At 38.9% G+C, this 143454-nt stretch overlaps 2 protein-coding genes across 5 annotated transcripts in view; one reads left to right on the top strand and one right to left on the bottom strand.

Moving 5' to 3' along the window:
• Nucleotides 1-47265: 47265 nt before the first annotated feature.
• Nucleotides 47266-114126, bottom strand: LOC136857824 (tRNA modification GTPase GTPBP3, mitochondrial). 3 transcript variants are annotated; one of them, XM_067136781.2, is made up of 8 exons: nucleotides 113662-114126; nucleotides 113379-113555; nucleotides 111748-111867; nucleotides 97647-97729; nucleotides 91743-91853; nucleotides 91551-91656; nucleotides 48328-48844; nucleotides 47266-48237 (listed from the first exon to the last, which is right to left on the bottom strand). In XM_067136781.2, the coding sequence occupies exons 1-8, from the start codon at nucleotides 113777-113779 to the stop codon at nucleotides 48000-48002; spliced, it is 1470 nt and encodes a 489-aa protein (XP_066992882.2). In that variant the 5' UTR covers nucleotides 113780-114126; the 3' UTR covers nucleotides 47266-47999. The 3 variants fall into 3 exon arrangements, with proteins under 3 accessions (XP_066992882.2, XP_066992881.2, XP_066992883.2); XM_067136780.2 differs by lacking the exon at nucleotides 97647-97729 and adding an exon at nucleotides 92175-92344 and having other exon boundaries at nucleotides 113662-114124; XM_067136782.2 differs by lacking the exons at nucleotides 97647-97729; nucleotides 111748-111867 and adding an exon at nucleotides 92175-92344 and having other exon boundaries at nucleotides 113662-114124.
• A 27618-nt stretch (nucleotides 114127-141744) lies between these two features.
• na (sodium leak channel non-selective protein na) overlaps nucleotides 141745-143454 on the top strand; it is a 711066-nt gene continuing 709356 nt past the window's right edge. For both annotated transcript variants that reach the window (XM_067148870.2, XM_067148869.2), the window contains exon 1: nucleotides 141745-142028. In XM_067148870.2, the coding sequence (XP_067004971.1) occupies nucleotides 141972-142028 (57 nt within the window). In that variant the 5' untranslated portion in view covers nucleotides 141745-141971. The remainder of the gene's footprint in view (nucleotides 142029-143454) is intronic.

Genomic DNA, 143454 nt, shown 5'->3' with positions numbered 1-143454 from the left:
TGTAGAGTTGAAGGTCTTCAGCACACACATGGTATTTGCAAAGTTTTAAATTGGATGGTATGTCATTCACAAAGAGTGTGAAAAGAAGAGGTCCTAGTTCAGAGAACTAGACTGGCCGTGAATTTGACTACAACTAGGTTGACCTTGAATCTTACCCCTCACTATTGTCATCACTTCTTCACTCACATCGTGATTCCTGTTCCTTATCCTCTGGATACTGTCTTCATTCCTTTTTCTATTGGGCGCCTTTTGCAATTTTACCTCAGTGGATAGGTATTTCTGTAAATTTGGATAAAATGAGGCACCGCTCCTTGTTTTAATTTCCACTTGACATGAGGAAGTTCAGCGTTTTTACCGTTCACAATGAAACAGTCCGCCTTTATAATTAAATCTGCCAAAAAATGCAGGTCACATATTCTACTTTTGGCCAACAATTGCTTATCTTTCTGCGGAATAACTCTCGCCCACTTCGCAAACAAATAATTTTCTTTTGGTGTTATAAACATTTGTCTATCATCACGCTTCCGTCCATAACCCAATTTACAGCCAGGAACAAAAAGTACGACATTTCCTTGAAATAATAGAAAACTAGTCGATCACACACACACACAAAGCATTGCACAGGTATTAATATAGACTTTCGGAAATTATCAAAACAAACAAATTCCCTGGATAGACGTTCCAATTGTTACCATGACTTCAAGCACTCATGTTATTACCTTCGTCGACAATTTGGTTTACATGGTGTTGCAGCTGGTTCGTTGCGATTGCAGTGCCTCACTCCAGCAGGGCCATCAACGACAATGTTGAAAGAGTGGAGTGATCACACTAGGTATTCTATTCGTCATGGTCGTACTATGTCCTTGTCAGAAACCGAATTGGAAAGGATTAAAGAGATTGTGCGTTTGAAGGTACTCGGACATTTGTGTATGGACTATACATATATTCTAAGATTTTAGGTAAAGCTGATAAAATACAGATTGGATGATGGTCTCCCTCGTTCAAAAGTGCTTGACTTTTCGGAAGAGGTAGCACAATAGCCATCTTCCAGAGAGATGGATATGTGGAATATAGAAGAGAGAAATTGATTATATGAGGTAAGGTTGGTAATATAAAATCAAGTAGTAGTTTGACCATGTCAGTCTCAATGTCTTAAGTTCCTTTTGCTTTTGTGCTTATTCTAAGGACTGCTTTTCTGACTTTCTGAGTTTCTCTCTGTCAGGGGTAGGGTGTGTATCATAATGGTTCATAAGTCTCTGTCATCAGGTCTTACTGTAGAGGAATTAGCAGTAAAGAACTCGTTAAGTCTCAAGAGGTACTGTAATTTTGTCTCTGCTCTTGCTGTTCATAAGTCCAAGGTTATTAATAGATTTCCACAATTGTTGTTGTGCTACCTTTAGGTGCAATTAAACTGTAAGCATGTTGTAGTTTAGCATTTCGTATTTGTTGTATTTTCTCGTTTTGTAACTTCCTATATTCTTCAAACTTCTATATGGTAGGATCATTTTTGTATTGTCTGTTGTCTAATTTCATCATTTAACCACAAGGAGGGTTCTTTGGATATTCTCGCTCGCCATTTTGGGGCATGCTTGTCAAATAGTTCCGTTACTTTGTTATTAAAGATGGTGATTTTGTCATCTAGATTGTTATAGTTCATTATGTCATGCCAGGGTCTATCTTCATTTATATTTTTCAATGGTCGATTGATAATAAATATCTGGGAGGGTTTTGGTGGCTGGAGGTTATACAAGATGTATATTGCCTTGTGCAGATTGCAGATTTGACCAAAATTGAGAACTCTGTCTGAGTTCCTGGTAACTACAAGATCTAATAGTGTGTGCGAATGAGATGTGTGGCGAGTCGGAGAGAGAGGCAAGATGTCCATATTATAGGCTTGAAACAATGTTTTGAGTCGTGGATTTGGAAGAAGTTGCATTAATCAAATCCATATTGAAGTCTCCCATAATTATTGTGTGAGGGTAGTCTGGTAGTAGTTTAGTTAAGTCTGCTTCAAAAACTTCTAAGTGACCCTTATTCAGAGGTTTGTAAACTACTCCTACAAGGGTTTTGATCCTGTTCGCTGTTATTTCAACAAGTTTTTTGGTTTCCTCTCATACCTGCCTGGTGAATGACCCAATAACTTGGGTTTAAAGCTGATTAAGAAATAGCCACATACCCCTCCACCTACTTTGTGAGTGTGGTCATTTCTCAGAAGCAAATAGCCTTGAAGATGACACAAAGAAGATGGGCTCTTATCTGTTGACTATGACTCGGACACTAATAGAACATAAAAAACAGCTGGGGTGAATATTTCTGCAACCTCGTCCATTCGGTTGGCTGCTAATAAGCTTTGTCCGTTTATGTGAGAAACGTGTAGAGCATGTTGCAAGACGAAATTCTTAAGAATATTAACGATACTTTGGTAAGGGTTGGTGCTAGATGGTGGGGGAAGAGGAGACAGTGGGAGGACGGGAGAGAGTAACGGGTCTGAGGCGATATAAGGTAGCTATTGAAATCGACTAGTGACGTTAGAGGAATTTATTTTGTCACTCGTAACTGTTGCCAAATCGGAAGTTACCAAAATGTACAAATAAACACAAGGGGCTAGAAGGAATTTTGAAGTACTGGGGTGTAGGTAAAGAATCAACTGTGCATAAAATTACCTATTATTTTAAAGAACGACTAAATTAGGGGTGTCTTATCTAAATTAATAAATTAAAAGTATTTTAAAATGAAAGTTTTTAAATGATTAAATTAATCATAAACAAATAAGAATGCAAATGCAACTATGTAGTTAAATATATAAATAATATATATCCCAACTTAAGAAACTTTAATTAGCTAAACGAGAATAAATGATAAGTAACTAAACTATTCTAAGATAAAATTTAACGATCTTGAGAGAAATAAATATGGACAAATCTAGGAATATAAACACCCAGTTAGGTGCACTCAATTCAGTGAATTGTTACATTTAGCTGCTGTCACTGTCCTTAGGAATGTCACTCAGCCAATTTATTCTAATTTTACTGCCATCTTGTTTCTTAATAATAATATCTCCACTCGTGGTCCAGCAATTGCTTTGACTACAACAGAGAATGGCAGCCTTAAGAACTGACAATCTGGTAAAGAATAGATCCTCACAAATAGTTATAGGGGTACCTTTCAATTTTCACTTATTGCTAAACACTTTCTGCCTTGTTCAATAAGATGTGAATTTGACAATGATTGGCCGAAGTTTTCTTGGAGATTTAGGTCAAACTCGGCGACTCCTATCAATGTCTTGCAAGTTCACATTCACACCTATCTCCCTAAAAACATTTGCGTACCGAGCTCGATAGCTGCAGTTGCTTAAGTACGGCCAGTATCCAGTATTCGGGAGATAGTAGGTTCGAACCCCACTGTCGGCAGCCCTGAAGATGGTTTTCCGTGGTTTCCCATTTTCACACCAGGCAAATGCTGGGGCTGTACCTTAATTAAGGCCATGGCCGCTTCCTTCCCACTCCTAGCCCTTTTCTGTCCCATCGTCGCCATAAGACCTATCTGTGTCAGTGCGACGTAAAACAACTAGCAAAAAAAACCATTTGCTGCAAGTTTGCCCGTATTTTCACTCACACTTCCCTGTACCCCAAAAATTCTAACATTAGCTCTTCTACTTTATTGTTCCAATGAGTCACACTTGCAGCAAAATCTTCCCTCATCTTGCAGATTTCTTTATCCCGGCTCTCGAGTTTTGCGTTCAATACTGCCACAATTTCAGAATTGAACTAGAAAGTTTTTCTAGTTCCTTTATGACAAATTCAATCACACGCTCCAATATGGTGGCTACTATCTTTTCAAGGAACATACCAGAGCTTATGGTTTTGTTGAGTATCCTGGTGACTGCATCTTCAGCAGGATTAGTACTGCTACGGTTGGTACAGCTGCTTGGTTCACTGGTACTGTGCTTGCTGTTGCCGATATTGCTTGAGAAAACCCTACTTAATACTGGTGAACTGATTGTTACAATGACTGATACTCGCTGGTTTGACTCAACACTGCATCACATACTTGTGCACTACTTATTGAATAGCTCCCTTTAGAATAACACCTTCTAATTCACTTAAACTGAGGAGGCAGTCTTACGCACGTCCGTCACCCATGAGCACCGAATCAAGGCAGCAAGGAAGCATGCATGGTTTTGCCAGGCTCAAGAAATGCAAGTAGAGTGCACCCCTCCGTATCCTAAAAGACCAAAACCTCATGGCACTACAGCCCTTGAAGGGCCTTGGTCTACCAAGCGACTGATGCTCAGCCCGAAGGCCTGCAGATTACAAAGTGCCATGTGGTCAGCACGCCGAATCCTCTCGGCCGTTATTCTTGGCTTTCTAGACCGGGGCCTCTATCTCACCATCAGATAGCTCCTCAATTCTAATCACGTAGGCTGAGTGGACTTCGAATCAGCCCTCGGGTCCAGGTAAAAATTCCTGACCTGGCCGTGAATCAAACCCGGGGCCTCCAGGTAAGAGGCAGGCACGCTACCCCTACACCACGGGGCCGGCACATCCTAGAAGACAGAGCCCATAACTTATCCAGCAGACATTGTTTTGTTGTTTGGTGCTACACCGTGCTGTGTGGTTTTGTTTCTAGTTCACAAAATTCGACAAACAAAATCTCCTTCATTTTGATATCTTACAAATAAAGTTGTATGGGGTCTTCTGTCTGAAATGTCATTTATTTTGTCATATTTTGATATATTTATCAGTTTTAGGTCAGCTCAAGATTGTATCAGTAGTTTTTAGCTTTTGTGTCTGTTTGTTCATCTGTCTGTCTGTTCCACCTTCACAAGTAAACGGCTGAATAGATCTCGACCAAACTTCAGAGTTAAAGTCTACTCATCCAGAAGCAGGTTTTTATATGCGTATCTTTTAAAAATCACTGAACAGACTAGGGGTTAATAGGAACACCATAAGAGGTTCTTTTTCAATTTTCTCTTACATTATTGATTATATCTCGACCAAAGTTCATATTTAGAGAGTACTCATCCACAAGCAAATTTCAATATGCATATAATTTACAAATCACTGAATAAACTGAGGCTTTATAGGAAGACCAGAGACTTTTTTTTAAAATTTTTTCTCACTATTGATTATATCTCAACCAAACTTCATAAGTCTACTCATCCAGTAGCAGGTTTTTATATGCATATCATTTAAACATTACTGAATAGACTAGGTAGGGGGGGAGTTATAGGAAGACTAGAAGAGTCTTTTTTCTTTTCTCTCTTACACTATTGATTATATCTCGAGCAAACTTCATATTTAGAGTTTACTCACCCAGGAGCAGGTTTTGATATGCATATCAGTTTAAAATCACTGAATAGATAGGAGGACCAGAAGAGTATTTTTTCTATTTTCTCTTACACTATTGATTATATTAAAATCTGTAGGCTATATGTTAAATGCCCCTTCATTTTCAATAAATTTTGTTATGTGCATCATTTTGCTTACTCCTCAAATGACAGAGAAAATTACTGCTTTCTACGGGCATCGTTCTCTGCACCCAATGACTGACACCCTCGCACACCTACAGTTATCTGAAGGATCCGTAACAGGAGAAAATCAGAGGATGCATAATGTTTGGCTCGACTTGAAAATTACCCACTCAATGTGACTGAACACCAAAGAAACATGAGGTAGAACTTCTCCCTTTGGTGTCAGTTTGTGTGCTGGTTATCTATCTGTTTGTATATTCCTAAAAGTGAAAAGCTGGTGGACTTATTTCAACCAGACTATGTATTTGGAATATACTCACTTCGGATTGTGTTATCAGGTGCATGTGATGTCATAGTAATCACATGGAGTTGGTATTTATAGGAAGATTATTCACAAAAAAAATGTTTGTACATTAGGCCTATCAAAAGACTGTATATAACAAACATTTAAGAATATGTTATTTCCATTCCTCTATGCCACATACATATTTACCGTACGACGGGTAATAATGCAGATGAGCACGAAAACTTGGATTTTTAGTCCAAGTTCTGTGGGACGTCATGTATGTCACTTCAGGGTGGGTAATGGTAAAAACTAAACAGCCATTTTACTCTTTTCGATAGGGCCTATATTAAGGGAGGTATCATCACCGCCAGAGTGCCACACCAGTGGTAAGAGATACAATATGCAACCTGAGAACCATGGGAAATTTCGCATAACTTCGGACCAGGAACTGTATCGTACAATGAATTTGGAAATTATCCTCACTCTCTCTTGACTTTGTTCAGCTTCATCATATTTCATGTTACTGCCACGTGCTTTCGTAGGAAAATATTCTAACCTGTCGCATGAAACGTGTGCATAGAGCCATCAACTTCACATAAATTCATGAAGGAAACGTATAATTCTCTGCAAATTCCCATGTGAAGAATGGGTACAAATGCTAGTCTCTGATGATGGTATAGAGCAATTAATTGTCTGTGAACTTTTTGGTCTTCTATCAATAAATGTGGAAACCAACAGTTAGAAACATTCTTTTAGCTTAAGCTTGCAATCATTTTCTGCACTGGATTGTGTCCTTCTGCAAGTTGCTTAAATTGTATCCACAGTGACACACTATTTTCATTAATGTTGCTGGAAAACCTCATCGTGTTACACGTAGCAGAGGTAGTTTAAAGGTAACTGCTTAGGACATGATCTTGGACGGTCATGTTTACATCTTCAAAATGTTTCACCCATCTCCTAATGCTACTACACTGAAGCCTGGTGTGGATTTCAGCAGCAGGAATTTCCTCTTTAACAAGGAATTCAACAATAGCAAGTAGCCAAAATGAAACAGTTTTATAACAATTGCCTATGCTCACATGGTCGAAACTAATGACATCACAATACCTCAGCGGATTGTGTGAAGTCTTATGAATTACAATGATGCACTTGGGTATATTGTAATCAAGGACTCTTGATTGTTTTTTAAATTCTTCATTAATTTCAGTTTGATCTTCACAGTACTGAGGACTGTGTTGCTTCCAAAAATTACAAATCACACCATGGAAATGTGTAGTCTACAAATGACAGTGGAAATGTTCCTATTTGACCAAATTTACAACTTCTCAAATAAGAAGTAGATTGGTGTAGTTCCAATCAAAGAGAGGATGAATGATACCGTATTTTGCTGGCACAGTCACATTCTGAATGCAGCTGCGCATACTGTTATTAGTACCGGTACTGTCTTCCACCTTGAAGATGAGAGTCAAGGACCACAATGACTAAGAAAACAATACTGGTTAAATGCTATAAAGAGAGATTTGATAGGCATTCACTTGCACCCACAAGTTCGAACGAATTGGAGTGATACAAATCTATAAAGGGGAGTTTGCACCAATAAGACAATACAAACTCCAAAGTCATTACATTGTGTATTTGGTTGCAAACTGTAAATATCTTGATCATGTTCCATAACTAAAGGGAGAACTTTTTAAATGATTACACTGTTTCATTTATAAGATGTTGTCTTTCTGTACAACTTTATAATTAATGCCTCAAAAATATGTCAAAATTTCTGTTAGTAGGTGATAAGGGTTTTCCTTTGTGGAAATAAAATTTTGTAAGTGGTTGGATCTTCTGTTTGATACAGGGAGGCATATAGAATAGTGTTATCTAGAAGAATGTCTCCAAGACAATTGTTAAAAGTAGTCTGCTGACCAAAAAGAAGAGCAAAGCTGTTTGAGAAGAATGTTTTTTTAAAAATCAGTATTCCATTTTCCCTAATTTACTGGCAATGTTAGTTAGATTTTCAGGCACAATCGTTTGTTTCAAAAACTTCGGATTGATGTTCCCATTGAGACACAATGAATGTCTTTGGTAAAAGAGAACTGTCAATGCTAATTGTGGCAATAATAGTGTAAAAATGAGTCAGTTTGAGCTATTAGATGCATATGTATATCACCAACTAGCTGATGTACCCGTGCTTCGCTACGGGATTCTCAGAAAGACTGACTTTGTGGTTTTCCTAACCTGAAATCAACATAGGTCATTACAAAAACGTAAGTATGAATGTAGCGATTAAAAGCAATGCTATCATATAAAATACTCGATCAAATGGAAAGTCGCACGTTTTATCACTTTTAACGAACAGTGCTGCGGTTAGACTGCGGTGCCAATCTAATAGTCCAAAGTTCCAGAGCTGGGATGACCAGTGATAATCCAGTGTATTACGTACCAGTAATATCAGAAAATTTATAAACCATGGGAATGGCATGCTAAAGAAGAAAGTTATCTAACTCCCCAGTTACTTCCCATCAATATTCAGACAGGCTGTTACACTCTGTACGACTGGGCGTGTTCACCGTGTGGTTAGCGGTGCGCAGCTGTGAGCTTGCATCCGAGAGATAGTGGATTCGAACCCCATTGTCGGCAGCGCTGAAGATGGTATTCCGTGGTTTCCCACTTTCACACCAGTCAAACGCTGGGCCTGTACCTTAATTAAGGCCTAAGGCACTCCTAGCCCCTTCCTATCCCATCGTTGCCATAAAACCTATCTATGTCTGTGCAACGTAAATCGAATAAAAATACTCTGTACGCAGCAGTAATCCTATCTACCGGAGATGAGGGGCAACAGAAGACACAAAGCACATCACGACAAACAATGGTCAATGTAATGTTATTGTTGATCAATGTTATGAGCACCGGGCGAGTTGGCCGTGCGCGTAGAGGCACGCGGCTGTGAGCTTGCATCCGGGAGATCGTGGGTTCGAGCCCCACTGTCGGCAGCCCTGAAGATGGTTTTCCGTGGTTTCCCATTTTCACACCAGGCAAATGCTGGAGCTGTACCTTAATTAAGGCCACGGCCGCTTCCTTCCAACTTCTAGGCCTTTCCTATCCCATCGTCGCCATAAGACCTGTCTGTGTCGGTGCGACGTAAAGCAAATAGCAAAAAAAAAAAAAAAAAAAAAAAACCTGTTATGAGCTTTCTATATTGTAGGCCTTCACATTTAGTTTTCTTACGACTCTGTGATTTGTAAAATATTTTATACCATAAACTGTAGTTTCTTATTCTCCGACTTTACATACCGATTTTCATTAAATACTGTTTACCCATTTTCTCGTTACTCGGCGCTGATATGGACTTAGTAACAAAAATCCAAGTTCATGAATATCTTTGTGATCATAGCCAGTACGGTAACAATGTATAAGACATGAATAATAGGAAATTTAATACTATATAACCATAGGATGATAGGAAAAACTTAAAACGGTCCACCTTTTCAATACAAAAAGTTATATTTTGTATTGAAAAGGTGGACCGTTTTAAGTTTTTCCTATCATCCTTCTCAGTTCAATACGGACAAAAAATGAAATTCTTAGGTTTAAAAAAAAAAAATATATATATAACCATAGTTATGTAGCATTCATCGATTACACCTCTAATAAGAAATATTTGAGAATTACATTTTAGGCCTTCCCCTAAACTACCATTTCACTCAGCGTGAATAAAATAATTTACAGCCTAGACTATAGCGACTTATTTCCTGACTTTGCATACCGATTTTCATCAAGTTAGGACTACTAATAACAATATTTGAGAATTAAATTTTAGGCCTTCCCCTAAACTACCATTTTTCTCAGCGTGAATACAATTATTGATAGCCTAGATTGTAGCAACTTATTCTCCAACTTTGCACACCCATTTTCTTTAAAATACTACCACTAATAACATAAATAGTTGAGAATTAAATTTTAGGCCTTCCCCTAAACTACCATTTCACTCAGCGTGAGTAAAATGATTTATAGCCTAGATTGTAGAGGCTCATCCCCCGACTTCACATACCGATTTTCATTAGACCACTAATAACATAAATAGTTGAGAATTCAATTTTAGGCCTTCCCCTAAACTACCATTTCACTCAGCGTGAGCAAAATGATTTATAGCCTAGATTGTAGAGGCTCATCCCCCGACTTCACATACCGATTTTCATTAAATTCTCTTCAACTGTTTTCTCGTGATGCGTGTACATACATACATACAGACAGACAGACAGACAGACAGAAATTACGGAAAAGTAAAAAGTGCATTTTCTTGTTACTACGGACATGACCGATACAGAAATACTATTTTTTTCAAATTCTGAGCAATGTACAGACAAAACTCTTATTTTATATATATAGATTATCTCATTTCACATTCAAAATCACTTTGGTCAGTATTATAAATTGAGGAAGAGGTGCAGTTCATAAATGGTTCTTTGGCTGTGCTAAGTAACTGCTGTGCTGTTTTCTTCATTTTCCTTCATGTATGTTTTAATTCTATTCTTCTTGGATATTAATTTTCTACTTTGTCTTAAAATCTGCATCATCAGCTGTAACATTTTATCTCTTTAACCAACCCATAAACATGGTTGACGCATGCTGGGTAAGTCCTGTACAGTGCACTATCCCATGGGTAGTATGAATAAAACTGAGAAGGCTCTTCAAAGTAGGTGCTTATGAAGATTTATTCTAGGTAGTACAGACATTAGTATGTACTTCCTTTTATAATAACCTCAAATGAAAAAAATGTAGTACCTACTATGCCTGAAGCGGTACCTACCTGCTTTACTTGCAATTCTTTACAAAGCAGATTTGCGCATTTTACAGCACCGTACCACATTTATTTGTCCACAATAATGGTCAACAAAGACGAGAACAGAAAACACACTTCAAGTCTGTTATTGTAGGTCTGTTGTATTCATAACAAGCTGATCGATCAACGATAAATTAACCATAGCAGCAAGGATCCCATCAACTTCAGCTATATGCAATTATCAAGTGATTACACCACTGGAGTTTTATAGCAAGGATGGTCAGTGAACGTGTAGACACACAGTTAAAATTTGTGCGATTGCAAAGAAACTATCCTCTTCCATTACAGAAATCAAATCTTCCTGAGTTTAAAAGAATGAAACTCTTGTCAGAAGTGTGTGAGGTAAGTGAATCTCAGATTTGGAAGTTAAATAACATGAAAATAAAAAATAAAAATGGAAACAGGTAAGACGCAAACTGGAAATAGAAATGTTGTCTTAAAGCAATGGGAAGAGGAGTTTCACAAATTCATGCAAGGGGAACAAATCCTTCAATATTCAAAATAGGAGGTAGGTATATTTTAATTTTCTTTATGGCTAAATCAAGTTTTGCTCAACAAAACTGAACTAGGGTACCGTATTATTTGTACAGATTTATGAGAATCAATAAATGCCTATACATTTAAACTGAAATGACCTGAATGTTAATTGCACATTTTTGTTGTTCTGTAAGTATCTGTTGGCCCACTTGAAAATCAGAGGGATACTGCAGATGACCAGGGTATGAAAATGTTCATTCAATTTCTTTGGATTCTGGACATGACAATGCTGTGAGCACATTCTCTCCAGTTGCTGTACCACCACCTCCAACATTTTCATCCTTAAATGTGAAAAGTATGGAAAGTAGGTCGAAGAAAGAAAAATGTTTCTAGAAACAAGCTTAACAAAAAATATCATTACATCAAAATTCCAGTGCTTGGTACCATTGGAGCAACTAAAAGCCTTTACTGTCAGATTTTGTATTATAGAAACTTGAGTTTAGGCTTTAATTACAAATGAGCCGATAGGCCTATTGCAAATATTTTCCATGTTTAATTCTGTATTAGGGTATATAAGACACATAGTTGTTGAAGTTCATGAATTATTTATTATAGTAGTTGTAGTAACTACTGTCCAGGTTTTTGGCTTCTTCTCTAGGAAGTGGTCACTTCAGAATATATACAGAGAAAACGACTTGTCTGATGGTATTGATATTCTTATGTTATCATCAGTCGTATTACTCATTACTGAGTGTCATGACTCCATTGTTTTGTCTCTAGTGAGTTACATGCTTCTCAAAGTGTCACCATCCAACTCGATCTTCAGCTTTTCTTAGGACGTTCTGACGAGGAAGGCCAGTTTTCATTCCTAGCCTCATCTAGCCACCTGCTTGCTGTCCTTCCACATGGTCTTCTTCCTTGAGATGTGGTGTTGGTGTAGAATGCTACATGTAGCTTGGACTGAAAAGAGAACAAATGAGTTCTAAAAATGTGTATCATCCATGTCAACTAATCCGTCTATTTATCATTGAAAATGGGAACCGTCTTTCCCGTACCCTTCGGGATAAACTCCCCCGTTTATTCTTATTGTGCCTTTATTAATCTCTTCTGAAGCATTCTGGAAGTAAATAGGATTGTAATTACAATAACTGCGGCAGTGTAATGTTTTCCTGTATGTTCTTGGCATGGCCAAAGTTACCCCGGAAGAGGACAACATTTATCACAAAACTATTCCCTGCAAAACCTATTTGAATAAAATGCATCAAATTGTGTTTATCAGTTACCAGACTTACTTACATTTTGACCCCACAAACCACTGGAATGGAGAATCAAATGCTCGGGCTAGAGACCAGTTTGTTTTCTGCTGTTACTAGACAATTCAATAGTCGGGGCTGCAAAAAAAATAGTTTCACTCAACAATGAGCCCGCCAATGTTCTTTGGATTACCGAGTGTTGATAGAGCATTCTATTGTATGTGCATTTTAGTTGTTGCAAGTCGTTCATCTTTTTCAATGTAGGAGGCAGGAGAAAATAAGTATTACTATTTGTCAGTGGCCGAAGTTACCCTGTATGGCCAAAGTTACCCCACTTTACGGTACCTTTACAGACTTATTTCTATTATTTTTAAAAATTGAAGACTTAAACTAAAATGAAAGGAACATTATAAAAAGCAAAATGTTATGGATAAAGTACATTTTCACTGCAGAAACATTCATCACTGTGAATCCTGAGGTTGCTTGTTGTTACACAGATTGCCAAATCTTGGCACTAATCGAGATACAGCTACTCTCAATTCCTTCTCCAACACACAGTCTTGATTTGTACTTGGTTTTTATGATAGCCACTGCTGAAAATCCACACTCACAGAGATAGGAGGTTGCAAAAGGAATCGATATCTTCAGTGTTCTCTTGCTCAAGCTTGGATACTGTTACAGAATACCAAAATTTTTGCAATACCATGCACGGGAAGTTCAGAAAGTTCACTTTCAGTAAAGAATATGTTGAAAGTTGTATGAAGTCTTCCTCTTCTGCAGTACTGAAGTTTGAACGAACATCACTACTAAAAGGATTTTGAACCCACTGATACTAGTCACAGTTTTCGGGAAAGTACGTTTCGAAATAAACACTTACAAGTGTCCTACAATTACGGAAACAATATCTGCAGTAAAGTCTATTTCATTTTCTGTTACGAAATGCTGCAAACGTGGGAAGTAGTTCATTTCTCCTCCATTGATTTTTCTCTTCCAGTATCCAGTAATCGGGAGATAGGGGGTTCGAGCCCCACTGTCGGCAGCCTTGAAGATGGTTTTCCGTGGTTTCCCATTTTCACATCAGGCAAATGCCGGGGCTGTACCTTAATTAAGGCCACGGCCGCTTCCTTCCAATTCCTAGGCCTTTCCTGTCCCATCGTCGCCATAAGACATATCTATGTTGGTGCGACGTAAAGAAAATAGCAAAAAAAAAAAAAAAGAAAATTTCTTCCAAAGAAGTAGCTTCCTTTTGACGGCTGAAACTTTATCAATAAGCTGCAGGGGCTCAATTTTGCAAAGCACTTAAATATGCAACTTTGATGATGATGATGCTGCTGCTGCTGCTGCTGCTGCTGCTGCTGCTGCTTGTGCTTGTTTAAAGGGGCCTAACATCTAAGGTCATCGGCCCCAATATGCAACTTTCAACAGAAAGTCAGTGTCCAGAAAGCACTTAGCACTGACATGGTTTACTTCTTGTAGATAAGAATAGCTTTCCTCTGGGAAGCCATCGAGTGCTGCTATTAAATAAGAGGACTTATGCTCAGCCTCCATATCATGGCCCAGTTTACTGAAAAATTTAGCTTTAATAGGTCGAGTATTAATGAAATTTACCACATTTATGTCACTTTGTAGGACTTTATTCAAATCAACACTCAAATGCTGTAAAGCAAGTACTTTTCTATGGAAAATACAGTGGGTCCAAACTGCGTCAGGAGCTTTGCCACAGATGAGTGCTTGGAGACCACTGTAACAGCCTATAATTGAATGGCTACCATCAGTGTGCACACCCAACACAATGAGCCTAATCTAAACCATGAAGTTGTCCACAATTTCAAACAAATCTTTATCTGTCGTACCTGCACTTATCTCCTGACAAAAAAGATGATCATCTACCATTTTGTCTGTTTTATCATCATTAAATCTCACGTAACATATCAAATGTGCATCTCTATTGCAGTCAGTGACCTCATCAAACTGCAAACCAGTCTATCCCTCTCATATTTTCTATAATCTGTTCATGAAGATCCTCTCCTAAATCTTGAGTTTGATGGCTGATCGTATTGGTGGACAAAGGAATGGGTGAAAGCTGCTTTTACATCGACTCACCAAACATATCAATGGCACATGGTAAAATGAGTTGTTCTGCAATCGTATGGGGCTTCTTACATTTAGCTACCCAGTAAGCTACCTTATAGGACGCTAGAAGAGCTTTATTCGAGATTCTCGCCTGCTTAAAAAAGGCCGATCTTTGTTCTTGCATTTCACTCAGCTTTGTAGAGAAATATTGTCTTGGTAAAAGTTAAATGGCATATGGCTTTTAATGCCAGAGAGTGTCCAAGGACATGTTCGGCTATACAGATGCAGGTCTCCTGATTTGGCAACCGTAGGCGACCCGCGCGTTGTGATGAGGATTAAATGATAATGGAAGACGACACATACACCTAGACCCAGTGTCAGTGGAATTAACCAATTATGGTTAAAATTCCTGACCCTACCAGGAATCGAACCCAGGACGCCTGTGACCAAAGGCCAACATGCTAACCATTTAGCCAGGAAGCCAGACATTCTCTTGGTTATTCGTATGAACATTTTCTAGTTGGCACTTCAATTTGCTAGACAGTTTGCATTCAACAGATAGTACTTTGAAACACAAAACACACTGTGGACGCTCTTCATTGTTCACAAGAGTGCACGTAAAACCAAAATCCAGGTAACCATCGTATATTCTATACTTGTTTTTCCTGTACTCATTACCAGTTTCCTTGTTATCCTCAGTAAGGTTTTGATTTTTACTAGTACTTGCCAATTTACAAAATCTTTCCATGGTTTATAGTCAAACGCACAGTTTCACAACGATGGAAAAATTGTTTTCCTGTCAATTTCCTTTCTAAGTTGACACAGCTGTTTTCTTCATTGCTAATACAGAGAACTACGCGGCACCTCTGGAAGTCATTCAAATTGTGCCGCAGTGCACCAGTTGAAAACCACTACCCTAAGATGTAAAACTACATGGTCATCAGTCCATATAGATAAGGAAAATTGTGAAGATGATTATAAAAGCACCGGGCGAGTTGGCCATGCGGTTAGGAGCGTGCAGCTGTATGCTTGCATCCGGGAGATAGTGAGTTCGAACCCCACTGTCGGCAGCCCTGAAGATGGTTTTCCATGGTTTCCCATTTTCACACCAGATAAATGCTGGGTCTGTACCTTAAGTCCACGGCTGCTTCCTTCCCATTCCTAGGCCTTTCCTATCCCATCATCGCCATAAGACCTATCTGTGTCGGTGCGACTTAAAACAAATAGTAAAATATATATATAAAAGTGAGAAAAATTGTAATAGAATGATCACTTGGAGAATAAGACGAGGAAGTTGTGAGAAAAGTAGCTGGGGAGTTAGATAACTTTCTTTGTTAGCATGCCATTCCTCTGGTTCACACATTTTCTGATAACTCCTGGGTACATAACACACTGGGCCATCGTACTATTCGATACCTTCTCTGAAGTGCTGATTGGAATGAGCTGTGTGCAACTTAACAAAGTCTGGCAGAGGAGTGTTCATGGCTGTGTGCAGTCTGGTCAGTCCATCTCTGGAACGGGAGCGTAGTATTGTTCGTTAAAGGTGAGAAAATGTGTAGCTTTTAATTTGATCAAGCATTTCATATGATAGCATTGCTTTTGACCACAGCATTCCAATTCTGACAAGAATACTGACATCATTGTAATGACCTATGTTGAGTTCAAGTTTAATATTTGTCTGCGTCTGTTACAGCATCAGGGGAAAGTGGATGGCTGGATTTTAATGAAACTTGGTATTTTTTTAAAACAAAAATATGTCATGGCAAAATTTTGTTCTATACTTTTTTTCCAATACAATAAAAAATCGCAGAAATATTAGTTGGAGTCCAAGAGCTGATAACTAACTATAATAATATTATTTAATCTCCCTCAAATTACTGACGTTGTCGAGCCAACAAAGAATATCATACAATATAAATTTAGTACCGTAACGTGGGGTAATTCCGATATAATGGGGCATTATCGATCATTCGGTCTTCCTTCTGAAAACCGAGCCTTCCCGCGAAGACAATGGATCCAGTACGCGGCGTACCGTATAAACAAAGGGAACGTTATTGGCTATCTGATTGCGCACTAAGAATATGTGCATTCTTGTCTACAATTCACCGGGAGAGGTTGTTAAGAAGTGAGAAATTTATTAAATTATCATTGTCATTGGAAACTTCAGTTTCAGAACGTCACATACCATACACTGACGGTAAGTTAATACTGCAATCCTATATTCTGTTATTTGGTATCATAGAAAGCTTTTGTGCGAGTTTCTACGTTACACTGTTTGAAAGTTACGGCTTTTCATATACGAAGTTGTCTTGTTATAGGGTAATGTAGATCATGGTGAGGACATAATATGTGAAGACAGTAGCGTAGCCAGGATTTCAGTTGGGGGGGGGGGGGCATTCGTCCAGAATTTTATTTTGGTAGGTGTCCGAACTTCCATATTTAGGTGGTGTAGAATACCGAAAATGGAAAGGAGTGTCCTTGAATCCAAGTAAGAGTGGCGGATTCTGGAAGCTAATAATTATTTTTCTTCTTCTTCTTCCCCCGCTTTTCCCACACCTGTGGGGTCGCGGGTGCGAACTGTGTCGCACATGTGGATTTGGCCCTGTTTTACGGCCGGAAGACCTTCCCGACGCCAACGTTATATAGAGGGATGTAATCAGTGTTGTGTGTTTCTTTGGTGGTTAGTAGTGTAGTATGTTGTCTGAATATGTTGGGACAAACACCCAGTCCCCATCCAGAAGAATTAATCAGATCCGATTAAAATCTCCGACCCAGCCGGGAATCGAACCCGGGACCGTCTGAACCGATGGCCTCAACACTGATCATTCAGCCAATGAGTCGGACTCCGGAAGCTAATATTAATGCGCATTGTGTATAGAATGCTCAATAAAAGGACATTCGTTAAAACTCCTGGGGTGTCTGGACTCCTTGGACGACAACTCCCCATTCCCCGGCTACCTCTGTTACTCCCATCCCAACATAACTGCAGCATTTCATATATTCCGAGTACAAGTGAAATGAATGCAAGAATAAACAGTTTGAGTAAGGATGCAATATTCTGGTATACGGTAATGTTGTTATAATAATCGGCATGTGATAAGCAATAAAGAAGTGACATTTTATACAAACAATGCGGCAAAGAAATACACACACGCGCGCGCGCGCGTCGAATACACGTTTCTCGTCCTTGTCCATGGCTAGATGATAAAGGCAAGAGAACGATGGCTCACCGTGACTCGTTATTTCGACATTATAAACAAACCCTGGATGACAGACTTCGAATCTAACCGCATCTTAAGAAATCGCACAAAGCAGTTAACCAGAAATTTTAAAAAATGTATATATTTTCGGAAATTAGCTAACAACTTAAATTCTAATCGCGCATGGGACCAACTTAGAGCTCTGGGAATAGGAAAACATCAACAGAGACAGACAACTCCTGACACTCCACTTGACGAACTGAACGATTAGTAGAATAATTATTCAACCTACCCAAATAAACTGCACCGACTCACCGCCCTCCCCTCCGGCTAATCCGCCATTCACATTTCACAGTGTCACAGAAAATCAGGTTAAAAGGCTTTGCACTCGATTAAATCGAAGACTACAGGTGTAGTTGATATTCCTATTACTTTTATACATAACATTATGGGTGCTATCTCGCCTATACTGACGCACATATTGAACTACTGTTTACTAAACGGAACTTTCCCTACTGTCTGGAAAACAGCCAAATATTATATCGGTACCTAAGAGTTTAGACACACAACCCTCTATCGTCCTATGTCCGTACTCCCTGCGCTTTCTAAAGACTTTGAACGTTTAGTATACGAGGAATTTCTGGAATACCTAAATAAAAATACTCTTTTGGACCCTTTGGAATCTGGATTTGAGAAGGGTCACAGTACCGCGACAGCACTTCTGAAGGTTATCGAAGACATTAGAAACGCTATGGACAAAGGACTGCTCACTACACGTATCCTTCTGGACTTCAGTTGCGTCTTTGATACTATAGTAATTCCGACTATGATAAAGAAAATGGAACTGCTAAATTTCGACCTGGCTGCACTTAAGGTTTTTAGTTCTTATTTGAGTAACCGTCAACAGCGTGTAACAGTAAACGACAAGGCCTCTAAATGGAAAATGAAACTTAGTGTTGCCCCACAGGGCAGTATTCTACGGCCCCTAATTTTCTGTATTTATATAAATATGTTTGTGGGTTACTGTAGTCACGTCCTAGTTCGTGAACCATGGGCAACGGCTGAGTGGCCTAGTAAGTGGTCCTGAGAGTCGGGATACCAGTTGCTATGGAATGGGAGTGGGCATCTCGGACATATTCTGAGTCGTGGCCCTCCTTGTGCTCAGGCGGCTAGGACTACACAATTCACCGGTGGTCCATAACCCGTTAGAGGAGAGATCCTCACTTGGACTATGTGCAAGTAGGGCAGCATCCTGCTTCATGAATTTACCGAGCTCAGAACACTTTAAGCAAGCCTCAGACCTATGGGAGTAATGGAGTCCCACTCCCATTTGACAGGCGAGGGACTCCTTGGAAACAACTTGGCGAACGAAATGGAATTCGATGGGGAGCTATCAATATTAATGGGGCTTATCGAAGAAAGAAGGTAGAACTTGCTGAGTCAGCAAAGAGGATGCATCTGGATGTGCTAGGAGTAAGTGATATTCGGGTAAGGGGAGATAAGGAGGAAGAGATAGGAGATTATAAAGTGTACTTGACAGGTGTTAGAAAGGGAAGGGCAGAGTCTGGGGTAGGGCTCTTTATTAGGAATACCATTGCACGCAACATAGTTTCCGTTAGGCACGTAAGTGAGCGAATGATGTGGGTAGATTTGTTAGTGGTAGGAATTAGGACAAGAATTGTGTCCGTGTATTCACCATGTGAGGGTGCAGATGAGGATGAAGTTGACAAGTTTTATGAAGCATTGAGTGACATCGTGGTCAGGGTCAACAGCAAGGATAGAATAGTGCTAATGGGCGATTTCAATGCGAGAGTTGGGAATAGAACTGAAGGATACGAAAGGGTGATTGGTAAATGTGGGGAAGATATGGAAGCTAATGGGAATGGGAAGCGTTTGCTGGACTTCTGTGCTAGTATGGGTTTAGCTGTTACGAATACATTCTTCAAGCATAAGGCTATTCACCGCTACACATGGGAGGCTAGGGGTACCAGATCCATAATAGACTATATCTTAACAGACTTTGAATTCAGGAAATCTTTTAGGAATGTACGAGTTTTTCGGGGATTTTTCGATGATACAGACCATTATCTGATCTGTAGTGAACTAAGTATCTCTAGGCCTAGGGTAGAGAAAGTGAAATCTGTCTGCAAACGAATAAGGGTAGAAAATCTCCAGGACGAGGAAATTAGACAGAAGTACATGGATATGATTAGTGAGAAGTTTCAAACAGTAGACAGTAAGCAGGTTCAGGATATAGAAAGTGAATGGGTGGCATACAGGGATGCTGTAGTAGAAACAGCAAGGGAATGCCTAGGAACAAGTGTGTGTAAAGATGGGAAAAGGCGAACATCTTGGTGGAATGATGAAGTGAGAGCAGCTTGTAAACGTAAAAAGAAGGCTTATCAGAAATGGCTCCAAACAAGGGCCGAGGCAGACAGGGATTTGTACGTAGATGAAAGAAACGGAGCGAAACAAATAGTTGTTGAATCCAAAAAGAAGTCGTGGGAAGATTTTGGTAATAACCTGGAAAGGCTAGGTCAAGCAGCAGGGAAACCTTTCTGGACAGTAATAAAGAATCTTAGGAAGGGAGGGAAAAAGGAAATGAACAGTGTTTTGAGTAATTCAGGTGAACTCATAACAGATCCCAGGGAATCACTGGAGAGGTGGAGGGAATATTTTGAACATCTTCTCAATGTAAAAGGAAATCATCATGGTGGTGTTGCAAACAGTCAAGCTCATGGGGAGGAGGATAATGATGTTGGTGAAATTATGCTTGAGGAAGTGGAAAAGATAGTAAATAAACTCCATTGTCATAAGGCAGCAGGAATAGATGAAATTAGACCTGAAATGGTGAAATATAGTGGGAAGGCAGGGATGAAATGGCTTCATAGAGTAGTCAAATTAGCGTGGAGTGTTGGTAAGGTACCTTCAGATTGGACAAAAGCAGTAATTGCACCTATCTATAAGCAAGGGAACAGGAAGGATTGCAACAACTATCGAGGTATCTCATTGATTAGTATACCAGGCAAAGTATTCACAGGCATCTTGGAAGGGAGGGTGCGATCAGTCGTTGAGAGGAAGTTGGATGAAAACCAGTGTGGTTTCAGACCACAGAGAGGCTGTCAGGATCAGATTTTCAGTATGCGCCAGGTAATTGAAAAATGCTACGAGAGGAATAGGCAGTTGTGTTTATGTTTCGTAGATCTAGAGAAAGCATATGACAGGGTACCGAGGGAAAAGATGTTCGCTATACTGGGGGACTATGGAATTAAAGGTAGATTATTAAAATCAATCAAAGGCATTTATGTTGACAATTGGGCTTCAGTGAGAATTGATGGTAGAATGAGTTCTTGGTTCAGGGTACTTACAGGAGTTAGACAAGGCTGTAATCTTTCACCTTTGCTGTTTGTAGTTTACATGGATCATATGCTGAAAGGTATAAAATGGCAGGGAGGGATTCAGTTAGGTGGAAATGTAGTAAGCAGCCTGGCCTATGCTGACGACTTGGTCTTAATGGCAGACTGTGCCGAAAGCCTGCAGTCTAACATCTTGGAACTTGAAAATAGGTGCAATGAGTATGGTATGAAAATTAGCCTCTCGAAGACTAAATTGATGTCAGTAGGTAAGAAATCCAACAGAATTGAATGTCAGATTGGTGATACAAAGCTAGAACAGGTCGATAATTTCAAGTATTTAGGTTGTGTGTTTTCCCAGGATGGTAATATAGTAAGTGAGATTGAATCAAGGTGTAGTAAAGCTAATGCAGTGAGCTCGCAGTTGCGATCAGCAGTATTCTGTAAGAAGGAAGTCATCTCCCAGACGAAACTATCTTTACATCGGTCTGTTTTCAGACCAACTTTGCTTTATGGGAGCGAAAGCTGGGTGGACTCAGGATATCTTATTCATAAGTTAGAAGTAACAGACATGAAAGTAGCAAGAATGATTGCTGGTACAAACAGGTGGGAACAATGGCAGGAGGGAACTCGGAATGAGGAGATAAAGGCTAATTTAGGAATGAACTCGATGGATGAAGCTGTACGCATAAACCGGCTTCGGTGGTGGGGTCATGTGAGGCGAATGGCGGAGGATAGGTTACCTAGGAGAATAATGGACTCTGTTATGGAGGGTAAGAGAAGTAGAGGGAGACCAAGACGACGATGGTTAGACTCTGTTTCTAACGATTTAAAGATAAGAGGTATAGAACTAAATGAGGCCACAACACTAGTTGCAAATCGAGGATTGTGACGACGTTTAGTAAATTCTCAGAGGCTTGCAGACTGAACGCTGAAAGGCATAACAGTCTATAATGATAATGTATGTATGTATGTGTATATAAATGACATACGATCTGTGACAGGAAATAACACACATATCCTCTGTGCAGACGATCTTCAAATATATAGACACTGCAAAACAAGATATTAACAGGGACCTCCGACGACTCAGTGTATATGCACAACGAAGCTCTCTTATACTAAACTGCAAAAAATATCAGACAATTATAATTGGATCACGAAAATTACTGAGCTGCTCAAACAATGTCGCAATCCCGCCTATCCTACTGAATGGTAAAATTATTCCCTACAGTAAAACGGTTAAAAATCACGGCGTAATGATGAATGAAACAGTTGATTGGTCTGATCACACGAAAGAAATACGTAAAAAGATTTTTGGAGTTCTTCACCCTCTTAAACGGCAGAGGGATGTATTTCCATTTGAGCTACAGGCCAAACTAACACATACACTCATTCTCCCTATTCTTGACTATTGTGACGGTGTTTTAGTTGATATGACGAGAGAAGAAACACTTAAACTTCAACGAGCACTGAACACCTGCCTGCGATTTATTTGCAATATCGGGGTAGGATGGTCATATCACCCCATACTATCAGGCTGTCTCATGGCTGATGTCTGATAAACGTCGGCAGCTACACACTTTAACGATCGTGATCAGAGTGGTAGCTGAAGGTCAGCCAATGTATATTTCTTCTAAATTCATCTTTTTATCATCACTTCACAAAAATACACTGTTCTAGATTCATTCTTTCTATTCCACTGCACCGCACAAATAAAATTAATAGATCATTTGTGGTGCTATTGCCAGATTATGGAATTCCCTGCGATTTCAGGTCATAGAAACTAGCTTTTTAAAATCACGATTTAAGGTCACCTGCCGAGACTACCTGCTGAGGACAGCTGACTGAATGGTTGAAGTATGAATGTGTGCGTTCCTGAGGATTAGCCATTGTTAAGAGTTTTTAATATTAATTAGTTCTAATATGTCCGGCTCCATGGCTAAATGGTTAGCGCGCTGGCCTTTGGTCACAGGGGTCCCGGGTTCGATTCCCGGCAGGGTCGGGAATTTTAACCTTAATTGGTTAATTTCACTGGCACGGGGGCTGGGTGTATGTGTCGTCTTCATCATCATTTCATCCTCATCACGACGCGCAGGTCGCCTACGGAGTCAAATCAAAAAAGACCTGCATCTGGCGAGCTGAACTTGTCCTCGGACACTCCAGGCACTAAAATCCATACGCCATTTCATTTCATTTAGTTCTAATATTAATTTAGTATTTTATTTACATTTATTTTCAATTCTCTTAATTTATGTAGTCTTAACTATTTAAGTGTCTCAGTATTTTATTTAAGATTCTGATTAGTATGTGGTTTAAGTGTACGAGAGGGCCTGGATCACTAACTTCGCCACTGAACTGAAGGCACTAATAATAAATAAATAAATAAATAAATAAATAAATAAACAAATAAATAATGTAAAGCGTATGGGTATAGGCCGGCCCCGTGGTGTAGGGGTAGCGTGCCTGCCTCTCACCCGGACGCCCCGGGTTCGATTCCCGGCCAGGTCAGGGATTTTTACCTGGACCTGAGGGCTGGTTCGAGGTCCACTCAGCCTACGTGATTACAATTGAGGAGCTATCTGACGGTGAGATAGCGGCCCCGGTTTAGAAAACCAAGAATAACGGCCGAGAGGATTCGTCGTGCTGACCCCACGACACCTCGTAATCTGCAGGCCTTCGGGCTGAGCAGCGGTCGCTTGGTAGGCCATGGGGTTTGGTTTGGTTTGGTATGGGTATAGATATTTTGTTAGTTGGTAAAGATTGGTAAAGAAAAGTACACATTACAACATATGCTATGTAGGGTTTACCTTGTCCTATTAGTTTCCAACGCGGTTAGAGCCACGCAGCTGTGAGCTTGCATCCGGGAGATAGTGGATTCGAACCCCACTGTCGGCACCCCTCAAAATGTTTTCCCTGGTTTCCCATTTTCACACCAAGCAAATGCTGGGGATGTACCTTAATTAACGCCGCGGCCGCTTCCTTCCCACTCCTAAGCCTTTCCTATCCCACCGTCGCCATAAGACCTATCTGTGTCGGTGCGACGAGAAGTAAATTGTCAATTACTTTCCTCGCAAGCCCGGGATACAGAATATAGTAGTATAAAGTTAGAGTTTTGTGACGCTAATATTCGTATGTATAATTTTTATTAACGTGCCAGAAACCAACGACACTGAGCTGTTGCCATTTCAACACCGTTTTAAGGGTTACCGATTCAAGCCGGGATTTGAACCTGCGAACTCAGACTCAGAAGGACAGCGACTCAACCAACTGAGCCACATGAAAAGGAGGCGTTTGTGATTATTGTTGATGCAGTTAGTATTTTTACAATTATAAACACGTGGGCTTAGTGTACCTCGAACCAGCCCTCAGATTCAGGTAAAAGTCCCTGACATGGCCGGGAATCGAACCCGGGGCCTCTGGTAAGAGGCAGGCACGCTACCCCTACACCGTGAGGCCGGCTGTTTACTTTTAGGTATCCTTATTTTCGAATTTGACTTAAGGCATCCTGCATTCCATTCCAGGCACTGACAAAGTTAAGAAAAGCATGGGATGAGGAGGATACAGGCTTGTTTGTGGGTGCAGTAGAGTTTTCCTTGAGTCTCCCGTAATCTAAATATCTACGGCCTGGCAGGTAGTCACCTTCACGGGGTGTAGTACCAAAGTGGTTCCCTTTTTTTAAGAAGACAAATGAAGATTCTACTTCCTCACAAACGAAGAACGATATTATCAATTTTACGAACAGTTTCAATAATGCAGCAGGTTTATGTTAAGAGTACAGAAGCTATGATTGTACATGGTAACAATCAAAACCAACAAAATGTATTGAAGATCCGTTACCTCACTCGGTAGGACCGGCTTTCTTTTCATATCCACCGGGCGAGTTGACCGTGCGGTTAGGGGCGCACAGCTGTGTGCTTGCATCCGGGAGATAGTGGGTTCAAACACCACTGTCGGCAGCCCTAAAGATGGTTTTCTGTGGTTTCGCATTTTCACACCAGGCAAATGCTGGGGCTGTACCTTAATTAAGGCCAGGGCCGCTTCTTCCCACTCTCAGCCCTTTCCTTTCCCATCGTCGCCATAAGACCTACGGTGCGTCGTAAAGCAAATTCTAAATAAAAAATAAAAAATCTTTTCACAACCCCTTCCAAGGAAAAGTTGTATCCACACTACTGGCCACTGAAATTATTTTGTGGGTACGCCACTGCATTCACTCACCATTTAAGGTACAAGGTAAGTCCGAATAATTGTTGGATACTCAAAATACACCACTATAAATGATGCGGTTCTGGCTATTATCAATATTATCAAAAGTATAAGGAAAGGTAAGGGACGGGATCTAGTGTGTTAAGTAGAATCCGTATCAATAGAACGTGACTTCCCATTTAAAAATTGTTTCATGCATCGACTGCGATTCAAGCCTGGGCCGTCCTGATGAGAAGATAGAACCATTGGAACTGAGTTATCACGCCTGCCATCTACAAAATAGTTACCCGCACTTTTGATGGTGCCATTTGTGGTTCCAATCAGTCCCCGGGCATTTGACAAAATATATAGGCCTATCTATCGAACTTAGGCACGCACCCGCGATTGTCTTACTACTTTAAGAATAAAAACTTTTTCATAACTTACCGAGGATGCACATAGTGTTGGCTTCTCAGTGACAAAACTGTCCCTTTTCAAAAAAGTTACTTATATAGCACAAAATGAGGAACAAACGTGCAGCTCACAATCCTGCCAGTCTTCCCAACGCTGCAACTTAAACACAGCACATCTCTCAACCACGGTACAACCCGAGGATCCCTAGGACATTGTTGTTTCCTGGAACCGGTATGCAAAAGCTGACAAGATGTTGTAAGCTTGCAACTGTTTCTGGCCGTCGCCCCCGTTATCTCGGTGGTCACGTTCCGGCCCCCTACTGAATAATCCCTTACTAATTGTCCCTTTCTTCATGTCTTCACATTTTTCAACACACGGTCACATTCTCAATAGTGAGACCTCTACAGGGAAATATCCCCGCGCATCACAAGTGTCTTCCTTTCATTCAAGCAGTACAAACATGGAGAATTATGTATGGTCCTATAGAGCCCTGCTAATAGATTCTTGTCGCTACGTTAAATTAACATTTCGACGTACGTTTTTAAGTTGTTCGTACCGTACGTAAAACAACGGCTGATCCTCGCCCTAGTTTCAGGAAATATTGTGGGGGGCCCGGCCCCCCTGGGCCCCCCTTGGCTACGCTAGTGTGTGAAGAAACTGGGACCTGTCGGAAGGTGTAGATATAACACTATCCACTTAGAGAATGCAGTAAAAGCTGTCCGTCAAGGGAAAATGAGTATCCGGAGAGCATCTGAACAGTTTGCTGTACCATATACCACACTAAACGACGAATTGAAGAACAGATATTCACACAAGGTGGGTGCACCGACAGCCTTAACCAGGGAGGAGGGAAAAACTCTCGTCGAAGGGCTGCTGTTATGTGCCAGGTGGGGTTTCCCGCAGTGATGGGCAGTCTGAGACTAGATCTCGAGATTTCTCGAGACTAGCACAGGCACAATTTCTCGCGAGAAATTTCGAGAGATCTCGAGAGCGTTGTCCCCGCATTGTGCGGCGAGCAGCGTGTCGTTAGGCCTACAGGTGTCCGAGTTGAACGTTGTTTGTGCTGAGTGTGCGAATAGCCAATCACGGGCCTTCTCCATTTCGTAAATACGTATTACCAAGCGACTAAGGCGTTCATTTCTACCGAAGTCTATTTTAACGCAGTATAACATAATTATAAAGGATACGCATTCTGGCATTGTATGCACCGGTAGGTACACGAATGAGTGGTTTAAGTACAGAACCTGACTGCTACTGTAGGTACACGTACCTGGATACTAGAGGCGTGCAGTATTCGAACTCGAAACGAGACAAGATGCACCTTGCTGCATATGCAACCACCATTACGCATGAGTGGAATGTGTAATCTAAAATGCTTGAGTTTGCTCCAATTCTTTTGACAGGTAGGTGTACATTGTTATCAGACCCCACATTCAATGTGATATTATGACCACTGCTTGTGTTTACCGATATTTTGGTGACGAAGGAAATAATTTCTTACAATGTTATAGAGTATTCGCGTCATATGTAAAGTTAGCATAATTACCCAACAACAACAAGAGTACAACAAGCAATTCCATGGAAAGGAAATATTACAAGAAGTACTACTAATTTAACATTCTAAATCCATCATCGTCATACACAAATTCAGTATTTCCAGTGCTTAACATTACAAGTGATAATAAAGTGAAGTTAAACCATTATTACCCTACAACTATAACGACAACAACGAAAGAAAATATGACAAGAAATGCCACGAGTTTAACTTTCTAAATCCAGCATCAGCTTAAGTATTTCCATTACTTAACACTATGGCTTACAATACTATAGGTTGAATGTACTACTAGCTTAACACTACAAGTGATATTAAAGTTAAAACAAAACTACCCAACAACTACAAGAAGAAGAGTACGACAAGCAATTCCATGAAGAGAAAATATTAGAAGAAATACTACTGGTTTAACATTCTAAATCCAGAAGAAAATTACAAATTCAGTGTCCGTCATTTACAGCTTTTAATTTTTTCACTTTACACTAGCATTAATCTTCATCTTAAAGGATTTGATACCGGAAGAGAATCTATCAAAGACTGCTGCAGGTAAGTTATTCCAATCCCTTATGGTCCTGTTTACGAAGGAAAACTTGCCCACATCAGTATGCTGGTTATTATTACACTACTGTTAGTGACAATTGCCACCGGGATATGTCCCATTTGCGATGCATTTGTTATTAATAATAATAACTAGGTACTTCGGTACCGGTATATGACAGTGCAATGTGTAATTGTGTCTAGTTGTACGCGACAACTTGAAGACGATGTCCCAAATGCAACGTAAGTCGTGGATGTCGGTTATTTTGAAGAGATGCCACCAGGGGCGTATTCTCCTTGAATGCAAGGCATTCATTGCATGCGTTATGATAACACAAAGAACTGTCTGATGTACCATTTTAGGTTGTTTCAAGTCAAATATTAACAATTTCATCTCTCAGAAGTTCAAAAGTTCCGCGCAGCTGTACTAGTTCCGTTGCTTGACTACGTGTGGTGCTCGTGTAGTCTCGCCGTCTACTCCACTCTAGGAAGAAAGAGACAGCAAATGGAGGAGTTAAGGATGTAAGGCATTCAATCTTAAAATTGCATTCGGTGGCAGACGTAGTTCTGAAACACTCCGAACGATGTCGCTGCAATTGAAATTTGGTCAGAATTTGTCACCTCATACCCGTGCTACCCTCTGCCATCTGTTAGCAACTTGGAGAAAGTCGGGATGTTTACAGCGGGGACCCACAATTACCCCCTCCCCCCCAGCGAGAACCCAACGTGACGAAACTGACCAATGCCACTGGTGTGACTTACCTCCAGTGCTTGAGTTTTGGCTAACTAGCGAGTTAATTCATTGTGTGTTTTGCTGATTAGCGAGTTCATTCTGTGTGTGCTGTTCCTGTGCTATTCGTCATTTTATTATATTTTGCACACATGTGGTATTAACGATGGATGAGTCTATAATTGTAAATCAGTTTGAAAAGCCATTTACTGGCCGATAGATTGATGAAAAGATTCAAATAGTTAAAGCCGGGAGACCTCTACCTTCCCTCGTAAATTTCTTCTTCTTAATCTGCTTACCCTCCAGGTTTGGCTTTTCCCTCGAACTCAGCGAGGGATCCCACCTCTACCGTCTCAAGGGCAGTGTCCTGGAGCTTCAGACTCTGGGCCGGGGGATACAGCTGGGGAGGATGACTAGTACCTCGCCCAGACTGCCTCATCTGCTATGCTGAACAGGGGCCTTGCGGCGGATGGGAAGATTGGAAGGGATAGACAAGGAAGAGGGAAGGAAGCGGCCGTGGCCTGAAGTTAGGTACCATCCCGGCATTTGCCTGGAGAAGTGGGAAACCACTTCGAGGATGGCTAAGGTGGGAATCGAACCCACCTCTACTCATTTGACCTCCCGAGGTTGAGTGGACCCCGTTCCAGCCCTCGTACCACTTTTCAAATTTCGTGGCAGAGCCGGGAATCGAACCCGGACTTCCGGGGGTGGCAGCTAATCACACTAACCACTACACCACAGAGGCGGACCCTCGTAAATTTAAAAACAGAAAACAAGAATTGTGTACGCACGTTCAATCCAGAAACTTACAGTAAAACGGCTTGGCTCGAGTTCACCTACATGTAATTAGGGTGAGTAGAATTTAAATTTACTTAATACATTGTGTTAACTGCATGGTTACTAGTTGCATGCCTCGGTGGAGATTCCAGGATACGCCACTGAATGCCACATAGCACAGCCCGCTGTATTTTTTTATTCAAAAGAAGTAAAATACGTCTGCAGAAAAACTTCTGAGGTGGTCCGACACTTAAAAACACATGAGGAGGAATAGTCACAGGACACCTCTGGCCCGGTCTGAATCACAAGAAGGTACCCTGCCGACGATTGTGAGGCATCCAGGTAGGTTTACATCCTAATAACAGTTATTAACACATTATACCAGTTATCCAGATAAGTTCACTTGAAATAACTCGTGAACAGTTTAAGATACTGGCATTCTGTCTTCACTTTCGTTAATGGTATTGCTAGTTGTTTTACGTCGCACAGACACAGATAGGTTTTATGGCGACGATGGGACAGGAAAGGCCTAGGAGTGGGAAGGAAGCGGCCGTGGCCTTAATTAAGGTACAGCTCCAGCATTTGCCTGGTGTGAAAATTGGAAACCACGGAAAACCATTTTCAGGACTGCCGACAGTGGGGTTCGAACCTACTATCTCCCGAATACTGGACGCACTTAAGCGACTGCAGCTATCGAGCTCGGTGTTAATGGTATTAAGGAGCTCATAGTTCAACATGCAGTGCTTTCCTAGGCTTTTGACAAAATTTATCGTCACACACGTTTCCATATGAGAACTGCTAATGATAACTATCAAGCTTACACTCGTAGTTATTGGGACGTCGCACAGCTCGCAGCACACGAGAATCGGTCTCGAAAGCGTTGTCCACCACCCCTGCTGAAAGAATTGGAGCAAAATCGGGCATTTTAGATTACACGTTCACTCATATGTAATGGGGATTGCATATGTAGCAAAGCACATCTTCCCCATCTCAAGTTCGAACATTGCACGCCTCTAGTATCCTATCTACAGTTATTCACAAATTATGCAGGGTTATTCAGCTAAGATGGCCACTCCAAATATGTAGTGAACAGTTTAAGATACTGACATTCGTTTTTCACTTTCGTTAATGGTATTAAGAGGTTCAGAGTTGAACATGCAGTTACTTTTCCAACCTTTTGACAAAATGTATTGGCTCACACGTTTTCATATGAGAACGTTATTTCACGCAATAACTGCCAATGATATACTATCAAGTTTACAGCCGTAGTTACTGGTACGTCGCACAGCTTGCACTACAGGATCGGTCTCGAGATCTGTGACGTCATTCTCGAGAGCGTTGCCCGTCATTAATTCTCATTATATGCAGCGCAAGTATGCGAATGAATAGGCTAAGAACAGAAACTGACGGGTACTGTAAGTACACTTACCTGGATACTAAGAGGCGTGCATATTCGAACTCGAGACGAGGCAAGATGCGCCTTGCTGCACATGCAACCACCATTACACACGAGTGTAATCTAAAATGTTTGAGTACGTATGCTTCAATTCTTTCGACAGGTAGGTGTGAATCGTTATCAGACCCTACATTCAATATCACATGACCACTGCTTGTGTTTACCGATATTTTGGTGACAAAAGAAATAATTCCTTACAATGTTATATAGTATTCGCGTCATAATTAGGTATTTCAGTATATGGCGGTGCAATGTGTAATTGTGTCCAGTTGTACGCGACAACTTGAAGCCTATGTCCGAAACGCAACGTAAGTCGTGGATGTCGGTTATTTTGAAGAGATGTCATATAACAGCCCGCATACTATTGCTGTGAAGAGGAATCGTCACAAAACACCTCCGGGCCGGTCTGCATCACAAGAAGCTACCCAGTCGACGACAACAACTGCGAGGTATCCAGGTAGGTGTACATCCTATATACAGCTATTAACAAATTACACGGGTTATTCAGCTAAGAAGTCCACCTGAAATCGGTCGTGAACAGTTTAAGATACTGACATTCTGTTTTCACTTTCGTTAATGGTATTAAGGAGCTCATAGTTAAACATGCAGTGCTTTCCTAGGCTTTTGACAAAATGTATTGGCACACACGTTTCCATATGCGAACTGGTGATATACTATCAAGCTTACACTCGTAGTTACTGGGACGTCACAAAGCTTGCAGCATAGGAGACTCGGTCTCGAGAGCGATGCCCATCACCCCTCTTGAAAGAATTGGAGCATACTCAGGCATTTTAGATTACACGTTCCACTCATGTGTAATGGCGGTTGCATATGTAGCAAAGCATATCTTTCTAGTCTCCAGTTAGAGTAATGCAAGCCTTTAGTATCCAAGTAGGTGTACATCCTATCTACAGTTATTCACAAATTATACAGGGTTATTCAGCTAAGATGTCCACCTCAAATAAGTTGTGAACAATTTAAGATACAGTACTGACATTCAATTTTCACTTTCGTTAATGGTATTAAGGGGCTCACAGTTCAAAACGCAGTACTTTCCCAGGCTTTTAGTAACATTTATTGGCACACATATCTCCATATGAGAACTGCTGATGATATACTATCAAGCTTACACTCGTAGTTACTGCGACGCACAGCTCGCAATACAGGAGAATCGGTCTCGAGGTGACGTCAGTCTCGAAAGTCTCGAGCGAGAGCGTTGCCCATCACTACTAAACATACCATTTTCGCAAGTGTCCCTAACTAAAAAGGCTGGGATAATCGTCGACCAGTACCTCATTTAAGACCAGAACAAGTGGGACAATATACAGGGCGCGAATTTCGGTGTAGATCCCAGTAAAGGGTGTATACAGAACATGAATGCTTTTCCTGTTTTCCGTGCATGTCATTCGGACTTGACTTGCACGAAAGCTGGAGTAACATATCTCAAACACTTGAGATAAAAATAATTTTAAAAATCACGAACGTTCCTTCCAACATATTAATACATTCATAGAGTATAGTATGGTGACTGAACTGAATTCTGCTCTTATCGCCAATAGATTAACAAGCATAATGATCAGGTTAGGAAAAACAGATAGTATCAGTTTGCATTCGAGATATAGTGGGTTTGAACCCCAGCCTTGAAAGTAGTTTTCCTTGGTTTCCCATTTTCACACCAGCAAAATGCTGTGGCTGTACCTTAATTAAGGTCACGGTCACTTTCTTCCTACTCCTAGCCCTTTTCTATACTATCATCACTTATCTGTGTAGGTGCAAAGTAAAGCAAATTGAAGAAAAAGCAAAGTAACTATGTATGCACTTGTTTACTTGCGTGTGTTCAGTAAGAATGTAAATTTGTGAAAAAGTAGTCCCCCCAGCAGCCGCTACTGTTTAAACGTTAAAAAAATGTTGAAAACGTCACCCATTTTTCAAAGACTTAATCCTACCACTACTTGTTACACAATTCCAGGATTAATGACAAATACCAGTGGCGACTGGTGCATTGTAGTAACTGAGTATGTTCCTGCAATTTTACATTTCATGTGAGCAAGAGTAATAAATACGCATATTTTAAACATTACTACGATAATCCGGATAAAGGAAATTATTAATCCTTCACCGTCCTACATGCTGTAAAAGACATGAGTCACCACTGACAAATACCGTATATAAAATTATCTTCCTTACTTTCTTATCTTTGTTGGAGTAACTTTCACATATATGTCATACCGTAATGAACGTGAACACATACAGAAGCACAGAACTAAACACGAAACACAACCAAATAAGTCAGATTACTCTCACAGAAAGACTAATCTATTTGCAGTACAGGGAGAATGAGGATAACCAAGGTCAAGGAATGTATTGACAGATGATAGCGGGAAGAAAATTCATGATGCGGCACTTGCCTCGCCTCACGCAAGTTATCACTCACAAGTGACAGCTTATCAGCGCCTATTCCATAAGACTTTCATGAAATACCTAGCTACCCGCCTGCCTTCCTCCATCACTACACTATATAAAAGTTACTGCTTTTACTTCTTTGGTAAGTGTCCTCTGTATAATTTTATTTTTGTACGGAAAACAAATATCTTTGGATAATAAAGAATTTTCCAGTATGTTAAACAACTGGGCTAAATTCAATAAAATCATCCGGGTTGGGCACCGGGCCCCTACATGGTCTGGACCTAGGACCTGGAGGTACACTTGGACCCCCATTTGTGGAGGCAATGGGCAATGGACATTTATGTTTTCTCATATAAACAATAGGAGTAAAACACTGGAATCACAGATAAGGCTTTTTGCTGATGATGTTATTAGTCTTTAGAGGGACAGCAGACAATAGTATGATGGTAAATGGGATGAAAAGTCCAGTTGTAAGTTTCACCAAGAGGAAACGTCTTCTCAGTTTTAATTACTATGTTGATGGGGTGGAAGTACTCATGGGGATCACTGTAGGTCTTAATATAAGAAAAGATCTCCATTGGGATAATAACATTACGAGGGTAGTAAATAAAGGTTACAGATCTATTCATATGGTTATGAGGACATTTACGGGTTGTAGTAAGGATGTAAACGAGAGGACATGTAAGTCACTGGTAAGACCCCAATTAGAATATGATTCCAGGGTATGGGACCCACATCAGAATTGTTACAAGAACTGGAAAAGATCCGAAGGAAAGCAGCATGATTTGTTCTGCATGATTTCTGACAAAGGAATAATGTTACAAAAATGTTTCAGACTTTGGGCTGGGAAGACTTGGGAGTAATGGGACGAGCTGCTGGACTAAGCGGTATGTTCTGAGCTGTCAGTGGAGATAAGGCTTGGAATGGCAATAGTAGACAATAAGCTTGAGTGAAGTTTTTAAAGATAGGAAAGATAAGCTGGAATTCAAGAGGACAAATTGGGGCAGCAAATATTCATTTTTAGCAAGAGTAATAAGGAATCTGAACAATTTATCAAGAGAAATATTTGCCTTGAAATCAAGAAAAGACTAGATAAACAGCTGCTACAGAATTTGCCACCTGGGCGACAGCCCTCAGTACAGATCAATAATGATTGATTGATTGATTGACTGATACTGAATGACATTTGGGAAAATTAATTCTTACTTCCTGCAAGTCTTGAAGAAAGTGATCCAACTTAACTCGCACATCATGCAGTTCATGTACCAATTTTCCCAGACTCTTAGTAGTGGTAAGGTTGTCCAAGTGGTAAAAAATGTCACTCAAAAAAGCAACTATCTGGATTTGATTCCTCATCATCAAGGACGTTGGTGAATTGACGTTTCTGTAACTTCATACCCATTGAAAAAACTTCCAATTTCGTCATTCAGTTCAAAAAATCTGGAAAACGTGTTTCCTTTGCTAAGCCAGTGAACATTGTTTTAAAGAGAAAGACCTGTGTGCATGGCACCAAGTTTCTCAAGGTAGGTACTGAGAAGTCTGTATGTCAATGACGATCTCTCATGTACAAAATTAACCATACCAGTGACTGTAATCGTAACATCAGACAACTTGGGATAACTTACCTCACATTGCAGTTTGGAGAATTATGCAGTGACAAAACACAACATTATTATTTATCTTAAATGTGATTAATCAAGCTATTATATCCCACCATGCTATGAGCACTATCTGTTACTACTAATAACAGGTTCTCCCATTTTATACAATAGTGCCTGATATATATATTTTCCACAAGACTGAACTCAATAGTCTTGAAGCCAAGCAGTTTTTCCACTAATCGAACACCATTAACCGCTTCAGTGGTGGGTCCTCAAGAGTTCTTATGCCAGAAAGGTCTAATTTTTCAGAGGAAATTATATATTTATGAGGGGCGAGCCATATTGTTTTACACTTTAATTTTTGTATGTCCAGGTAAGGTTCACATTTCACTTTTGAAGGTGGTGATGTGTAAACTAGTGTCTTGTTCCACCGTTTGTTTTAATAATGTTATTTGTTTTTTTACGTCCCACTAACTACTTTTTTTTTAAGGTCTTCGGAGACGCCGAGGTGCCGGAATTTAGTCCCGCAGGAGTTCTTTAACGTGCCAGTAAATCTACCGACACGGGGCTGTCGTATTTGAGCACCTTCAAATAACACCGGACTGAGCCAGGACCGAACCTGCCAAGTTGGGGTTAGAAGGCCAGCGCCTTAACCGTCTGAGCCACTCAGCCCGGCTGTTCCACCGTTTGGTAGCAGCAAATGCACAGGGGCTAACAAATGCACTCGTCATAGCAGCTTCATAACAACTGTCAGCAGACAACATGGAAAGCAACCATCAGAGACAGTGCTATACGACTTGGTTCCTATGGAAAGAAAGCGTGACCACTGCAGAAATTCATCGGTGCGGGGTGGCAGTCTGTGGAGAACATGCGCCGCCATGGAAAACAGTTTACAACTGGGTGGAAGGTTGGAAAATAGGGCGCACATCAGTGGACAAGGGAACCAGTTCTGGAAGGAATGTGACAGTGTCAACACCAGTCAACATTGCCCAGGGCAAACAGGCCATCAAAGGAAACAAAAGCATCACACTTACGGAAATGGAGGCAGCCACAGGAATTAGCCAAAACACCCTGCAGTGGATTGTGCACGGCCACTTACAGTTGGGGAAGGTGTCATCCATGTGGGTGACTAGACTCTTGTCTGCAGACGAAAAGCAGATGCGTGTGGATGTGTGCAAAGAACTTTTGCAACGCCATGATCAAGATCCAGCCGACTTCATAGCTAGGCTTGTGACTGGTGATGAGACACTGCTCCATTACCATGCGCCACAAACGAAACAACAATCGATGCAATGGAAGCATAGGGGCAGTCTACCGCCAAAGAAATGACGAACAGTGCCATCAGTTGGCAAGCGAATGGCAACAGTGTTCTGGAACACAAAGGGCATCATCCTCATTGACTGGCTGGAATTTGGGGCCACGATTAAAAGTGCAGCATATGTGGCAACCCTTAAGTGCTTACGTCGTGCCATTCAAACTAAGAGGCCAGGAAAATGGGCTACAGGTGTGTTTCTGCAACATGACAATGCCCGGCCCCACACTAGCCGAGAGACCACCGCTGCCATTGATCAAATGGGATTCATGGTGCTGCCACACCCACCATACTTTCCCGACTTGGTACCAAGTGATTATCACCTATTCGGGAACATGGAGAAACCTCTGTGTGGTTGCCATTTTGCGGATTTTGCAGAAATGGACACAGCTGTCAAGGCATGGGTATGCAGCACTCCGAAAGAATGGTTTCAGGAAGTTCTGAAGAGACTGACACATTGATGGCAAAAGTGCATACAGTTACAAGGAGATTATGTTGAGAAGGTAGACAAACATAACAAATGATGTATAATGTACTTCATTTGGGTAGGAAAAAAAAGTGTAAAACAATATGTTATGCCCTTCGTATAATAAGCAAGGACTTAGTAGTGGTTAATAAGGGGAAACACATTCATATAATCTTCAAGGTTATTAAAGCTTTACAATTTGTTAACACTTTTCCTCTTACAATAGGCCCTTCTACACCTTCCTTTTGATGCATTGAGAATGCTGGCTTGTAATTTTTTCCTCATGGACTTTTCAGAATACGAATGGGTTTCCACCACTACCAAAGGTACATCATCAAGAATGCTGGAAAACATTCTGCAAAGACCTGAGAAAGTTTTGGGCAATTGCAAAATGAACACTGCAGCCACGCAGCTAATCAGAATTTTTTGGGTGGTTGCATTATGGGCAAGTTCATACTGTACGAGAGTTTATTGGGCGTGCAACTGAAGAGGTTAAAAATATATATACATACACACACATAGTTGAGTGCAGTCAGTCCTCTCTGAAGATTTTCCCACAGCCAAAATGTACATGGATGCACAGAAATTGTGTCCCAATATAAACAAAGCATGGTGTCTTCCCCCCACCCCCGCCTTGCTTAACGCACTGCTGCAAGCAGACAGCTCACTACAAGACTTTGTAAGTAATTGAAATGGGCACAGTGGTGGATGTATAGGAATACACTGTAGGCCTACCTTCAGCACTACCTGTTTGCTCCTTTCCAGTACTGCAGTGACCTTCAACATTACACCCTCAAATCTTTTCAGTAATGGAGTGGGGCAGTGTTGACTGTTTATGTCCGGACACCATTTCTGTGCAAGTGTGTACACTAGGGTGGTCCATGTATGGGAGTTACATAAAAATGTTGAGTAATTTCAAGACACACCCCCTATTTCTTTTAGTTTTGGTGTTTTTTTAAAAAATATTAAATAGTTAATGTTAACACTAGCCACACTGGACATAAATATATGTAAATAAGGCTAAAGTACTGATAGAATGTGTGTATTCTTCTAAACTCATAAACAATTGAAATCAACACATATATTTTTGCAAATATACTTAAAGAGTTCAATTAAATCTTGCATTAACTTCACTTTTCTCTCTGCCGTATCATTCACCAACTTAAGAATTTTCAGTCTCTTTGGCATTAAGGTAGGACATGTTTCATGCCAAGAAGCAGTATCCATATTTAATAAGTTAAATCTATGCTTAACTTCTTCAACATGTCCAAACTCTTAACTGAAATGAATTCGTCAATTTCCTACCTGTGTAAGAGATTTAAAATATAATCTGTTAATATACATTTTGATATATTCTGAATAGCTTGTGCAAAACTGCTAAATTTAAATTTATAAAATTAACTATGTGAAGAAATTTATCCAAAATTTTGTAACTGCACCAGGTAGAATAGCGTACCTCCTTTTGGTTCCCAAGGTTTCTGGCTTCAGATTTCTGACCATACATCGTTTTTGTGTCATTGTTAACATTGCCGTCAACAGTGATATCTACATTTAAATACCATAAGTGCTGACAGAAATTCTTTAGAGCACACAAAGTCAACATGGCATTTACTTTTTCATACTGTTTTAATCCTTTCAACAAGCACAAGTCAGTTCACCTTCCCGATCAATTCAAAAACCCAACTTTGTACACCGTACACTATTACCACAAAGAAACAAATGTTCTTTAGGCCATCTGATTCACTGACACTGACAGACAACTGAGAATCAAAGAGGTACATCTTCAATGAATAAATTCCTTTGGCAATCCACCTTGCATGATGCAAAGCTCCATGCAGCTTACTTTTACATTTTAGAATACAGTTGCCCCCAAATCATGATACAAAATTCAATGAGCTCACGGTAATAATTTTTTCAGCAGTTCCTCGATAAGTAAGTTTCAGAAAAATGTAAGTGCTTCTTCAATTTTGACATCGCTGAAAGCCTCCTGTAATGGTGATGTCCATCTTCACAATTTGCTTTTTCGATGGTATTCGACTTTTTTGTAAGTTATTCTAAATGTTATATTGAGACCAACTGCTATTTGGGGTACCTAACTCATTTTCAAACACATTCCATAACACTAGCTCATACATGTGATGATGGCAAGGGAATAAAAACATCTCTTCCTGCTCGCTGTTCCAGCTAAGTAACTGATCCACCGAAACGGCCTGTGTTGGATGCAGTGGTGTCACAATAAAGAAACTGTCTTGTCTAGTCCCCAAATTGTTATGGCATTCCAAATCGGCCATATTTGTTCTTTCTCACTGCAATTCAGTAATACACGCACACCAATTAATTGCTCCTGATTTTCATAAGTTATTGACCGGTAGCATTTTAATTCTTGAATCTTTTGACATTTAACGGCACTACCAGCTTACCGTCCCAGTGAACAGTCACAGAAGATGGATTCTTCTCTCATCCTGTCTCCAAATTGTTACAGTATTCCAAACTGCTCATGATTGTTCTTTCCCACTAGAATTCGGTAATACAGGCACACCAATTAATTGCTCCTGATTTTCATAAGTTATGATGACTGGTAGTACTTCATTTCTTGAGTCTTTGACATTTAACGGCAGTATCAGCTTACCGTCCCAGTGAACAGTCCCCAAAAATGGCTTCTTCTCTTCAAATAAATATTTAATATTTTCTGCTTGTTTCTTTGTGAATTGTTCTCGATGCCTTTGAACTGAACTACGATGAAGTGCTATTTCAATAACATTATGTCCTAAGGCCTCAGCTGTAGCTTCAAGGATGAACACAGCATCTCTCTTGACTTAACTGACATTTTTTTTTTGCATAGTGAGGTAAATCTCTAGTAGGACATTCACTAGCAACTAAATTAGTACTTTCCTTGATAGTCAATTTCACCTCGCATATATTATAAAATAAGACTGACAAGACTTGTCAATTAGATGGTAATGTATGTCCACTAGTCCACAGCTACTAGTGTTGATGTCATAAAGCACTTTTGTCCATGTTTCTTTTCCTTTCATGAATTTGCCTTCCTACCATCTACAGTTGCATCATAACCAGAAACAGAAGTTGAGCTCGTGGAAGGTTCTGTAAAAAAAATGGGATCACCATCACATTCATTCACTTCAGATGATTCATCAGACAAATTATTAGTAATCTCCAGGAACTGTGAACTCTTATCTCCCTTCATTTTCTTTTCCACCTCTTTCATAACTATAATCCTTGTCCTTAAACTCTATGGCAGAGCTTTCTTTGATGTAATAAGAAAAGTTTATCCTCTTCTATTTTGGTCAAGTTCAAAGCATTAGCATCGGCAACAATTAGATTTGCAACAAATGCTCTCATTTTTTATGAGCATTTGTACTTCTGTGGGCACTTTTTTGCAGATGGCACCACTCTGGATGCAGATATATCTATTTATTTTTTCTTTCTTTCTTTTTTTTTTTTTGGCAGAGTGAAGTAAATCTCCAGTAGGAATCCTAGCCTTCTCCCAATATATTACACATTCACTAGCAACTAAATTAGTACTTTCATTGATAGTCAATTTCACCTTGAGTATATTATAAAATAAGACTGACAAGATTGACGATTAGATGGTAATGTATGTCCACTGATATGGTGTTTAACCTCATCAACTAAATAACTGTGTCACTACTTCTTAAACTACTCGTCATGTTAATAATAAACATTCACAACATTACTGGATGGAAGCCGACACTCAACTGAATGTAGACAGCAGTCGAGCACAGGCATCTGCAGGAATAAGCCAACATGATGCAACTTCCCGGCAATTGCGGCATAGGTTTCTCCTCTTTGATTTCAACAAAATATGTATAAAAATTCTTCTTATAATCAAGGGAAAGTATCTAGGGGGTGTGTGCAAATAAATTTGGAAGGTGGAAAAATAAGGACGACCCTAGTGTACACTAGAACCTTGATTATACGTTCCCTGAAAAACAACGTTTTCCTGTATTATTCATTCAAATTACGTGGTCCCGCGAGCATCTTAATTAAGTCACGTTGTAAAAATCCTGCATTATCCGCTCCTCGAAGAAAAAATTTCCCAGATCAACCGTCCAGAAATTCAGGCCCATCAACGTTAAATCCTCGATCATGCGTTTTTCAAGAAACTGTTATCTCACGAAAGGACGGCTATGGCATACTTACGGATCTTGGTGTTAACGCCCTGTCATTGCGGTAATTTGAGGAAGTAGCCTAGTGTAGCGTACTGGAAAAGCGATCGGCGGTGAACTTGCATAAGGGACCATCTTAACATCGCATTCAGGTGGTACTGTTTAGAGAATTGTCAGAATTCATACAGCAGAGTGTGTCCACAACAATTGGAAGGAGACAGAGCGCATTTCAGCAGCTCTACTTGAAGGCAGAACAGGTTTCGTCAAATGTTCATACTTGCAAAATATCTACATTATGTCCAGGGTTACATGTTTATTTTATTTTTTAAAACTTTTATCGAGTGTATCGCCGAACAGGTTTTCAGCACTACCCTCAGGGCACCGAGTCACTAGGTTTGCAGGCAGGAAACGAAACTGCTCCTTCTTAAATACCGTACCGGTAACACGAATTTAGTATCTTAATATTATCGTATATGATTATGTTATCGAGACCAGAACCTTACATAGTGTACATTAAGTCATGGGGCGTTCTGGGATTGCCTATTACTGGTTTTGGTCCTAACATAAGACTGGGAATTTCACGTTTTTGTGCTAAAATGTTATCAAAACTGCAGGTTTTCTTTGCACACGTTACATTTAAAAACTTTGCATCATTTCGCAGACTTGTGCAGCGAGCGCGCTTTCCAGCTGAGTCAAGGTCACGAATAACCGTAATTTCGGAAGTGTTAATGATATTTTTTCTTTCCAATTTGATTGTGATTAGTGACGAGCAGAATTGAATATAATGCATATGAGAACTTGAGGATCGATATTTACATTCTAAACCATATTCTCGAGTTCAACATAACCTTTAAAAGTCGATGTAGGCCTAATTTATGTGGTACAAGATTTCCATAAACTGACTACGAACAGTATACCGGTGACTAAATTACAATGGAAGATTAAAAAAGAAAGAGATTTTGCCATCATGTTGGGCGCTTTTGTATCTAATGTGCTTTATTTTATTAGACTAGAGAATTAAAAACTACTTGTGGTCGATTGTTGTTTGGCTTGGCGTTACAGGTGTTAGATTTTTTGAAAAGTGGGTGATCAAAGTTGCTGAACTGAAAGAAGTTTTCAGAAGAAACTGACAAAGTTTTCCCGGCAAAAGTGAACGTAAAGTTTCGAGATTTTAAAGTCGCGTACCGGTAATTATGTTTGAAGCGGCCCTGCGGTCTAACTTGTCTGCGTCTCACCCGAAGGGCCCGGGTTCGATTCCCGGCCAGGTCAGGCATTTTTACCTGGATATGAGGGCTGGTTCCAGGTTCACTCATTCCATGATAACCTTTAATTGAGGAGCTATTTAAATGGTGAGATGGCGACCCCGGTCTAGAGAGCCAGAAATAACGGCTGAGGGGATTCGTCACACTGACCATGCATCACCTCGTAATCTGCAGGCCTTCGGACTGAGCAGCGGTCGCTTGGTAGGCGGAAGGCCATTGGGGCTGTAGTTTGGTTTGGTTTAGGGGTGTTTGTAAGATTAGAAGTATATATATTTCATTTTTGTGATGTTTAGCTAAATAGTTGATGATTCATTCATTCCCGGATTTTCCATTTTCCCGTGTTATATGTTTTATTTTTTTTCTGTGGTCCCTCCAAAAACGGAGAATCGAGGTTTCACTGTACATAGAAGCATCACCTATTTCCTGCTTCAGTTTAGTACAATAATCCTTTGATAACAATTCTAATCTGTTCACACTTGTAGCAGCAGACAGTGATAGAATTTTCATGGCTTGAATCACTTACACATCACTCAGAAATAACGCGCTGACCATTTCAACAAGACACTCCTTCACAGTTTCAGAACTAACAAATCAAATTTTTGTATCCAGGGTACTTTTTTAGGTGCTAGTGTTGCCTTATCTTGTTCTGTGATAACTTGTCTAGTTCATTTTTGACCGGCCCCAAATGAAGCTTTCATTAACCTTCCGGTTTCTTGCATCACTGCCAAGTGGAAATTGTTGGTCGTAACTGATCTATTTACTGAGGAAATGCCGCTTTAAATTCCCATTCTTAATCAAAACAACTGTCTGATTGCATAAACATGTTGGTTTTGCTCCTGTACGTTCAGGCAAAACAAAGAACTGCAGTTCCCATACAGGTGTGATTTTGATGATGATGATGATGATGATGATGATGATGATGATGATGATGATGATGCTTGTTGTTTAAAGGGGCATACCATCTAGGTCAATGGACACTAATGGTACAAGATGGAACGAAATGTAATGATACTTGAAATTTTAAAATGTATCCACTGACTAGAATTTAAAACAAATGATGATAATGAAAAATATATTACGAAATTAAAATAATCAGTGGATCTAATTTGCAATGCCTTATTTCTGATAAAAATTATAGAGAATATAGATCACAATTATTATTTATTTACATTTTATGGCCTTCATTGGACCACTCTAGCGAACTTTATACAAAGAATTTTTCAGTTTCCTGTCAGCCCAGTACTTTTTCATTCTCTCTGATCTTATCCTTCTCTCTTCATCGGAAATCACCCTTCTTATTGTCTGTTTATTGATTCTGACTTGCAGTCTGGTTTGTTTGTGAGTTTCTTGATTTTGTCGGTTTTGTTTCTTAGGTCTCCCACTGTAATTTGTAGTTCATATCTTCCTTGATTTCTGTAATCCACTTAATGTTGCACTTACTATTCCATAATTTTCCTATTGTACTCCTAATGATCCTGTTCTCTGGTGTCCTGATTAGATGTCCAAAAAATGAAATGCGTTTCTTCCTGATTGTGCTCATTACTGGTTCTATTTTCTTGTAGACTGTTTCATTAGAAGCTACTCTCCAGTGTCCATCTTTTTGGTACAATTTGTTGATGCACGTTCTAATGATTCTTCTTTCTATCTTGAGTATTTTGTCTATTTGTGCAGTGTTAGTTGTTTTGAAGATGGTTTTGCTTGCGTATGTTATTTCTGGTTGAGTGACTGTTTTGTAGTGTTTTAATTTTGTTGCTATTGACAGGCCCTTTTTGTTGTAGGTATTCTTGGTGACATATTGTGCTCTGGTCAGTTTATTTATTCTGTTATGCCATGCTGGCTTTTCATTGAGGTTATATGTTATGATTTCTCCCAGATATTTAAATTTATCTACAATTTTGAATAAGGCATTGCCTTGAAGTATAGTAATATATAACATTCAAGTTGGAAGTTAAAATAACACATTAAAATACAAACACAAACTAATACACAGTCAATGGAATAAGACGTAGTTAACTATAAAATAAAAACTAGTAGAAAATATAGTTTTATACATAATAAAACAGGCCACTATCCCTCACAAAATGGATGATGAGGTCAGATGAAATTTTCCAAGTCCATTTTACATATCTAGCAGTCATTTATGACAAAAAAAAGTTTGCTGAAATAATTGACAATTTATACTGATGAATAAACAATGCATTATTTTTGAATTTGTGTGAGGAGCAAGCAACAGCTAACTAGTAACTTTAGGTAGGAAGAGGCCACAGACTAGAAAACAGAGCAAACACTCGCTGTCATCTGTGGAGCAAATAGGAAACCTGTTTACTCTCATATCTTCAAAATGCTGTACAGTACTGCCATTTGTGCAGCAAATATTGTTTGAGGCAAGGGAATGTGTAAGGCATACTGCCATTTTTCCCTTTCCTTTCTTACTTTTGACATCGTATTGTACCCGTTTAAATGGTGCCTGATTGAATTTGGGGAAGTTGGAGTAATTTTTGTAACGGAACATTGGTTTACAAGTGAGCATGCATCAGCTGTCGTGCCGTGCCGCTGCGAGCGAGTATGAACTAGGTCAACAAGCCGGCGAAGGTCGCCACGTCACGCAGTTACGTCACCTAGTAGCCCGCAGCCGAGAGGGGAAAGATATTTTGGAGAAATCTACTTACCGGTGTGAAGGACGAATCACGTTACAAGAAAGTCAACAGCCAATGAAAATTGAGGAAGGTACTAGAAGGTCTTAAGATCTTTCTAGAAAGAAGTGGAAGGAGTCTCTAATGAAAAGTTGAAGAGAACATTACAGTCTCGAAAGGAGAATCGAACAGAAGAGTCTCTAAGAAGTTAAGTAATACAGTCTTCTGGAAGAACGTCATAGAAGATAAATGTTCGCGGATAGTGTTATTAACTGTCCATTTCTTGTATGGACAACCACGGTTTTATTTGAGTGCTAGTTCAACTTTTCGCCAGCCCAATTCAGTATATAGCGAGGTTGTTACAGCCGCATATTTCACCGGGTGGAACTTGCGAAACCACAGACAGTTCGTGCGCTCATTTACGCCGAGTGTTACAGTAGAAATCTATGGAATGTTTCATTGGAAATTATAAGGGAAGTGAACTAGCTGAAGTGAATATTTGAGAGGAAAACTAGCTTATAAAACATCGTGGTACCAGTAATAATGTTCCGTCAGCTTCCAGACTTACTGTAATCTTGTGAATGTGTTCAGAATTCGGAGCCTGGGGTGAAACTGAACCTGAGTGTACATCATTGTGCCAGTTAAGTGTCGTAAATAATTTAGTGGTATACAACTAGTGTGAATCCTATTTTCTGATACAAAATGTTAGTTTCAGCTACCTCTGTGAAGACTAGCCGACAGCATGCAACGAACAAGAGGAAAATCCTGGAATTTTCTGGAACATTGTTGGAGTGACTCAACTCTGCTGTACGTAGCCGTAGTCAAGATGGGTTAAGCCAAAGTGTGCACTCCAGCGAGATGAACTTGTCCATCTATAAGCCTCCATAGCAGAAGAAGAGGACGCCGATGCCCATAGCTGCATCCCGACGCCAAGGATTTCCATCGGAACCATAAGTGCCATTGTAAAATTTCTTCCCTTTCAGTAGAGGACTAGTAGATTGTATTCTTGCTTAGAGGAATGTAGTTTCTTTTGAAATGTTGTACTTAAATGGTGATGGTAGAGTATTCATGCATTCTTTGATTTATGGTTTCCGCATTTTCTATCTTTGCATTTCCTTGGAATAATGTTTGTGTTTTTTGATTCGGTGATAAATAATCCCAGTTGCCAGTGAGTTTTACGAGGTCATGAATAATTACGATCTTCAAAAGGAATTATGGGGATTCAGACCTAAAAATAAGCATAATAATAATAATAATAATAATAATAATAATAATAATAATAATAAAATGTGGTCATAATAATCATGACGAGGAGGATGAAATTAAATATAGGAGTAAAATACTAATAAATCGAAGGCTTAATGAACTATTAGTTTATGTGATATGATTGATATCAGAAAGGATGGTAATTGAAGTGTACTAGAAGCAGCTCATCGAGAAGACGTTTTCTAGGAGCCATAATAGGAGAAATAAAAATAATTAACATAATAATAATGAAAGTCGGGTATTTGACTGGTTGTTGAGAATAAAATTTAACGATATTGTGATGGTGGATTTTACGATGAAATTGACGATATGGGGACCACTATGGTGCATGTCAGTCATTGTGATTATGGTGAATTATAGTGATGATAGTGATTTATGGTGATTTGATTATATTTAGGGACTAATAATAGTTCTTTCCTTCGCTCAACAACCGATATTGAATAATGTACGATTTGCTTATTATTAGCCTTTCCTGGGGCTCACAGACGTATCTTTCCGATGATGGTGGTGATGATTATTTCTTCAAGATTAATTTAGTCATCCTATTTCATCTTGTAATAATAGTCTTGATGAATTCTTATTATGATCGATTCATGCTATAAGGGTCTTCAATAAAATTTAAGAGGAGAATATAATAATAAATAATGGTAATAATAAAGTATGATAATTTCAACTGTGTGATAAATCTGCCTATAAACTGCTGGTGTGAATATGTTGTTACATGAATGCTTATTCTTTTCGTGTTTTTATGCGATTTATTAGTCAATGATGAGGTTGTTGTTGTTGATTATGTGTGGTGTTACGTGATGCTCTATCCATCCATAGTATACTAGTCAGTTAGAAATCGTTATGATTTATAAAAGAATACAGTCGAGAGAAATCTGCGAGAGAGGGGAAATACGCCAAAGAATTTCTCAAAGAATTTCTCAAGGAATTTCTCAAAATTGTAAAGCATTTCTCAAAAGTAATTTGTATGGAATTTCTTAAGAATAAGTTGTAAAGAATTTCTCAAGGTGTGAGAAAATGATTTAGGAAGGATTTCTCATAAGTATGACAAAATAATTTCTCAAGAAATTTTCTCAAAATATGCCAATAAATTAGACAGAAAAATTTGTCAAAAATGTGCTATAGTAAGAATTAATCAATGGGTAATTCATAAAAATTAAGGACGTAATGAAATATGGTTATTTCATATTCAGTGTAACATTGTTTTGTGCAATTATAATGACAGTATCACTAATTACATGATTAATCAAATGTTACAGAGAATGGCTTCGGTTGGAAGTTCATTGAAGGTGTAAATGAATCCAATGAATTCGCTAAGCATGCCAAGGACTCATAATCATTTTGTTAACGAGAAGAATAATCAGTTGAATTATGCTGAGGAAATGTTATAATATTTATTATTTTTTGTGCATTGTCCAGACTGAATTTTATTTTCGTATTTTAATAAATGATGATGTTATTTGTTCTGATTTTTATTTCACATTATGTCTCCTATCCAGTCACCAATGGCCCTGTAAATATAAATCTTCTGAAGGTCGGTCCCGTAATAGCAAGTTGGCCCTTTGGGACTCTCGCTCCGCCGACTGAGCGACCCCGGAGAAGGGGACAGTATAAACTGTGCAGGTCCAAGAAAAAAGGCATGGAGGTCCGAATCTGGATCGGAGTCTGCCATGTGAAGACCCCTACTCTATACTACCATTTAACACATTGAATGTGGTGCCTGAGCATTTCTCAGGCTCCCTTATTTACTACCATATCTGAATAAATCATCATATGCTAGTAATGCTTCCATCTTTCACCTGGTAAATATGAAGGACAGCATTATGGTTTCTAATACTGCTGCTAGATGGGATCGATACCTCAAAAACGGTGGAAGTTATAAATCCCCTCAAAATGTGGCTAAGATGCTCAGTACACAGCAGTTGCCTACACAGCATAAGCAGTGTAATAATGGCTGCAGCCACTATTTTCCCACTTCTAGTTCTTTCCCATTCCACTATTTCCAGAAACCTGTAAGTGTCAGTGTGATGCTAAACTACTGCCAAAAACATATTTCAATTCGTTTTTTCACCACTATATTCCTATAGATACAGCTACAGTTGGCTTTTATCACTGAGCCAGAAGGTGCCATTACCTACCAGCCCATTAAGTGCACTACTGTAAATTGTATGCTTCAACACCATTCTACAGCTAACAAAAACAGCTACAGGTAGCTAATTAGTAATGAACTAAGTAATGAACTTTAAATTCAGTGCTATACAAAAGTTGATGTCAAATGTTGAAATTATGCAACACTAATTCACTTTCCAATACAAAAGTCTTTAAAAATGACATCAAGTATTTGTTCAGTGCTAACACAACCAGTTATTTTTCCAATGTGCCTTGTAGCATTCCGCAGCTGTTGTGCTGCAAAAACGATATCATTATCATTCTTTGAAAATTCAATGTATTTTTCTAGAGATGCCACACACTCTAAGAGATGATGTCGATGCCGAGCTTGAGTAAGAGTGGGATGGAGGTGCGATGGACTGCCACAGCTGAAAAAAAGGAGAAATCTCAGATGAAATGTAATTATGAATTTAAAATATAGTACTTGAAAATTACATTTCAACTACTCTATTACTTACAGTGTAATTAAATGTTGTGTAATTATTCTAAATAAGTGAGGAAATCCATCTTCTGTCTTGCATGATACAGGTACTACATTTGAATACTTGTTAACAATGTCATGTAGATTGCTCAAGTTTTCAATTAAATCTATCTTATTTAAAATAATAACATACTGCTTAAGCTCATCATTCGATGAGGTAATCCTAAAGTCTGTACCATCAAATTTATTCACAAGAATATGTTGCAGGGAAACAGTACGTAAACCCAAATTTTCAACATAATTTTCTAAGAAAGTTTCAAACGTGTTTTGGGGCAAACACCTTGTAGCATCAACCACAAGTAGAATAAGATCTGCTAGATCAGTAGCAGTTCTTGCTCGCTTCATTCCTTCAATTTCCACTTCATCTCTTGATGCATTATGTAAACCAGCTGTGTCTGTCAATAAGACAGGGTAGCCTCCAATGTTCAGATGTAACTCAATAACATCCCGTGTTGTTCCTGCAAATGGTGTGACAATAGCTGCTGGGCGCTGACCTGAAATCAATTTTGCAATCATATAAGAAATATGAACAATCATACTAAATGACATTAATTCTTTTATATAAGAAAAGAGGAATAAAAAAAGAAAAGGAAGGACACTTTAATTGTTAATAATAATAATAATAATAATAATAATAATAATAATAATAATAATAATAATAATAATAATAATAATAAAAATAATAAAGAAATCATGTGGTTATTTCTCAAAGGAATATTAAAGAAATAATGAATGTAAAATTAGTAAGAAATAGAGAATTTGACTCTGATCACTACCTCTCTAAAGCTAAACTCAAACTTCTCCCTTATAAAAATCAAAGACAAAAGAAATTAATGAGATGTAACATAGATTCAACATCACACAGGAAACGATAAAACATTTTCAAGAAGAAATTCAAGTAACTCAACATGGTAACTGACAAGAATTATCCAAAGAAATCAACAGTGCAGCAAAGAACATTCAGATCAGCAAAAACTAAAAAGAAAGTTTGGTGGAATTAAACGTTTGGAGAAGCGTTAACAGAAAGAACAAAACCATGCGGAAAAAAAATGGAAATGCTCTGGAAAGAAAGAACTCTTTGAGCAATTTAAGTAGCAAAACAAAGAAACAGCTAGAATAATAAGGAGTACTAAACAATCTTTTGAAAAATCTCAACTTGTTGACCTACAGGATAACTTTGCAAATAATAATTCACAGAATTTCTATCAAATGTTTAAAAACAACGTGAAGGGCTATCAAGCTCCAAGTATTTACTTCAGTGATGAAAATGACAAAATGGGTCTAACCAGCACTGAGAACTGTGAAATATTAGCAAAACACTTCGATCAACTTCTGAACTGTGAAAAACCGAACCACAAGTTAGAATTTCCAGAGATTCATGAAAACTTGGAAGCAGCTCTGCCACCTACTGTTGAAGAAATTGAGAAAGCAATTAAAACCGTAAAGAACAACAATGCTACTGGAGAAGACTCTGTTACAGCTGAACTTATAAAATGGTCTCAACCAAAAAGTCATAGATGATCTTCACATCGTATTTGAAGAAACCTGGAAAACAGAGATGATCCCAGAAGAATGGAAAGTGGTTCTTATACATCCTATGCATAAGAAAGGTAACAAGCAAGATGTCAACAACTATAGAGGCATATCCATTTTGCCAGTGGCTTATATTTTCAATAATACTTTTTTTAACAGGTTGCTCCATGTCGCACCGACACAGATAGGTCTTATGGCGAAGATGGGACAGGAAAGCGCTAGAAGTGGAAAGGAAGCGGCCGTGGTCTTAATTAAGGTACAGCCCCGGCATTTGCCTGGTGCGAAAATGGGAAACCACGGAAAATTATCTTCAGGGCTGCCGACAGTGGGGTTTGAACCCACTATCTCCCGAATACTGGATACTGGCCGCACTTAAGCGACTGCAGCTATCGAGCTCGGTGTCAGCAATATTAATGAACAGGGTAGAAGCAACTCTTGACAGTCATTTGAGTGAATATCAGAGTGGATTTAGAAAGGGTAGATCTTGCTCGGAACAGATATTCAACCTGAAGTCCATAACCTGTCACAGATTAATGAAATCCAGAGATATAGTAGTAATATTTATAGATTTTAAAAAGGCTTTTCAGTCTGTTGACAGAGTAACTCTAGAAAAAGTAATCCAAGAGTTTGGAGTTAAAACCAAATTGGAAAACCTAATCAGTGAAACCCTCACAGACAGCATATCAAAAGCAAAATTTATGGGTGAAATATCTAAACCGCTCAGAATAAATACAGGTGTAAGGCAAGATAATGGTTTATCCCCACTCCTATTCAATTGCATCCTGGAGAAAATTGTAAGAATTTGGAGGGAAAAAACTGAAAGAACAGAGATGTTGAAACAAACTGTCTACCATTAGCAGATAATTTTGCCATACTTTCAGAAAACCTGAACAATGCAGCAATACAAGTCAATCTCTTGGAAGAAATAGCCAACAGAACAGGTTTAAGAATTTCTGTAAAAAAAAATAATAATAATAATAATAATAATAATAATAATAATAATAATAATAATAATAATAATAATAATAATAATAATGACAAATATAAAAAAATGCTCCAGAATTTCTAATAACAGAAATTGGCCGAATAAGAAAGGTAAAGAAAAAAAAAATATTTGGGAGAAATAATTTAAGAAAATGGTTTGGAAAAATCTGCTGTAGAAGAAAGGATACACAAGATGGAAAGAGCATATGGTATAACTAGGAATATCTACAACAAAAAGTGTTTATCTAAAAATGTCAAAAATACAACACTACAATGCAGTAGTCAAACCAGAATACCTATACGCGAGTGAATATCTAGTGCTGAATTACAAGCTGAATACATTAGAAGTACTGGAAAGAAAACTTGAATGGAAAATACTCGGTCTACTAAGAACTACAGAACCCTGGAAATCAAGAAGTAATGATGAAATATACCAGAACATAGGAACCATAACAGATATCTGGATTTTACGCCAATCCAGGCAATGTTTTATCCATCTGTACAGTTCATTTTTCAACCAATACATGCGATTTCAACGCACCTTATCACGTTTAATCTATGAAACAAGATCATAGTTCATTAAAATAGCTCAATCCTAATGTGAAAAACTGTTTTTAACTACAAGTAGTCTAATGCCACTGAGCGAAGATTATTATGATCATCGATTTATACAATCAATCACTCACAGCAAATTATTGTAACATTACATTTTAAGCAATTTTAATGGTCACTATTTGTTTTAATAGACACAATCTTACTGATTATTTTTAAATTGTTAAAATTTGTTTTTTTATCAATGTATTATTGGATGTTTTTACATTATATACAGGGTGTACCAAAACTCTTTGGCAAAAATTTAGGAATGAGCTCCTCACATAGAGAGAAGAAAGAAAGTTTGTGACAACATGGGTCCGGAAATGTATACTTGCAGATTTATTCAAACTTTTTTACATTTACACCGTACGTCTGTAATGGCAGCTGAAACACTTTGAGCATGTATCTGAGGAAATGTTCAAAGTGACAACCTTCAGCTTGAATACAAGCCTCCGCACGTCATCGCATGGAGTTACCCACGCTATCAAAAATGCCTGGTGTAGTGCGTACTGCCTGAGAGTTTGTCACAATGCACTCACATAAAGTTGCTTCATCAGGAACAGGAGTCGCATACAAGAGAGACTTAACGTGTCCCCACAGGTAAAAGTCCAGGGGTTTCAAGTCTGGAGAACAGGGTGGTGGCCAAGCAATCGGTCCTCCTCTACCTATCCAGCGCTCAGGAAAATAGGTATTCAGGTACCTGCGGGCACATCAGACTGAAATGTGCAGGAGCATTATCATGCATGAAAAACATTTGTCGACGGGATTCAAGTGGTATGTTTTCCAAGTAATCAGACAACGCAGTACGCAAGAAATTCATGTAGTTCTGTCCAGTAAGCCTATGCGGAAGAACGTAGGGTTCCAACAATGAATAACTAACAATGCCTGCCCAGATGTTAATGCCAAACCTCTGTTGATGAGACGATTGGACGATTGCACGAGGACATGTAAATTATTAATAAAATTAATTTGTGTCATGCCAGTTTGAATAAATCTCTAAGTAAACGTTTCCGGACCCATGTTGTCATAACCGTTTTTTTCTTCTCTGTATGGGAGGAATCCATTCCTAAATTTTTGCCGTCGAGTTTTGGTACACCCTGTACAATGGGAACAGGGCCCTGACCAACCTTGGATTAAGTTATCTCTAGCTGATGATGCTCACGAAGCATGAGCGAAACATGTCCTAATAATAATATCTAATTAATGGTTTTATCCTAAATACAAAGGATTGTCATGTATTGGAAAGGTGGTTTTTATTAATATAATAACTTCTTATTAGTTGCCTCTTATGACAGGCAGGGGATACCATAGGTGTATTCTTCGTCTGTGTCCCCCACCCACAGGGGGTTGTGCGTTTAGTCTGCGAGAGCTATTTTAATTCACTCAAGTCTGCTGGCAAGCCGGTTAGGACCCCCTATCCGTCACCTGGGATGCGCCATGTAGGAGTATCACCTCTCCCCCTGCTACACCAGCACAGTAGGTTCTGGGGGAAGGAAGCGGCTGTGGCCTTCCTTAATTAAGGTATAGCACCAGCATTTGTCTGGTGTGAAAATGGGAAACCACGGAAAACCATCTTCAGGGCTGCTGACAGCGGAGTTTGAAAGCTGTGCTTTCTGCACTCTGGTCTGGGTCATACTTTGGTTGCTAATGAAAATAGGTAGTGCCCTATACATGAGTGACACACTGTGTTAATCTTTATACTGAACTTATATCAACATGTCATGTTGTGGCTGCACAGGCAATCCAGATATATCGTGCCATGTGTGTGGAAGTTTCGCGCTGATAAAACAGCGGTGAAATATAACGGAGTTTGTCAGAAAGGCCTACTGTGGGTACTTTGAAATATAACTGGGAGACAAAGACAAGCCATTGGCACCTCATAAAGTTTGTAGTACCTGTGTTGACTAGTTACGACAGTGAGTACAACAGTGAGAAAACATGCTGCCACTTGGAATAACAATGGTGTGGCAACAACCTACAGACCACAGTTTTCACTGTTACTTCTGTTCGGTGAATTTGAAAGGTTTTAACAGCAGGAACAAACGTAAGATTGTGTATCCAAGCAATATTTCATCTGCAATATTCTACCCATTCCATTCCATACCAGTACCATAGGGTCTGGAACAGTTAAATGATGGCTTCTCTTCTGAAGATGAAGCAGAAATGGCCAATGCTACCTTTGACTGAAATTTCTTACCAGAAGTTACTGGGAGTGAACCCAAACGTTTCGAGCAAAGTGTGTTAAATGACTTAGTTCGAGATCTTGGTCTTACGAAAGAATCTGCCGAGGTACTTGGGTGCAGACTTGATGAAAGGAACATGTTGGCACCAGGGACGACGTACTATTGGTACAGAGAATGCCAGGAAGAATTTCTACCCTTCTTTTCTGACGAGGGAACTTTGGTTTACTGCAACAATGTTCCAGAGGTTATTCTGAAACTAGGAGTAACACATTATGACCCCACTCACTGGAGACTTTTTATTGATGCTTCCAAGCATACTTTGAAGTGTGTTCTTCACAAGGAAAATGAACTTGCATCAGTTCCCATTCCTCATTCAGTTATTATGCAAGAAACACACGAAAATCTTGAGATGATGATGTATAAAGTATCAGGAACACAAATGGCAAGTGTGTAGTGACTTTAAAGTGATAGATATTCTGATACGTCAACAAGCAGGTTCCACAAAACATACCTCTTTTCTGTGTGAGTGGGATAGTCGAACAAGGTCACAACACTGGATTCAAAAGGAAGGGCCACAACGTAGACAGTGGATTGTTGGCTTGAAAAACATAAAACAAGAAAGTCTGTTGACAAGTTCAACATACTGTTACTTCCGCTTCAAATCAAACAAGGATTAATGAAATAATTTGTTAAGGCTATAGACAATTAAGGAGAATGCTTCCAGTATCTGTGTCTTTGATTCCCAGGCATCAGTAATGCCAAAATCAAAGAGGGTATCTTCACAGGTCCAGATATCAGAAAACTTCTTTCTAATACTGATTCTGAAGACACTATGTATGCTAGACTGCAATGGTTTATGGAACGTCACCGGGGATAGGAATGGCAGCAGATAGTGTTTTTGGACAAATCTAGGCTCTGTTTGTTTGAAAATGATGGCCGCAGAATGGGGAAGAGGCATAACAATGACTGCATTTGCACAAGACATACAGCGCCAACTAAATGCCTTATGATGTGTGAAGCTATTGGGTACAAGCACAAATCACAATTGGTGTGTGTCCAGGATACTGTGACCAGTTTGACCTACGTGAATGACATTCTGAGACCCGTAGCCATACCCTTTTTCAACGACATTCCAGACGCCATATTTCAGCAGGACAATGTGTGACGATGTGTTGCTGCACGAACATGTGCCTTCTTGTAGTCACAGGATGTCAGGCTGTTACACTGGCCTGCCTGATCACCAGACTTGTCGCCAATCAAAAATGTGTGGGATATGGTGAATCGATGGGAGCGGCGTTGTGACCCAATGCCAACAACCAAAGATGAACTGTGGAACCAGATGAATGCAGCATGTACGGCTATACCCCAGGATGCCATTCGCGCCTTATACGCATCGATGCCATCCCATCGCGCTAATCATTTCTGCAGAACATACTAATGAACATGTTGTGTGAATATGAACTTCCTATCTCTAGTCCTTCAAGGTGTTCTGTTTTTTATGAACACTCGTGTACTTTACTTTCAATGCACTTTGTGATGGTTTAAGATCTTGTATTCTGAAGTAGAATAATGCGCATAAATGTTTCTATAATATTCCTGATGTCAATCACATATCTCACACATGTAGATAGTTCAGATTTGTTGGCAGTGTTCATGGACTCATCAGCCATTTATGCAAATTACAATTTCCAATTTCAGCAGCTTTTCACAGGAGTTTTCTTACTGCAGTATGTAGCTTTTTCATTCTCTTTCTGTGTCTGAAGCCAGTTACTTAACACTTTCAACACTATGCCCGTACGGGATATGGGCGCACTGTTTTCCTGCTTCTGGACGGCACCCATGTGATACGGGCGTGATTTTCTCGTGTGTTTTTATCCAGATGCACGTATCACGTATGGTTCCCGTCCCTCGGTTAGAGGTAATAGTTCATCTAGTGACCACTAGAATGTAGCAGTTATCGGGAATTTCAAACTGAAACGATAAACAGGGTATTTTCTCCTTGCCATGACCTCTACCGAAGCACTCTGTGTGCCGTGTGCTGCTCGCACCAAATCTGTCACACTGTCAGCTGTGTTACTGTGTAAACATGTCTTCACGCCGGCTCAACGGTAGTGATATTTTGGATATTTTATTGAGAGAAGCGGGTTCAGAGATGGATGAAAGTGATGACGACCCTGCTTACGAACCGGATAACGTATCAAGCGATAGTTCAGGTAAGATTTTTATTTATTACGTCACTTTGGAACGTAAGTGTTTAGCTGTATAATTTTACTCCAAATACAAACGATAGAAATACTTCGCCTACAGAAACTTGGGGTTTATTTTTTTCGTTTAGATGAAGAGACGCAGGCTGATGATTCACCTGCGCCGGGAACATCTGCTAGATCAACTGAACCTGATGATGAATGGTCAGAAATAGATGACCAACCACAGCTACCTGTCTTCCAGTCGGCACCTGGTTCTACTCAGTTTTGCGCGGGGAGTGACGAAATGGATTGTTTCAGTAATTTTTTTAGTGATGATGTGATCAAAAATATAAAAACAGAAACCAACAGATATGCAGGTACGACAAATGTGGCAATGAAATGTCAGGGCAAATTGAAGGAAAATTCCATGTGGCACCAGTGGTCTGCAGTAAAACTTCATGAAATTCGTTTTATTATATTTTTTTTGCAACAATTTTGCATATGTGTGTGGTGAAGCTACCCAAACTTAGTGATTATCGGTCTACTGATCCCTTTTATCAGACAGGATTTGCCAGTCGATTGTTGAGTTGTGATAGATTTTCCGGAATTTTACTTATGTTGCACCTAAATGACAATGCCACCTTCATCAAGAAGGGGGAACCTAATCATGACCCACTACATAAACTCAGGCCTTTCTTTGATTTTTTTGTGCACAAATGCATTGCCAGTTTTCAGCCGTATGAGAACCTAACAATAGATGAGGCTATATGTCCCTTCCGTGGTCGAGTAGGGTTTAGGGTTTATACGAAGAATAAGCCCAATAAGTACGGTATGAAAATGTATGTACTTTGCGATGCAGCAACAGGCTATGTAGTGAATTGTGAAATATATACGGGATCCGCAGGGAACGTTGACAACAGCATTCAGGCTCTTGTAGTTAGATTATGCTCACAGTTTTTCAGTAAGGGCCACTGTATTTATATGGACAGGTACTATACTAGCCCCTCCCTACTGAATATGCTGTAGCAAAAGAAAACCCTGGCTGTTGGAACTGTCATGAAAAACAGGAAGGGTTTACCACCAACATTCAAGACAAAGAAATTGAAGGACGAGATGATATTTTTGAGGAAAGGGCACCTACTTGGTGTGAAGTGGAAGAGCAAGCGGGATGTTTTATGCCTTTCAACAAAACATAAGGCTTCCACTATACTTGTTTCTGGTAGATCGAAGGGTGGTGTCGTACAGAAACTAAAGCCTGACGTAATCATCGATTACAATATAAATAAAACTGGTGTTGATAGAGCAGATTAACTGAACAGTTATTACCCATTTGCACAGAAGACAATGAAATGGTGGAAAAAGCTCTTCTTCCATTTGTTCCTTATGTCTATTGTGAATGGTTTCATTCTATATAAAGAGGTCTCAAAATCAAAGATATCTCTTGTGGATTACATCAGAGTGATCAGTTCGCGGTTAGCGGCTAAAGGAGGAGGAGACATCTCAAGGCTGGAACCTACTCCCTTCCCCAGCCATTTTCTAGAAAAGGTTCCTCCAATGAACAATAAAGTGAATGCTACTCGTTATTGCAAGGTATGCTCAGACAGGGGCAAGAAGGAAAGTGGTAAGCGCGTCAGAAAAGAGAGTAGATGGTGGTGCAAGGAGTGCAAAGTAGAACTGTGTACAGTCCAATGTTTTCAGGACTACCATACGAAAACAAACTATTCCTAAATAGGTAAATATTTTATTCCACTGCATTTGTGTTTATTTGTGGCGTAAGTAGTCACATTAAATGATTATTTTTTATTGTTTGAGCAAGCTTATTGGTATAACCTAAATGTAAATTCTTTTCCCAGACTTTTTTCATGTTTTACATAAGACTATTATAATTAAATTACTTCAGATATTCACTTGTTGATTAACATCTTCATTTTGGATGGTTGACACCTTCATATGGTACAAAAATCAAGCATGTAATATGTTTCGCTGTTCCATAATAACATGTTAAAAATTAGCAAAAAGACCCAATCCACTGCCAGGATCCATGTTAAAATATGGTAGTGTTGAAAGTGTTAAACTATCAATTTCCAATGTGTCCATATTTTGTAGAGTGTGCTATCTCCTTTTTAACAAGAAAATATAAACTCCTCATTAGAATTATGAGAGACTGCTTATTTTCTTCAGTTTCTGCTTTATACTGCTGCTCTAGGATAGAATGATTAGTTTTCTTTTCATGCAATTTATGGAGATTTTCTTTGTCAATTGCCTTTTTTTATGGTGTCTGAGTCAATAGTCCATGGACTGGTTTGATGGACCTCTATGGCACTCTATCCTGTGCTAATCTTTTCATTTTTACATAATTACTACATCCTATATCTGCTCTAATCTGCTTGTCATATTCATACCTTGGTCTACCCCTACTGTTCTTACTGCTTACACTTTCCTCAAAACCACTTGGGTGTCTTAAGATGCGTCCTATTATTCTATCTTGTCTTCTCATCAAAATTAGCTAAATCAATCGCCTCTCAACAATTCAATTCAGTATCTTTTCATTTGTGATTTGATCTAGCTATTTCACCTTCAGCATTCTTCTGTACCACCACGTTTCAAAAGTTTCTATTCTCTTTCTTTCTGGGCTAGTTATCGTCCATGTTTCACTTCTATACAATGCCACATTCCAGATAAAAGTCTTCAAAAACATCTTCCTAATTCCAGTATTCGAAGTGAGCAAATTTCTTTTCTTAAGAAAGGTCTTCCTTGCTTGTGTTAGTTTACATTTTATGTCCTCCTTACTTTTGCCATCGTTAGTTATTTTACTACCCAAGTAATAATATTAATATATTTCCTTTAAGACTTCATTTCCTAATCTAATATTTCTTGCATCACCTGACCTTGTTCGACTGCACTCCATTACATTTATTTATACATTCCTTTCCCAAGACTCTGTTCATATCAGTCAGCAATTTCTCAAGATCTTCTGCAGACTCAGATAAAATAACAATATCATCAGTAAATCTCACACTGTGATTTCCTCTCCTTGGATCCCTTTCCAAATTCCTGTTTGATTTCTTTTACCGCCTGTTCTATACAAATATTGGAAATAAGTGGGGACAAACTGCAGCATTGCATCACTTCTTTCTGGATTGCTGCTTCTTTTACAAAGCCCGTGATGCTTACAGAATGATTTTTTGTACAGTCTTTTTATGACAGAGGAATCACGCTTTTTTTAGTTTTCCTGTAGTTTCTGTTTTTTTTTTTTTTTTTGTAATTCGAGAAAGGCATATTAATGGAAACACCTTTGGTTTTTTGAAGTATGTTTTCATCATTTAGATAGTACCCAGAACAAATACAACAATAAGCACCATCTCAATTTTCATGAAAAATAAGTCACTGGTCTGTCCAAGATGTCATAAAATGATACACAGGTTTAAAGCTTCCTTCTCTTAAAGTTTCATGTTGAGATATTTTAATTTCGTGTGACTATTTCTAGCCGAGTGCAGCCCTTGTAAGGCAGACCCTCCGATGAGGGTGGGCGGCATCTGCCATGTGTAGGTAACTGCATGTTATTGTGGTGGAGGATAGTTATGTGTGGTGTGTGAATTGCAGGGATGTTGGGGGACAGCACAAAAACCCAGCCCCCGGGCCAGTGGAAGACGTAACATATGACAACGGAATAAGCTTGCCGGGTATGGTATAGTTTTTACTTTTTTACGCTGCACTAAATAGTACACTACACTTCGCATTGAATACATTGATCCCAATAACATAAATTAATTTAGATGCAGAATGAAGAATCCATATCCTTGTTCAGAAGAGACACTTACACATATGAAAGAGACATTACCATACTCCAAGCTCTTTGTTGCCACAATGCTTGTTTAAAATTTTCATGACATGGTGTATGTCAACTGTCAAACATTCAGAGAGTTGAAACGTTCCAAGCAGAAAACAGTTATACATCACCATCATCATAATTTTCTCATTCTTGTATATTTGTATAGTTATATTTTATTTATTTATTTTAATTTTTTAGCCAACATAGGACTACTTAGGTTTATGGAGGTTTTTCTTCTTTTCGTCAGCCCAATACTCTTTCATCCTTTCTGAACAAAATTTTATTTCTGCTTCTGCACTATTCCTGTTCTCTGTTTGTTGATTTTCGTTTGCAGTCTAGTGTGTTTGTCTTCCAATATGTTGAGTGTATTTGTTTTGTATTTTGAATCTTCTGTTGTAATATGCAACTCTCTCATGTCTTCTTTGAGTTCTGTGATCCATCTAATATTATGTTCCTTAACTTTTTTTAAAAATCTTCGTCATGCTGTACCAGCTCAATTTGTTGGACTATTTCCTCTCTCTCTACTGGATTTCTGCTTAGAGCATCAGCTAGAATATTATTATTCCCGCTACAATGTTCCAACTTTATCAGAAATTGTTGGGTAAACAGTACCCATCGTAGGACTCTTTCGCTTGTAATCACTGCTTTTAAGTCCGAATACTAAGGCTTTATGATCAGTCCTAATTATGATCGGGAAACCGTATACAATTTTTCTCCACTGTCATAGTGCATACACAATAGCCAATAGTTCCTGTTCTGTAGTGGTATAATTCAGTTCGTGTTTTCGTAATTTATGGCTAGCGAATGCCACGTTCGCTTCTTCAATTCATCCATTTCTTCTTGGTATAAACATGCACCTATCCCAATGTTTGAAGCATCAGTCTGAGTGATAAATTCCTTTGTATATTGTATATTTGTATATTCTGGATATTAGTTTTTCATTTAATTTTCTTCCATCTAGGTATATTCTTAAACTTCCGTTGCTTTTCATCACAATTATGATTGGGTTCAAGTACGGTTGTTGTTTTAACTACTAACCCATCATTTATCATTTCCTGGATTAATTTTTTTACTTCTTGGAAATCCTTTTCAGGGATATCATGTGATTTTCCCTTGTATGGTGTCCAATCATTTACTAAAATTTTATATTTGAAATTTGGTATTTGTCCAGGTTTATCTTTGAATATCTCAGAATATTTTCTTAAAATCCCATATAATTTCTGTTTCTCCTTAGCTGATAGTTTGGTTTCAGCTATACTTTTCAAAATATTTGATTCCTCTTTCTCTCCTTCAGCATTTAAAACCTTTCCAAAGCTTTGTATTATCTCTTCTAATTCTTCAACCCCATTCTTCTTTGAATTGTATACTCGTCTGACTCTGTATTTTTAGTCCTCCAATTTTTTGTGTTCTACATCCCATGCATCTTAATTTAATTTCACTCTTTCCTTTGTCACTATGCCATCATTTTAAATAATAGGGTATCTTATTTCTTGTTTCCTTAAGTCAATGGTCATTTCTGTAGCTACCATGAAATAAATTCCTAAGGTAATATTATATTTTATCTTATTCATGACCATAAAAGGATGTTCAAATAACATTCTCCCAATTTTTATTTTAAGATATGTTTGTATTTCGCATTCTATTGTCTTATCTGGTATTATTCCCTGAATTTTCGTTTGTGCTACCGATATTGTGGGTGATTTAGCTCTTTGATTGACCTCATCAAACAATGCTTTTGATATAACGCTTATAATCGCTCCAGAATCAATTAAGCAATGTGTTTTTAGTCTGTTTACTCGTACGATAATAATAGGTAAATCATTACTATTCTTGGCATTTCTTCCAATAACTCTTCTGGATTTATCTCCCAAGATTCAACCTGTAAGATTAACCAACATTCAATTTTACAACTTAATTTATCCATTATATCACTTGTTTCTTCCTTTAATCTAAAACTGGAGGGTTTTTTGTTCCGGTATCTATATCATAATTTTGGGCATCCGGATTTAATCTTTGATCTTCCCTTTCCTTTCTCTTGTATGCTTGTAATTCTAAACTTTCCGCTCCTGCTATATTTCCACTTATATTTTGGTCCTTAAGGGCATTTTTCCATTTTTCTTGGTTTTCTTCCCTTAGGTCTTGGATATATTGCCTGTTTCTATATTCTCTATCTTCATAATTATTGGTTTGTCTTCCTCTATATAAGGATCTTCTTCTATAATTACCTCTATTTCTGTTATTTCAGTATTGATTATCTACCATTACTATTCTGTCTTCCAACCACTTGATAATCTTGCCTACATTTACACCAAGTCTCTTCCTTCGGTCTTTCTCCAGTCTCATTCCATTCTTTCCTTCTAGAACTATTGTTTTCTCTCTTTTCTGTAAATGATTTTCTTTGATCATCTTCCCTGGTTAACGTGTTTATTACTTCTTCGCCACTAGTATTCCTATTTATTCTGCTCGTCGCGTGCACTGATGTCATGTCGAGCTGCCTAAGAATACTTTTGATATCAACTGCAGACTCAACATTTGCAGCTGCAAGTAATCTTTGAATTTCTGGAGGAAACTTTTTGAATTGTTTTAATTGCCTCTAATTTGCTTGGTGCTGAATCTACATCCTGAAATCCGTGAAATTGATATGAAAAATAATCACTATATTGCATCTGTCCCACTGATGAATATTTCTCTGAATATAATTCTAGTCTGAGATTCTGCTGAATTTCTGGATTCCAAAAACGTTTTAAGGCTATCTTAAATTATTCGTAATCATGAAATGTGTATTTAAATGCTTGGTACCACAAATTTGGATTGGCATCCCAGAGTTTTCCAATTACTCTAAGCTTTTTCTCATCCGGTGTTTTGTTTTCTTGAAAGTATTCTTCCATCTTTTGCAGGAATCTCTTTGGTGACATGCTCACTGTGTTATTAAAATGTTTAGGATGATCATCATAAGTCTTAATATTTATAATGGCTGGGTTACCATTACCATTGTTTCCTATTATTATATCTTTGTTACTTTGATCTGTTTGGCCTGATATTGTGGGTGTTCCTTCTCTCATTAATTTGTACTTCCATTACTCTCTGTCCATCCGTATGTCATGATATGACCGATTTTGTCACCTGAATCTCATTTCTAATGTTTTGGATTTCCTTTCTCATATGTTCCAAATCATTCTTCCATTCTATTCATCCTTTCTTCAGTCTCATTTTTATTTTTCTCCATTTCTTCTTTTATGACATACATTTTATCTCCAATTTGGTCACGTGCTATAATAAAATTTACTTCCATTGTTCTGTTTGTTATCTGTACGTTCTCGTTTATCTTTTCTATCTTCTCTTCATACCGATTCCATTTTTCCCTGTGAATCGATTCTTATCGACTCCATATTATCTGTCAATTCCTTAATCTCGTCTTCTTTCAGACTCTGAATGTAATTTTTACTCTCTGTCAACTCTCCTCTGATCCTGTTAACCTCCTCATAGATCTCTTTGTTTTTGTTTTACATAGTCTCGATCATCTCAGTTTGGAGATTGGTTAGTCCACTTTTTATTTCTGTGACTTCTCTTTCAATTTTGCCAATTTCTGTTTTCATCATCTCTTTTTGCCTTTCTTCCATGTTTCTTATTTCTTCCATCTGGTTCCGTTGCAACTCTTCTTGCTTCTGTTGATATCATTCTTGTTTCTGTTGATATTCTTCTTGAAAGTTCCCATTCTTCCAGCTGCTTTCTTTGCATCTCCTCTTGCTTCTTAACCATTTCCCCCTGTTTTTCTTCTTGTCTTCGAATCATTTCTTGCTGTTTTTCCTCTTGTTTTCTACTCATTTCTTTTAATATTTCTATTATTCCTTTCTGTTTTTCTTTTGCCTTCTCTAATTCCTGTTCTTTTTGATACTATTCAAATTGCGACCGTAATTGACTTATATTTGACATCTCTATATTTTTATCATTAAATTATGTCAAAGTTCCTATTTCTTAATATATATATAGAATTACAATATCAATATTCTTCAATATTTCAATCCATTTGGGACTGACAATCTGACTTCCCCCAAAACCGACTATATATTATCCCAGTCACTTATGAAAATCTTTCTTAGTACCACCCAAATTTAACTCCTTTCTATTGATCATATATATCTAACATTATACACTATAATCTAAATTATTATCATTTATAACTATCTTAGTCTATCAATTACTCATAATTATTATTATGGCAATTTTATTATTATTATTATCTCTTCTTTTTGTTCCTGCATGCACCCGTATAAATTCTTTCTTGATTCTTGGGTCAACCGTCTTTTCTCTTCACTCCATTTTGTAGCGTGAAACAATCCTTGTTCTTCTATTAGCATCTTCTTTTATTGCCTTCAATTCTGGATGTAAAATTTTTTTCTTTGGTCACCCTTCTTTTCTCTCATATTTGCTTCCACGTTGTGCATTAAAATTTTCTTTGTTCACCCTTCTTTTCTCTCATTCTCTCCTCAAAGTTGGGCATGAAATTTTTCTTGGTCACCCTCCTTTTCTCTCAGTCTTGCTCCAACGTTGGACGCCAAATTTTTCTTGCGCCATTCCGAGTCCAAATCTCGCAGCGTTCAGGAAAAATCTACAGCCAGTGTCGGTGAAGACCTAAGGGATTACAGCAAATGTAAATTTTTTTTACATGAATTTGACTGAGAGTTATTCAATACGATGCTTCCATTTACACCAGGCAAGTTTTATGGACGTTTCAGCTTAAAATCAAACTAGAATTAGCAAATACTTACTAGCTATGCCATAACATTAAGGTATGACCTAATATTATAATCTATAAATAATAATAATGAATTAAATCTTAATATCTATTATTTATTCCAAAAATATAGAATGAAATGGATAAATTAAAAAGTGAGGCTCAAATATTCATCAACATTTACAATAATATTTCTTTAAAAGCATTGGCTGTATATCATCTTTTTCACCTTAACTGTCATATCCTTCAATTAAAAAAATTAATATCAGCTTCTCTCTAAGCTTTTGATTTTATAAGTAAATATATAATTCATCTCATATAAGTCATCAAAGATTGGAATTATTTATATAAAAATTATTCTGACTTAACACAAATTGCTTTTCACATCTCCTAGGCCTAGGGTTGTTATTAAAGAACTGAACATTCAAGATCTTGTTATGTCAAAAGTAAATTATTTGAATAAAATGTTTGAAATGTTTAAAATCTCATCATAAAAAATAAAACGTTTGATAGTGGTCCTAAGAATGATTATTTTATATGGTCCTAAGAACGATTATTTTATATAATTTCTTTCATATCAGATGTACACAATTAAATATGTTCAATTGGGCATACACAGAATAAGATCAGTTTCAAATATGTAGCTTCCAATGGCTACCTACCATAATATATTTTTTTAATATAACTAATCATAAACAATTATATTCGAAATATTTTCCCTAGAAATAGATAAAATTGCCCTAAATAGATTCAACAGCTTCGTTGTCAGGTTGCAATTATGTCTTACCACTTCATAAAAATTCAATCATTTAACTGCAAGGTGATAAGGAATACCATGGATGAAATTTCTAATTCCTCATTAGTGATAGGCTGTCATAAAGAAGACACTAACGTATATCCTACGAGCATCCTTTTATTTTAGCTTAAATCAGTTTAAACCATATAATATAATATGCATAATATGTAATTCTCTCCAAAATTGCCATATGAATGTTGACTATAGATTATCAGAATTATTTTTGATGATCATTATCTGTTACTAACTCGTAAGTTTATTACCACGTTGCCACTTATTATGTAATATGGATTATTCGATTATTCCATATTTAAACATCATTACTACCATTCAATCTAACCTCGATCCATATTTGCGTTACTTAATCATTCATTATTTAACCTTAGATAAAAATCCTTCCTCATATGTCTTCACATTTATCATAATTCATCAACTACTTTCTTTTATACAACATTATTCTATCATCTCATATTCCTTTTCTCATATTTTCTTCATATATTTATACTGCACCGTATGTCAGTATTATTTATTTAATTCTATGTAACACACAAATCAATTCACTTCTCAACTACTTAAAATAACACCTCATGGATCAACAACTAAATCAAATGTCTCGCGATATGCATCTCACTTATCCATATATATTCATATTTAACCTATACTGGCTTAAATTTGGCAATATACCGAGCTCAATAGCTGCAGTCGCTTAAGTGCGGCCAGTAGCCAGTATTCGGGAGATAGTAGGTTCGAACCCCACTGCCGGCAGCCCTGAAAATGGTTTTCCGTGGTTTCCCATTTTCACACCAGGCAAATGCTGGGGCTGTACCTTAATTAAGGCCACGGCCGCTTCCTTCCCACTCCTGGCCCTTCCCTGTCCCATCGTCGCCACAAGACCTATCTGTGTCGGTGCGACGTAAAGCAACTAGCAAAAAAAAAAAAAACTTGGCAATAAGTCATAAATATTTACGAACTTGGTAACCTACGACTTGATATTAATATGTATCACACTTCATTCTCAACAAAATGTCCTATCTTTGGCATGGCTTATTGAAAATTAACTGAAATATCGCTAACGTAACACTTCACTGACATATGTTCACTTTTCTACCTTAGGATGTACTTAAATCTTACTGAAGAGTACCTATAACCTTTCTTAATGCATCATTATTGAATCACTTGCGTCAAAACTACATGTTGTAGTTGCAAAGTCTTCTCGTACTATTATTTTGCTTTATACTGTCAAATGTGACATCAATTTGTATGCTATATACAGATTATCAATGTGTCTATGGTAGCTTATGATCGTCTAATTCAATGGTAGTTTATTTCAAATGCTTGCATATTTTTAATTGCGTTTCCTAAAGAAACCTTCGCTTTTCTTCTATGAACTTCCAAGGTGAATCCTATCGTATTTTATCTCCTTCTTCGTATTTCATCTTGAATTTCATAAATATGATATGCACGGAAATAAATCCTTATAATAACTTCGGTTTATACTACAAATTTAGTATTCTAACTTCAGAATATGTTTTGTTTTATTTTTGTTTTTTTACAGGACTACTCTTTCGATCTTCACGGTAGCTTATTTCAAATCAGTTTTCTATTGTTCTCTCTGTTGAATCTAACAATTTCCTATGGTATCTTTTATCTTGGTCACGGCCACTATGATTCCAATTGCTCGTATCAATTGACTTGTATTTTCCTGCCGTTTAACATACAAACTTTTTAGCGTTATTCACGGCTAATGATGACTTTTAAATTCTGTATTTTGGTAATCAGGGCAATGAAATGGCACATAAGCAAATCCTAGATATTTCAAATGTATGTTATCCTTCTGAGTAACAATTTTATATTTTTGGAGTTGTTCTTGTACCATTCCCTCATAACGTACTCTAGTGTACAGTTAAAAAGAAGAGGTCACAATCCGTCACCCTGTCTTAAACCAGTTGTTACCAAGAATGGTTCAGAAAGTTCTCCTCTGAAATTAATTTTAGAAATTGTATTAGCATAGCGTATCGAAGATGAAGTGCGACATCTTCTCCGTTCGCCCGTAAGAGAGCTCAAGAGGTTGGTGGGACACCCGCTTGGTGGCAGCACAGGCGATTGCGATGTCAATTGGCCATTAGCCCGCGTTATATTTGCCTTCAGATGTAGTAATTTTTATTGCTCATTATTGTCACTGTCAGAGATGTTTCGACAGTTTGCATTATTACTGTATTCACGATTGAGTTGTGTGAGAAGGGTTGTGTTTTAAATACCTCGGTCTTTGTCGCTATTGTGCTATAAGGCAACATATATCAGTGCGGGAGGAACATCATGCCCTCGTGTTTTGTACCCGGCTGCAGATCTGGATATGACCGATCGTCTTCAGGTAGGCATTTCTTTAGGCCCCCTAAAGAGAGTGGTGTTTTACTGAAATGGGAGAAGGCTATCCATAGAAAAGACCGAAAATTAACTCATAACTGTTTCGTTTGTGACATTCATTTTTGCGATGACTTTATAGTAAAAGTAGACTCGTTTACGGTGAATGGTGAAAGAGTAGAGATACCAAGACAGCGATGGAAATTAAAACCAGAAGCATTTCCTCACATATTTCCTAATCTACCCAAGTATATTTCTAAGGCAGTTAAGAAACGCAACTCCCCCACGAATAGGCAATCCATACGAAGAGATTTCTCTAATAAAAGCCCTGAACAGATCATAAATATCAGTGATAGTGATCAACCTGTATGCTCAGTAGTTGAAGATAGCTCTAATGTCACAGATGATAGGAAAACAATTGCGCTATTAAAGAAGAGATTGAAGAATCAGAAACATAATTTCATTACAACGCAAAATCAACTCAATATCGCTAAAGCTAAGATACATTTGCTTGAAAAAGACATTTCTGATATAAAATCAAAGAGAAATTTCACTGAGTCAAAACAATTCGGTTCTCTCAGCAAAAAACAGAAAATTATAGCCGATACAATGTTAAAGAAATGTCAAGCGAAAAGTAAAAAAGGAATGAGATATAGTGATGAATTTCTTCTTGATGCACTTCTTTTAAAAATAAAGTCTTCCAAGGGTTATCGGCACTGTTTAAATCATGACTTGCTGCCTTTGCCTTCTGAATCCCACTTGAGAAATTTGATGAAGGGCCTAAAATGTTCGTACGGCATAAATGAGCATGCTACCGCTGCCATAGCAGATATTTTTAATGGAAAGGAGGAACATGAACGCTTAGGGATGTTGATATTTGACAAGGTGAAGTTACGAGAAGAAATTCGCTTCAACTCAGAATCGTTGCAAGTGAATGGTTTTGTTGATTTGGGGAACTTTACTGAAGATAAAAGCAAGGGTCAGTTGGCAAATCATGCTCTAGTTTTTATGTTTGTTCCTTTTCTATATAACTGGATACAACCCATAGCGATATATGCTAGCCGGAACGCCACCCCTCGTGATATAACTGCAAACATTCTCATTCAAGTCATCATACAATTAGAGCAAGTAGGTGTCCGAATCATTGGTTTTACATCGGATGGTAGCCAGTCGAATAAAAAGTTGTGGAAATGCTTAGAAATATCTGGTAACATAAAGAATCTGAAGTGTTATATTTCCAATCCAGCTGACTCCAACAGAAAATTATGGGCATTTCCAGACGCGCCACATATATTTAAATGTGTAAGAAATTATTTTCATGACAAAGTACAGGTTAATTATAATGGTAATATTGTTGATTATTCATTCTACAGAAAAGTTTACGAATGTGACTCGTCTCTTGAATTTTCCGGATTGAAAGTTTGCTACAAACTGACTTCTGCCCACTTGGATCCTAATTCGTTTCAGCGAATGAATGTAAGACTGGCATTTCAACTATTCAGTAGATCAGTCGCTAATGGTATAGCATTCTATCGGGGTATTAAAACACAGGGTTTAGAAGATAGTAAACAAACGGAAATTTTCACAAGCGATTTAAACCGTCTGATTGACGCATTAAATTCGTCTATTCTCACTCAAGGACTGTATAAAGGATCACAGGCACATGAAATATTAATTAAATGGCAGAATGTTCTCAGAGATACCCAAAATTCATTCGCTTCACAAAGGACACTGGAGTCCTTAAGAGTTACCGTGGAAAGTACCTTAGAAGTGTCTGAATATTTGTGGGAACACAATTATAGCTAAGGAAAATTTAATCAAGATCCCCTAGAACGTCATTTCGGTATCCTGCGATCACTAAGTTGTGATTGTGATGATCATCCGTCCACTATTGACTTTCTACATTTACACACGTTGCAGTCTATTTACGTACAGTCTAAACTTGCCTTATCGTCTGGCGGAAACTGTGAGTACAGAGCTGAATCCCCATTGACGTCTCTTGTTAATCAAATGCGTATTCTTGCAAGAGAAATTGAAAGTAAAAATCGTGCACTAAAGACACAAGCTGTAGATGAAATCAGGAAAAAAATTGTGAACATCAAAAATGACATTCAAATACCAGAATGGGAAAACAGTTTACCTGAGTTAAGTGGGCGGAATTGTAATTGTAACAAAGAGTACTTAGTGTATCATTTAGCCAGATACATAGTGAGGAATATTTCAAAAAGTGATTCAATGTGATTTATGTCGTCCTTTCCTTTTCGGCAAACCGACTGATACTGTGCCTGCTTCCCTAACACTAATTAAAGATTACGGCTCAATGCAAAGCGCCACATATCTCACGTATGCGTCGGAAAGTGTTTATAATGTGTTGTTGCGAGTGGAAAATGTTGTTGCGGAAAAGCTATCGTGTATGGATAGTTTATGGGGTGATACTTTCTTCGAGTGCTTGGATAAATTAGATGTTATTAAAGTGAAGTCATCGCAGTTGGGGTGCTGTGAAGATCATGTGCTGTGTTTGCTACCAAAACTCGTATTTCACTACTTGAAATGTCGATTCTTCTTCCGCACGAAGGAGATAAGAAGGGAGCTGGTTACTTCGAAGGCAGCAAAATCATCCAGGAAATATTCCAAAGTGTCCAGCAGATGAAATCATTTTCAAACGTAAGTTGCATGCTTGAGTTTCTTAGTAGATTTTAAAGTAGTAGTCCCGATAATGCCTCTGTTATCCTCTTGCTCACACATCACTGTGGATGGCAGTGCCATCTGTGCGGCGGTCCACGGTAACTCGTGAAGACGTCGCACTTCCTCTTCGATACGCTATGGTAGTTAAGAGTAAGTTCAATCAATCTGATTAGCTTTGGGTGAAGTCCGAAGACATTTTTAATAATGATGGTCTGTGGATAAAGTCGTAACCTTTCTTGAAATCTATAAATGTTATTGAAAGGGGCTTGTTTCGTTTTCTGTAATATGCCATGACTAGCTTCAAAGTTATTATTTGTTCAGAGCAGCTTCTCCAAGGTCTGAAGCCTCCCTAGTATTCACCTATCTCTTGATCAAGTTGTTCTTTAATCCGATTATACAGTATCTTAGAGAAAATCTTATACGTGCAGTCAAGGATGGAAATACCTCTATAGTTGTCTGGATTAATTTTTTCACCTTTCTTATGAATTGGATTAATTATGGCCATTGTCCATTGTTCTGGGAATTTTTCTGACATCCAAATCTTCTGTAATATCATATGGAGGGATGTCTGAGTCGCACTGCCGGCGTATTTCCACATCATCTCTGCAAAAACCTGGTCTTCTCCACACGCTTTGTAGTTCTTCATTTCCTTAAGCACTGTTTCAGCTTCTTTTGCTGCAGTTGGGTTTATATTTTCTGGTTTAGTTTTTATCGGAGTATATGTATCAATAAGAGCTTTTCAGGTTCATCATTGTTCAAGAGCTTGTTAAATGCTTCCGCCATGATTTCTGTTTTTTCCTTATTGTTATACGCTATTTTTCCATCTTTATTTTTCAACAATACTGTAGGGGGGTTGTATTTTTGCAATTGTTTATCAAAGGCTTTTTGATAATCTCTAGAATTGGTTCTGTAATAATTTTCCTCAATAGAATTTATTAAATCTTTTTGATATTTTTCTCTTAATTCTTCTAATCATTTGGATGAATTCGTTTCTGACATTCTTGAGGATCATGGTGTTTTCTTCTGCTTTGTGGGCTTGAAATTTCAACCAAGCTTGATTTCTTTCTTCATGCATTCTAACACAATCAGAGGTCCACCAGGCATGTCTTTTCCTGGGATTTAATGGAGCTAGATCTTCTGCATTCTGTTTAAGAATTGGTATAAGGTGATCTAAACTGTCTGTTAGTCTTGAAGTTCCTGTTCTTTGCTGATACTGGGCATTCTGGTTTAAGTGACGAGGGTCGTATGTCCTTTTCTCTCCAACTCTCTTTTGTCTTTTTCTTAATGGAGTAAATTTAATCTTAATTTTAATTAAGTAATGATCTGAACCAGTGTCCGTTCCCCTTAGGACTTTGACATTGTGGATTTCCTTGTGAAAGGATTTGTCCATACATACGTGGTCTAGCTGCCATTCTCCTTTTGTTCAATCAGGATGTTTCCATGTTTAGAGTTTGTGTGGTTTTCTTTTAAAATATGTAGATTTGGAGATTAGTCCATGGGTTCTGCAAATTTCTATGAGTCTTTGGCCATTTCTGTTAGCATATTTATGAGGAGCTCACTTTCCTACTACATTTCGATACTTCTTTTCCTTACCCAGTTGAGCGTTAAAGTCCCCTATAAGGATCTTGATGTTATTCGTATTTATTTTATTCATTGTCTGATCAAGGAGATCACAGAAATTATCGACTTCTTGCAATTTTTGTTAGGAAATTTTTTTCATTGGTAGTAGCATGAGCATTTATGATGGTGTAAAATTTGTTTGTGGTTTATAAAGTTAGAATTGCAACTCTCAGTAAGATGGCATAAAATCAATTACAGAATCTATTATTTTTGAATTTACTATAAATCCTGTACCAAATTGGGGGCAATGTTTCATAACACTTTGGCCTGGCTTCCCATTGTACACTATAAACTTGAGATTCAAACAGATCTTCTGTTAAATTTCTCATTTCTTGGAGCCCTACCAGAAGAATATTTTGCCTATCTAATTCATCTGTGAAGTTCTTGAGCTTTCTGGTTTTCAGTACGGAGTTTATATTGTGCATCGCAATGTAGTTAATATGCTTATGTTTGATTCTATGTTTGTTTGTTTGGTTATATGTATGTATTTTTGAGTGTTCAAATTCATTCTTGTGTTTTAGGCGACTACCCACCAAATCCGCTGTAGTCTTCTCCATCCTTAAGGGGTTGGACGGTGGAATTCTTTTACTAAAAGACTTTTCCATATCTGACAATCAAATCTTAAGTGGAGCAAGCTCCGATATACAACTACGGTTGTTAGCCGCAGAGAATATTTATTCAGCCGCCACCAACATCTGAAACAGACGCTCTTGGGTTACTGCCACTAACATGTGGTACCATCGTGCCCTTTACTGCCTCAAGATGTTTATTTTCAAGCTGTAATTTTATGGCTTTAAGCCAACCCTCCTCTTTATTACGGGCTTGGGACCGGCAACCGCAACTACTGAGCTACTCAATCCAATCAGCAGATACTGCAGGCAGAAGTTATATTTTATGCTATAAAACAATAATATATTAATTTATTGATATAATGATACACAATTTAATTACAAGGTAATTAGAATTTTCTCCAGGGGGTTATTTTATACATTCCAGGGTGGGGGTTGTACCTCTGAAAGGAACATTGCATACACTGCTGAGTGTACTGATGTTATTTCTGTAATATAGTAGTAGATCTTGACTTTTGCTTTACAAACCGTTGTTTAGCATGTTCCGACAGCTTTCTTATCTGATCACAGTTTCCATTTTCTTCTATACTGTGCGCCCAGTTTGACAAAATTATCAATAACATAATTTGAATGCCCTAGTTTCTTAGAAATTTCATGATTAGAGAGGCCCAATTCCTTGGAAGCACTATTCGCTTTCTCTTCGCCTGATAGAGGTTTCCCATACAGCACTGTAGCAATAACAGATGAATGACACTCACATAGATGTCTCTCCCATGTAACTGTAGAGTTTTTTCCTACATTTAAACCGTGCAAGGATCGCCAGTAGAAGTGCCTTTGTAACACCTTCCACCTCTGAGACAGTGTTTTGATGATTTTAAAGCAATATTTTCAAATTAACAATAAGGAAATGAGTGTAATATGACAACCCAAAAAACTGTACATAGTATTTTTCAGAAATATGGTGTAACAACAACTAAACTTGATTAAAAAATCCACACATGCGAATTACCTCCACTTTACCAGAGACACAACGTTTGAGAAAATGGAGCAGACTCTAATGGATGATGTTAGAAAGTTGAAGTACTTAAAGGTGTGGAAATTCAACCTAATTACTACTACTTCTTCTTTCCTGGCCTTTTCCCAATCACCTTTGGTTGGCACTAATGTGGATTAAACCCTATTTTATGGATGGATACCCTTCCTGATGCCAACCCTATGTGGGGGTGATGTATTCACTATTCCATTTCAGTGGTGGTCAGTAGTATGATACGTTGTGTGTACGTGAAGATGTGTATCCCCCTGTGGATGGGAGCGGTAGAATAGCACTCGTGGTAACCTCTGCCTGTTATAAAAGGCAAATAAATGGGGCCCCATGGGCTCTTAATTTTGGAACATGGGTTGGCAACCATGGGGCTCTTAGCTGAGTCCTGGCATTGCTTCCACTTGAACCAGGCTCCTCACTTTCATCTATCCTATTTGATTTCTCTTGGTCAACTCTTGTTTTTTCTCATCCCAATGGTATGACATGTGAAGGCCTAGGGAGTCTTTCATTTCCACGCCTTTCGTGGCCTCTGCCTTTCTTTGGCTGATACCTTAATTTATCAAAGTGTCGGACTCCTTACATTTTTTCGCTCTGATTAGTATTAATAGAGGACGATTGTCCAGTTGTACGACTCGTTGGCTGAATGGTCAGCATACTGGCCTTCGGTTCAGAGGGTCCCGGGTTCGATTCCCGGCCGGGTTGGGGATTTTAACCTTAATTGGTTAATTCCAGAAGAGGAAGGTCTTCGGTTGGTGAATGCCTCTGACATGAATACCTACATGTCTCATAATGGTGCTAGCTCAATAGATCTGGTGTTTATAAACTCCAAATTTGTGCCGATCAAGCAGGAGGTTATACTCGAGGCGCAATGTAAACACCTACCAGTTGCAACTTCCTTACAGCTGGAGAAAGGGCCTAGTACGCTTGATACAGTTAAAGAACGTACAAAAATAAGTAGAAAAAGTAATCCGTTTCTTATCTGTGATGAAGATAATCAAATGATACTTAACCTATTATGAGAGTGTAATCTTAATGAGGCGGCATCATATCTAGAAGTGCTGCACCAGAATGCTACTCTACCATCAACACCTGTGGTCAGGAAATCTCAACCCTGGTTCACTAAGGAATGATATAAATGTCGTAGATATGTACTGGAAGCATTACATACAGCCAGAAGAGAGAAAACAAAAGAATTTCTTGAAATATATGCCAGTAAAAGGAGAGCATACAAACTAACACTAAAAGAAGCCAAAAATCATTATAGAGAGGAAGAAGAAAAGAAACTTATAGAACGTGCCAGTCTAGATCCTTACCTCGCCCTGAAGCCTAGACAACCGAAGTTCTCCAGGAACTTACCAATGGAAGTTTGGGAAAAGCACTTGAGCGCAGTGCTTCAAGAGAGAGACACACGACCTACGGATTATTTCGTGCCAGTTTTTCAAATAATCCCTGAAATTGACGAATTTTCAATTAATGAGGTTGTATCAACTATTACAGCATCTAAAGATAACAAGGCATGTGGCCCAGATCACATTTTCAATGAACATCTTAAAGTTGCTCTCCCAAAATTGGGTGAATCCATCACTCACCTAATGAATGAATGCTTGCGGCAAGGTAGGATACCAGACAACTGGAGAAAATCTATTAAAATGCTATATGAAGGCAAAGGTGACACCGCAGATCCCAACTCATATAGAGGAATAGCACTAGAATGTACTCTACTAAAGACTTTAACTTCACTAGTAAGTAAACGTCTCATTAAACTGGTGGAAAATAACCTACCGGAGTCGCAATTCGGATTTAGAAAAGAAAAATCAACGACTTTTGGCTATCCGCTGTCTGCAGACTGACATAGAAGAAGCCTTAAAAAAACCAGGGGGTAAATTGCATGCCATCTTTACAGATTATTCGAAAGCTTTTGACACCATAAGCAGAACCATACTGTTAGAAAAATTGGAGAGTATCATTGGTAGTACGAACTACCTTGTACCGCTGATTAGGAACCTACTGCTCAACAATTCAATAGAAGTAGATGATGGCATTACCAAATCCATTATTTTGGAACAAACAACCGGGGTATTACAGGGAGACCCATTAAGTCCACTACTATTCATCATTGCAACAGCAGAGATAGTGGATTTGGTAAACGATGAAAGCGTCAAACTATTAATGTATGCTGATGATATGGTCTTAACATCAACGTCAGAGAAAGAACTCCAGGAATCATTCAACAACATAGTAGGTTGGATAAATAAAAATGAGCTCAAACTGAATGTAGAAAAACAGTTTCCATGACGTTTAGAAGAGAGGGGCCTCATGGAACCTTCTTTTATGGAGACCAAAAACATAAGTCTGTAAAGCATTTTAAATACTTGGGTGTAATTTTTCAAACCCAAGGTAATGTTTTCACCCTCCATCTCATGGACCGTCTAAATGCATCTATGAAAGCAATATCTGACATTAAGCATCTGAGAAACTTGTCTTCAGAAACAGCCATAAAACTCTTTCATCTAAATATCAGCCCTATAGCAACATATGGCTTGGAAAACATTTGGGAACATTTGAGTATGAAACAGTTAGATAAAATCGAGAAGTTGAAGGCAAACTACTTGAAAACGGGCTCTGTGCCTCTCCAAATATTCTCCTTCCCGACTCGTGTATGAGCTATGCAGAGAGGGATTTTATGTGGAAGAGCTAAGGCTACAGTTGTTACTTCCAGCAACAACACCCTATATACAGCTGTTCGAGACCTATGATCGAAGAAGGCTGCTATCTGGGATGATTTCTACTCTACCGATGCCATGCTAAATCGCGAGTGGGTTCAAGGTGGATATGAACTGCGACATTTGCTGACAAGGTTCTCCGTTTATGGGTTCCATTATAAACTATGTAATATAAAGCATTATCATGAACCAGGTTTGAACTGTGTATGTTCAAGATGTGGTGCACAATGTACTAGGTACCATGTTTTAAGTTGTAAACAGCGATCGGAATAACTGGTGAAATTTTGTAACGAAGATTAATTATTTGTATATTAATTCTTTGCACATTGTGCGCATTAAATAAATTATTATTATTTAATTCCAATGGCCCGGGGGCTGGGCGTTTGTGCTGTCCCCAACATCCCTGCAACTCACACACCACATATAACACTATCCTCCACCACAATAACACACAGTTAGCTACATATGGCAGATGCCGCCCACCCTCATCGGAGGGTCTGCATTACAAGGACTGCATTCGGCTAAAAATAGCCACACGAAATGATATATTACTAGCTGATGTATGCGTGCTTCGCTACGGGATTCTCAGAAAGACTGACTTGGTGGTTTTCCTAACTTAATTCAACATAGGTCATTACAAAAACGTCAGTAGGAATGTAGCGATTGAAAGCAATGTTATGATATAAAATACTCGATCAAATGAAAAATCGCACACTTTCTCACTTTCAACGAAGAGTACCTACGGTGCCGATCTAACAGTCCAAAGTTCCAGAGCTGGAATAACCAGGTCGCAGACTGCCGTGAACACTCCTGTCATTATTCCATTAAATATGCACACTACTCAATCCAATCAGTGGCTCAGAGTAGGGATTGTATAGCTCGAATACTATGATGAACCAGTGTGTTACGTACCAGATTTTTTTTTTTCCTAGGGGCTTTACGTCGCACCGACACAGATAGGTCTTATGGCGACGATGGGATAGGAAAGGCCTAGGAGTTGGAAGGAAGCGGCCGTGGCCTTAATTAAGGTACAGCCCCAGCATTTGCCTGGTGTGAAAATGGGAAACCACGGAAAACCATTTTCAGGGCTGCCGATAGTGGGATTCGAGAGGGAAGAGAACACAAAAGGCACATCACAACAAACAATGGTCAATGTAGTGTTATTGTTGATAAAGTTTATGAGCTTTCTATATTGCAGGCCTTCACATTAATTTTCTTTCGACTCTGTGATATTAGGGTGTCTTACAAAATTATTTATATCGTAGACTGTAGTTCCTTATTCTCAGACTTTACATACCGATTTTCACTAAATTCTGTTTACCCATTGTCTCGTGACTCGGCGCTGATATGGACTTAGTAACAAAAATCCAGATTCACGAATATCTCCGATTATATGCGGTACGGTAACAATGTATAAGACATAAGTGATCGGAAATTGAATAACTTCTTACATAACTACTACTAACTTACGACATAACTAAAGTTAGGTTAGTTATGTAGTATTTATGGATATGACCACTAATAACATAAATAATTTGAGAATTACATTTCAGACCTTCCCCTAAACTACCATTTCACTCAGCGTGAATAAAATAATTTGTAGCCTAGAGTGCAGTGGTTCATCACCCGTCATTACATACCGATTTTCATTAAATTCTCTTCAGCCGTTTTATCGTGATGCGTGTATATACATACATACATACATACAGACAGACAGAAATTACGGAAAAGTAAAAAATGCATTTCGTTGTCACTGTGGACATAACCGACACAGAAATACCATTCTTTTCAAATTCTGAGTAATGTACAGACAAAACTCTTATTTTATATATATAGATTTATCGATACGACCACTAATAACATAAATAACTTATTTGAGAATAACATTTCAGGCCTTCCCCTAAACTACCATTTCACTCAGCGTGAATAAAATAATTTATAGCTGAGCTTGTAGTGGTTTAGGGGCTGCCTAACCGAGGCGGTAAAGTCGTACTCAGTTCACCCGGAAGGATGTGGGTTCGAATCTCCGTCAGGAAGTCGTAAAATTTAAGAAACGAGATTTCCACTTCCGGAGGTGCATATGGTCCTGAAGTTCACTCAGCCTACACCAAAAATGAGTACCAGATTAATTCCTGGGAACAAAGGTGGCCGGGCGTAGAGCTAACCACTCTACCCCATCACGTGCCGAGGTTAACAATGGTGGAAGCCTTTACCTTCCACTCCTCCAAGGGCCTTCATGGCCTGTACGGAGGTGACTTTGCTTTTGCTTTGCTTTTGTAGTGGTTTTTCACCCGACATTACATACCGATTTTCATTAAATACTCTTCAGCCTTTTTCTATTGATGCGTGTACAATCATAAAGACAGAAAGACAGAGAGAAATTACGGAAAAGTAAAAAATGCATTTCTTTGTTACTGTGGACATGACAGATACAGAAATACCATTCATTTCAAATTCTGAGCAATGTACAGGCAAAACACTTGTTTTATATATAGATTACATTTCAGGCCTTTCCCTAAACTACCATTTCACTCAGTGCGAATAACATTATTGATAGCCTAGATTATAGCGACCTATTCCCCGACTTTGCATACCAATTTTCGTGAAGATACGACCACTAATAAAATAAATATTTGACAATTAAATTTTAGGCCTCCCGCTAAACTACCATTTTTCTCAGCATGTATAGCCTACACTGTAGCGACTTATTTTCCATCTTTGTCTAGCAATTTTCATTAAGACACGACCACTAATAACATAAATATTTGAGAATTACATTTCAGGCCTTCCCCTAAACTACCATTTCACTCAGCGTGATTAAAATAATTTATAGCCTAGATTATAGCGGTTCATCACTCGACTTTACATTCCAATTTTCATAAAATTCTCTTCAGCCGTTTTCTCGTGATGCGTGTACATACATACATACATACATACATACATACATACATACATACATACATACATACAGACAGAAATTACGGAAAAGTAAAAAATGCATTTTCTTGTTACTGTGGACATGACCGATACAGAAATACCATTCTCTTCAAATTCTGAGCAATGTACAGACAAAACTCTTATTTTATATATATATAGATATTGTCCAGTTATACTTCCTATTAAAACAATCAAAATCAAGACAATCACAAACACCCAGCTCCTAAGTTACAGCAATTAACCAAGTGGAGTTAAAATCCCTGACCCGGCCAGGAATCAAACCTGAGGCTCTCTGAACCATAGACCAGTATGCTGACCATTCAGCCAAGGAGCCGGGTATGTTGTTTCCACTCAAACGTTAGGGTGGCTAACAAAGAACATGGGCTGATGACCTAGCTGTTAGGCCCCTTTAAACAACAACAACAACAACAACAACAACAACAAACACACAAACAAACAAACAAACAAACAAACAAAAAACAAAGATTTGGAAGTGTACATTGGAAACCAGTTGCTGAGGCATGAAAGATATCCAAAATACCATAGGGTTATACTAGACCAAATATTTGCCTTTAAGCAGCACCTTCAAATTATCACGTCTAAAGTAATAATCTCCAATAACATACTCTTGTGAATTTTAGTGTAGTATACCTTGAAACCTTCCTTCAGAAAAAGGAGTTGGGATACCAATAACCAGTCCCCTTTGTCTTGTTTTTGTGTAGCACATAACATTCAACCATAGGGCCTTACCTTCTGCCTCTGTTAGGTCTGTTTTTCAATGAAGTATACTAATCAGATGTAGTTACAGTGTTCATCCAAAAGGCCCTTCACCTTTTCAACTATAGAAGTTAAGCATGCCATAACTCACAGATGTCACTTCTCAAAATGTACACACAAAACAAAGATAATGATTTTAAAATACCACAGGAGTATGTAGAAGATGGAAAGATAACCCAGGAAATTGGGAAAAGAATACAAGCAAACAGCTACCAGAGTGTAAGGGGTATTTTGTGAAACCAAGATGTCCCAAAGAAATGTAAGAAAGTATTATATTCAACCTATTATGAACCCATACTAACCTTTGCAGCTAAATCGTGGACTACAACAAAACAAGAGGAGAGTAGAATACAGGCAGCGGAGATGAAATTCCTAAGACGTATCGAGGGCAAGACCAGAAGGGATAGAATTAGAAATGAAGAGATATGGAAAAGGACATGAACCTTGAAACTTCAAGGCAGGATAGAAACAACAAAGCTAAAGTGGTTGGGCATATGATGAGAATGGGAGAAGAGAGTGTGCCAAGAAAAAGCTTTTTCAAAGAAGTTAACAGGAAAGAGACTATGAGGAAGACCCCAAAAGAGGTGGACAGATTCAGTGCGGGGGTGCATAGAGAAGAGGGGAGGAAAACCAGAAAATGTACTTTAAAAAGGAGAAGAGTGGTGGAAAGTCAGGCAGCGATGGAGGTCCACGATTCACAACCTGACCTGGGAAGCTGGAAACAGGAAATGAAGATGATAACAGGAGAATGGAGCAACATTAACAAGCATCGAAACACACAAACACATATTACTTGCCGAGAATTATTTTTGGAGGACTATCAATATTAAAGGAGATATGGAAGCTCAGTGCGAGCACAGCATGTGATGTGCATAGAACATAACTCTGCACCAGCGACTGTTCCATGACGTGTCATGAATGTCAATCCACGCTGTCGGGTTAAACAGCAAATTTCTGGCACTGTTAGCAGTAGATAGAGGCATGATTTTTTCGCATTAACGATAAACACGACAAAAAATATTTTGAAGCGATTTTGCGATATCTTTACGAATCATATGTTTCTGCTTAAAAAAATATGGATATTATGTTCGCGAATTAAAGCGAATTAAAGCGATAAGGCCATTTTAAAGCGAAATTCAATTATTTTGCGATAAGCGCGATATTACAGCGAAATCTGTAGTGAATAACAAACTTGACATTTTGTTCCTAAATTATGTATGAAAAGAAAAGGAAGAGCAAAAAAAGATTCATCAACAGGAGAGAAATATGTTATCATTAACGTTCTGGAAAATCTCTTTAAGACATGGCATCAAAGAAAAGGGGGTGGCTCCAGGTTTCTTGCCAAACGAAATGTTTGGTTTGTTGTTCTTGTGGTGGCTTGTAATCCCACCCCAGCCTGTCTCCTCATGGCATTGTGCAATCCTGGAATCCCTAATGACGGCTGCAAGCAGCACAACTGACTGGTGTATTTCGGCTTCGTGGTCAGGTAAAATTAAGAAAGTGATCACAGTCAGTAGTGAAGATGGGTCGCTCGACAAGTGTTACGGTGCACAGCAGAGGTGAACAGTTTGCGAGTGAAGGTTTATACGTTTCGGAAAGCAATATTTTAATGTGTAAATCTTGTAATGTTCGTATCAAACGGAAAAAAGAAGATACTGTCTCAAAACATTGCTTTAAAAATAAGGAACATTCAGAACGTAAATTTAGCACTCCAACATTGAAACGGCAGGCGACAATAGAGGTCTCATTAGATATGCAAAAGAAAGCCAACAGTGAAAAAATAGAATTTATTCACGAAACAACAGCGATGCTACTCAAAGCCTACATCCCGCTGGAGAAGGTAGACGACCCTGCAGTCTTGCAATGGCTTCAAAAGTATGTACCAGGTATGTATAGTCAATCAATTAAACCTCCATAATTACTATCAGTGATAGTAATTAAACATTTAATGATTAATACATACATACATACATACATTATCATTATAGACTGTTATGCCTTTCAGTGTTCAGTCTGCAAGCCTCTGTGAATTTACTAAACGTCGCCACAATCCTCGATTTGCAACTAGTGTTGTGGCCTCATTTAGTTCTATACCTCTTATCTTTAAATCGTTAGAAACCAAGTCTAACCATCGTCATCTTGGTCTACCTCTACTTCTCTTACCCTCCATAGCAGAGTCCATTATTCTCCTAGGTAACCTATCCTCCTCCATTCACCTCACATGACCCCACCACCGAAGCCGGTTTATGCGTACAGCTTCATCCATCAAGTTCATTCCTAAATTAGCCTTCATCTCCTCATTCCGAGTACCCTCCTGCCACTGTTCCCACCTATTTGTACCAGCAATCATTCTTGCTACTTTCATGTCTGTTACTTCTAACTTATGAATAAGATATCCTGAGTCCACCCAGCTTTCGCTCCCGTAAAGCAAAGTTGGTCTGAAAACAGACCGATGTAAAGATAGTTTCATCTGGGAGCTGACTTCCTTCTTACAGAACACTGTTGATTGCAGCTGCGAGCTCACTGCATTAGCTTTATTATACCTTGATTCAATCTCACCTACTATATTACCATCCTGGGAGAACACACAACCTAAATACTTGAAATTATTGACCTGTTCTAGCTTTGTATCACCAATCTGACATTCAATTCTGTTGAATTTCTTACCTACTGACATCAATTTAGTCTTCGAGAGGCTAATTTTCATACCATACTCATTGCACCTATTTTCAAGTTCCACGATATTAGACTGTAGGCTTTCGGCACAATCTGCCACTAAGACCAAGTCGTCAGCATAGGCCAGACTGCTTACTACATTTCCACCTAACTGAATCCCTCCCTGCCATTTTATACCTTTCAGCAGATGATCCATGTAAACTACAAACAGCAAAGGTGAAAGATTACAGCCTTGTCTAACCCCTGTAAGTACCCTGAACCAAGAACTCATTCTACCGTCAATTCTCACTGAAGCCCAATTGTCAACATAAATGCCTTTGATTGATTTTAATAATCTGCCTTTAATTCCATAGTCCCCCAGTATGGCGAACATCTTTTCCCTCGGTACCCTGTCATATGCTTTCTCTAGATCTACGAAACATAAACACAACTGCCTATTCCTCTCGTAGCATTTTTCAATTACCTGGTGCATACTGGAAATCTGATCCTGACAGCCTCTCTGTGGTCTGAAACCACACTGGTTTTCATCCAGCTTCCTCTCAACGACTGATCGCACCCTCCCTTCCATGATGCCAGTGAATACTTTGCCTGGTATACTAATCAGTGAGATACCTCGATAGTTGTTGCAATCCTTCCTGTTCCCTTGCTTAAAGATAGGTGCAATTACTGCTTTTGCCCAATCTGAAGGTACCTTACCAACACTCCATGCTAATTTTACTACTCTATGAAGCCATTTCATCCGTCTTCCCACTATACTTCACCATTTCAGGTCTAATTTCATCTATTCCTGCTGCCTTATGACAATGGAGTTAATTTACCATCCTTTCCACTTTCTCAAGCATAATTTCACCAACATCATTTTCCTCCTCCTCTTATCAGCTTGGCTGTTCACAACACCACCAGGATGATTTCCTTTTACAACGAGAAGATGTTCAAAATATTCCCTCCACGTCTCCAGTGATTCCCTGGGATCTATTATGAGTTCACCTGAATTACTGTCCAGAAAGGTTTCCCTGCTGCTTGACCTAGCCTTTCCAGGTTGTCACCAAAATCTTCCCACGACTTCTTTTTGGATTCAACAACTATGGGTTTTGCTCTGTTTCTTTCATCTACGTACAACTCCCTGTCTGCCTCGGCCCTTGTTTGGAGCCATTTCTGATAAGCCTTCTTTTTACGTTTACAAGCTGCTCTCACTTCATAATTCCACCAAGATCTTCGCCTTTTCCCATCTTTACACACAGTTGTTCCTAGGCATTCTCTTGCTGTTTCTACTACAGCATCCCTGTATGCCACCCATTCACTTTCTATATCCTGAACCTGTTTACTGTCTACTGTTCGAAACTTCTCACTAATCATATCCGTGTACTTCCGTCTAATTTCCTCGTCCTGGAGATTTTCTACCCTTATTCGTTTGCAGACAGATTTCACTTTCTCTACCTTAGGCCTAGAGATACTTAGTTCACTACAGATCAGATAGTGGTCTGTATCATCAAAAAATCCCCAGAAAACTCGTACATTCCTAACAGATTTCCTGAATTCAAAGTCTGTTAAGATATAGTCTATTATGGATCTGGTACCCCTAGTCTCCCATGTGTAGCGGTGAATAGCCTTATGCTTGAAGAATGTATTCGTAACAGCTAAACCCATACTAGCACAGAAGTCCAACAAACGCTTTCCATTCCTATTAGCTTCCATATCTTTCCCACATTTACCAATCACCCTTTCGTATCCTTCAGTTCTATTCCCAACTCTCGCATTGAAATCGCCCATTAGCACTATTCTATCCTTGCTGTTGACCCTGACCACGATGTCACTCAATGCTTCATAAAACTTGTCAACTTCATCCTCATCTGCACCCTCACATGGTGAATACACGAACACAATTCTAGTCCTAATTCCTCCAACCACATCATTCGCTCATTTACGTGCCTAACAGAAACTATGTTCTGTGCAATGGTATTTGTCACCGGTCGGTGGGACGGAGAATTGGAGCTACAGTGTGTTTAGAAATGTGAATTTTAAAGTTTTTTGTGTGGCTTATCTGAAGGATTTCATTTTTGTTTGTAATATTTTGAGAAATGAAGAAATAAGAACTCTGGACTCAGCTGGAATATTTTTTTTTATGTAACTGAAATATGTTTGTAATTTTTTTTTAAATATGGAAACATCACGATAATATGGAACTGTAAATGAACATGGCAAGATACAAGAATTGTTTTCGAAGTGATTTTTTTTTTGTATGTAAATTTTATGTAAATTATAATTTAAATTAATGTCAGCAAGGGTGTAACTTGTCTAAAGGTTGATTTGATGTTTGTAATGTGATTTTAAAATGTAAAAGGTTATTTAAATTGAGTCACCCTGTACCACACGTGTGGTTTCCAATGATGAAATTTTGGTGTTGTAATCGTAATGTTCAAGAACTTGTGCAATTGCTAACGATGTTAAAATGACCATATATGGTCACGAGATTTCCTATTGGCAAAAAGGTCAAGGAATCTAGGGTAAGTTTGATCTTATTGGTTAATTGTAATCGGGCCATTTCCGGCTTTGTGGCCGGCTTCGTAAAATGATGCGTGAGCTCGGCGTCATTTTCCATCCGACCGCCCTCGCGAGCGTTCGCACTCGAGGGCTACCCTCGGGAACTCCTGCCTTTCCAAAGTTAGTGTTATTTCAGTGTTTTTGCTATGTTATTCTCAATGTTTTTTGGTTTCATTTCATTTAGTTTCATTCCTTTTGTGTTTCATTATTTCTTCGCTTAATGTCATTTTGAAAGTTTAATTTGATGTGTCCGAGTTTACCCTAGGTTCCAATTGCCGTACTTTCAAATCTTTCATCCATTATATACTTTCGCTTTAAACTATACCTTTAATGTAGCATCCCCTTCATTGTTAAATCAAATTTTATGTTAAGTTACTTAAGTATGTCTTGTTTCCGTGTCGTGGAACTGTATTTTGTAAAACCTTCTTGTCATTTTTAATATAGTTGAGCTAGAGGGTGTTTCTTGTAAGTCTTTTCTCCCCCATAATGTCATACGTTCCCATGGACCTCATAGAGAGGGCTTCCCAGCACGTTCCACTATCCTGTCTTAGTTGTCATTTTTAGACTTGTAAGTGTTCCCTGTATTTGGTTTATATGAATCCTCCGCCACTGCGTCATTTTCCTATCTCATTATCATTATTATTTCTATATTATTATTATTATTTATGTGTAACTGTAGTTGTCCCGAAACCAGCGGTTACATTTGTTATCAGAGCGTGTGTTATGTAAGGAGCGAAGACTTACAATGATCATTCTCGGCTAACTTTTCTAAAATTAATTTTAAATCTTTTAAGTTTGTATATAGGCCTAGGTTGTAAGTGTTCCGTGTGTGTTCTTAATTCCCGCTTTTGTTTTTCATGATTCTTGCGCGAGTTAATCTCACCACGTGTTTTTCGTTCCGCGATGTGCAGTCTTGTGTTACTGTGTTTCTCTTGTAATTAACGGTTGGAGGAAATGGTATGTCACTATTTGTAACAAGTTTTTTGGTTTTGTTAATTTTAATAAATTTTCTTGTGTGGCAATGTTTCGCTTGACCACGTGTTTTGCAGTAAAGTGATATCTTCACATTTCGTGTGCTATGTTCGCCGTCTGAAAGTCTTCTTTGATAAATTTCAATATGTTTGATTACGTCTAGTTTTCTTCCATTTGTGTTCCGATTGTAACATTTGTGTAATTTCCGGTTTTTTAAAACTACGTTGTGATATCGTACTAAGTATTGCCTCGATACTGTATTTGGTACTGTACTCCCGTGTTTGAATTCATGTTTATCTCTTGAACAGCTGAAGTGTCTTGAAAACAGCTGAGCGTTTGACCCACTACGAAGTGTACACACCCTACATCCTAAGTTATCGAGTGTCACGTTCTGCTTGTTTTCCTTCTAGACCACGTAAATTGTAGTGTGAATTGTCACAGTGATTTTTGTGTTCTGGTTAAATTTTAGCACGGAGTTTCCTTAGTATTTTTGTAATTTGTCTTTTGGTAAATTTTCGGTAACAATTTTGAGGTTATGTTGTAAAGTTTCGTATATTTCTTCGAGTGTTTTCCTGTTCGTAAATCTCGTGTTTCGGCAAATTATTTTCTAAATTTTGTTTCTTGTCGCCTGGTATGTTATATTTGGTACTATTCTACGAGTGTGATCTTCTAAAGTAATGTTTACGTCATGTTGTAGCTTAGTTTAAATTTAAATTTCCGGTCATGTTGTGTTGGTTGTGGTCTTTTGCTGGATCTGGGTTCGTTTCCAAGTAGGTATGGGACTATTTTGGGGGCTGTTTCCCAACTAGCTACTAAATTCATCTAGCAGATTATAGAGTATGGAATCTCTTAATCTGTGTGAAAGTTTCCTAGTTTGTCTTGTGCTTTTCCATCGTGTAAGTGTCTTTTTCCTTGTCACGTATATTTATTAACCTGTGTATTCCTATATTTGCTAGAGAGGGTTCTATGAGGACTTGGATAGGCTCATAGGGTGACACGTGTTCACCATATCTTTAGACCAGGTAATGCTGAGGCCTATTTTGGGCAAATTTGATGGGTTACGGATCTGCACTTGTGCTCGTGACATGTTGGAAATCTAGTGTATCTGGTATGAGATTCCTCGCAATATTTTTCTTGGTATTAGGTGCCTAGATGGAAGATGATGTCCCTTGTTATTGTAGAATGAATACTAGGAAGATTTTCTGCAAATGTTCGTTTTGGTGTTCTTACTCTGAGCTATAAATTGTTGTTAAATTCATAGTAGGTCTGCACATTGTCAAGATTTTCCTTTCTGTCATTTTAAATTTGTCACTAGTGAAATTTGAAAGGTATCGTGATTTAGCTAAGCCATTCAGTTAATTTTTCTGCTTGTTTTCTTTTGTTCGATTTTATCGATATTAAAAATTTCTTGCATTACGGGTTCGTGTCTTCTAAATTTATGTACTCAATTTGTAGAAGTATGGGATTCTGTAGACTGAGTACGGTTCTAAATTTGTAGCTGTGCTGTATCTGTCCTACGATTGTTGTATATAATTGTGCCTTTGGTAGGCATATGTGTGTGTGTACTGAGACTTAGGGTTAAGGTGCTGAGAGGCCGTTCCTCTTCTAAGAGTACGATATTGGCCCTAAGAGTCTCATTGTAGTGTGATAAGTTCAAGGGTACTTGAGGTCATGTTCTGATGTTCTGTCCTTTTATTTTGTGGGTACTTCTTGATGTGTCATCGCACGGGTGTTTTATGTGTGTATGTGTACTGTGTTTGTATGTCATGTGACGAGAGTCAGTATTGAGGTCGTCCGTGCCTTTTACCATTCGTTAGTTTGCTGATTCAGGGATCATCCCACTTGTTTTGGTAGTTTGTCGTCTGTGTGTATGTCGAAGGACAGGTAAGCTTGGTAGTCTTGTGTGTCGTGCGGTTATCTGGTAATCTCTGGTATGAAGGTTGTACTTGTACCTTTTTATTTCTTATATCAGTGAGTTGGATGTCTGCATGTGCACTCTTGCACCACTTTTGTTTTTCATATTTGAGTTTCTGTTGATAAAGTAATATGATTTTCATTTGGTATTCCTGGCTTAATTGCGCCTTCATTTGACTGGTGTGACATGTAATACGTAATGAGAGTTTATCTATGTAAAAATTTCATGAGTACATGACATGGTAATAAATAGTGACTTACTAATCAATTCATTGAAAGTGGTTGCAAGCTAACGTAATTAATTATTTCTCGGTTTTGAGTTCCCTTGTAACATTCTAAATTCTTCCGTTTATTTCTTTCGTTCGGTTCTTTAATGTTGGGTGATTAAGAATGCACACGGTAACTTACTTTGGTAGTTATAAGGAATTAGTTGTAAGCAAATTTTAATTAATTGGTGCATACCATTTTTCGGGTTCTGTAGTTAATAATTCAGTTAAGTCACTTTAGTTGTAATGGGAAGGGTTATTTATAATCATATTAGATATAATTTAATGTCTGTTGGGGTGTGTTTAGAAGTTTATTCATGATTAGTTAGGGATCTTATAATGTTTTTGGCACTAGGGGAAACTCTGGCAAATTTTCTTTTAGTTTTTTTAATTTTCCTAAATTTTGAAATTCTGAAATAGCACTTGCCAGGAGGGCTGGGGTTTTCCATAAACATGAGAGGGAATCTCCCTAAGGAGGCTTGTTATTGTTAATTTAAAAAAAAAAAAACCACAAAAATCCCACCCTCGGAACTCAACTGTTAGTTCTTCGATAGTTCAGGCCAGTGGCCTCATTTCTTCAATTCCAAATTTCTGCTGCGTATGTTTATGTTCCAGTTACTGCTATGCCACTGACTTTTCAACCGGGGATATCTATTTGGAGTCTGCAACGCACCTATTGGCCACTAATGTCTGATGGTGGAATGGAAAGGTGTTTAATGGTGGCAGTAGTCTGTGCTGTGCCACCTACCTTCGCCAGTTATGGACCTGTTCACTAAGTTGGGTGGGCTGTGCTGAGGCTGTAAGTGAGCAATGGTTGGACTGCAATAGGGATGGAGACGTTGGCAACGGCCACTGTCAGCGACTTCGTTTGATAGCGATACCAACGCTCTACTTGTTTTTGCCTGTAAGGACGTTCCTGTAGAGAACGAAGATAAAAAGGCGCTGTGGTGCAATTTGTGGTGTTGAAAGAATCTTCAAATCTCCATTAAGCCTCCCATTTTGAGTTCATTTAAATTTTGTTATTTTTGGTAAATTTTTTTTTTTGTCGAGCTGGGCTCGACTTTGGGAGGAGGAGAATGTCACTGGTCGGTGGGACGGAGAATTGGAACTACAGTGTGTTTAGAAATGTGAATTTTAAAGTTTTTTGTGTGGCTTATCTGAAGGATTTCATTTTTGTTTGTAATATTTTGAGAAATGAAGAAATAAGAACTCTGGACTCTGCTGGAATATTTTTTTTATGTAACTGAAATATGTTTGTAAATTTTTTTAAAATATGGAAACATCACGATAATATGGAATTGTAAATGAACATGGCAAGATACGAGAATTGTTTTCGAAGTGATTTTTTTTGTATGTAAATTTTATGTAAATTATAATTTAAATTAATGTCAGCAAGGGTGTAACTTGTCTAAAGGTTGATTTGATGTTTGTAATGTGATTTTAAAATGTAAAAGGTTATTTAAATTGAGTCACCCTGTACCACACGTGTGGTTTCCAATGATGAAATTTTGGTGTTGTAATCGTAATGTTCCAGAACTTGTGCAATTGCTAACGATGTTAAAATGACCATATATGGTCACGAGATTTCCTATTGGCAAAAAGGTCAAGGAATCTAGGGTAAGTTTGATCTTATTGGTTAATTGTAATCGGCCCATTTCCGGCCTTGTGGCCGGCTTCGTAAAATGATGCGTGAGCTCGGCGTCATTTTCCATCCGACCGCCCTCGCGAGCGTTCGCGCTCGAGGGCTACCCTCGGGAACTCCTGCCTTTCCGAAGTAAGTGTTATTTCAGTGTTTTTGCTATGTTATTCTCAATGTTTTTTGGTTTCGTTTCATTTAGTTTCATTCCTTTTGTGTTTCATTATTTCTTCGCTTAATGTCATTTAATGTTAACCTAGTCAATACTTACAATACCACATTTTGTGGTTAAATATTTATAACTCATTTATAAATATATTTATAAATATTTAATATACATTAAATGTATATTTTTAAATTGTATGTGATCACCCATATATCGTATCGTGAAAGAGTACAATCAATTTATGGGTGGTGTTGACTTGGCAGATATGCTGCTTGAATTGTACAGAATTGATATCTGTTCTCTGAAATGGTACATGAGAATTGTGCTCTGGTGCATTGGAGTTGCCGTAGTCACTGCTTGGCTTCTATACCGAAGACACCAGAAGCAACAAAATAAGAATTGTGAATATTCACTACTGAAATTCCAAGCTCAAACGGCATCATTTATAAATATTTATAAATCATTTATAAATATTTAACCATAAAATGTGGTATTGTAAGTATTGACTAGGTTAACATTAAATGTATATTTTGTAAATTGTATGTAATCACTATTGTCAATATGGACCAAAAATGAGATTAATAACTTGTAATATGGGCGATCAACATTAATCCATTTCCTGTGGCTCAATGGCTGCATATGTAGATATTAAGTCTACAATATACATTTGAATAATAAGCTATACTTATTTTATGGACCAATATTGCCTTGAGAAGCTTACCACATTTACAGGTTCAATATCCAGATCCCTTCCACTAGTAAATAAAGACATTTGATCTTCTATATCTGAAAAGTTACCATTTTCTAGGTCAGAAATATTACCATCCAATTCTTTGTCAAGAAGGTCCTCTACATCTCTTTCAGTCCTAAGTATTGAGTTCATTATCTACCGAGTTTTATTTGAACACTGAAACTTTGAATATTACTTTTAGGTTGGAGGTAGCACAACCACTCAGCCCCAGTGTAGCTTAGGAGCAACATGATTTTTGAACCAATGCACACAAACACTGTTGATTTCTTCACTGAATTTAAAGGTAGAATATGAATTCTGGAATATATCCTGTAATTATTATAGTAGATGGCAGTTTCAAAACTCAAACTAAACACACGATAACACAAGCTGAAAAACATTCAGTGAAGGTTCCCGGCATTATGTGATGCAGCTGAATCCAAAGAGTACACATACTATCCTGGAATAGCAGACATGAGGCATCTAGTGGGTGATTCAGAAACTACTAAGACGTGGGTTCAAAGCAACATCGGAGTTGAAGGGAATAATTTTGTTTTCTGGTACTAAAAAATGTTGGAATATCATGTAGCTCTGAAGCAACACTAGGGCTGAATGGTTAAAAAATATGAACATGCATTCATTCTTTGAAGTTGTTAAGAGATACTTAGCGCACAAAGCTAAGGATTCTAACTAATGCTTCCCTTGAATATAAATAGGATTTAATACCACAAAATTATCTTACATATAGCGTTGAGCAAGCTACTCTTTCCCACATTAGGTTCACCAACAATTACAGTTCTCACACCATCACGTAATCGTTCACCACACCTTCCAGTAGACAAGTGGTTCTGAAATAAACAAAACAACAAAATACTGAACTAGAAAATAATTAAAATAATTAGCTAATAAAAATCCTGCGATAGTGGGTGTTTACCTTAATAATGTTTATTAGCTGTGTCACTGAGTCGTCAATTTGGGTCATGACATTGTCTTCAATGCTTTCATCTTCACCAAAGTCGATATAAGCTTCTACATGAGCTACATTCTGTCAACATAAGGAGAGTATAGAAAACTATATAATTTAAAATCCTTGAATAAAACAGGTAAATCTTATATAGGTGCTTTCAGTGTATTAAGTATAATATGCATTACAGTTCACATAATGAACATCACTAATAAACTGTCAAAATCAATATTCTACAGAATAACAGCAGCATCTTTTCTTGCTTGTTATCACTGTACAGTATTCTCATGTCTGAGACACTGTCAAATATATTAGAATTTTATTTGAGAACTTAATGCTTTCAAAACATAAACAATTTTTGATAATAGTAATCATCATCGTCTTCTTTTGTCCTATTCTTACCTTAACGAGCATCTGTCTCCAATTATTATAAAGATTACTTAACATCCCTCCCATTTGCAGCAAAGCTTGCCTTCTCTGTACCTCAGTTTCTGCATCAATTAAATCTGCAAGACCTTCCACTTCTGTTAGATCTAGTTTCCCCAAGTGGAATGCTCTTCGAGTGAATTCTCCTATTTGAAACACATGAGAAACAGTTGGTTGAAATATGAAAGGGATGTAACATACTTTCATTAAAATAAATGAAAACCTAGGAGTGAAACACCTCAGCTATAGTGCTATCAAAACAACGTGCATGTTCTGACAGCTCCCAACATGGTAGTAAGCTAGACACACGCTCTCCCTTTTCCTACCCCCCTGTCTTAAAGCTCCGAGAGGCGGTGTGTCCGAGTTCAACGTTGCCAATTAGTATACCGTATCACATGTGGCTGGGCTATATAACAGTATCTGCTTTGAGTGATATCATTATCTGTATAGTGTGTTTTTGAAATCAGCTAAATATTTATAGTGCTACTATGTTCGTGTTTGTGTTAGTATATTGTTATCAAGACTGGCATTTTAGTGTAGTGTAAATTTTAGTACTGTGTAGTATAGTGTCATTTTTAACACCTTGTCATTTACCGAAATACTCAGAGCGCTGCTAAATGACAAGGGCGACCAATTCATTCATCTCAAGAAAAAAAAAGGCAAGCATAATGGGGAGGCATGGCTTAGTTATTTGTGGTCAAGCTTGCGATATGGTGTGTGCCTTAAGGGAATATTTTGAGCTGAAAGGGAAAATGGAGGCCCACTGATAAGACGTTAACAAAGATGTAGAAAGAACAGCAGCAGTGTTAAATATATCTCAAGCTACAGTAATTAGAATAGGGGAAGAAAAAAAAGATAAGAAAGAAAGGAGCCTTGGGAAAGAGTTGAGGGGAAAGAGAGAGAGTGAATGTATCTGGACCATCACATGACGGGTTATCAGCACCGGGCAAAACTTGGTGCTATGACAAATGAGTGACCAGCATGGATGATTTCCAGGAAGGAGCAATTCGATGGCTTGTATATGCCCATTACAAGAGAAAGGAACACCCAACACTACGAAAACTACATAGGAGTCTTAGAAAAGATAAATGGTTTTGTGGTCATCCCTTCGAACCTCCCTTTATGAGTTACGATTTCATTTTGAAAAATACTCAAACCAAACTGTGCTGATGGAGGGACATAATATCGTGGCTTGGCACTGTTGCTACTTGAGCGCTGTTAGGATTGCAGATTACAAAGGCATTGTGTGGCTTGATGAAACATATGTAAACGCTGGCCACACCTTAACCAAGGGGTGGTCAGACAGAACTCCACAAGGCACAGTGAAAGCTCTGTTAAGAAAGAGAGGTTGGGTCATTGTTCTGCATGTTGGCACTGCTCGAGGCTTCATTCCAAATTCTTTCCTCATGTTCCGGTCGCAAAAAACAGGCTACTACAACGAGGAAATGAATGCTGCTTCCTTCACAGCATGGTTTGAAAATTCCCTTCTTAAGAACACTCACCCCAAGTCCACCATTGTTATGGATAGTGTTCCATACCATTCTGTACTAGCGGCTAGAACCCCAAAAATGGAGATGAGAAAAGCTGACATGCTGGCTTGGGTAGAAAGAAATGCCTTGCCTCAGAACATAGATATTACCATTGAGTTAATGGAACTTGTGACAACTTAAAAACCGAAGCCAGTTTATGTCTTCGACAAGATAGCAAAATAGGGATAACCTTCAGGTGATCAAGCTGCTCCTTACCATGACCATTTCAACCCCAATGAAAATATTTGGGCACAAGTGAAGGGTTAGATAGCTGAGAACATCATCACTGAAATAGAGAGACTGACCAGAGAGGGTATTGAGAATGTCACTGCAGAAAACGGCATCTATAGTGAACCACACAAGGGAACTAATGCAGAAACGATAGGAAAAGGAAAAAGTCTTGGAAGACTCTGTGGAAGAAGTGTCTGTTTCCCTCGGTTCCAGCTACGCAGGTGAAGAAAGTGATTCCTCCCTGGGAGTGGCTCCAGAAACACTGTGAAGGTGAGTAATTTTGTACCGTGATGAACTTCTCCACAGTGCATTTTAAAGCTGAGCCACCAGTACGTGAGTCTGCTTTCTGATAATTAGTATGATATTCATAAAATTTAATTCCAGATTTTTCTCAAAAATTGGTAATGTAATTTTTCCAGTTTTAGCATTAAGTTGACAAAACTGCCTTGAAAAGCTAACATTTGAATTGAAGTATAACAGGTATTTCCAACATCATTTGAGTCCGGCTCCATTGCTAAATGGTTAGCGTGCTGGCCTTTGGTCACAGGGGTCGCAGGTTCAATTCCCAGCAGGGTTGGTAATTTTAAACATCATTGGTTAATTCTGCTGGCATGGGGACTGGGTGTATGTGTTGTCTTCATAATCATTTCATCCCCATCGCGACGTGCAGGTCACCCACGGGAGTCAAACCAAGACCTGCACCTGGCGAGCCGAACATGTCCTCAAACACTCCCGGCACTAAAAGCCATACGCCATTTCATTTCAACACCATTCGAAATTTTGATAATGTTCATTACTTTTTGTTTCTTAAAATAATTATTATAAATTCTTCTTGTTCTGTGCTTCCTTTTCATGAAAATGGAGGGGATTTGATTTTTGGAATTTTGGCAAAGCATGTGAGATTTTAGAAATTAAGAATCATGACTTGTGGTTAGAATATATAAGGTTTTTTTGCTTCAGATTTCAATAAAAAGAGGTCTTCAAATCAAATCAAAATCTCTTTATTTGCAAATGAGGTGTCTACCTCATAATAATCACAAGTTTAAAGACACTCAAAATGACAAGATGTTAGATGGACTTTTACCTCTCACAACTCTAATTTCAATTATAGCTGGCATCTTAAATTGTGCTGACACCTATGAGAGGTTGATAAACTTAACCATAATAGATATTTGATTTGATCCTGTACTGTTTTGTCTAAAGCTATGTCTAAAACTACTTAAAATAGTACATGTTTGGTCAACCTTATCAATACACTTTTTATAATTGAAAATTATTTATTCATACATGTTTCAGGAACATAGTACATTCCCTTCATCACTGAAGTCCAATCAAAGAATAAAAACAATATAACACTCTCTTTTGTTTAGCCAAAAATTTAAAGAAGTATTATATCATAATTCCTCTCTAAAAGTACTGGAGAGCCTAGGGAATACCTAATGGTCCTGGACTCACAGAAGGGAAAATACTGACATTCACCTCCCCGTGGTAGAGAGGGGGCAACGTTTGCTGGAGCAGCAAGCAGCTAACGGATGCAGGGAATCAACACCACAGTTGTAGTCAACAACAAGATTGGGTCTGAACTTCTTCTTGACATCATACTTTACCACTTCAAGGTAATCTGGCCTTCATTTCATCCACAGATACAGGAAACCAGTGTTCCTTTTGATATGACATTACCCTATTTATATCCTCGGCAGCTGATACAAGACATTTACTTGCATAAGCATTTGACTCTTTGGTTAGATGTTCCCGAAAGTCTGCTGTTAGAAATTTGTTCACAACTTGCAGTTCGTTCGGGCATTGACTTAAATGCCTTTGAACAACACTATTTATTTCACCAGTTGCGATGCATGAATGATCCTCTGAAGTATTACTTACGTGCTCCCAGTTCCATTCTCTATTGTGTAAAATATGGTTAGAAGCCGTTGGTGTGGCATCAGATGTAGGCCTAAAATTCAGAGACACATTTGATGGCAAAAGAACACTTTGTTCACCCCTACCAGCGCTCACGTCACTGTCACCCCAACTATTTTCACTTCCACTAAATTATTCGTCACTTATTTCTATATCAATGTCACTCTCTTCTAAAAATTCCCTTATAATCGCTTTGTCACTCAACTTGGAGGCAGCCATGATTTCGCTTACTATGAGGGTGCTAAGATACAGGTTATTCTTTCCATCGAATAACTGCACAAAAGTGTTTATCGAATACATCAATGGAATAAAATAGTGCTTCCATCTGTCAAGAGGTTACCTTATTAATATCAAATCCTTTCACAAAGGTAACCGGCTTGGAGCGGGTCTGGAAATAAACACTACGCGCGGACAGAGAGATCCGTCTTTGTACCGGAGTGCAGTCGAGAGCCAGGACGGAGAGATCCGTCAAAGTACGTCAAGAGGTTAATGAAACCCTCACTACGACCACACACAGCAGCTGAAAGATGCTACAAAAGAGCCCATTTTCAGTCTAGCAACATTGTGGAATGGGCATTTGGTATATTGAAGAAACACTTTCAGATTCTTCATCAAGGAATGAGATTTAGGCCTACAAAATGTGGAAATGTGATTGCAGCAGCAGGAGTTCTCCACAATTTTAGATTAGAACTTGGTGATGTGTTTCATGCTGATTCAGATGAAACTGAAAATGAAGAGTACCCGATTGAACAAGGAGAAGATATGGCAACAAATGGTGTCAGTACTCTCATCATGAACTCTTTTCTGTTAAGCAGTATTGCAAAACTTTTTAAAAAATTTAAGGAACAGTTACAACCTGCATTTTACCGTTTGGGTATATCGCAGGATATTTAGTAGGGCCTATCAAGAGTGTGCATGAAAGCTGAAGTTAATTATAGTTGTTGAATTTGTCTGGTATTTCTCATTGATATAAGGGCTGGTATAGTTCATTCATATACTTAATAGTCCTTGGGTCGGAAATAACTTTGTACAGCTGAACACTTGGCTGCCAGAGGTATGTGGATCTCTCTAAGACTAGCATTGTGCACCGGTTGAGAAGAACTGCTGTCTGGGTTTCTTCTCCACATGGACGACGTGGTTTTACTGATTCTGTGAAGGTACTGAATCAATTTCCCATGGTTGGATAGGAACTGTGTTAGGATGAATAGAGTATGTTGGTGTGCTGTCAGCAATATACATCTAGAAAAATAGTTTTGTGGATGAGGCTTTTGGAGAGGAAATGTACAATCTGTTCCAGAGTTTACAACCCTCTGAATTTCTTGTACCTCTGCTTGAAACACTGCACATTGCAGATTTGATTTAATTTACTTTGAGTGCTTTTCTGAACCATGCATGCTCCTACATTTCACTTAGTTTTGGATCCGTTGATGAATACAGTGTAGTTACCTTCTCCTCCTGATCCTCATAGTATCAGACGAGTTGGCCATGCAGTAAGGGGCGCACAGCTGTGAACTTGCATCCGGGAGATAGTGGATTCGAACCCCACTGTCGGCAGCCCCGAATATGGTTTTCTGTGGTTTCCCATTTTCACACCAGGCAAATGCTGGAGCTGTACCTTAATTAAGGCCACGGCCATTTCCTTCCCACTCCTAGCCCTTTCCTATCCCATCATTGCCGTAAGACCTATCTGTGTTGGTGCGACATAAAGCATATTCTAAAAGATCCTGACAGTTCAACACTGAAGTCCTGCTGCTTTAACTGGTATTTTTACCTTCAATTCTTCCGGAGTAACAGCAGAGAACTTGAGATCTCGTTTAAGTGCCCAGATGTAATTTCTCAGCCCAAGTTCTAATTCTATGGAAAGAACAAAACAATGAATTAGATTGTATAAGATCCACCTTTTCAATACAAGATGTGTTGTTGGTTAAAATTACAACCTAATTTATTTATGGTACCGGTTTCAACATCCATGGACGTCATCATCAGCCAAGTAGGGTTATTATACAAAGATACATAGTAAAGTTTAAACACACAAAATTGACCCTCATAATTAAAACTGTCTATAACAAGCTAAAATACAAAGCATAATAGTGCTAAATGTCCAGGTTTGAGTAAACAATTTGAACAACTTGTTAGTCACAAATGAAAAACTAGAGCTGAGGAGCCTTGCAGAAAAACAAGTTCAAAGTCTTTGACACAATTAAAAAAAAAAAATAGATTTGGGTCCTTTGTGTGGCATTGGTAGCCACAATATATGCAGAGGACTGTATGCTGAGTGCAATGTGGTAATTGGTTAAAAGATTAGTTGGTGTTCCTCTGTGAGCATAAAAATGACACTAAATCAATTGGTAATATATATGAAAACTATCTCCATAAAATACAGTGTTATGCTGTATTATACTGGAGCGAGTGGATCTTGAGGTCGGAACTGTGTGTTGAAGATGTTAAAAAAGGTTCTCGATCCAATGCAGGCCTGTAGTATGAAAGATAAAAACGAGTTAAACATGGATAGTAAAAATTGGGCAAGAGAATAAAACTTTATGAAGGGACTCACCTCAGTGGGCTGGTTGCGTGTGCTGCGGAGTTGAAGAGGAACTAGCTAGGAAGTCGCGCGGACCGGCTAGAGAAGGAAAGGGAGGGGGAAGGAGTGTTTTAGGGAGGGGGAAGGAGTGTTTTAGGGAGGAGGAGGGGGACGGGTGATAGGAGGGGTGGGATCAGGGGGTTTTGGAGGTAGGAGGGGATATCGCATCAAAGTGTTACATCCTATCCGAAAGACTGAGCTATTTTTTGGATTTTTAAACATATTAAACACTGCAATGAGAACATCAAACAGGATTTTGGGTTTCTCAGAGATGTCATTTAAATTAAAGTTCTGATTAAAAAATTGGTCTAAGTGAATGTAGCAGTTTTCGGTAGTATCCAAAAGGGGGCCTTTGCTAAGTGTGTCAAGGATTTCAATATCCTGGTCTATTCCGTAAAATTTGTGCTTAGCGTCGTGTATGTGCTGGCCTACCACGGAAAATCTATTATATCTAATTGCATTTGTATGTTCTGTGTACCCGATTTTTATGCTCCGACCAGTTTGCCCAAGATATGAGCTGCTGCAGTCATTGCATCAAAATCTGTATACACCTGATTTTGAGAAAGGGTTAGATCTATTGATCAGGTTGGAATTGTGTAGAACGTCCAAATTTCTATTGTTAGTTCTGAAAGAGATGTTAACATTATGTTTCTTAAATATATTGGTGATGTTATATAGTTTTATCAAAAGTTAAAGTCGAAAACAATTTTGATGTATACTTTATTAATTTTGATTAAGAGCAATACTTAAATTGATTGATTATGCATTCAATAAAAGTATTGTTATAACCAGTGAACTTGGCAATAGCATGGATGATATTCAATTCCTTCTTCAGATCTGTTTCAGACATGGGGACTTTAAATGTGCAGTCCACTAAGCTGTTGCAAGTGGCACGTTTTTTAGTCTGAGGATGCACTGAGTCTTGTTTTATTTACATAAAATCAACTTCATGGTCCGTATCGCACTTTAACAGATTCACACATAAGTACTTTTTATTTTCCACCTTGTCGATACATTAGTAATTTGAATCTTGTTTTATTGTCGTAGCTGTGTGGGTGGGTTTTCTAAAAATTATATATAAGAAAGAAGAGGAAAATCTGGTGATCGATAAATTTAAAATTTGAAGGAGCTATTAATTTCTGATTCTAATGTAAAGCTAATATTAGGATCAATGTTATTGAAATATAGGCCTATTAGCATCGTCGGCACATCAGTAGAGCGTTCATCTAGGATGATAAATGTGTCATCCACATATCTGGCCCACATCTGAATATTGTTGAATCTCATATCATTATCAATTGCTGTGTTTCCCAAGAAATCCAAGTATATTTTGGCAAAAATGCCAGAGGCATTTAGCATTATTATGCTTTCTATTTTAACTTGTTATAGACATTTTTTTGTGTTTAAACTTGGCTGATGATGACGCCCATGGATGTTGAAACCGGTACCATAAACAAATGAGGTTGTAATTTTAACAAACAACACATCTTGTATTGAAAGGTGGATCTTGTACAATCTAATTCATTGTTTTGTAATCACTATTCAATACGGACCAAACATGAAATTCTTGACTTTCTATGGAAAGAATGTTGGCAATCGTTAGTGTTTCAGTAGAGACAGCCTGTTAGAACTTGGTGATAAGAATTAAGATGTCTGCATTTTTAGGATTTTCATTTGCATTTTTTGTCTGATTTGGTTGTACATATTGAGAAATCATAAGTTATTATAGGAAGGAGGCAATACTGGTAGATGGTGGCCAGGTACTGAAAAGAAAGTCCCTATCATGTTCAAGAACAACAGACAAGGCTGTGAAGTGTATTGTCCTTTTCCTATGCAGCTGCACAACGAGCGGATTCCACGTGAACTTTCTATCTAAGATAACAACCAAGTAACGAATCTTGTTAGTCACTTGTATACCTGACTCTCCCACAAAAGAGTGTGAACAATAAAGTATAAACTACCAGCAGAAAATTGGCACAATGGTTGACTTCTATTTTGCTAGTTTTAATTTGTTATCCTTGCCCAGTCTTGTACGAGGGCAGATCGGAAAGTAACACGCAATAATTTTTTTCTCCCCTGGTATTGCAGCCGGAATGTTGAAATTTCATGATGATATAGTTTGAAGTTTGCACTACAGAGGGTATTTTGTTTTTATGAGCACCTCTAGCGAGTGAAGCCTGAACTATGAAACAAACATGGTGCGCATGTTACTGTCATCCAGGTGTGAAGAGCAGCGAAGTGTAGTTCGATATTTGTGGGCCAAAGGGCATACACTGAGTGAAATTCACAGGGACATGCGTGGCGTGTATGGGGACGACTGTATGGACAGTAGCAATGTCTCCAGGTGGTGTGCATTCTTCTAAGAGGGCCGTGTGAACCTTAGTGATTTGCCACGCTCTAGGAGGCCGGTAACAGCTTCAACTCCGCAGAATGTCCGTGCCATTGAGGCAGCAATTTTGAACGACCGGTGTTTGCACCTGCGAATCTTATTGCAGAGGTACAACATTTTGTATGGTGTGGTGTACGACATTGTTCATGACATGTTAACATTCCGTAAAGTTAGTGCTCGCTGGGTCCCTAAGAACCTGACAGACAACCACAATGGCCAGCGAATGATGACAAGCATGGATCACTTAACGTGTTACGCCACAGAAGGGCATGACTTTCTGGAAGGAATCGTCACTGGTGATGAGTCATTGGCATGCCACTACACGCCCAAAACCAAGCAAGCCTCTGTGGAGTGGAAACATCCTGGTTTCCCAGAACGAACAGAATTCAAAGTGACTCAATCTGCCACGAAAGTGCTTGTGACGGTGCTCTGGGACATGTTTGGTGTGTTATTGGTAGACTTTGCTGAACACAGGACCGCTGTGAAAGCTGCAGCCTACATTAAAACTTCGGTTAAGTTGCGTCGTGCTCTTCGTGACAACCACTGCAGCATTAATGCTGATGGTGTCAAACTTCTTTGTGGCAATGCCCGTACCCGTGCTGCTGCTCCTGTTCATGAGAAACTCACCAAATTTGGGTGAGAGGTGCTCCAGCATCCACCATACAGTCCGGACCTGGCACCGTCGGACTTTCATTTGTTTGGTCCCATCAAGAAATTCCTGGCCAGCCAACACTTTGCAACAGATGCAGAAGTGAAATCAGCAGTTCACAGATGGCTATACATCAAGCAAACAGACTTCTACGAACACGACATATTGAAACTGGTACCACCTTGCCTTTGCTGGCGGGACTAGTGTTTACAGTGCACTATGTCTTCTGGTATGGGCTAGAGTAATTTTGTTACTTTCATTGATCTGTCTTAGCTTTATCCTTGGCTTTGACAAAATGAAAGTGACTGAGGTATGAGTGATGCTAGTAATGCCATTCCTTCTGCAGCCAGTCCCTGCTATGAATGGTGTGAAAATATTGCTCATAGGGTCAGTTGGTGCATGCATTTCAGTGGGCTTGGCGGACTGATATGTAATAGCAACTTCTGGCTCGGTGAGGAAAGCAACGGGAAACTACCTCACTCCTCATTTCCCTAGTACGCCTCTTCAGTGATGCCTAGGCCATCTATGACAGCTCATGGCAGAGCTGTTGAGGATCCAACCAGCCTTCGGGCTGAGGACTAAACATACATACATACCACGATGAGAGAAATGGGTTGAGACACCTGGTAACTATGTAGAAAAGTAGGTTGAGTTCATTTGTGATTTGTTTGGATTGGGTACATAATAAACGTTTTGGGTAAAAAATCATTGTGTGTTACTTTCTGATCTGCCCTTATATTTTTGAGAAAACCTGTTAGAGTGTGGAGGGTACTCTTTCATGAGATCCTTTAATATCATAACGTCATCTGCATATAAAACAATTAAATTGTCTTGAATGTTACCTGGTGATCTGAAAGAAAATCCTTGATTGTACTGTATATGTTGTCGGGACATACACATTTCCTAAGAGTTACAAGGATTTTGGGATGCCAGGCATTATCAAATGCCTCCTTAAAGTCTAGGGCAACAGCATAGCTGCTCAAGTTTCACCTTGTATTCCAAAACTAAATCTGCAACTCTTTTTTATAGCATATTCAGTATATAAACCCAGCCTTAAAACCATACTACAGATTTCAGGTGTTATTTTTTCTAATCAGATGTTTTGTTAACCCTATGTTAATCTTTAAAGACACTTTGCAGGGATTGGTAGAAGACTAATTCCTCTATATCCACTAACGCTGGTGAGTTTGCTCTTACCCGATTTTGGGACAACTGTGATGGAAGCTCTCTTCCATTCTGATGGAAAGCATCCTAACGGCAGACATTTATTAAACATAGTTTTCCATAATGTAGGTAGAACCTGATGATTTCTCTAGTGAAACCTGAATATGATTATAAAGTAATTTTGATTATATTAGGGCATAATACATCAATGCAGCATTTGCACACAATAAATAAGAGTTAAAAAAAAAAAAAATGGAAAGTATGTGTTAAGGGTCTAATTAGTTATTTCCTAGGAGCAGAAAATATGGACTGGAATATAATAATAATACTAGTCAGGTTTGCAAGGACTCATAAGAATAACTTTACAATCAGAAAGTAAATAGTTTTAAGGTTGTTACTAGAGCTCGGAAGTTGAGGAAAATCCTTTTTTTCTCGAGTGTCCAAAGACGGGGCCCAACATAATACGCTCATTTTTGGATCATTGTAGGCCAGAAAATGGTGGGTTTTATTCGTCCTTTGCCTTTTTGGCATTTTCTGATTTACTGGTTCTTTTTAGCCTTTTTTTAAGGTCTTAACAGCATTTTTTGCAACTTAACATTTTTTCAACTACAGTACATATTTACTGCCCATTCTCAATTCGAATCATTATCAGTTTGTCACCTCTTAAACATATTTTCTGTAGTAAATACATACATCTGAACCACATCTGAAAAGAGAGAAAAACGTTCTTAGACGATTGAACCAGATACAACCAGACAGCAGGCAATTGCAAAGGTCACAAGTCAGATAAGGAAGCGGCGCATCGTGACAATGACCTCAAGAAGAGAGGGTGGGGGCTTGGAGGCTGTCTTCAGTTTCTGGAAGCTTGTGTCTGAATTTGCAGCGGAGATTGTAATGCTTGCCTACTAAGATCAAGAAAAAACTCTTACCTTGCCAGCATTTACACTGTCTTCTCCACTCCAGTATCGTTGCTCTCCCGTCAGATATCTTCCGTCGCTACCAAATTACTAACGGCCAGGCTGTTGACTCAGCCTGTCTCTACGTCACCCTGAAGTCACTATTCTAGAACAAACTCAAGACTCATCTTTTTCTAGTGCCTTCTGAACTATCTACTATATAAGACCCACCAAATACACGAGGCAATTAGTTCACTTTCGATTCCAGTGTGGTTTGGAGGGCTGCGCCGCATGCATTACACGCCTTATTTTATTCCCAGCCATCAGGGATTCTACTCCACATAACACTGGATGAGACAAAGAGAAATATACTTGCTTTATACTGGGACTTGTTTTCCGAGCCCTTCAGGCTCCACACTTCCATGATTCTCTGGCTGTGTTTGTCTGCACCAGCGGCCATGAACTGTTCACAAGTGCTGGATGCTCTCATTCACTATTGTATTGCTGAGGTTTGAACTCTAATGAGTAGCTGGATCCAAGGAGGTGAGAGTTAATTATTTTTGCCTATTCAATTAATGTTTATGCAAAATATTCTTCGGACTGTTCTTGGAAAATAGAATCAATTTAACATCTAGGATGCTTCTTCCTGTCCTATACCTGCCCATGCTCCCTTCCTCTCCTGTTAATAGGGTTCAGCATTTTCTTTATATATTTACAAATGTATGTGTCATTTAATCCACCCTTTTTAAGGGAAAATTGTAATTCGATCTTTAACTACACCTGGTCTTTGGTGAGAAGTCCTTTTGAAATCTGTGATGTATTTGTATTGTGGCTGGTTCACACTGGATTTTTAATCATCAAAAGCTGTTAATGATTTCTTTATATGGAATTGTTTGTAATTTATGCTTTGAACTCATGTCCTCTGCTGTTCTTTTGCTGTGATGTTATTTTTGATTATTTAAAGTATATATTTGTATCTGAATGTTGAACTTGGGTTTCCCATTGCTTTATCCTGGTTCATTTCTTCATTTGTACTTACCATGGACACCCTCTAATTTCCCAGCAGCTTCCAACCAAAATTCAATGATAAGATGCTTTGATCATTACAAGCCTACCAGCCCATTCTATTAGTTTGTGGTTTATTAATAAGCCGTTAACTGATTATTTCTTTTGTAGCTTTCACCGAAGTCCCAGTCTCACCCATGGCTGTGACAATATGGAAGCTGCTGGGGTATGGGTGGTGCTGAGTAATGGCATTCAGAGCACGACTAGTGCATCTGAGTGTTATGAAAGGTGTTGCTCATAGGGTCAGTCGTGCTGCAATAGCACTTTCTGACCCAGTGAGGAAAGCAATGGCAAACTACCTCACTCCTCGTCTTGCCTAGTACGCCTCATTTTGGTGCTGCCATTGGTTTTTGCGGTTTCCTGATAACCGCATAACCTTTGGTGGTGCTATTTGAGGATCCAACCAGCCTCTGGGCTGATGACCTAACAGACAGACATGATTATTACTACTGAATCTGGCGACCGACCGTCACATTACAAGGCGTTTTCTACTGATGAAAGTATTATTCAAAACATGATGATGAAGAATGAATGGATGCACATGAATTCAATAATCAGCAGATCCAACTCACAATGCTTAAAGTTTAAAATAATTCCAAACTTAATCCACAGACTAGAATTCAAAAAGACGATGATGAACAATGATTATGAACTTAAAATAATCAGTGGATCAGATCCACAATACCCCACCTTCCCAGAAACTATCTTAAAACAATAGTACATACTGACCAAGGGGCTGCTACCAAAGCACAATCCTGAATCGATGATGCTTGTTGTCTAAAGGGGTCCAAAATCCAGGTCAACAGTCCCTCATAATGGTACTTAATGCAAGTAAAGTAGAACCATGGTATTTCTCATGTAGCAGTACTAATCACAAAATAATGTACAACGCACAGGTAACGCAGACTTATGGTGTTTCTCACATAATGGCGCCACTCATGGGGAAAACAAACTCGTGGTGTTCCTCACATAGGTGTACCAATCACTGGGACTTGTCCTATCCCATGGTGTTCCTCACATAATGGGTACTAATCACAGGCAACACAGACCCACGGTGTCACTCAGGCAACGTCCAGACCCATGGTGTTTCTCACATAATGATAATAATTACAATTATTAACATAAGCCCGTGGTGTTCTGCACATAGTGGTACTAATCACAGATACTGTAAACCCATAGTGATTCACCCACTGTTGCCACTAATCACAAACCTATTGTGTACCTAACATAGTGGTACTTCTAGCAAGTAAAGGCGACTCATGGTGTTCCTCGTGTGATGGTACTAATCTCAAGTAGTCGCATGGTTCAAATTCAATCACCCCTTGGTCGCCCCTTACAATCGGCAGGGGATACTTTGGGTGTTCATCTGTGTCCCCTACTCACAGGGGTCAGAGAGAGAGAGAAAGGAAGGGATGTGGATAGAAAGTGCAAGGTGGCTAAGGAAGAATGGCTGAAGGAGAAGTGCAAGGATGTCGAAGGCTGTATGGTCCTGGGATAGGTAGATGCTGCATACAGGAAAAAATGAAGTACCGAACAAAGAAAGGCAAGAGCCATGAAGGCGTGAACGTGTAAGACTCCCTAGGCCTCGAATGCTCTAATACCATTGGGGCTGGAAAAGAACAAGAGTTGACCAAGGGAGACCAGACAGGATAGATGAATGTGAGGAGCCTGGCACAAGTACGATGTGCATTCAAGTTCTAAGGCCTCCGATTTTTTTCCTCCAGACTGGAAAGAAACAGAAACATGTGCATTGTTTTAAAATGAGCCCGCATTCGTTGTCAAAACGTCACAGAGATGGCAGCACTATACGACAGATGGAATTTTAGCGCCAGCCGCGAGAATGAGAACTGTTTTAGATACTTAAAATGGCGACGTTTTCCTTACTTGAACAGCGTGCAATCATTCGTTTTTTGAATTTGCGTGGTGTGACACCAATTGAAATTCATCGACAGTTGAAGGAGACATGTGGTGATGGAGTTATGGATGTGTCAAAGGTGCGTTCGTGGGTGAGACAGTTTAATGAAGGCAGAACATCGTGTGACAACAAGCCGAAACCACCTCAGGCTCGCACAAGCCGGTCTAACGACATGATCGAGAACGTGGAGAGAATTGTTTTGGGGGATCGCCGAATGACTGTTGAACAGATCGCCTCCAGTGTTGGCATTTCCGTGGGTTCTATGCACACAATCCTGCATGACGACCTGAAAATGCGAAAAGTGTCATCCAGGTGGGTGCCACGAATGCTGACGGACGTTACGCAAACGTTTCTTCGTGAAAACAACTTTGAAGTGATTCCTCATGCTCCCTACTCACCTCACCTGGCTCCTACTGACTTTTGGCTTTTTCCAACAATGAAACACACTCTCCGTGGCCGCACATTCACCAGCCATGCTGCTATTGCCTCAGCGATTTTCCAGTGGTCAAAACAGACTCCTAAAGAAGCCTTCGCCGCTGCCATGGAATCATGGCGTTGACGTTGTGAAAAATGTGTACGTCCGCAGGGCGATTACGTCGAGAAGCAACTCCAGTTTCATCGTTTTCGGGTGATTAGTTAGTTAGAAAAAAAATCGGAGGCCTTAGAACTTGAATGCACCTCGTAAGTGGAAGCAATGCCATGACTCAGCTAAGGGCCCCATGGTCACCAACCCACGCTCCCAAGTTGAGAGCCCCTGGGGCCCCTTTTTGTCACCTTACAACAGGCAGGGGATACCGTGGGTGTATTCTTCATCTGCGTCTCCCACCAACAGGGATTCAGCCTGTTGGGCATGAAAAACACGCAAGGGCTAGCTTCCTGGGCCACAGAAAAAAGGAAATTGCAGCATCTCTTCGGGCAAAGTGGTAGTGAATATTCAAATATTCTACGCAATGAGTCTTTTGAAAAGTACTGTATTTGGAACAGTATACAAATCGGAACATTCCTGACAAGTCTACCCTCTGAAAGGAGCAAGTGCACTGCTGCTAGGAGAACACAATTGAAAAAATTTGAGACAACAGTACATTACGGGTAAGTCAATTCTTGTGTTTATTGACAAAACAAGTGACGACGTGGTCACTCCACTGTAAATGTGATTGTTTGTACGTTACAGGTGGACAAATCTGTTAAAATATTTCTCGCAATGGACATCCTGGAGAAAGTGAATCACTTAACTATTTGCCAGCTGTTTGACAAAAACCTCTTTCTGTCGTAGCCACAAGGAATAAAATGTGACAATGTTCTGCCTTTTCTTGAAGACACGGCACCATTTGTGATAAAGACAGAAAAGGAAATTAAAGCGTTTTATCCAAAGCCGCTTCATGTAAACCGCCTTGCACATGCATTATATCAAATGAGTGAAGTGCCAAAATTTTCCCAAATGTTGACAAAGTAGTGTCCAATGTTCAGAAATGTTTCTTAAATCCCTGTCAACAGTGTGCCATTTTCATGAGAATGCCTGTGACATATCTCTACCTCCGGACCAGTTCTATTATAGTGGGGTACCTAGTTAAATGCTTGAAAGTATTAGTACAATAATTTTGACATGATTAAATCTGTGTTACCGGCTTGGATAGGGAAGATGCTGCTTCCATAGCCATGTTGCAACACCGAATGGCGAAACCTCATTTGAAGGGCAGTTTAGCAACCATGAACAGTAAATTTTGTCATTTAGTCACATCCTTAGTTTATCTTTAAATGTAATGAAACCGTTCATTCAATATTCTCTAAGGTGTGTGATGTACAGCAACAATTGAAACAATGTGAAGCTGAAAATGGAAAAGCTGTCATCAAAAATATGTAACTAACTAGTACTTTGGAGAAAAAAAAAAAGGTATCAAAATATGAGCAAGATAAGTGAAATATTGAAAGGAGAAAATTTTCACTATGAGATCTCACTTGCTTCAAGTATGCGCCCTTAACGTCCGTTGATGAGAAGGGAAGTTTCTCGATGTTTCGCACAGTGCTGTCTGAAAAGTGACGATCCTTTACACCTAAGAACCTGGAGATATCTATTATGATATACTGCAATACTAACTAGGACAAAAAATTTCCAAATTACAATTACCGTCACCTTAGTGTGGTTAAGCCAAATATGTTTCATTATATTAATTTCAATTACTTTCTCCAGGATGTCCATTTTTTTTTCCTGAATTCATTTTAGGTGGCAAAAATCTTTCATTCCAAATTCTGCAAGCTTTTTTTTTCCAAACATGGAATTCCTCTTTCAAATATGTTAATCATAAAAATATATAATGTCTGAAAGAAGAAGCATTTCGCTCATAATTTTTGCACTGTATGTGGCTTTAAACATTATATTCATTTATTAAATATAATTAACTAAATTTATTAATTATTTTGGATCAGATTTTTATGTCCTTTTTTCCAGTTTAAGATCCTTTCTGGATACTTTTAGGTCAAGGACTTTTTTAGGCAATTTATAGGTCTTCAACTTCTGAGCCCTACTTATTACATACACTGCTACCAACATTTTTTCACCTTTAATTTGAAATAAAACTGAACTACTGTAAAGAATTTAATTTAAGGGAGATCTTTTAACACATAGTCCAATATACCAAAATTTGTAACTTCATTACAGCTGCGAACAACATTGTTGTGATTATTAATCTGATTCATTTCCACATTTTGTTTGTAGGTTTTCAAATTTAAATTGTGTTCCTCCTAAATTATTTCCCTTTGTCTGTCTATCAGCAATGCTGTTCCTCTTGTAGGAAGGAAATCTTTATACAGGGAGTATAGTTTAAGAATTCACCCACTATCTTCTGAATACAAGCTCACAGCTGTACGCCCCGAACTGCACAGCCAACTCACCAGGTGTCTTTCTTTCTAAAAATAAAATTTATTAAAAGTATATTGTCTAGTTAGGACACCAATATTTAACTTTAATGTGCTTATTGCTCATACATAATACAATGTGCGCTCCAGATCGTCTGGAACTATGGTCTCACTCTCCAGAAAATTATTATGCAAGACATCATCTCACTAGCGGTAGGAGGGACAGGGAAAAATGAAGTGCACATCAACAATGCTTACTTATTCATACAAAAGCCTGCCTTCTCCGATTTTTAATAAGCACTTCACTACGAATGACAGTAAATAATAGGAACAGCAAGAGCAATAATAATAAGTTGCAGAATTCTTTGAATTAATTATGATTTTCACAGTAATGTGTAAAAACAACTTTCCAAATTTCATATTTCTAGTATGTAATATATAAAAAAGAACCTTCTGTTGTTTTCTAGAGAACTGTTGTTGGCCGCTCCCAACTCCATTCTACGCTCAGCTGATGTTAATGGTAGAGTATCAGTAACATCATGGAATCTCTCTTCCTTGACATTTTCACCACTTCCATCACAAACATATTCATTATCATCTATAATACCTTGTACACCTGGTATCCCTTGAAATACCTGAGGTATAATTTTCACAATCATCTTACTTAAATCATCAACTTCAGTTCTGCTCTGTCTACCTCCTGTTCAGATGAGTTCTCAATTTACTTTGGATTTACATTTCTTTGCTTTTATCTTGAAGTATTTCCACATGATTTTCAGCTGGTCTGCAGTTTTTGGAACAGTTGCTTCCACATTGTATTCTTCTTCAATCTTATTCTAAGACACTTTCTTTTGATGTACGCAGAATATTTGCATCATTTCCTTCCACTGGTATGATTCTTCATAATTTTTACAAAATGTGCATTTTCAATTTCAGTCATTTTGTTTCTCCTTACTTCCATTTTATCGTCCTAGTCGTAGCTGCAACAATAACTTATCAAAGGTGCAAAACAGAGTGTGTGTGAAAGAATCTGTTTTTATTTTATTTTATTAAAGCTATTCGTTCGGGGTGTCGACCTATAAGACATCTTTTGCCACTAATTGCAGCATGTGATATGAACCTGCGTGGAAGTGGAATCGAGGAAGTGTAGAGTGCTGAATGTGAGGAAAGGAACGTTAAGGACGACACAAACATCCAGTCTCCAGGCCAGGGATATTAATCATTTACAATTAAAAACCCCTGACCCAGCCATGAATCGAACCCGGAGTTGCTGGGTGACAAGCGGACGCGTTGCCCCCTAAACCGCGGGGCCAGACAAGAAAATGCTTAATCATCATTATTGACCAACTCCCGTTTCCCAGGTGTGGTATACGACCCCCTTCCATTTTGTTTGGTCCATGAACCATGACATTAATTACATGTAACCATGAACCATTCTTCGTTCACATTTTTACATTGTTCTTGGGACTTACCTGTCTTTCATTGGAGCCATGTTGGCCGTCATTCCTGCCAGTCTGCTCGAAGACTTTGTCAATTTCGGTATTATTTTTTATCTCCATCCAAGGCTCGTGTGATTGTTGAAAGCAATTTGAAGACGCTACCACTGGCTTGCTAGGCCTACCATGGATCTTCGCGTCGATACTTTGTTATGCACTAGATGTTTGGTGCCTGACAAGCATTTCCTCATGTCAGTTAGGTCTATGGTTTACGCACCTATACTGCTTACTACTATAGTAAAACACCTGACTTCCATAGTTAAAACTACAGTCCAGCGCTTGTCAAAAACACTGGTTTGTCATTTCCTTTTTTAATTGTAACAATGAATGCTAATAAACATTTGCAGTAATAAATTATGAAGTATAGGATGATCCTCACATCCTATACGGAAAAATCACCATGGGTCTGTTGTAGCCTATCTCTCCAAGTGTCTAATCCATATTGTAATTTTATCCTGGAGAGCAGCAAGTTGGTCGACTAAAGTCAGCACATTTCTCAGGTTCTGCTTTAGTAATCATCTGTGACAAATGAGCTTAAAAAGTGTTTGAACTTCAAAGTCTGGCATTTCTGATTAGAGCATTAACTTACCTGTCAGGACTCATATTTCAAATGAAGCCATTTCAGTCTTAAAAAATGTAATCATATATCTTGCATGAAATGCTAAGCGTCCTTTGTTTATACACGCAAATATATCAGTAGCGTATTCCACTAGGCCATGTCAGTCATTTACCCAAGATTAGAAGCATGGAGGGGGCCAATAAAATGATCTAGTAGCTTCCTCATAATAAAAGACTTGAAAAGTTAAGCTGTGACACACCTAAAGAGAATCACTGATATAAAGCAATATACAAGATGAGCATTACCTGGTTCAGCAGGGCGAAAACCTGGGAGCTTCCCTAGACCTGACAGAATTGCTGTTATTACAGCAGGTCCTCCATGCACCTGAAATTCACAGGAATCTTCCCCAGTAAAACTGTATGGTCCTGAAATTAATAAAATGTCTGATACCTAAACGAGTATAATTCAATAACTTATTAACTGACAAATGCATACATTGAAGGTTCAGCTATACTGAAGTCAGTGGTGTAACATATTCAAAACATGACTCAAATACAATGACAACAGATATTGATGTGATTTGCCAACTTGATTGATTTACTGGTGATGTCATATTTGGGAAGAAACAGAAAAGGAGGTTCAGACAAGATTCAACACATGGAAGGCCAAGTTTCAGGAGATAAACCCCAAGATCAACAAGACTAAGACAATGGTGATGGCTATGAACAGAGATGGCCAATCAGCAAGCATCAAATTAACAGATCACCAGTTGGAGAGTGTGGACAGTTTCACTTATCTTGGCAGCATACAGCAGTCTCCTCAAAAGGGAGATCATCAACAGGGTACAAAGGAGCCTCTCTTCTACAAAGTGAGGATCCTTCTTTGAGATGCTAGGACTGCAAAGAAAGCAAAATTGGCAATGTTCAACAGCTACTTTATACCGATCTTGACGGTATCGAAACATACATCTTTATGATGAAAGGCTCTTCAAGATGTAGGCATCAGAGATGCAGTTCCTGAGGTCCAGAAGACCAGGATAGACAAGTTAAGAAATAAGGTAAAACAGGAGGCTGGAATTAAATCTCTATCAGAGTCAGTACATCCAGTCTACAGTGGTAAGGAGGTAGAAGAAAAATGCTGGGTTGGATGACTTTAAACCAACTGGATGAATACGGTCAAGACTAATGTTACAGACAGGGGAAGAACACTGGATGATGTCATGAAGAACAAGAATTTCATAGAGGCAAGTGGAAGAAGCTTAACAACAGTACACAAGGATTTTTTCTTTTTTTTCCTGCGAGCTGCTTTACGTTGCACCGACACAAATAGGTCTTATGGCGACGATGGGATAGGAAAAGGCTACGAGTGGGAAGGAAGTGTCCGTGGCCTTAAGGTACAGCCTGGTGTGAAAATGGGAAACCACAGAAAACCATCTTCAGGGCTGCCAAGAGTGGGGTTTGAGCCCACTATTTCCCAAATACTGGACGTAACACGGGAAATTAGTACTGTAAACAATGATGACGATGACTTGTCATCTGCCTCACACACCACCTATGAAACTACTCATACAAGATATGTAAAACACTACTGTCTCACACCTATGTGAGGTGTGGCCTGGGGTTTAACATACTGGTCCTTATTGCCATCATGCTTTTGTCCTGGTGAAAATCCCACTCGAATTTGCCAAGATTCAAACATGAATCATGTGGATTGGGAGTTGAGTGATTAGACTGCTCTCCAAACTGAGTAGGAAAAGTCCTAAATTCCTTGCTTTTCTTGCTACAAGCTGTGTATGTATGTATGTAGACCTACTCCAGTGTTCCTACTGTTACAAAACTGGTTCCTGCATGTTTGATGTATATATTTGAAAATTCAATTGGAGAAATAATAGCTATAGACAGCAAATTGTGGTAAAAATTCAATATCTGCTTCTTACCAGGAAACCATATCAGTATGCCACGATCCAAAATTTCTCCTGTCTCTGGATCTGTGAATGCACGTAACACAGCACGACGAGGGGAAGGCATTGAATTCATCCTTGCCATCTTCGATACTGCATCTGAAGAGTGCGGTCCCGATATACGAATAACAGCAACACCGCACTTCCCATAACCTAAGAATTACATAATTCTTGTTGTTTTAAAGGGGTCCAAATCGGCCCTAAAAATTATAAAGTACAATAACTGCTCATATTGTAAGGCAACCCTTATGTCATATACCTGAGGAAAGAGCATATATCGTTGATGACGAACTATTCTGTGCCGTTTTAATAATACGGCATTCGCTTCTGGTTAGGACTGAGTAGAAGTTCAATATACTTCTCCTACAAGCATGCATTTTCTTCTTGGTAATTTATTAGACTTCGGTTTAGCGCATTATTACTCCAATCCGGCTAACAAGACTTTCACACCCGCGGAACGACCAAACAACAAACAGCTGTCGTTTGACTTTCACATCCGCAGAAAAACTGCCCTTTACTCGTTTGTTTACGCCTTCGAACTTTCAGCATACAAACAATTTTTTTTTTTTTTTTTTTTTTTTTTGGAGAGGTTATGGGCTCTATTATTTCACCCAGCCACTACACTTATTATCGTGATATTACACTTATAATGCGAAATCACACGCAATTAGTCCACTACGAGGGTCACACGCAATGAATTTTACTACGAAGGTCTCAAGAACAGTTGAGCATCGGGTCTATGTATACACATTAAGTAACGCGAAACATAACAAAGGAAGTGCGTAGAAGCAAAAAACAGTGGAAGCAGGAGTATATAACGGTGCGAACAATAAACAGACAGTAATTTACAAATGAAGATGAGAGACATCCAAATATTGATTGATAGCATGTATTAAAGCAGGAGACATATCGGTAAGCAAGCAGGAAACATCGGTGGGGAGAGCTTTCTGAAGACTGAGAAGACGAGAAATAAAAGCCGGACGAAAAGAATCATACACAGGGCATTGGAATAATAAATGATTTACATCAGCACTCAGAGTACCACATATACAGGAGGAGTGGGGGGAGAGGTTAAAACGATGTTTATACAGAGGAGTAAGAGCATGGTTAAAGCGAAGACGAATAATGTTGGTAATGTGACGGCGAGAATAGTTACCCTTCAAATACCAAGGATAGGGAGGAATACAAGGCTGAATATTGTAATAATAGCGACCTTTTAAGAAGCTGATCTAGTCCAATCTTCTTGCCACTGACCATAAGCATAATGTTTAAGAACGGAATAAAAATCGGGTAGAGGAACTGCAAGGTTAAGTAGGGATTTGCCATCACGAACAGCTCGCTTCGCGAATAAATCCGCCTGTTCATTCCCATAGATACCTATATGACTAGGGACCCAGACAAAAGTGAGAACCACCCCAGATTGATGCAAAGTATAAATAAGACTTTTAACATGATACAAATACCAGTTAAAAGAAAGATGAGATGACTTGAGCGACTGAACGGCACTGAGGGAATCCGTATAAATAGCTGCGTTAGGTATAGAATGATGCTTAATGTACATAAGAGCTTGACGAATAGCAAAAATTTCCGCAGTGTAGATAGAAAAGTCACTGGGTAAACGATAGAGTTCAGCAACATTGGTATTGACAATATAGAACGCTGCTCCAACGCCAGAAGAGTTTTTTGAGCCGTCTGTATATATCTGGACGCCAGAATCACTTAGAGCAAAACGTAGCTTCTTAAAAGGTGGGCCAGTCAACGAAGAACCAGGAATAGAAGAAGAAAAAGAAGATGTAGGGGAGATAATGATAGAAGGGACAAAAAATAAACAATCAAAATTTACTGAATAAACGGGGGAAGAAGCAGTGCGTAAAATAGTGTTTTTATAGGAAAGAAGAAATTGATATGCATACAACAAAGCAGGCATCTTACGACGGCGGGCCTGTGAAAGAAGAGAATATTCATCTAATAACTGCAATTTAGGAAACAATGGGTGTTGAGCCAGAGCAAATCTTTTAAGTAAATATTTAGATGTTATCATTTTACGGCGAATGGGAAGAGGGAACTCACCGGTCTCGACAAGGAGAGCATTAGTAGGGGTAGACAACAATGCTCCAACACAAGTTCTCAGAGCTTTAAATTGTAAAGTATTTAAGTGGTTAAGAACAGAATCCGACGCAGTATCTATAACATGCGCACAGTAGTCGAGTCTAGAGCGAATAGTAGCGGAATATAACAACTGAGCTGTGCCAGGGTCAGCACCCCATGATCGTCTAGTTACCACTTGGAGAATTTTAATATACATATCAGAAGAATTACGTAACTGAGTAATATGATGTTTCCAAGATAACGAGCGATCTAGCATAACACCAAGGTATTTATGGGAGGAACAAAAAGGAATGACATGAGAATCGAAAACAAGTGGCTCAGAGTTAAACCTACGCTTAGAGGTAAAAAACATTGCACAGCATTTGGAGGTAGAAAGTTGAAGGCCATGGAAAGTAAGCCATGTAATGACTTGTTCCATTAGCTGATATATATGGTGACGACACACATCGACATTACTATGAGAGTAATAAAGAACTATATCATCAGCATAAAAAAGAATGCGAGCTTTTTGGGTAACCAATTCTTCAAGATTACTCATATACAGGGCGAAAAGCAGACCACTTAAAATGTCTCCCTGAGGAACACCGACAGATGACAGACGACAAGGAAGAGAAGAATAAGCGGATTTAAGTGAAAGTTTCCGATACGTAAACAAATTACGCAAGATGTGGAGAAAATGAGCAGGAAAACCTTTCTGTGCAAGATTAGTCCAGAGAAGATGCAGTGGTATGGAGTCAAAAGCTCCTCGTATGTCCAAAAAAATAGCAATAAGACTATCCTTACGAATTTGTGCTAATAATATATCGATAAGTAAAATGTTAATAGCATCTTGAGCACAACGACCTTTAAAGTAGGCGAATTGATATTTGGGAACCAAATTATAATATTCAAGAGACCATAGGAGTCGTTGAAAGAGAATTTTTAAAAACGTCTTGCGGATACAAGAACCAAGGACAATCCCTCGAAAGCCATTAGCGTCAGTTTGAAGTTGACCAGGTTTGGGGATAGGTACTAAAAAAAAAATCATTCCAAGAGGTAGGAACAGACGTAGTGAGAAGTATATTATTATAGAGAGCTAATAAAGCTTGTTTAGCACGGAGAGGGAGAATCCGGAGCATATCGTATGATATATAATCAGGGCCCGGAGACGAACTCTTTGCATTACACAAGGTGGCCTCAAGTTCAGAAAGATGTATAGGTTGGAGTAATACAGAAAAGCGAGAAGAGCATGGAGACAGGGGGATAGTAAAGTCAGGCACGACATAATCAGGAGTGAGGGAGTTGAGAAAGATAGATAAAATCTGTGGAGGGGTGACAGAGGGTGGAATGTATTGAGAAGCTCGGGTAAGGGAACGAATTGCACTCCATAAGTGAGAAGACGAAGTATGAGCGTTTAGGGAGGAAATAAAGGATCGCCATGCAGCACGGCGTTTAGAAAGAAAAATTCGTCTAGTATAAGCAATATGTTGTTTAAGACGGAAATAATGGTGAGGGGCTAATGTTTTCCGATATATCCGGAATAAACGGCATCGTTTAAGAACCAGATTATGGCACTCTGAGTCCCACCATCGTAAAAAGGAAGAGGGGCGAGCAGAGTGGGAAGAAATAGGTTTATAGGGATGATAAAGATCGAGATAATCTTGTATAAATTGAAAGAGAGTAGAAAAGGGCAAAATATTATCCGAAATAAGCTCAATACGATGGGTAATATAAGTAATAAAAGATACTCTATCAAAGTGACGGAGGGAGCGAACATTACTGGTACATGTAGGGGCGGAAGAAGAACTAGAAAACCTACCAAGACCATACGTAAGAATAATAGGGAAATGGTCGCTAGAATGTGTATCAGTAAGACGGTGCCAAGTTACAATCGAAGCCATTGCAGGACGACATAATGATAAATCCACAGCACTGGGAGGAGAGCCGGGGGGAGTGAGGCGCGTGGGAGAACCATCGTTTAAAATGACAAAGTCATGCGATTGGGAGGCAGTGAGGAAATAAGAACCCAGGGAAGTATCACTACTGCTTCCCCACATAGAATGATGAAGATTAAAGTCCCCTAAGAGGAGAAGCTCGTTATGAGAAGAAAATTGCTGCAAGAATCGACACCATTGAATGTGAGAAATAGAAAGATCTGGAGGGCAATAAAGGTTAATAATGGAAAGGCGATTATATGAGATACCAAGAACAAATGTATGGGGTAGACAATACGAGATATCAAGACGTTGATAGGATAAACTATGGTGAATAAATAAAGCAACACCACCGTAACCAACACCATCACAGCGTTCAACATTAAAGCCATTTAAATAAAACTCAGAGGATGGGGAAAACCAAGTCGCCTGTAATGCTATAATGAATGGGGAAATTTCATTTATCAAAAATTGTAACTCATACCGTTTAGAAGTAATACTCCTAGCATTCCACTGCAGGATACGTAGCATCTAAAGAGAACATAGTGTGCACACAGTCACGAAGCTTATAAAGTGTGTGTGCGACATGTGGCTGGTCCCCTAATAATTGAATAAGTTGCAGAAATAGTTGATGAATACCACTTTGGAGATACGCCTTTTGGCGTAGTACAGGGGAACTAGATGATTGAGCAGGAGCTGAAGGTAAACACTGAGAATTACGGGACGTAGACGGAATCGGGGACGGGGAGGATGAAGATGAAGTGGATGGAAAGACCGAGGTATGTGAAGACACTGGAGGGGGTCGGATGAGATTAAGATACCCAGACTTATCAAAACCAGGTGTTGGAATGGGACGGGGCTCGTTCATAACCACCTGAGTAAATTTACGTTTCCTCGGGGTTTCCACAGGTGAAGTGGAACTAGTAGAAGGAAGAGGTGGAAAAAGATGGGTATTATTGGACGTGTCAAATTGGGTCGAGGGTATTCTAGCAGACGCCTCGGAAAAGGATAGATTTTCTGTACACATAAGCTTTTTAAGGGCAGTTTGCTGTTGATGAGTAGGGCAGTTTGATGAACCAGTATAATGTGCCTGATGACAGTGAACACAGCGGCGAATATTTTCCTGACACTCTGATGTAAGGTGATGTAACGCACAATGCCCACATCGTGGTGACTTAGCTTGACAGTTTTTAATCGTGTGTCCATATCGCTGACATTTTGAACAGATAATCGGGGAAAATATGAAAGGGGAAACCTCTAAATGCACTTGAAACAAAGAGACATATTGAGGAAGAGTTTGAGAGCGAAAAACAATCTTAACTGTTCCAGTTGGAACGTAGGTGACTCCACTGGGCTCCACAACCTTACGGTTAAGCCGCTTGACCGATTTGACCCGAACATCAGATTTAAGGTATTTAAGAATGTCAGAATCAGACACATTCTTTTCCACACCGCGTATAAGTCCAACACGAAAGATATTGGAACTGGGAATATATGCTTTCAATGAGTGAGTTGCAAGTATTGAATGACGTAGAAAGGAATTAGCTTGGATCGCGGAACTAAATTCCACCAATAATCTATTTCGTCCTTTGGGCGTTATACCTTTCACAAAAATATCATTATCGTAAAACAAGCGCCCAAGCGCCATGGGATGTAGCCCACCAATATTTTTCGACTTAGTTGATTCAACAAATACAATAAATGGACCAAAATGAGCCTGTTGATAAACCTCCAACTCTTCAGGAGGTGGGGGAGGTGGAGGAGGCGGCTGAGCGGCATTAGACTGTTGAGGTTGTAAAGGCTGCTGTAATGAATTCGTATTTGAAGTAAGATTAATCAAATCGGTTTGCATCGGCACAGTTTCTTCACGACCAACATTGGCATTAGATGAGGGATCCGGTGCCTCATCTCCTCCACTATCAGTATCCATCACCAAAGCGTACACAGACACACACTCGCCAAACGGTCACACACTACTTGTCACCGCAGGCAAACACCAGACTGCAACCAAAGAACGATCCGCACCGTACGAGACACACGAACGGACTGCACAGAGGCAAATGCATACAAACAATTTCTGTGCTCGAAGTCTTCGAATGGGTATTAGTGATGGGTCGTTCATGAACGAACTGACTCTTTTGAACGACTCACTGTAGAGAGCTAGCTCAGAGCTAGCTCTCTCAATGAGAGTCGACTCTTGTAAGAGCTAGCTCCCTCCTTGCTCCTTGAGAGCTAGCACGAGCCGACTCTTTTATCAACAGCTAGTCGTTCAATTACGAGTCGACTCTTGTATGAGCTAGCTCCCTCCTTGCTCCCTGAGAGCTAGCACGAGCCGACTCTTTTATCAGCAGCGACTCCAAGAAAGAGCTAGCTCGTCACATCGACTCTTGTTCATTTCTAGCCAATGCCATGCCACAGATAATCACATGACGTACTGAAGCCGCTTTCTTTTTTATAGGCTGCCCAGTCTAGCCTCTTCCCGCATTCAGTCAGTGCTCTGAGTGCACTGGTTGTGGGTTGTTTGTTAGGTACGTTTTTGTGCCATTGTTCTGGCAACTTGCAACGTAACGAAACAATGAAATGAAATAAACATGTCATTGAGCTATACTTACCTGTTCACTTCCTGTATGCACTCATAATCTATGAAGGATGTAGGGCCTAGTATAGATCCAGTAGGTTAGGAGCAAATAAACGACACGAAGTTCGGGTTAACTAACCTCAACTAAGCACGAACAAACAGTCGCTATCCAGAATACTGAATATACCACTCGGCAAGTAGAAACGGCGTAGTTTTATTCTGTCTGAAATAATTAAGAAATACTCTGATAAATCCTCATCTGTTTCTTAAATGAGTTCGTAGTTATGAATTAACATATTGCCAAAATCTTTCGGTTTTACGGTACAGTGGATAAAATAATATACCGTAGTTTTAAATCCAATTAAGGCAAATAGAAAATAACACTAGTTTTGGCTTTAAAATATAGGCTAAATAACTCATACCAACGTGCATACCTACCGCAGTACATTTTCAAATAATTTTTTATTGACGTGTAAGAAGTCCGACTCCTCAGCTGGATGGTCAGCATTGAGGCCCTCGCTGCAGAGGGTCCCGGATTAGATTCTCGGCCAAGTCGGGAATGTAACTATTCTGGCTGGGGAACTGGGTATTTGTGTTTGTCCCAACACTTTCCTCTTCATATTCAGACAACACACCACAATACCAACCACCATAGAAACACGCAATATTGATTACATCCCTCCACATAAGGTTAGCGTCAGGAAGGACATCGGGTCATAAAACAGGGCCAGCCGGGCTGAGTGACTCAAACGGTTGAGGCGCTGGCCTACTGACACCAACTTGGCAGGTTCGATCCTGGCTCAGTCCGGTGGTATTTGAAGGTGCTCAAATACGTCAGCCTTGTGTCGGTAGATTTACTGTCACGTAAAAGAACCCCTGCGGGGCTAAATTCTAGCACCTCGGCGTCTCCGAAAACCGTAAATGTAGTTGGTGGGACGTAAAGCCAGTAACATTATTACTTATTATAAAACTGGGCCAAATCCACATTTGCGGAACAGTTCGCACCCGCGAACCCACAAGTGTAGGAAAAGTGGTCGAAGAGGAAGAAGAAGTAAGTTTAGATAGTGTAAGGAATGCCAATATATCGAACATATACGACTCATACGGTTTAATCGTTCTTGAAAAAAAAGGATATATATATAGAAGAGAGTGTGACCATACTGTACACGAAAAATAGGCAAAATGCTATGCGTACTTTAGTATACTTGGTTATATGTACATTTGTGCTGATAGTAGTTTAATCAGCTCGCTTTAAAGATCGCGTTTAATCAGCTATGTTTCCTACGCTGCATTAATGAATGAAAGAATCTGTTGTCCCAACGCGGAGTGTCAAGTAAGAAACTTTCTGCAGCTCCAGTCGAAAGAGGATATTCTGATGACATCTTTTGAGTGAAATGTAAACTACGTGCACAGGAATAGAGATTTTTCTTATGCTTATCTGGATTGCCGGGGTCGAACGGAAGTATTGCCAATATGTCGAACATACGTCCCGTACGGTGCATTCAATCTTGAAAGACATCATTTTAAGGAGAATGTAACTTAGGCAAAGTAATATTAGATGTCATCAATCAACACTGTATATTTGTGACACGTTTCTTCGTTACTGTATATAAAACTTTATCATCGGATTAATTGCGAATGTTGGCAGCAATGTACATTTGTTTCATTCCAAGAGTAGCGTACCAAATCATTTTTAGGGGATAGAAGGCAGATTGTTGAAATATCATATACCGGTACTGATTTGAGCAAAAATGTAATTAAGAATGTGTATTCCTGTGCCAGAAACATAGATCATGGTGTTCCACAGGGGTCAGTTTTAGGACCATTATTATTTTTAGTATTTATTAATGATATCGTCCAAATTGTTGATGATATTCAAGGAGTGCAATTAACTTTGTTTGCAGATGATATTACTGTCTTTGTAGCTGATGAAAGTTCTGAAGGGTTAGAATTGAAGGCAGGCAATATAGTGAGTAATATCCTGAGCTGGCTTGAGGATAATAAATTAATTTTAAGTAAACAGAAAACTTCTGTGATTAGATTTCACCATAAGATTAATTTAAATATGGAAGTTAGTCCAATATCATTTGGAGAGACCATAATTGAGTACTCATCATCAACAAAGTTTCTTGGCTTGTGGATGGATGAATCATTAACCTGGGATAAACATACAGAGTTTATAGGGAAAAAGCTTAGTAGAATTTATTTCATGATAATGTCTTTGAAAAATAGTTTTAATTTAAAGGCTTGCCAAATTATGTATTTTGCATATGTCCATCCCATACTAACCTATGGAATCATTTACTGGGGGAATTCACGATATAGCAAAGTCATCTTTAAGTTACAAAAGAAAATAATTAGAGGAATGGCCGGTGTCGGCAGGAGGACAAGCTGCAAGAAATACTTTAAACTTTATTTTATTTTACCATTGCCTAGCCTTTATATCTTCCATACACTTGTATATATGAAGGAGAATGTAAACAGCTACACCATAAATTCTGATGTACATAGGTATAATACTAGAAATAAACACAGTCTGCACATAGAACCACACAAAACTAAGCTATATGAATCAAGTTTGAGTTATGCAGGAGTACATTTATTTAATAAATTACCAGACTGCATTAAGCAGATAAAACCATGTTCAAAATTTAAGAAAGAATTATTCAAATTTGTTTCTAACCATTGTTTTTATTCTATTGAAGAATACTTAGCTCTTGAAAATTAACTTATGTATCACTTTTTTTTATTTTTTTTAAATCTGTGCCTCTTTACCACATTGTATATTTCTCTTTATTTATCATGGCATGTATATTACTGTTTTATCCTTTGTTACTGTAAATATGATTATTGACGTGTCCCATATCACTGTATGATCAGTTGGACGAAATAAAATACAATACATACAATACAATACAATACAATACAACTGTACATTGTGTTGCCATCTGTTGTGTAAAAGGTGAACTATCTCTCACCATCTCGCTCCTTCAAATAAAGACGGGAGTCATGATTAATCTAGAAGATGTAAAATCACGCTATTTTGGGCGCTTCTGAATAAAAAACTCATGGCTTTGTGTATACTATAGTAACTTACATCCCATTACATTCTTAAACAATTATTTATTAACGTGTAAGTATTGCCAATATCATGAACATACGTCTCGTCACGGTGCATTCAGTCTTGAAAAGCATCATTTTAAGAAGAAAAGAACATGGGAAAAGTAATATTAGATGTTATCCATTAATACTGCATATTTGTTAAACATTTCTTCGTTACTGTATATAAAGCTTTATCGTTAGATTATTTGCCAATGTTGCCAGAAATGCATTTGTTTATTTCAAGAGAAGCTTTCTGAACTAGACGTTGTGCTGCCATCTGTTGTGGAAAATATAAACTATTTGTGCTATATCGTTCGTTCCCGGAAGTCATACAGAGCGACCGGAAGTCATGAAGAGCGACCGGAAGTCATAAAGAGCCGTCTGCCCTAAACCGGATGAACGAATGAACGAACGAACCTGGAGCGGAGAGCGGCCTCTGACTTCCTGGCTCGCTCGTACGTTCCCGCTCCCAAGAGTCGACTCTTTTGAACGACTCTCAGTTAGGAGCGGGAGCGAATGAGCTAGCTCCCTCAAAAGAGCTAGTTCGACCCATCACTAATGGGTATGCTCCAACGAGCTAGAAAGAGTCCTTCTCTTTCTTAGTGTCTTGCCTTCTCTTTCTTAGTGTCTTGTCATGTCTTGTCTTGATGGGCTTCGCGCTCTTTCTTGGTACTGTTCTGTTCTGTTGGTGTAGTTGATTTGGGCTCGTTATTTCACCCAGACACAATACTGTATTATATTTGTATTAGTTCTACACGCGCACACAGTTTCAATAAAGTAGTACACCAATGCAGTTTACAATGTTTTCTGAGTACGAAGTACTTGAAGATTGAGGGAAGTAGACCATGCAGCGGACTCACAAAATGGGCTCAAAGCACGTGAAGTAGTTCAGGAAAACACGTATCACCTAGACAACTGAGAGTGAGGAAATACGTATACAAGACTAGGAGATATAGGAAAAGCACAGGGACACAAGGTATACTAATTTTAACGCTAGAGTGGCCGTCTCAGCGACTTCTACAAAACATACACACCGGGCCAACATATAAGGGATAAACAGGAGAGGGCAGTGGAACGACGGAGGGGTGGATATATGTGAGAGTGTAGGCTTTGGACAGATGGAAAAAATATCTGAGCAACGTATATGGGGGATGTAGAGAGCGCAAAGTGTCAGTGAAATCGTAAACAAAGGATGAAGAGGGGCGACAGTGTGTTGTAGTGATGGGCGATATTTCACGAACTGTGATTTTTTCACTGATATCAATAAATCACGAGTAACGACTGTTACTTTCTACGCTATCACTGTGATCAGCCGTGATTTCAAGATTTCACTTCAAGTGATCACCGTACGCCGTCTTAACTCCATATACCGAACTAGAATGTTGCTATTGTGTAGAGATGAGAAGAATGCAAGAATGAGGAATGTTGCCTGCAAGCACGAACTTCCTGTTCTGCCCAGACAGATCGGCTCTTATCTGCTCTTATCTACTACACGAAAACATTGACTCACACTTTGTAGTTTGCTGGATTACAACTGACAAGAGCGAAAAGCTGCCGGTAGAAGATAATATAAATTCGCCTGGGTAGTAGCGGAGTTGCTATGGTAACCATTGCGTCACTGGCTCTGCTGGTGAAAATCCCTTCGCCCCGTACCTCAACGGGTATGTGCATTCTTCTGATCTCCCAACAATACCTAAACTGTGACTGTGATCGATGTTGTGATCAGTCGTGATATCACGACATGTGCTGCCGCAACGGTTTCCACGCGAAGCGATGCGTTCAAGGAAGCAGCATCGCCACGATCACCAACAGTATGGACATGTGTTGATTTCGTTTTTTAAGGACGTCAACATATCGTTCAGTATATAATGTATTTGTAGGAATTCAGCACATTTCTCCCGAATATATTAACAACTGGAACACTTATAATCCTCGGCATCGCTTGCAATATCAGTTTCAGGTAATTGTCAGTTGACTCGGAGTGTGGTATTATTTTTAAGCGCGCGTTCAAAAAAAATCGTGGTACACGGGACTCTCCTAGAATAGTAACAAACATGTATTTCTCCTGTATTTTGGAATGCCCAGGGGCATATTGTCACTGGAGCTCAGTATTAGGAGGCAAGTTGACTGAAATGGCATTTTCTAGAAAAAGGAAGAACAGTGACCTGTAGCAGTCCTTTAAAGAAGTGGATGAAAATTTCACATTATGTAATATGTGCAAACAGAAATTGTCTTAAAAAGAAGTACTTCAAATCTGAATAAACATTTGGAATGCAAACACCTCTCACTTGCTTTGCCAGAAAGCAGTAGTCAACAATCGGCATGTATCTGATGATACAGACCTGGGATTTTAGACTCTAAAACAAGTTTTAGGCACCTAAAATGGTATTTTAAACAAGTAAATAGGTTTTTAAAAGATAATATAGGCACTTCAAATATGCTTTAAAAATAGGCAGACAATTGCCTTTAAAATATGACAATATAGACCTACACTGTAATGTGATAATTTTTTTTACGTTAAGTACAGTAATGTGGTATAGGCTACCCTTTCTAAATAGGAATAGTTGCAAAATGAAGGCATAATTAAACAGGCGTTTATTACAAACAGCTATGGATTAGGAAACACAAAATTTTCATCAGTCCTGTACTAAAATTAAATTAAATGCGTAGTACTGGTATGCATATTTATTTGTGAAGAACATTCCTACTGCACTTTTCAGTCGTAGTTTGCTTTACAGCACATAACAATAATCTTCTCCAAATTTTCCACAGTCAAGCTGCGTCTTTTGTCTGTTAAAACAATTTTAAAAGCAGAAAAAATGTGCTCTACACTCACAGATGTTGGAGGGGCATAGCAAAATTTACCTACATTTTTCAGTTCAATTTCACTAGGTAGGTCTACTTTTCCCCATCCATTACCTGATGTACCCTATCCTGCACTGAATTACCTAGATTCTTCTGCAATACACTAGCCCACCTGTCTTTTATTTTATCCTTACTTTACCCCTAGTACTTTGTATAATATTCTCAGCTTCCTCAATTACAAAATATATCTGTTTGAGACTCTACTTTTTTTTCCTATTTTTGTAATGATTGACTGGAAGAAATGAAAAATTTGCCTGAATATATGCAATGTCTCTCTGAACACTGGAATAATCCTTTAGCAGATCTTTGCCCATATGACACACATGCAGAGTTGTCTGTTAAAGGCATATTGTCTATCACAGATGTTCCATATAATACAGGGCAGCTTCCATTGAGGAACCCCAACGGCTGATGATTGGCTGTGGTGGAAAAGAATAGAGGGGAATTTCTCTCAGAAGATGGCTATTCTTGATGGAAGCTTACAGAACACTCTCTTCGTTGTTGAAATCAGATTATTTACTGTAGGCAACTTGGCCCTAACTATTTCTGTGAGTCTGTGCAAGGCATGGGCCATGCAAGTAACATGAACATTAAAGAAGGGTAGAAAGTTTTAACGAGAGGTAGAGTAGCAGTCATGTAGGACGCAGCATTGGAGACAAGGAGAAGGTCTTTATAATCATCAACACTCCCAGGATACAACAACTGGAACTCCTTGTTGATGTACACAATGCTTTGCTCTATTTTCTGAAGCTGCTTAGAACAAAGGAGAGCAGTAAATGCCAATTGGGTTCCAGTTTTCCTACTATAAGATTAGCAATGTACCTGCCCACAGAGTTGCTGGTTTTGTCCACATACAACCCTGTCTAAGGATTCCCAAATATCCTCTGTGACTGGCAAAATTACCTCCTATATCTAAGTAGTTTTTCAAATCAAATCAAATCAAAATCTCTTTATTTGCAAATGTAGATGTTGAAAGTATGTGTTGTTGTATTTCTGTGAACAAATCTCTGAAAACATGACTATGCACAGAATTCCAGGGGATATTTTCAGCAACTAGGGCTCTAAACATATGAGCATAGAAACTACTGTGGATTGTGGGAGGTACATTTGTGTGAGCAGAGTCTGTCCAATGTTACTTTTCATGGTTGATTTTGCTTTGTGACTAGCACTATCAGCATGCTCTTGTGAAATCTAAAACACAATAATGTGATGAAAATTATGGACTAAGATAAGGAATAGCTAATGAATAAAATTTGTAATTTTGAATTATTTCATTTAAACCACTATTACTCTAAAGTTAATTAAGAATAAGAACACTCCACGCCTCGAAAGGTCTTGGCTTTCATTTACAGCTGCTGCGCAGCTCTAGGCTTGCAGATATTAGATAGCCGTGTGATGAAAACGTCACATCCCTCAGGTGTATTGCCGTGCCTCTGAGACCGCTCCTCATTGTAGCTTCCCAATTGCCCTCACGCAGCTGGGTCAACGCCTTTCCATACCATACATTTTTCTAAATTACTGCCGGTACTGGTATCTAGGGAAAGGTGCACTGGTATCGTTAACCTTACATTAGGTGGCTGAGAATAGTCATTCATCATTATATTTTTCGCTTGTGCCAGATAAATGTGTAGAATTTCATTTCCTAGCACATACCAAATAATCGGTTACAGTATAAAACACGACTGTTACCAATGTCGATCCTATTTTTTCCTTGACATATTGGTTGAACTTCGGCATGTCTACAAAAAACGAATGTAAATAATAAAATGATTATGTTTGTACGCCTAGAAGTAAATTGGCAACGACCGTGTCTGTAATGCAAACAAAATGTAGGCTGTTTATTAAATGCAAAACCTTAGGTGGCTGATTTGCTCATAAATGTTTACACAGAGATAGCCTAGTCACAATAACAAGGCATTCTCTTGATCACAAGCTACAAATAACAAGTAGCACGGACGATGCGGTGATTGTGATCACGTCACGACTAAAAATCACTGATATCAGAAAATCACGATATCAAATCACGCTGTGACTCACAAATCACGGTATCGCTCATCACTAGTGTGTTGATATGAACATCAGTGAAAATATACACGCGATCGGTGGAGGGCGAGATGTGAATAAACGGTAGCTATGTGTCTTGGTTGAAGAGGAGGCGTTAGGGAGGGCGGGAGGCAAATGAGAATATGATGAAATATGTAAGTAGTGTCAATGTATTGTGGGAAAGTGGGGTTAAAGTTGTAAATTAGAGTGATCTAAGAACTGATTTAAGATACGTATGATTGTGAGAAGGGCTTGCATACGAGACATGCAATTGACGAGGGGAGTGGATAATTGTATTGTATTAAGCTGGAGTACAGGCATCGGCGAGGAGAGTTGTACAATGGGCATTGAAAAAAGAGATGATTGATATCAGCATCTACAGATCCACAATGACATAGGGGATGTGGTTGTAAGCGAAATCGAAATTTATATAGAGGTGTAAGGGAATGATTAAAGCGAAGACGTATGATATTGATGATTGGGTTGGAGACTATGATAGAATTTGCCCTTCTGACATGCAGATGTTGTCCTTGTGTTTTGCCATATTTGTCGTTGTTGTGATTTGAGGAGAGATATGAAATCTGTGGCTGGAACAGAAAGTGTAGCTGGGGTTGTAGATAAGAGGGAAGCCTCTTTCGGTAAGCGATCGGCTCGTTCATTGCCTGGTATGTTCTTATGTGCAGGTATCCAAATGAGGGTTATTTGGACACCTAACTGGTGTAAATTGAAGAGGATGTGTTTGACATTATAAACATATCAGTTCAGCGTAAACTTGTTAGATTTTAGTGTTTGGAGCACGGAGAGAGAGTCAGTGAATATATTAGCAGATTGTATGGATGAATGTTTTATGTACAGTAATGTTTGTCGTATGGCAAGGAGTTCAGCCGAAAAAATAGAAAAGTGGGACGATAAGTGAAACAATTCAGCATACTGAGTCTGTTCGTAATAAAAAGCAGCGCCGACACCACAAGAATTTTTGGATCCATCAGTATAAAAATTGGGACAGGCATTAGTGGATGAAATGCGAACTTTTTTAGAATGTAGAGGAAAAAATGAAAGCCGGTAAGGGAGCATAGCAAAAGAAGATTCTTTAGAATGAATAATAGTAGGAGTATATTGAATCACGTCGTATGCAACAGAATAGTATGGTAGCACATGACTACGAATAATAGTAGATTTAAAAGGGGAGACAGACTCAAATGCCCAAATTAAGGCAGGAGCTCGGCAAGGATGTGGGATAGGTGTTGAGAATGATTGAGCGAGTAATTGTATTTTGGATAGAAGGTTATTGGAGAGCACTAGAAGTCGTTTGAGGAGATACTTAGATGCTAGAAATCTGCGTCGAAGGAGAAGAGGAGTGTCACCAGTTTCAACTAATAAGGCATTAGTAGGTGTGGTAGACAACGCACCAAAACAAACTCGTAGTGCTTGATTTTGAATTGTGTTGAGGGATTGAAGGGCAGATGGTGATGCAAGATCAATTATATGTGCACAGTAGTCGAAACGAGCACGGATGGGGGAGCAGTAGACTAATTTTGCTGTAAGAGGATCAGCTCCCCAGGAACGACGTGTAATGGCTTTTAGGAGGTTAATATACGTGGCAGTACAGTTGCCTAGGTGTTGTATATGTTGGGAAAATTGTAATTGACGGTCAAGGATAATGCCAAGATATTTATGGTGCGAACGTATGGGAATTTCATAAGTATCGAACAGTAAAGGCTCGGAGTTGTAAACCCGCTTGGTAGTAAAGATTACTACAGAGCATTTATCGGGTGATAAAGAGAACCCATGAGTGTGTAACCAGGACTGAACTTGAATGAGCAGTCGTGTTATGCATTTGCGAGCAACATCTACGTCTTTATGGGAAAAGTAGAGAACTATGTCGTCGGCATACATAAGAATTCGGGCAGATTGGAGGGCAAGTTGCTCGAGGCCGGATAAATATAAAGCAAACAGTATTCCACTGAAGATATCACCTTGAGGGACGCCGACAGTAGCTTGACGAGGGGATGGCGTAGTGAGAGGAGGTTTGAAGATTAGAGTGCGAGACGTTAACAGATGACGTAGAAGAGTTATGAAAGAGGTTGGGATGCCTTTCTGTGATAACACATCCCATAACATATTCAGGGGGGCGGAATCAAAGGCACCTCGTATATCGAGGAAGACAGCAATAGTGTGTTCTTTTCGAGATTTAGCTAATAAGATGTCTATTATAAGCATATTGATCGCATCCTGAGCATTTCGACCTTTACAGTAAGCATACTGATACTTGGGAAGGAGGGAATAATATTCTAAGTACCAGAGAAACCTTTGGAGCATGAGTTTAAGAAATAGTTTGCGTATACAAGATGGCAAAATTATTCCCCTAATATTGTGAGGGGAGGTCATTGGACGTCGAGGCTTTGGAACCGGGACTAGGAAAAAAGTGTTCCACTCGGGAGGAGGAGTCGTAGCATGTAACACAAAATTAAAGTACTGAACAAGCACGTGTAGGGCTTTGGTCGGCAACTGTTGTAACATAGCATAAGAGATATAATCAGGACCGGAGTGGATGATTTGCAGGAGTTAAGAACGGACGTGAGCTCAGGGAGAGTGATGGGACGAGAAAGGACTGAACACTGACGAGTGGAAGCAGAGATAGCTGGAGTATAAGGTGGAAGTGCATGATCTGGAGTGAGGGACCTTAGAAAGTCATTCAGAATAGTCGGCGGGATTTGAGGGCGTGGGACGTGAGTGGAAGCCCGGGTGAAAGCACGGATAGCATTCCATAATTGAGATGCAGAAACATGGTTATGGAAAGAGGATATAAAACTTTTCCAGGCCTGTCGTCGTTTTTGATTGAATACACGTCGGATATGAGCAAGATGATGTTTGAGGCGAAAGTAGTGTGAAGGGGTTAGAGTTTTACGATAAATTTTGAAGAGTCTCTTGCGCTTAAGGATTAATTGGTGACATTCACTGTCTCACCACTTTAATTTAGAGGCACCAGTTGTCATGGAGTTTGATGGTGGTGTAAAATGATGGTATAGGTCCAGATACTGTGTTATTATTTTGAGAAGTGAGTGATAGGATAATTCTGTTACAGGGAAGGTCTCCAATTGGGTTACCATGTAGGAGTTAAAGCACGAAGCATTGAACTGTTTCATGGAACGTAGCGGAGCGATATAATGGTCGTTAAGTGGGTTTTTAGTAATATACCCGTGGCCATAAGTAATGAGGATAGGAAAGTGATCACTTGTATGAGTGTCACTGAGGACCCGCCACGTGGTTATAGAGGCAATAGAGTTGCGGCAAAGTGATAGATCGACTGCACTAGGCAACGAACCAGGAGGAGTGAGCCTGGTAGGGGAACCATCGTTCAGAAGCAAGAGATTATGTTGAGTTACAGCATGTAAGAACTGTGTGCCTTTGGAGGTGTTGAGCGGGGCTCCCCACTGAGTATGATGAATATTGACATCTCCCAAAAACAACAGTTTGGTATCAGGTGGAAACTGATTAAAAAATTTAAACCATTGGGCAAAAGAGATGTAGTTATCAGGGGGATTATACAAGTTTATAACATATGTGTTCTGATATATAAGACCTAGGGAATAGGTATTTGGTATTATGTATTGTAGATGTAATGGAGTGTACGATAACGAAGTATGTATCATAAGTGCGACACCATCAAATCCTGGTCCGTCATGGCGTTTAATAGTATATCCTGGAAAATAAAAGTTAGTTGTGTGAGAAAACCAAGTTTCTTGCAAAGCGACTATATGAGGAGATGTTTCGTGCATGAGAATTTTGAATTCGTATTGTTTATTTTGTAGGCTCCTAGCATTCCATTGAAGGATGCGTACTACCATTATTAAAGATAAGGTGTAAACTGTCGCGAAGTTGACTAATAACTGGTAAGATATTGGGGTGATCTCCAATTAGTTGAGTAAGCTGCACGAGAAGATTGAGAACACACTGTTGAACATGTTCTCGCTGTGGGAGTGTAGTACCTGTTTGGGGATGTTGTGCGGGTTGCAGTGGCATTGACGGGCTCGATGTTGAAGGAGTTGGCTGACTGGGTTGAATGGGGTATTGATAACTCAGAGATTGAGAGGGGCGAGAGGATGTAGTGGATTGCACTAGCTGTAGATACCCAGCTCTATCATATCCGGAAGAAGGCTTAGGTGGCAAATCCTTAACAATCACTTGTGTGAATTTGCGTTTGCGAGGGGCGTCTGGTATTGGAGAAGGATGTTGAGAGGGTAGGGGAGGAAATTGTTGAATGTTATTATACTCAGAATAAGTAGGTGGAAATAGTCGAGCAGAAGCTTCTGAGAAGGAGATGTTATCAGTGCACATGAGTTTTTTGATTTCCACTTGCTTCTGATGAACAGCACAATCTGATGAACCCGTTTCGTGTTCCCGATTGCAATGTACACATAATTTGACACTAGCAAGGCAGTCTGAGGTAGGATGATTCAAACCACAGTTGCGACAGCGAAAGTTAGTGGACTGGCAATTGCGTATGGTGTGTCCATAACGCTGGCATTTGGACCAAATAATGGGATAAAATATAAAGGGATTGACTTCTAACATTACATGATAAATTGAAACATATTTGGGCAACGTTTTGGAGCAAAAAATAATCTTTACGGAGCCGGTAGGTAGATATACTGCCTGACCATCTTGGAGGGATTTACGGCGTAGGCGATGAACAGAATGAACTTTGACGTCACTCTTAAGTAAAGCAAGAATATCGGATTCAGTTAGATCTTCCTCAAACCCCGCGTATAATGCCTACGCGGAAGGTATTGGAGTGAGGAATAAAGGCATGCAACTTGTGTGTATCAAGGAACTTATTCTGCAAAAAGTCATTAGCATGATTAGGAGAGTGAAAGTTTACCTGAATCCTGTTACGGACTTTATACTGGATGGATTTAACAGGAAAGTTCCTATCATGGAGTAAACGCCCTATAGCCATAGGGTGGAGGTTGCCAGTGTTATTACCTTGTTTGGATGAAACAAAAACAAGATATGGTCCTGGGTGGTTTAATGGGTATAAATTACATGCACTAGTATTAGAAGGTTGAGCAGGAAGGGGAGGATTATTATTGCATTGGGTCGAAGTTTGCAACGAAGGGGTAGGAGTAGAACTATCATTCACGTTTGTATCCATTTTCACTTCTTCTTCCCGTTCAACATTACTATTTGACGCGGGATGAAAGTCCCGAGTACCTCCACTATCAGAACTCATGCCACCACTTCACAATCACACGCAAGCTAGCACTCGAACGCAGGAGTAAGTTCTAGAAACTTCAGACACCGAACGCGATACCTCGAACACTACGAACCGTACAGTACGATGTCGCGGACGAGACTCACTCTCTTTCTTGGTAATGTGCGCGAATCGGCGCGAATGACGCCTCATGCCTGGAACCAAAGCCTACTACATACTAGAAGGCCTGGACAGACACCCATTATTTGCATTAAAAGCGGGGTTGCAGTTTTTCTCTTTTCCACCGCCAGGTTCGCGTTTATGTTCTGTTGTTTGGCGTGAATTCTATGAATACGTGTGTTACTGCAACATGTTTTATGAGAAGAAATAACATATCAAACTTCATTGTATGAAGTAAGGCCTTATCTAACATGAAATATGAAGAGTTTTTAATGTATTTGGTCTCACGATTTGCAATATATGGATGGTTGCTGAGATGCATTTAACATTTGTTATGTGCTTCCAAATTATATCAAGGTGGTGGTGGTGGTGATTATTGTTTTAAGAGGAAGCACAACTAGGCAACCATCCTCTATATAACACTAATCGGAGAGAAAAACTAAAAGGGATACGACACTTCGAAAAATGAAAGTATTGGCCAAAGGAAGACAAGAGGCGCGAAGGGCGTCAAAATGAAGGACTCTCTAGCCCTCGGAAACCTAATAGCGTCGGGGTCGGAAAAGAAGTAGAGTTGACAAAGGAAGGTCGGATAGGATAGATGAAAGTGAGGAGCCTGGCAACAGTAAGCGGAAAAATGCCAGGCCTCAGCTAAGGGACCCGTGGTCGCCAACCACGCTCCGAAGTTCAGAGCCTCTGGTACCAATTACCGTTAAGTTTCTCTTTCCATTCTGTAGGTTAAGATGGTTTATTGTTGCGTGCCTAACTGCACATCTGACACAGCGAAGAAATATACACAAATATAAATGTTCATATTTTTCCTAAAGATCGAGGTTAATGGGAGAAATGGAGGCTTGCTATTTCTCGACAGGGCAGTACAAAAGGATCTCTTCGGGCTCCTAGTAATAACTCCAGAATATGTAGATTGCACTTTGTCGAATCAGATTACGGTGTAAGTACTGTGAGGGGAATTCTGCTCCCCGACAAAGTGCCGACGCAAATTCGTCTTCTTCTTAAAAGTGTATTAATATTTACAACGCGGGCGTTAGGATATCTCGGAAAATGTAACCTTGTCCGAAAGCTGAAATTCCTTACCACTCCAAAGTTTTAGAGACTTTTCGGTGCCGAGACTGTGATCAAGCTCACATCACATACGTTATACTCAAAAACATTTTCAGGCCTCTTCTTGATAATAATGCAAAGAAAGTGACTAATGACTGTGATTTATTAAACAAATTCAAGAGCAAGCCTCTGAGCAGAAAAGTGTTGAAATTATAGAAATAGGGAAAAATCGGGTGAGTACTTGTATTTAGGCCTGTTTTCCTATTTTTTTATTCTTTGAGATAAACGAGTGCAAAATGAAAGAAATCTATGAAGTGCAGTGTGTTCTAAGTGTTTTATATATTTATATCTGATTCACACTAGGCATAATGATAATAAAATATATTATTTCGCGTTATTGCATGAATCTTCAATATAAGGATATAGCCAGAACATTAGAACAACAGAACATAAACACAATCCAAGCGGGCATTGCCTGAACTACTTTGTTCGCCCAGAAATGTGTCGGCTTGTCCAGGCCTCCTATTATAGCGTAGGCAACGCTGGAACAAGCCTGGAACCTTCGAGCGTGGAGCGTGGACCCTGGAACAGTAAAGGCTCGCTCCCACCTAGTGGAATCGAATCGAACCGAACAGCCGAAACTTCCACTCGACCGCTCACATCTAGCGGAACAGAATCGAACGGGATTCTACGGGAAACTTCAGGCAAATACAGTAGAGGCAATACGCGACACTCAGAGAGATATTGAGGGACAGCTCTTAGATCTCTCTCTAGCGGATAAACATGAGAACTACTGATTCTGTCATAAGAGTACGTGTATTTCTGTGTGAAGTTTTTGGTATTATTTATGCGTTTTCAGTGAGTTGACATAATTAAATAGTAGCGTGTGTCATTCCTCTATATCTCCTCTCAACATGAAAGGAAAGGTATGTGCTGTGTTTGGCTGCAGTAACTATGAAGTTAGAGAAGAATGCGCGGTCTTTCTTTCGCTTCTCTCGTGACAAGAAAATGTAGGTAATATTGTGTTTGCATATATATTCTTCAAGTGACAAAGAGATTCTTATAGTACTTCATAACCTTCTGACATGCTCGATCGATATTTTAACTGGCTTAAAATATAATACGCATATTTCATTGTATGGTGCAGCAGTTAACCTTCAATATCGATGTGTTGTTGTAAGTGTGATCTGTGGGTTTTGAAAATGTCACAGAAGTGATTTGGATAAGGTGAACAAGAAAGAAGGGACATTACGCTTATATAAGAATTATAAGCTGCTCAGATCATTTCCAGGCCAGCGACTTTAAAAATCCTCGACTATACTATGTTACATTTTTCTCTAATTGTACGTAAATATTCCTCAAAGCATCAATATCGACAACATTTTCATACTTTTCTTTCTTTTATTCCCCTTCTCAGATTAAAGCAGGGATTTTATAGATTTTCTTACTGTTAGTAGGCTTCATGTTAAGAGAAAAAATGTTCAGCTTTTAAATGTCAATTCATTGCATCATGTGTGTAAGGAATGTGCCGATATTTTTATTGACAAGTGTCTTAATGTGATGATACAATGTTTTTAAATGAGAAAAAAGACTAATCCAACCGTAAAAGTTCAGGCAGGAATACTAAAGCAAAAAAAGTAATGCATAAATGAAAGATCAAGCCATTTCACAGCAGTCCATTTCAAATATTGTTTATATGTCTAATTTCAGTCTTTAAATAATAACCTTTTAAATAACTGTTCATTCCTTCATCCAGAATTGCTTTAGCAACTTCGAAGTTAATCTCATTAATACTTTCTTTCTAGACGTAATTTATTTATCCATTTTCGTAGCCTATATGCATTTCCATTGATATTTGAATTTAGCGAGACTTTTCAGATCAAGTCACTAGGAGCGCCACCGTCGAATTGTCTCCCATTTTTACAAGGCTAAATCCGTAAAGGCCGGTCTCCATTTAACATTTAACAACAACATGTTAAATGTTAAAAGTGTTAAATGTTAACTGGTGACACCATCAACATGTTAAATGTTGAATACTGTTTCATTTAACATTGTGTCCACACTTAATAAACATGTTAAACTTAATTTTCTTTGTTTATATGTAGGTAGTTCATCATATCAGTTTGCGGTAATAAATTTAGGTGGTGTCTAGTATTTTCAAACAAGGACAAAGGACTCAGATGAATAAGATGTGGCCTTTGTTATTGCCACTGTTGCTTCTTGTTATGATTTACAAATGCAGTTTTATTAGACACATTTCCTCCCACCATCCTGCTCATTGCTTCAAAAGCAAGACACTATGAAGTAGGTATAAACTTCGTCCGTTCCCGCCCGCCGCCCCCCGACTTCAGACTTTTTCTGATTTTTGCAATACTCGACTGTACTGGGAGAGGAGGTACGCTAGGTTTTTTTCGATGCACTCGCGGGAATAATTATAATATAGAGTTACTGGAAATTGTCGGCTTTCTTCGCTTTATCTCTGTATTCCTTTGATGAGACATCACACAAACAAGCCTTTAATTAAGTCCAAAGGAATCTTGCTCCACTCCATTTCTGACTATAAATTTTAGTCAATCATATTGATTGAATATGATTGAGTATAGGCTAGTGCAGACAGAACGACACGCGTACGCGTACCGGTACTGGTACTCTTTTTGTAGCTTATAACAAAGAGAATGACTGTTGCGGAGTGTTGTAACTATAATCCTACTTCACGAGAAGCACGTCGTTTGCGCCGTTTGGCTATCTGTTGACATGGAAACGGCAAGGAAGTTGCCGAAGCTGTGCCAACATCTCACGAATAACGAATTGACTTGACATGTTTTCCACTTGGAGCGGAAAACACGCCAACATGTTAAAAGTGTTAACCTCAACATTCTGAGTTAACATGCAAAGTCAATTGGAAGACACAAACACAATATACATGTCAATTGTAACATGTTCAATTTAACATGTTGGTGTTAAATATTAATCAGTGGAGACCGGCCTTAAGTGTCGCGTATTGTCTCTACTGTATTTGCTCCAGTCTTGCGATGGACAGTCTGGTAGAAGGTATGAGGAGCCAGAAAATTACGAGAGATCGGAGAAGTTTCTAGGTGTATGAAATTAACAAGAGAGCCGAAAGAAGAGTATTCAAACTTGTTTGAATGTTTATTGCGCGATGAAGCTAAGTCTCGACGGTAGGCCTACTTCAGAGTTACTGTATTGCAATTTCAACAACTATTTCAGATAGTAGGATTTAACAGAAGAAATCCATTTTGCAGGAGGAAATGCTACCTCAGATGCAATGGGAGTCCGTGGTCATTTTAAAACAACTTTAATGTAGCAGATTGTGTCCTGTGACAGGATGAAATTATTAACCGAGGCAGCCTCAACAATATTTTTTACAATTTTCTTTACGTCGCACCGACACAGATAGGTCTTATGGTGGCGATGGGATAGGAAAGGGCTAGGACCCTGGCGTTAATTCAAGTACAGGCCGAGTATTTGCCTGGTGTGAAAAATGGGGAAATCACGGAAAACCATCTTCAGGGCTACCGACAGTGGGTTTCGAACCCACTATCTCCCGAATGAAAACTCACACCTACGCGACCCTAACCGCACGGCCAACTCTCTGTAACATTAATTAAAGACCGTGAGGTGTATTTATTGTCCACAACAGAGCAATTTAGTATACATTAGCCTACTACTTTTAGGAACACATATACGACAGTTTGAAACTCAGGGAATGCCACTTAGAAATCGTTCACTGTAAATATAATTAACACTTAAATATATATCCCATATGAGATCTGGTGTCAAGTATCGTACAGATATCAATCAATCAATACTGATCTGCATTTACGGCAGTCGCCCAGGTGGCAGATTCCCTATCTGTTGCTCTCCTAGCCTTTTCCGAAATGATTTCAAAGAAATTGGAAATTTATTGAACATCTCCCTTGGTAACTTATTCCAATCCCTAACTCCCCTTCCTATAAATGAATATTTGCCCCAGTTTGTCCTCTTGAATTCCAACTTTATCTTCATATGGTGATCTTTCCTACTTTTATAAACGCCATTCAAACTTATTCGTCTACTAATGTCATTCCACGCCATCTGTCCGCTGACAGCTCGGAACATACCACTTAGTCGAACAGCTCTTCTTCTTTCTCTCAATTCTTCCCAACCCAAACATTGCAACATTTTTGTAACGCTACTCTTTTGTCGGAAATCACTCAGAACAAATCGAGCTGCTTTTCTTTGGATTTTTTCCAGTTATTGAATCAGGTAATCCTGGTGAGGGTCCCATACACTGGAACAATACTCTAGTTGGCGTCTTACCAGAGACTTATATGCATTCTCCTTTAAATCCTTACTACAACCCCTAAACACCCTCATAACCATGTGCAGAGATCGGTACCCTTTATTTACAATCCCATTTATGTGATTACCCCAGTGAAGATCTTTCCTTATATTAACACCTAGATACTTACAATGATCCCCAAAAGGAACTTTCACCCCATCAACGCAGTAATTAAAACTGAGAGGACTTTTCCTATTTGTGAAACTCACAACCTGACTTTTAACCCCGTTTATCAACATACCATTTCCTGCTGTCCATCTCACAACATTTTCGAGGTCACGTTGCAGTTGCTCACAATCTTGTAACTTATTTATCACTCTATAGAGAATAACATCATCCGCAAAAAGCCTTACCTCCAATTCCACTCCTTTACTCATATCATTTATATATATAAGAAAACATAAAGGTCCGATAACACTTCCCTGAGGAACTCCCCTCTCAACTATTACAGGGTCAAAGCTTCACCTACTCTACCTACTCTAATTCTCTGAGATCTATTTTCTAGAAATATAGCAACCCATTCAGTCACTCTTTTGTCTAGTCCAATTGCACTCATTTTTGCCAGTAGTCTCCCATGATCCACCCTATCAAATGCTTTAGACAGGTCAATCGCGATACAGTCCATTTGACCTCCAGAATCCAAGATATCTGCTATATCTTGCTGGAATCCTACAAGTTGATCTTCAGTGGAATAACCTTTCCTAAAACCGAATTGCCTTCTATCGAACCAGTTATTAATTTCACAAACATGTCTAATATAATATAATCAGAAAGAATGCCTTCCCAAAGCTTACATACAATGCATGTCAAACTTACTGGCCTGTAATTTTCAGCTTTATGTCTATCACCCCTTCCATTATACACAGGGGCTACGATAGCAACTCTCCATTCATCTGGTATAGCTCCTTCGGCCAAACAATAATCAAATAAGTACTTTAGATATGGTACTATATCCCAACCCATTGTCTTTAGTATATCCCCAGAAATCTGATTAATTCCAGCCGCTTTTCTAGTTTTCAACTTTTGTATCTTATTGTAAATGTCACTGTTATCATATGTAAATTTTATTACTTCTTTGGCCTTAGTGTCCTCATCTATCTCGACATTTTCCTTGTAACCAACAATCTTTACGCTGACTGAATACTTCTGCCTTTTGAAGATCCTCACAAACACACTCCCCATTTTCATTAATTATTCATGGAATGTCCTTCTTGGAACCTGTTTCTGCCTTAAAATACCTATACATACCCTTCCATTTTTCACTAAAATTCGTATGACTGCCAATTATGCTTGCCATCATGTTATCCTTAACTGCCTTCTTTGCTAGATTCAATTTTCTAGTAAGTTCCTTCAATTTCTCCTTACTTCCACAGCCATTCTTAGTCTCTTTATTTCTCTATTATAATAAGGCGGGTCTTTACCATTCCTTACCACCCTTAAAGGTACAAACCTGTTTTCGCATTCCTCAACAATTTCTTTAAACCCATCCCAGAGCCTGTTTACATTTTTATTTACCGTTTTCCACCGATCATAATTACTTTTTGGAAACTGCCTCATGCCTGCTTTATCAGCCATATGGTACTGCCTAACAGTCCTGCATTTAAGACCTTCCTTTCTATCACATTTATTTTTAACTACCACAAAAACAGCTTCATGATCACTAATACCATCTATTACTTCAGTTTCCCTTTAGGGCTCATCTGGTTTTCAGCACAACATCCAGGATATTGCTCCCTCTGGTTGGTTCCGTCACTTTCTGAATCAGCTGTCCTTCCCATATTAACTTGTTTGCCATTTGTTGGTCATGCTTCCTGTCGTTCGCATTTCCTTCCCAATTGACATCTGGTAAATTCAGATCTCCCTCTACAATCACATTTCTTTCCATGTCGTTTCCCACATAGCTGACTATCCTATCAAATAATTCCGAATCCGCATCAGTGCTACCCTTTCCCGATCTGTACACTCCAAATATATCAAGTTGCCTATTATCTTTAGAAATGAGCCTTACACCTAGAATTTCATGTGTCTCATCTTTAACTTTTTCGTAGCTTACAAATTCTTCTTTCACCAGAATGAACACTCCTCCTCCCACCATTCCTATCCTATCTCTACGATACGCACTCCAGTGCTGTGAGAAAATTTCTGCATCCATTATATCATTTCTCAGCCATGATTCAACTCCTATTACAATATCTGGTAAATATATATCTATTAAATTACTTAATTCTATTCCTTTCCTTACAATACTTCTACAGTTCATCACTAACAATTTTATGTCATCCCTACTTGATTTCCAGTTCCCTGTTCCCTTATCACCGCTCCCTAGCCATCCCGTTTCCCTGAATGTACCTCCCTATTACCCTTCCAAACAAATTTCCCAACTTATACGTGATATAGATGTTGATTCCCATAGGGAATCTGAAATATTTGTCCTGAATGAGTAAATTTATATTACCTATATAAATGGTCCGTTATTGGACATTATAAATTTTCCAGCTAACTCATGAGTTACAACTTATACATACCACTGCGGTTTACACGAAGGCCATCTGAGCGCAGATCCCTATCTCCTACCCACCCATTAGGATCTAGAAATTTCACTCCCAGTTTCCCACACACCCACTCCATAGTCTCATTTCCATACTTTGTAGTTGAATACGCAGAAATATGATGTATACATGCCTAATAGAACCTTTTTTTGTTCAAAACTTTCGTTTAGCTACAAAACAGGTTTACCTTTCTCCTGAAAAGTAAGGAATGTGTGCTCTTTTCAACTCACTCGCTCAACTCGCCGATTCAATTACAATTGCTTACGTATTCCGTACTTTCTAACCCGAAGAGGAAATAATTTGTGCCACATTCTCTTTGTTTGTGCCACTGCCTGTTCGATCCGCATCCGATGGTTGGGATGCAGATCGAGCAGGCAGTGGTTTGTGCCTATACTCGGTACTCTTTGGCTTCTGCCTGGTGTGCGGTTGTCCGAAGATGTAACTCCGATCGCAATGTCCTTTTCTTTTCTATTAAAACTTTTATTTGACCTATGTCTGAAACTGTGCTATAATTTAAACAGAATGTGAAAATGTACACAAGATTTTCCTCTTGAAATCAGCTGACAGGTTTATTTTCTTTTGAAGTGGTTAGGTCCATCAGTGAAAGCAAACAATATCTTCCTGTAAATGACAGAATGGCTGAAATGAGACGCTCTTCAATGCCCAATCAAGTTCTTAGGGAACATCAGTTGGTAGGTTATATTTCCTAAAGGGATACTGAGGGTGCAACAGTGGAACTGTAGTGATTTTTTGGGATATTTATTAACTTGTAGGAAATAACTAGTGCCTGTTAATAAGAAATTACGAGAATGTTACTGCATGCTTTCTTAGTTACAAATTCATTCCTTCCGGTTGTATTAAATGCACAAAATCTAGGCAAGTGTTAGTACTTGCATGAGAGTCTTTGTTCTTACATGTTTGGTTGGAGACACTTCTTTTGTTGTGGGCCATTCTTTGATCCCCCTGGGGGTGGGGCCGGTAGAATAACATTCACGGTGTCCCCTGCCTGTCGTAAGAGGCGACTAAAAGGGGCCTCAGGGGCTCTGAACTTTTAAGCGTGGGTTGGCGGCCACGGGGCCCTCAGCTGAGTCCTGGCATTGCTTCCACTTAACTAGTGCCAGGCTCCTCACTTTCATGTCTCCTATCCGGCCTCTCTTGGTCAACTCTTGTTCTTTTCCGACCCCGACGCTATTAGGTTGGCGAGGGCTAGGGAGTCTTTCAATTTCACGCCCTTCGTGGCCCTTGTCTTCCTTTGGCCGATATCTTCATTTTTCGAAGTGTCGGATCCCTTCCATTTTTCCCTCTGATTAGTGTTATATAGAAGATGGTTGCCTAGTTGTACTTCCTCTTAAAATAATAATCACCACCACCACCATTCTTTGAAATATTTACTTTTCACGGAAAGCCGTAATTAGCTGTATAAGCGAGGAAAATATGCCAGAGATGGCACTTGTCGGATTTATCAGATAATAATAATACTTTATTAACGGTAATATCAGATGTTTGAATGCAATTCCCCTGTGGGTGGATGCGGTAGAATAACACCCACGGTATTCCCTGCTTGTTGTAAGAGGCGACTAAAAAGGGTCCCCAGGGGCTCTGAACATTGAAGGGTTGGTTGGCGACCAGGGGGCTCTTAACTGAGTCCTGGCATTGCTTCCACTTGTGCCAGGTTCCTCAATTTAATCTGTTCTGTCCGACCTCCCTTGGCCAACTCATGTTCTTTTCCAATCCCGACACTATTAGTTTTCCGAGGGCTAGGGAGTCTTTCATTTTCATGCCCTTCGTGGCCCTTGTCTTTCTTTGGCTGATGTAATTTTTTGAAGTGTCGGATCCCTTCCATTTTTATCTTTGATTAGTGTTACAGGCTTATACAGGATGGTTGCCTAGTTGTATTTCCTCTTAAAACAGTAATCGCCACCACCACCTGCTCGATCGCAAGCTTTCTATACTTCAGTGTTCATATCATATCATGGTGGATTGTTCATCTGTTGGCGATGTTAGCAGACCCCTTGGTGATATTTGATTGGAGTAGGTTATGTTCTGACACCAGTTTTTACCCTCTCCCTACTTCATCATTCCACACGCCTATGAGTGTCAGTTGGAAAGACCTGTACC

The sequence above is a fragment of the Anabrus simplex genome, chromosome 1 (genome assembly GCF_040414725.1).
Source record: "Anabrus simplex isolate iqAnaSimp1 chromosome 1, ASM4041472v1, whole genome shotgun sequence".
Classification (NCBI taxonomy): domain Eukaryota; kingdom Metazoa; phylum Arthropoda; class Insecta; order Orthoptera; family Tettigoniidae; genus Anabrus; species Anabrus simplex.
This window is presented reverse-complemented; position numbering and strand designations above follow the sequence as displayed.

What these genes read in the sequence shown, in the direction of transcription:
- LOC136857824 (XM_067136780.2), bottom strand. Translation starts at nt 113,779, where the DNA reads ATGCATGCTTGTAGGAGAAGTATATTGAACTTCTACTCAGTCCTAACC. An exon ending in GATATATGCTCTTTCCTCAG is followed by an intron (nt 113,556 to 113,661) that starts GTATATGACATA and finishes TGTAATTCTTAG; the next exon opens with GTTATGGGAAGTGCGGTGTT. An exon ending in ACACAACATTTAATTACACT is followed by an intron (nt 48,238 to 48,327) that starts GTAAGTAATAGA and finishes CCTTTTTTTCAG; the next exon opens with CTGTGGCAGTCCATCGCACC.